Source organism: Pagrus pagrus (genome assembly GCF_965226575.1).
Source record: "Pagrus pagrus genome assembly, chromosome: 22".
In the NCBI taxonomy this organism is placed as follows: Eukaryota; Metazoa; Chordata; class Actinopteri; order Spariformes; family Sparidae; genus Pagrus; species Pagrus pagrus.
In genome coordinates, this window is record NC_140204.1 from 14,831,353 (window position 1) to 14,975,531 (window position 144,179).

The following is a 144,179-nucleotide window of genomic DNA, read 5'->3' on the forward strand; positions in this document are numbered from 1 at the left end:
CGTGAATGCAAACATCCAGAAGTAGCCTAAAAAGCTAACGTTAGACTATGAACACCTCTTTTGAGGTCACATTAATGCTTTGTAATTCACTTGTGAGGTATTTACTGCATCCTGTGGCACACTAGAAGTGTCTTTTTTCAAGATAAAGCTGCACATTTAAGAGTGTTCTTTTATTTTGACGAGCCAGAGGCACCTGCGCGGTAATCACGCTGCTTGATCAGCATCTTAATGGACCACACCTGTCAGGTGGATGAATTATCTTGGTAAGGAACTTTGTGAACAAAATGTACAAAAAGAAGCCCTTTGTGTTCAAAAAAAGTGTTGTGTTCACGTTATTGTTTCCAGACGAGGCCTAAGTAAACTCCAAACTCCTCTCTCCAACTCTCTGACTCACGTTTCCGACTCACATCCTGCAAGATTTCAGAGCAACACTTTTAACTCTTTTAACATGACTTGTGTTTCTGGTTACAAAAGGGATCTTATTACAGAAAAACAGAAATCGTTTCATTCAGCCTCAACCGGTCAGTGAGAAAAACAGGAGCTGCCCTGCCCTCTGCAGCTGGGATTTACTGGACCGGTTGCAAAACTGTGAATCATTAACACAACCGTAAACATGTAAATATTGGGCCCAGATTTAAAAATACCGGAATTTCCCTTTCTGTCCCTCAAGTCCACTCGACAAAAAAGTCGATCAGAGACCAAAATAATATGTGTAACCATCGCTACACTGTCAGGAATAACTTTCTTAGCTTGGACACATGGTGAAATAGTTGAAATAGTTGAATTTCTGAACACTGATAACACAATCATGTCTACAGTTTATAAGCTAAAGTCATGACCGAACCTTCCCCTGAAGCAAAAAACATTTCTAATAGACTTATGCACCTCCTATAGGCTCTATCAGATGTACAGTACATTCAACAACAACACTTGTTGTTAAATATATATATGGCCTCTGTTTTGTTCACTGTTGTTTTTTATCGTTTTGACCCTGTAGTATCCGTAGTAGTATTCTGTCACTCACTGTTACTTACCTACTGCATGTATTTGAAGAGTCACTAATTGTCTATATCTTAACCTGTTTACAACTTAACCTTCAACCAGGCAGCGTTACATACCGTTCAGTTTCTGTCCTAAATCTGGCATCATGAGATGTCTTGTTACCCTTCAAGAGTATTTTCTTTCTTTCCTCTCTCTGTTTCAGCCCCTTGAAATGTAGCACTCAGCACAATCCATCATCTGTAATGACGTGCAGATCCGTAGACAATTATCAACCTGGCTGTTTAACACATCTTACGTGGTTTATCATTTCAGGGCCTCCGAGTAGCTTTCAGGCAAATATTTCTCCTCAGACATCACAGACAGATACACCCTGGATTTACAATGGCCGTGGCAGGCTGTGCATGTAAAGCGATACGGGAGACAACACCTGCAAATTGTTCAAGATTTGAATATGATAACAAGTTGGGCTGATCCGCTGTGAGCTCACTCAAGACTGTTTGATTTATGACCCCTGAGTGGGGAAACAGCCAGACCCTGGAGCTATGGAAGTGATGTCTCAACAACAGAGGAGATGAGCAAACAGTAAAAAGTTTACTGGCACACCTATTATTGTCTACAGTGCAGGGTGCAAAACAGCCTTAAAAGCAGCGATCAGGTGACAAGGCAGCCTTGAACGCTCCCCCGTTTCAAAACATTTATTTTGAGCAACTGCCTCAATTTGTGTTCCGCGTTGAAAAGTTCAAGAGCTGACAGTAGCTCGGCAGTGGAGACTTTGACTATATGTTGTGTGACGTTTATTGCACAGGACAGAAGCTCCCATTTTATGACAGCCAGTGCAGAAAACAGAGCCAGTCGTTTTTGCTGAACCTGCGCCTCAAAAGCAACAAAGGAAGGAAAAACAGTCATCATGGATCGGTCTTAGAGATTTCTGCTCTTTCCCCTCCCAGATCATGTCTATATCAATTACACCGCATCTGAAGCATGCACAATGAAGAAGGGAAATGGCAGACTCTTTTATGCTGATGAGAAGCAGTTCGGGATGAGGGGAGAGGGAGGAGGGTCCTGGAGTCTTCGAAGCAGATAAAAATGGAAATGCTCCCCTTGCTGCTCAACACCCCTGTATCAAAGCTTCCTGCTGGAGTCTGGGGAGCGAGGAGGGGGAGGAGAGGTAGGGAGGAGGAGGAGAGGAGAGGAGAGGAGTCGGGAAGGGGGAGATGTCCCAGCTGTGTTTGACAGGTCTCAGGGCTGAGCTGTGTGGTCTGATGCTCGGAGAGGGAGGGTGCCCCCCCAACAACACACACACACACACACACACACATACACACACACAGAAAGCCGGGGTGGGGGAGAGGAGCAGAAAGGAGCCTGTCTGGTCACGGTGTCCTGGGTAACATGTCAGCAAGCTTTGACATGGTCCAGCCTTACATGAAGATATCTTTGTGTTATCAAGAGACTGCTGGTGTAAGAAAATACAACAATGTTGGCTCAACTGGGTGAGGAAGGCTTGTTATTTTAGTTTGAGTTGACAGGGAGACAAAAGAGAGCATGCGTGTTAATTTCACGTAATAGAAGAGAAAGGTTTGAGGCATTTTGGGGAATACGCCTCTTTCGCTTTTCTTGCCAAGAGTGAGATGAGAAGATCAATACCAATATCATGTCTGTACACTAAATACAAAGCTATGGCCAGCAGTCGGTTAGGTTAGCTTGGCAGAAACATAAGATAGCATGGCTCGGTCCAAAGGTAGAAAAGAATCAGCAACTCTAAACCTCAAATATTAGATGAACCCACCATGGATGTTGTATATTTCTTGCTCAGGGTGTTTAAAAACCACATTGATAGCTTTATGCTGTCGCTCCATGTGGGCCGCAATTTAAGGTTGCAACCTAATTCCATATTATAATCTACATGTTAGCAAAAAAATGACAAGATACGTGTATTAATAAAATGTTTCCAACCATCAGCCAAACATTAACTTGCAAGCTGTGTACCAACATGTTTGCAGACTTTCATGGTTGTCGCAGCCGGGAACCAATTTTTCGGATTATTCCGACACCACGAATGCGCAACATATCTAACTGAAGATAGGCCTCATTCCTTCCAACTTTTCTCCTATAAAAGTGAGACATGACAAACTTTAATTAAAGTTGAACCTGTAGCTCATCATCTGTTCGCTCATTCTTTTCATCTTTACACGTCCTCGTCAGAGTCTTCGAGGCAGTTTTGTCTGGCAGTTAGGAAGACAATTTCACTTGTTAGGAATTTATTTCCTCAAAGACACATTAAGAAACCATCAGAAACTCTCCTAGGTCATGGACTGTAACTCTAACAGACTATAAAAAAGACTCACTATCCCAGCTTCGGCATTAACGACCCTTAATGCAACACTGAAAAAACTAAAGTGGTGGTAGGTTCTGTAGATTGTGTTTATGTAAAGAGCCAGGCTAGCTGTTTCCCACTGTTTCCAGTATTTATGCTAAGCTATGCTAACTGGCTGCTGGTTGTAGACTCACATTTAGTAGTGAAAGTGATATAAGGATATTTCCCAAATAGTCAAACTAGTGTTTTAAAGGTCTAATTAGTAAGAATGGTTGGGAATGAGTCTCAACAATCGACCGTCTTCCAAACTGGACCTTTAAGAACCACAGATCTTTTGTTGCCCAGATAACAAACGTAAGAACTATACTGCAAGAATCTCTGCTGAAACAAAAGCAGGACTGAAGATTGAGACACCAATCAGATTATCCAATATTGTCTTCTGGATCACTGACTCATAGCTAAAAGGCCAGCATGATATGAGCACCAAAACAAGTATTTGTCATGACACAATGCCGATGTATTGACCGGTGGAGGATCCCTGAGGGAGGACCCCTGCGGTTCTTGCAATCCGCTCAGTCAGATGACTCAAAGATGATGTGTTGTCTTGTCTCTTCCTCCTTTTTCACTCTTTCTTTGCATTCCTGCAACTCAACATGAACGCAGACTCCTCATCACTGTTCTCAACGGTTAGCAACTTCCTCCAAAACATCCAAAAGGAAAAAAAGGAGAGGGAGAACAATGTTGAAATCTATCAAGAGGTCATCTGTTAAAAAAAACAAGCCTGTAGACTAGAAAGCAGCTCTGGGTTTGGCAGAGCAACACACTTCACCCTTATGAGTGATGTGGGGTAAGTGGCTCTCATTGGGCTAAGAGCCAGGTCATTCCATTCCTTTGACTTAGTTATACACAGTGTTCCTCCCTTATGCTTAGTGGCCTTTGATCTTCCTATAAGATCACCAATGAGCAATTTGTGGTCAGATTGACCGGCTCTAATTGGCCGTGAGAAGCTTGATGCTTTGCTCAGTCTTTTTAGTGTCTTTTACACAACAAGAGTATGGTTTACTCAACCTCTTTGTGACAAAAAAAAGAGAAAGAAATAACATTAAACAGCAGCGCTTGAGGGTTTTTTGTTTGTTTTTATTAATTTGTTGTTCTCAAGGATCCCATTTGCTGCAATAAATTCTTTCACACTTTAACAAGACCCTGCAGACATGCCAGCAGCTTTGTGGGGCTGTACTTACACTTAGTGTTGCTCATCTAAATGCTAACATAAGCACCCTAAGATTTTTTGAAATATCAGTGCTAGCTTGCTGATATTTAGCAGTTAGGCTGCAAGTTGACCATTCACACCCACTTAGATTAGAGTTTAAGCATGCAAACATTTGCTAATTAGCACTTGACACAAAATACAGCAGAGGCACTTATACTCAAGGGTGCTCAGCTAAATGCTAATGTCAGCATCCTACATTCTTAAAATGACGATGCTTCCTTTCTGATTTCCCGCATTTATGATGTTTAACATGTTCGCCGTCTTTGTTTAGAGTGTTAGCATGCTAATATTTGTTAATTAGCACTGAACTCAAAGTACTCAAAGTACAGCTGAAGCTAATGTTAGGTTGCAGGCCTACTTATTCCCAGTGGTGCTAAGCTAAATGCTATTGTAAGAATCCTAATATTCTTATAATGACAATATTACATACTGATGTTTTGCAGTAAAAAACAAAAAGTACAGCTAAGGCCAAAGTGACCTGATGACAGCACTAGATAGAAAATCAAGGGCTCAAAAACGTTGCGACAATGTTATTCTCAAGAGTGCGTGTCAAATATCAACATTTTGTCACGTCCCTTGGTGTCTCATACAGACCCAGAAGGTACCCTTAAAGGTTTTCTGGCAGAAAGTTCTTGCGCGTCACACACCAGTGAATGTTTGTACAAAGTTGCAATTCATCCAGAAGTTTTTTGAGACATCATGGTGGCCCCAGATAATTCCAAGGCTCAGACCTCATTCTTTCATAGCTATTCATCCAGTTGTTTTGATATTTTAGTCAGGACTCAGGAGTGCTGGACTCCACGGATAGACGTTACCATCCCTGAAGCCACTCCACCAGCATGACTAAACCCTTGAGCTAAAACAAACCAGAAGTCTTTCTTGAGTTCAGTTAGTCAAGTTTGCAGGTGTTGAGTGTCTTTAAATCAGTGCACACATGATGTTATGCTCTGCTTACTGTCAATCACCAAACACCCACAGGAAGAAATGCAAACCTGTGCCAGGAAATAATCCCTCAAGATCGTGTCACCTTACAAACGTCAGTGCCTTTGTGTTTGGGCTGTCTTTGTTAGCTGAAAAGTGGCTAAGCCAAATTGGAAAAGATGATGTTAATAATTCAAGAAGCACAAAAAGTACAAATTGATGAGGCAGGTCTTTGGAAAAAAGAAATGTTGGTTTAAGTAAGATCATCTTTATTATGAGTCGCTGTTGTCCTGTATCATATTTCCTCCGTTCTCAGGGAAAGAGATCGCAAGCGCTCTTGTGATTAACTGGGTTGCATTACTGAGTAGTGAGGTAGAACGTGCATTCGTCCTCAAGGGCACGCCGGGGTCATCAGGTGCAGCCGTGTGTGAAATCTGACAAGCCGCGAGAAGGAAACCTGCTCGGAACAAAAACAAGAGCTCGACTCCTTGAACCACCTCGCTGTCTCCTCATGTATGGAAAGACATGAAGTTGTGTCAAGACGCAAGTCAGGGGGACCAGTGTCATTAGACTGTACTATAAGCTTTCATGGTTCAGCGGGCAGAGGAAAGGTTGAGTAGAGAGCAGAGACCACGTTAAGTATGTCTCCCAGGCTTGAATTCCCAAATGTTGACACAGGCCTATGTAATGAACTATAATGTTCCCTTTGAATGCCGTTGAGTGGTCCTAAAATGTCTTGAAGCAGGTCAGAGGGAAGTGAGTGAAGTTATATCTTCTGTTTTGTAGTGCAGTAGAACCAATAAAAAGGTTAAGCCAAAACCCGGCCCTTGACGTCTTTGACTCTCCCACCACCTTTAATCTTTATTGAACAGTTAGTTTGCTTTCTGCAGTTTGCTTTGAGCTGCAGAAGTTTGTGTATTGACCTTCACTTACATGGGATTTGAATCTTCTATTGTCTGCTATTATTCTAATTTTTAACTTTTCTCTTTTTGCTACATCTTGTAATTGTCCTATCATATTTTTATTAAGTCACCATATCATGTTATGTAATCATTTTTTCTCCAAAAAGAAAAGAATATTGAAATAATGTAGTTGGCATACAGCATGTAAATCAATCCTGACCATGCACATGTATGTGTGTTGGACTGAACTGCATGTGATTTTATTAAATAACAACAGCTCTTCATATCAGTATAATGTGTACTTACAAGGAAAAAATATTGTCTGTTAATTCACATCCATTGATGTGATTTTTCACTCAAACCAACGCATGTGAACCTCATGGAAAAGACAGAGGATCACCAACGTCATTAAGATTTATCCTGTGGGGAAAATGGATATATGCACCAACTTTCAGGGTATATTATCCAACAGTTGCTGAGGTATTTCAGTCTGGACCCGCCGAGCGGCATTGCCATCCTCGGTGCCACGTCGCTAGCTTGGCTAAAAAGGCATGACCTCCAGTGTTTCAGGGTCCCTGTTGTGATGAAATTAATTATTTCTGTGGGATTGCAATGGAAATCACTGCGGCCTATAGGTCACATTTCACTTTTCAAAGGTGGAGTGGACCTGGATGCAAAGGTCAGCTGTCAGAAAGCCTTTATCCTCTCAAACCAACTGGTGGCCTGTTTGACCATGACTGACTGGAAGTCTACACAGAGACTTGAACTGTATGTGCTGCAGAAAACACACACCATAACAGCGCATAGTCGTAGTCTCATATGTTTGTAAATGGTGGGGAAATGTGAGTTTACTTAATGTTTCACTCACATTTTTACAGCAACCTCCTCATAATCCAGCTCTGCGTTATAAAACTAAAATCTCATGCCTCCTTCTTTGTTTATGATAAGATATTATTGACTCTTCAAAGAATGCTGCATTTTGTAGCAAAGACCAAATATTGACTGCCGATAATCCTATGAATAGAAAAGCACATACCACTGCGATGCACAAAAGTCTGCTTTAACAAACGAGTGGAGGCTTGATAATTCAGTTTCACAACAGTACAGTAAGGGAGAGATATAAATAACTGCTTCCAAATATAGAACCATGTTTGAACTTCCTCTCAAATTCCTGCCATGAGTTGCTATCATCATAGCCATTTTGCCTCTCTAAACACCCACCGCAGATTAAAAGGCCACACTTGCCCTCACCATGAGGTCCTTGTCACTCTGCACATCCGTGCAACTGTGCCAAGCATCTGTCTCTCTTGTCATATTGAAGCAGACTGACACTTTGGCAACACCCTAAAATAAAAACGGTGGTAGCAGGGGGGGGGGGGACAGAAGAAGTGAGAACGGAAAGGAGCCGAGACGTGGCCCCGGCTGCACTCCACGGCTGAAATAATTAGCCCCTGGTTGATGTGGACTCCTTGTGGGACTCCACCGTGACATGTTCAAATGAGTATTGGCAGTGTGCGACACCAGCTGTGAGCCTCCTACAGGGAGCTGCTGCACTGTGCACGACACAAAGCCTTTAAAACTCCGCAGAGCGGCGGCCTTGAGATTTAAGAGTTTAAAGGAAACAACTGTTAAATGTGACATCTGAACTTTTTACGCTAGGTGTTTCAGGCAGCGACGCGCTACTGACTCTCCACCACACATACACACACACACACACACATACATCTATCCACACCCAATTCTGAGATGCTGCGGCACAGATGGGACCACCACCCAAGGGGCTCAGGCATGAGGAGGGGAGCTCCAGGGATTAGTCGGGCCCATGCTGCAGCGGAAATGCAAGTTGCAGCCACGCCCGTGTCAATTACAATCAAACAGGCATTGTGTGGAATTCCCAGCGTACCCAGGGCACCAATTTGGCAACCCCTGGTGGGAGGGGGCAGAACTGGCAACCCACTGAATCCAAGGCAGGGACCACCACACCCAAGGTTATCTTTTAAGGCATTGTTTTTGCTCTGTAATTGCACTTTTGAAACCGTTGCCAATGAATATGTCATTTGTTGTGACTATTTTTGGCCCACAAACTTGATTTTTGGACTATTTTGGGCATAAAAAGCACGATAATATATTTATTTTTAGTTGTATTATTATAAAATCCTATTTATCATCTGATGAAACAAAGGCTTCAGAGCAGACAGGACAGAGAGAGGACAAACGGTTGCTCAATAGCCCCTCCTTGTGGTAAAAAAAAAAAAAGAAGAAAAAGAAGCAGAAATGCAATCTTTATTCTCATCTTTATTGCAACATTTTTGTATCTTTATTGGAACAATTATAAATATATATGATTATAATTGATCATCAAGAAAATGGCACAAAAGTATAGAATTTAATTTCCAAAAAATGTGATAAATAGTCTAAATATTGATCTGAAAGTGAAAGTGCAAAGCCAGAAGTTGTGACGTGTTCAGAGATGATGCAATTCCTCATGCACAGGAGGAAAATAAAGAGTGTGTGATGTTCATTTTCAGTGTCAGAGGTATTATAAAGACTAAAGTGTAAGACAAGTGCAAGTTGAGGGAAATGTCTCAGTGTCTGGTGTCTCCATCTTCAGTTCCTCACAGGTGTGCTGCTGCCTTTGGCCGTCTTCTTCATGTGGTGGTAGTTAGGAAGGATCTTCATCAGGAAGTCGAGCTGTAGAGTCTGAGGCTGTGAGATAAAAAAACAAACAAAGAACACCGCTGGTTAAAACAAAACTTTGTGACACAGAGGCGAAGAGAAGTATCGGCAGGGAGGCTGACCTGTGGCTTTTCACTCTGCACACGCCTGATGCAGTTTGAACCGTACACGACCGTGTTCTCCGGCACAACCTCGCACGTGTTGACCTGGCAGCACGCTCCGATGATGCACCCACTGGTCAGAATCACGTTTCTCCCGAGATCGGCTGGGATTTAACATCAACAAAAAGATAAAAATTTCTTAGAGGAATGCACCAAAGGAACATGGAAGTTAAGGTTAAAAGTCAATATGATAAATTAAACTGATCAACCTAGTCATACTATTTATACTGTGGTCTATGTCCCTTTAATATCTATGAGTGTGCAATGTTGCAAATCAATAAGCAGGACAGCAATAAGCAATAATGCATTTTTTATATCAAAGTGATGGTGTACCTTCATTACTCAGCTATTAAGTCCCCCATATGAATATAACTTGAGTAAAAGCCCTAAAGTATCTGATATTAAATGTACTTTAATGAGCAATATGTAGGTATTTTTGTTTAAAACGTAAAAAAAAATAATCAACAGAATGTAACGTTTGATTTGTGAGCTATCTAGAAATTATCCCCCAGAATGCCATCAGCACTCCCTTGGTGTTCTGAGTCTCAGATTCAGGTCCGCTAATAGGCCTGCTAGCTGCACTGCTAACTGAGCTAACAAGCTATGTACAGTTATAAGCAGTGAGCAGTTACTTTGGTGATACCCTGCCCCGTATTTGTTTGGAGTATGAATTTAACGGGTGATCAATTTCATTTTCTGGTGATGAATGTACTTAGCTACGAAAACTACAAGTAAAAGTGAATTATACATATTTTCACTTTCATGTTTATGCTGTATACTTTCGGCCGACTGATTATCAGATCCAATATGTATTTATTTGCCAATAAAATTAATTAATCTGATGGAAATAATACCTGATGCAGCATGCAATCTGGAAAGTAACTAGTGACTGAAGTTATCAAATAAAAAAATACAGTATTTGCCTGCAAAATATAGCGGAGTTGAAGTATAACATAGCAGAAGTACCTCAAAATTGTACACCACTTGAGTAAAGGTACTAAGTCACATTCCATCCATGTAAATTAGCAAATAACAACCATTCCTGACTGCTTCTTTCATCAACAAACAGTCTCTCAGTATGATCGACCATACGATGATATATACTGATACTGAGATATAAACTGGTACATATCATAACAGATGACTGTATCCATGTTGCGCGCTCCTAATAGCCACACAGAGAGTGATTACAGTACTTACCTTTAGACTCAATAACATTGTTGTCTCCAATTTTCAGAGCTTGAGAGACTGAAGTAGAATTGTTAAAGGTTTAACCGCTCTAAAACACACAGTATGTTTATATCAGAGAAGTGCTGAGTGGGACATTTTACAGCTGATACAAACAGTGCTCTCTGGTGGACAAATTACAGACTGGCAGCACTGTTTCCACACATATCTGGTGTGCCTGTAGACACATTCTTGTTTTCTATCAGCTGACTTGTATTCAGACACATCTTCAATAAGCTGCCTGTATATTTGCACAGTGAAAGGATACCACACCCAACCTCGAACACATTGTTGGTGCCAATCGTCATGGTTTTTGGCTCCACTCCTTCTGTGTCTGGCAGGATGTTCTCTGGATAACTACAGGGGACAAAAACACAGATGAGATGAGGTGAAAGTGTAATGATCAAACAGGGAAATTAAGTTGTAATACACACTGTACCTGTTTATAATAAGTGCCTGCTCCTCTATCAGATTGCCCTCTCCGATGATAATAGGCCCTGCCTCTGCTATGATCCGAGCTTTGGGGTGGACAACTGTTCTAGCACCTGGGAAATAAATAAATAAATAAATAAATAAATCAAAAGCTGGATAAAAAAAAACATGGAGGCAACAGATTCTCACCAATGGTCACATCTCCTCTTACTTCACTCTCGACACACACAACAGCTCCGGCTGCAATCTTCGCACTGCAACAACACACAAATTATATTTTCATATTGAAAAAGCTATAAAAGCTTCATCACAGGCAGACAGGCTGCTACAAGGACAGCAATTATATTACCTCTATAATTAGCTGTCTATAGCTCATGTGGGTGTCGCCATCGATTATGCAGCGGAACGATGAAACGACATTTATATTTCATAAGAGCTAAAATTGCTCAAAATTGATCTCATGATATGAAAATGTAACGCTGATCAAATATAATCATTTACCTTTTCTGTGCCATGATCTGCTTCGCGTCTGACATCGTTGCTTTGATGAATAAATTAATCGATGATTGATTATCAGTCCTTGTAAAGAGTTGGAGCTCCGGGGTTGATTGAGTTTGTCTGAAAACAGTCAACCCGAGGTTTTGCTGCCCTCTACTGCATTTTTAAGGATACTGCAAAGTAGGCCTACTTAATATTCATTAACTACAAATCAGCTTATATTTTAAGCCATTTTTAAGCTACATTTCTATAATAATATTTATCAAATATGACAAAGAATCCCAATACTTTTACTGCCATTCCTCAAACTATACTCTTCACAAAATGTTTCCTGTTTAGCCTAGTGTCTATTTACCTTCCACCCATATACCTAGTTATGTATATAACCAATCTACAGTGTATAGTGAACAGTGTTTATGTTGGCTGTAACTACTTACATTTACTCAAGGAAGGTACCTAACTTGAGTCTTTTCTTTTCTGCTTCTATTTTACTTCACTCAAGAGGGAAATATTGTACTATTTTATAAAAATGTGATAATCATTTAAGTAATTTACATGCCAAACATTTCAGGTTTCCAGCTTCTCAAGTGTGAAGACCTGCTGCTTTTTTCTTTTAATTATTTTTAATCAATCAAATTTGTACTGGATCAGTTTGAATTTTGCATTATTGTGACGGCTTGTGTCAATATGTTCAGAAGTTTTACAAACAAAATGATCAACTGATTATTAGAGAAGATAATCAAATGATATTCACAGATAAAGAAAATAATCAAAGGGTCCTACACAAATTAGGTTCATAATGAGTTCCACCTCAACCAACTACAACAGTAAAATCCTGTTTTTACTTTAATGCATGAGTCCTTATAACATAATGGTATCATACTTAACAGTAAAACATTACTTTCAAACGTTCAAGTACAATTTCCTGATTATACTCATTCTTATTGTAGTGTCACTATGTGTCCTGTAGGGGGCATCAACTACCAATGAATGTGAGCACATGGAGAATGAGGCAACTCCTCTGACTGTACGTGCTGTTGGAGAATAATCATACCTTTAACATTCATGTAGAGACTTGCAAGTAAATATCACGTGTTAGTACCTTAACATTTACTAATAAAAATAGTTTATTTTCTCTTAATGATGGTTGAATAAATCTGTATATGCCACCCAGATGTCTTGTCAGTTTGAGTCAGTCAGGGAGAGTTTGCCTCTGATGATGTGCTATCAAGTGTCACTTCTTTTGCTGCAATTTCCTTGTTTTAAATAGTTATTTTAGCCAATGTAGAGTCTCCTCCAGTGGGATTTGAATTGTGTCAAGTCAGACTGTTTACTGTGATAAAACAGGAATCTGAATAGTACCATGTTTTCAGAATAAAATGTATTCTCTGATGTATGACAAAAAAAAAATAAATCTATCCATCTATGCTTAATTTCAGCATTTACATTGAACACTACTTTATACTTACTCCACATTTAAAATAAAGATTTTGTCCTTTTTACTTTCCCCCATCTGACCACCAAATTTCTTAAGACACATTGTTTTCACTAGACGAGAAAGGAAGACATTGCAATTTGAAATTTAGTCAAGTAAGAAAGTATATCATGTGCCTCTGAGATGAAGTGGAGTAGAGATATAGAAGTACTTGAAGTCCTGAAGTACAGCACTCAGTTAAATACACTTAGTTACATCTCAGTAATAATTTGCAGTGTATTAATGTGTACACCACTTCAGTGATTTAGCTGGTAAGGTTGGAGGGAAGGTTGAATTTTAATTATTTAGTTATATACTACTGGGTAGCTTAACCCACAATAATATATCCTAATTTAAATCTGACTAAAACTGACAAAGAAATGTAGTGAAGTATAAAGTAAAACGTTTACCTCAAAGTACCTTAAAAGTACCTCAAATTATACTAGAGTACTTGAGTAAATGTATTTATTCCACCATTGTTTAGAACAATTACATCCCATAAAAAAACAACAACAAAAATCAAAAAATAAATAGATGCATGTGCTCAGCTTCACGACCTTTATTTTGACAATCCCTCCCGGAAATCTTCTTCTTCGTTGTCTGCGGGTTGACGGTCGGTTGAGTTTTGAAGGAAGGCGACTCGTCTCACGAGCTCCTTGAAGGAAAAGTGAGCGGCGGAGTGGAGCACCTGAGCCCGCCGCCTTAATGACACCGCAGCCTGCTTGAACACCAGTCACAGCCCTTAACACGGCTTTAAATATCTTAAAAAGTACTGTTAATATGTAGATAGACAAAAAAAGAAGAAGAAGAAGAAGAAAAATCCCACATGACTCAACCGTTGGATATTTTCTGTTTCTTGAATGGGAGTGCGGCTAGTTCGGCGGAATCTCGTGCGCTTCGCCTGTTTGAACTTTGTGGAAATATGTAACTGTGACACATGAGACTTTAACATGGAGCAGTCGGCTACTCTCGACATAGAGACGCTGAAGGTAAGCTAACACTGTTTAAAAAATACGTGTTTTGTAATACTTCATCGAAACTTACAAGTTTATGAGGGGAATTTTGCTGTCAGTTTGACACGAGCGCGACAGGGACGAAGAGGAGTTTTGTTAACCTAGATTAACAGGACGTTGATGTGTAACCTAGCTAGTTATGAATAATTTACCCCCAGATACTGTGTTTTATTCAGCACCCCACACTCAGGGCTGCACGTCACGAGTGCTGTCTGCAACAGGTGCACTCCAATTGTTCCATTAAAATAAAAATAAAAAATCCCAGCCAGCTAATTAAAGATGAATGTAAAGTGTCTCAGTCATGCAGTGGTTGCATCTCTCTCCAGGCACTAATATCCACTGACCAGCGCTCAGAACAGCTCCAGGAGGGCCGCCTGGAGTTCTTTACGCACCCCCCTCTCGCATTATAGCCCTCATATTATATGCATTCTCCCCTTCAAGAATCACAGTAATGTGACAGCCTATGAATATTCTGCCTGCATGGTTTCTCATTATCATTCCGGTCTAGCAGGGGGAGGCAGTAACCTCTGGGTACAGTATGTGCATCTCGTCTCAGTTGCTACTGCAGTGCAAAAAAAAAAAAGAAAGAAAGAAAAAGGCAGCTCCGTGTCAGAAACCTACACAGCAGAGCTACTGTTTGGGCTGTGCACTCAAGTTCAGGCACTGGGCCGGCTGCACACACACACACACACAAACACACACACACAGAGAAAGAAAGAGAGAGCTCTGGGCTTAGTGGTTAGGTCACGCTTATCGGTCAAGAAATCACTCCTGCACACTGCCTCTGAGCTGATCTAGCACTTCCCACTTAGTGACAAGTCTGCAAGTTTAAGCTGATTTGTCATCTTTAATGTGCTGTTTATTTTTTTTACAAGTATTTGAAAGTGTAATAATCCAGCATTTCCTCTAATTAAAACAGGCTTTGTTTGCAACAGTATTTTTTGTGGATAAGGCTGCGTTCAGTCTGCACTTCCCCCGTGCGTTTGACTGATGAATGCAAATGATGCCTGTGGGGGTGCTGTCCAAAATGGCCCCGTAGGCTCTCCAAGGATTTGCCAGGGATTAGAAAAGGAAAGCTAGTGTACTGTGGAGAAGTGTCTGTCTGTTTACATCAGCAGTTTGTCGTCTTCTCCCCCACTGGCAGAGCCATCATCAACGCCGAGGATGGAACTGACAGAGCAGACTTAACAACAAACCAGCTCTTAATAGATGATGCAAAGGTCAGAGGTGCGGGTTTGTTGCACACCTTTGTGTTGCTGAATACAAATATTTTTCATGAAACTGTCATCAAAAGGAAATTCTCTGTGAAAACCCATCTTCAAACACGTCTGTGATGTTCATTCTTCTTGGCTCTGATTGAACAGCTGCGACCTTTCCTCGAGCCGGACTTATTGGAGATCTTTGATCCCTGCCGAACTCGAGCTTTCAGCCGGGTAACCTTGTTGCTTTCAGTGGAGGGAAGTGCGCTGCCATCCACCCATAAAGGGCAACCGCACAGCAAAAGATGAAGCCATTGACAAGCGCCAGCGCTATTGTCAACTCCACCAGAGATGATGGAGCCACAAAAATTGGATTTTGCATCTAAAGCGGAGCAGCTATCGACAGCAGCAGCCTCACCCGCGTGCTCGATTGTCACATCAACAAAATGTGAAATGGTTCCATCAATGCATTGACTTGCACATACGAGAAGTTTAATTGGCTTTCCCAGTTACAGCTGTGTATTCAGGCATCTCTGTCTCTTTCATTGGGCTTCTTTTTTTTTCTCAAACTAAAAAGCCCACACAAGCCAAATAACAGGTGCTTTAATAACTTGTGTCAAGCTTCTAACATGATAGTGTCCATCTCTTCTCCCTGTTGCTGCCTCAGCGATTGTGTGGCATTCCTACGCAGGATGGATGACTACAGGCTTTACAGTCATTAGTGCATCTCAAATGTTTTCTTACCTCCAGCTGAGGAGGCCCCATGGGGCTCCTGTGGCACCGCAGAGTGAGGGAGTGCTTGGCGATTTGCTGATTAACACTATCAAGCATTAATAACGTCTCATTTTCTTTCATTAGGGGCTTCTCAGCTGCATTTTGCTGCCTCTGCAGCATGTCACTGTTTGATCAAAACAGCATGTGGAATATCACCCTCTACGCTAATTGGTGAAGATGAGGCGTGCTGGCAGTGGGAAGGGACTGCTGGGTAATTGCTGGCTTTGGCTGGATCCAGCTGTAAACGTCTGTATTGAAAGCTCTGAGGACCCTCTTCCTCTCCCCCCTCCTAGCGAAAAGGAAAGTGACACAGATCTCAGAACAGACTTGAAAGGGGTTGATGAAGTAGCATACACAATGATAAATTTGGTTGTGCAAGAAATCCACATGGATCAGGACCAGCAGGATCGACAGAGATAGCAGTTTATTATAGATTATTGTACCTTAGAGAAGCAAGTTACCATGTGGGTGTTTTCTATTAATAGAAGTCACATGTAATCAGGGCTGTAGGTGGTAAACCATCCGTAGCTTTGAGTGGATTCAGACCCATCTGTTCGTGGTAATCTATTGACATTTGTCTCGAGCATACTAGAACGCATCTTGATAGTTTAATCATAGATGGAGCTGCACAAAAAAAGCCTTTTCGGATGAGGATTGCAGATACACACATAATTGTGGACTGCTTCAGACAATGAGACTCAAAAATCAACTATCTTTTTCAGAATCACTTTAAAACTTATTCGTTACTCTCTCCCAACATGTGTCTGCCTTTGCATTTTATAAAGTCGCCCAAAAAACATATGTCGTGTTTTGGATTTTTGGAGCTGTGTGTGGATGAAGCTCGTCGTTATTATGTAGCCTCATCAAAACTTTCATAAACAATGTGATACCGAATAACATTGAAATTAACCAGGTGCACTTACAAGCTTGTTCAAAACAGCGCAAGTAGGGCTACATTAAGAAGGACAGGCTGCATCACAATCAGTGTGTTAACAGGAAGTAACACGCTGATTGTGATTGTACGTTGATGAGCCAGGGCAAATTGTCCAATAATTAATCGCAGATGGTGTCTTTTTCTCAACTGATATAAAAATAAAACTGAAAAATGCTAAAATGGGTCGTCAAATATACTTGGGCAGTCGTTTATATACAAACTGAGTGTGCTCCAACTTAGTTTGGGCTGTTTTGGGTAGTTATTGCTTTAATAGGTTGTAATAGCCTGGTAATGTAGTGCACCACAAGCGAAATAAAATCACAAAAGAAAAGAAAACATTCTACTCTGCCCTACTCTGTTGTGTAGAACAGACTACAGGAAGATGCCGAATTAATGTTGCACAAACAGGGACTTCTTATTTCTCTTCTGTGGCAGCAAACACAATACACAACCTTTCAGCTACTATTACACTGCAAACTGAGCTTATCGACACATTTTATGGCTGACTAAAGTAGTAATAGCATGCACCTTCCTGTGACTGAAACAGCAAGTGCTCCTGCTTTTCTCCCACAACAGAAGAGACTCACTTCCCCCAACAAATCCGATGGACTCTGTCACACAAACAGGTTACCAGACCACCGTCTTTAAAGGGGAGGCTCGGCTGGTAACACCGGTTCAAGTAGGTGCGTGTTCGATGCCAAAGGCTTAGACATTATCGCCAATATACTATGGCTGTACTACCTGGCTTAGGCGTTACCACTTTGTACAATAACGCCTAAAAGTGGGGGGACAAAATCTCTCATTGTCCCTCCGATTCTGGTGCCAGCACCAAAAACACAGGACAAACATGTTTATTCATTCATTTAGTCTATAATGAGGACATGAAAGCACATAGAAATGGTGCCAAGCTGCCAGCTTGACTGGTCCACCAGTCAGCCTTCATTTTCCCAGGATATTTCATGCCTGGTGGCAGAAAAAAATTCACTTTGAAGTCAAGGTTTATAGGGAACCAATCTAAACGCCAATGGTGTCATTATTCTACAGCCATTACACTTCAAACATCAATATAAAACTTGCTTGTTGGCTGTTAGTCCTAAACTGTATAATATGTAACTGGGTAAAGGACAACATTTAAGAGAAAGGCAACTAACTGAGGAACTAACTCTATCTTTTAGTGCAGGAGTAAAACACAACTTTATTTTCTCATTATTGATGGTTGAGAAAACACAAAACACTGAAACACTGGGTGTGTAAATGTACCCAGCATGGAGGTCAATATAGCCCCAGTGCAAGACGGGGTTAAATTGGCCCAATGTCAATAAGATGTTTTGGCCCAGTGGTGGTGTTATTTTTTTATATAATTGTTGGGATACCGGATTAAAACCCTCCTGTTGAGTTTTCTACCCATTGGGTACTGGGTGAAATAAGCTCAGTATTGCATCTGTGCTATATTGACACCACACTGGGTACATTTTAATCTAGTATGTTAATACATCAGTGCATATTATTTCCTTTCTTGTACTGGGTAATTGATTGGCTAACTGATTTGTTTGTAATGGTTTGACCATGTGAAGACTTTGGATTCAGCTGATTAGTCGATTGAATTTATGGTTTGATATGTCATTGATGTTTGTAGCTATTTTTTTTAGTTTAATTTAGGGTGAATTGATTGGGTAAAAACAGTAATACTGCAATTAGCTATAGATAGACAGATATTATGATTGCAGAATGAATATCGCTTGGGGGAAATGAACATTTTTGCATTACAATTTCTATTTTAACTGAAAAAAAAAACAGTCAAAAAATCATGAAGGTGTGACATTTGTTGGGGTCTTTACCAAGCAAGCACACACACACAAACCGCAAGCAATGAAAAACAGCAACTGAGGAAGCACTTTGATGAGTGAAATACACTTTCATTAATAAAATACATGAATAAAATGCTATAATTGATAAAATACACACACAGTAGGGTCACAATGTCTGAGACCACCAGTCAACCACCTCCACCCCAAACCACCTGAACGTAACACCACCCTCTCCACTACAAACAAAAAACACCAGCCCAACTATCCGAGCGAGGAGCCAAACCCACGAAAAATGGACATGAATCCCAGAATATCCCAGGACCCCCCTCACGCCCCCCTCCCGCCTCAAAGTTGGTAAACAATCAAGTCGGCACAGACCCCACAAGTGCTGAAATTTGATCTAAAGAGATTACTACTTACAGTCCTGTCCATGTAGTGATCTTCAAATGATGACCCCTATTTTCAAATTATTATCAGGACTGTTTCTGTAGTCACAGAATGTTTTTACATATAAAGTGTTGTCAGACTTACTGAAGCTGACATAAACTGATAAATGGGATTCAACAATGTGAAACGTGCCTGTACAGCTTGCTCTGTAATCAATATTTTGTTTTCTCAAAAGTCAAAGTTGTTTCTTGTGCCTGCCTGCTGTAGCCGGACATCTCGATCAGTGCAGTCCAGCGTGTTTGTGAGAGTCAGCTGTGACCGGCATGCTGAAATGAGAGATTGACAAAACGCCAGCCGCTATGCACTCCTCCATTTGCTGTGTGAATAACCGAGCTTTAGGAGGCATGACTCGACCAGGGTAATATATGCATTAAAACTCTTGCAAAGAAATCACAGGATCCACTAGTGTTGGGAACAGTGGGTTGCCATAGAAATTACAAGTGCTGAAGTTTCCCCCAGCAACAGTGGATTGAAAATAGACTGAATCTGTCCAGCAGGGGCATGGCTACAGGCAAAACTACTGGTTTTAAACTCTTTTTTTCCCCCCTTGGTGTTATTTGAATGGCTAGAGAAGTTTTGAGTGTCTTAGATTCTAGTGAAGTGTCTCGAGGATGATCTGTAGTAACTCAGTATGTGGTTTTACGGAATGTTGTGTCTTAGGCCTTTTCCAGCGATGTGCACAGTTGTAGTAAAAAAGTCTCCTGTGACTCACAGCATTGAGAGTTTATATATTCAGCCTTAGTGGTAAGCACCTCTCATAATGCTCTTGTCCCTCAGCTGTATCGCTGCTTAAATTGGAATCACTGACATTTCTAGGCCAGCGATATGGGTCATTTGTATTTGCTGCAAAGTCGCAACATCCATTTGTGAGACATCTGCCACCACTGACCTAAACTGCTCGTCCAAGGAAACAGCCACTTAAACAGTGGATTAAGTTGTGAGGCAGTGGTAAAACTGTTGTTGGATGCCATGTTTGAAGTGCATTACCCTGTGTTATTATTGTTCTGGTTTAGAGATTGTCCAATCATTTATGCCCTTCCAGGGAATGGTGTAAGGTATGAGAACATTTGGAAATATATAGGCTTAAGTGAGCAGACAGACACATTATTTTGGTGGCTTTTTAAATTGTAAACAACTGGAATTTCATATCATAGTTTAGTAAAATGTTTGGCCAAAACTTTTATTCTTTCTGACTCATCACATGATTTAAGTTGTTTTGTCCATAAAATGTAGATTAGAGATTACCATTACAATTTCCCAGAATCCAATTGACAGTTTTGTCTAAATTAATTTGTGAACAATTTATCAATTACCAAAATTGTTCCATCAAGTAATTTTTGTTGATGGACAAATTGATTAATCGACTAATTGTTTGAGCTCCAAATGCATCTATGTTAAGTAGAGCTGCACACCCAGATTAGTTGTGTACCAGTCAATCAACATACAATTATTTGGAATATTGCTTGATAATCAGCTGATCGTTTAAAGGGTAGCTCCATCAATTTTTTATGCTATACAGTGTGTTTACAGGTCTTGAAGAATACTACTTCATATGTGAAAAAGTAGTGTAAAGCCTTCTGTGGCTCCAGAAGACGCTGCATGTAATCTGATGAGTTGCCTCCAGTGATGTCACCCAATAGCCAAGTTGCATTGTGGGTAATGTAGGCACCAGGTTTTGAAAAGGAAGAAGAATGGGTGGAATAAAAAAGGTGATATTTTTGGTTCTGTTGTATCGATTTTGAGTGTTTTTAAAATCGTCCACTCGAAACAGTGAACTGCTTTTAAAAACCTGGCGCCAATTTTACACAGTTTAATGTGTAACATTTGTGGAGTATTAGTAATTTTTCAATCAAAAATGTCAAAAATTGTTTGGTTCCAGCTTCCCATTTGCATCTTTTCTTCTAACATTAAATTTAATTCACTTTAAGTTTTAAGGACCATCAGCTGAACAAAATAACACATCTGACGATGACAGTTTTCTGACTGATTTATGGAATAATCAACAATGTAATCAGCTGATAAATCAATAATGATAGTGATTGTGCTTTGCACCCATGAAGTAAAGGCTTTTTGCATTTTAAAAATGTCTAAAAAAATGCAGGTGTTTCTTTGAATTCGTGGAGATGCTTAATTCTGGCACCTCTTATCAGCTGATATACCACATACTGCCTGATACACTCTGTTACACAGTTTTACAAAACCAAATTCAGAATGTGTGGTTTTATAATCAATAAAACTCATCAACTGCTCCACCGTGTAAGAGATATCGATCTATTGCAACAATAATAAGGCTGAGATTCTGTGTCATGATTGTTAAACAGACACTTTCTGTAGTATTTCTCCCTCTGTAAGCAAGATTCCTGCCGCTATATCTGAACTGACGATATAAAGAGGAGAACAGGATGCACTATTTAAACCGTGGTCAAGTAATTCAATTCTTGAGAGTCTTAAGCTTGCTGAGCTTAAGGGTCTTTGCTTGCTGTGCCGCAGTTAATGAGAGCCTATCAGGAAAACATACAATTTAATGATAGCTGCCATCAGAGTCCTATGCTAATGACCTGCTGAGTGTGAGTAAAGCATGTGTGTTATGGATACTGACTTGATTTATGCATGCATTACGTCTCTGGGGAAAACTGAGCACAGGTGTGTCAATTATAGATGCATGTTCCTTGCAATTAAAGCATTATACACTGGTGGGATTAATTAATAGTGGCTCCTTGGAAGTGTGAAGAAGTTTCAAAAGTTCTTTGACATAATTGGACATAATAAAAGATTCTGCTGCTGGTGGACATTTAATCTTACAAGCAGGCGCTTTGTTTTATTCATCAACTATGCATGAGAGTGGGATGGCAGGCCGCCTCAGTGTGAATCCATCCCAACCGCTGAAAAGAGCAGTTCAGAGCTTAGCCAGGCTCGCACCCTGTGATGAGGAGTTTCACACTGTCAGCCCGCAGTCACGATCGGCTGGAGAACAGCAACTGCTCACCCTCGCCTGGACGACCGCACTTGACAGACATCATCCTCTCTGATCTCAGATCAGAGCTAGCGTCTTAGCAGCTCCTCGGCGGCTGGCAGGCACTCCGTTCCTCAGCCAGAGTGGAGAACATTTCTCTGGCACCAAATTGATCCTTTGTCTCATAATCCACCTCCTGTTTTTATGAGTGCTGCATGGAAGAAAAGCAGCCTGCAATTTGGTCTTAATGGGGAATTTAAAGTCGAACTTTAGAGATATCCTTTGTAAAAGTCATGGACTGACTTCCTGTGGCTGGACGTAGCTTCATAAAGCCTGCTTAGTGTGCACAGCATGGGAAACATTTTCCTGTGAAAGATTGATGGGCACTAACATTATAAAAATCTCAGCTCCTCAGACGGGAGCGATTAACAGGTCAGCTGCAGGAAGCTGTCACTCATGGTGACTTTTTGTGAACACGGGGATCCAGTTGACAAAATGTCAACAAGTAATTAGCAGTGTAGACAAAGCTGTGACATGTTATTAAATCCATACAAATGAATCTCCATCGTGAAGTATATCAATATATGCAGAAATGTCAAGGACCTTGTTCTTCTTTTTCTTCTTCTTCTTCTAACTTGCATTATTTGCTACAACAAGTTCATTACTATCTAGATTTAGCTGCAGATTACTGTTTATTTACTTAAAGAAGTGTAAGTGTAAGAGCTTTCCCACCTCTGGGTCAGGTATTCCCACAACTGGTCGCTGACTTGTAATCAAAGAATCTTGAGTGATGATTCCCCTTTCCTGCAGTGGAATGAAACACACCACTGTTTTCGTTTTGGGCTCTCTGATTTGGTTTAATCTTTTAATAAAATAAAGTCACCCAAATGACCTTGTCTTTTAGGCCTGGAGCATGATGAATTGCTCTGCTCTTGGCTCCATTTTCTAGAAATGTGTAGGGCTGATACATACAGGTATGTCATAACAAAATTGCAAACATCGGAAAAGGGAATTTTTCCCCAAAATAAACCAGCAACCCTTATTTGGAGTAAAAAAAAAAAAGAGAAATGAGTTCCTTTTGTATTACAGAATGAAATATCCCCTTCTCACTCCATTTAATTAGCACAGACGTGTAGTAATACACCAGCATACATTCATGCCATGCTCTAACCTTTTGTTCTTTATGTAGCACCAATTTTGATAATTGTAGAAGTACACAGCCATGCCTCAGTCCAGAGTCAAGCTAATAACCTCTTACAATATGCGATTGCTTCTACAGAGTGTGTCTATTCTTGACAGCCAACTAACATAAAGCCTCCTTCGTGTGTGTTTGTTTGTTTTCCAGATTACCCAGGAGCAGTTTATCCTCGCATCCCAGTCCCTGCACCTCCAGCGACCAGGCTGTGATGCCGGCGTGTACCCAGTGGGTCTGTACGGCTGGAGGAAAAGATGCATTTATTTCTTCCTGCTGCTGCTCCTGGTCACCATGATAGTTAACCTGGCCCTCACTGTCTGGATCATAAAGGTCATGAATTTCTCATTGGTGAGTTGCAGCATGGCATCGTCCAAAATAATGTGAATTATAATTATATTTATTAAATTACAGTTATTCAAGCTGTACCCAGTATATGACAGACTGACTGTTTCTGGGAAAGAGCTCCACTGTATGGCTGCAATTACTGATTCATTTCATTGCCACTTACTTTCTCCATTATTTTTCAATTAATCTGATGTACAGTTTTGTCTATAAAAATGTTAGAAAACTGAGAAATATGCCATTCAAAATTCCCCAGGGCCCAAGGTGATGATTTCAAATTGCTCATTTGGTTCGACAGCCATCTCAATCCCAAATTTAAAATTATGTAACACAGAGAAAGGCAGCAAATCCTCACTTTTGAAAAGCTGGAGCTTGTGGCATGTAGTTTTGCTGGACAAATGAGTCAAAAGACTGATTAATTTTCTATCAATTGACAAATTGATTAATGAATTTATCATTTGAGAACTAATCCAATGGAACAAAATAGGTGGTTTGTTTCAATGCACATTTTTTTACAGGCCGCATGGTAATATATATATTTTTTTTTAAAAAGCTGCTGTTTTAAAGAGACTTTATTAGGGTAATATTAAGTGGAATAATCAGTTTGGTAATTTTGACTAAAGTCTAAACAAATACAACCAAAATGCTTATAAGACTTGTTCAGACTTGTTCAGGTACATTCTTAAAATTCCAATTATTAGCTTAGCTCTTTGAGATCAGAAAATTAGTATAAGAGTTAGTGCTTCTGTTGTGTCAAAGCGTGTTCCACCGCTGATATGCGTTTACCCTTACTAGCGGGACTGGGCACTATTCAAAACTGACATTCTTTCTGCTAGATCAGTGAGTAACAAAACCTGCCTACTTATTAATACAACCAGTGTTTTACTCTGCCTTTTCAGAGCACTGAGATCAGGTTTTCTAGGTTAAAAAGGGATTCTTACAGTTGATTTTTGCTTTGGACAGTAGCCAGGCCGTTAGTGTTAGCCATCTTGCTAACGCTGTGTTTGCGACAGGGACAATAACAGTAACACCACAGGAAAACACTAGGAGGGGGTAAGTTAGTTTGTGAACTAATAATAACTTTAGAATTCGTAGGTCAAGTATAGTTTTTTCTGTATTTATTTTGACCCTAATACCAAAATCCTTAGTGGAAGAATGTATTCATTGAGGCCCAAATGTGTCACAGGCACCATCTCTCATGTTGTGTGTTTTGTCTCATCTGGATTTGATAGAGAATTAGAAAAGACTTGGCAGCAGGACGGGTTGACACAGAATGTGTTAATCTCAAACGAAAACCAAACAGGCAGATGCTCCGAGCTCCTGTGACATTTCCAGGGACAATGCACACAATTTACCATTTTGTCAACAAACTTGCGATGGCAGCATCCCGCCTCTGTGACGGATTCGTCCCTTGACTATTGCTATCACTTCTCTACTCCTTCTCCTCCCATCAATCTATGTCATGAGTAAAAGACCTTATCAGTGCTGTTGGTGTCGCTCCAGAAAATGTACTTCGCTGCTCCCCATCTCTCAGGACTCAGGCAGCTCAATAAGAAAACGCGTGCCAAACTACACCCAGTTGTGTTTGTATTATAGTCGGTTTTAAGTGGTAACTGGCATGAAAACATTGTTTCCCAGCTCCAAAAAAGCAGCCAGGCAACACCATCTCACCATTTTTGGCAAGACAGGTATATGATCAGCTATCTGGGGACATCACACACACAACCTGATGACGACTACTGCCTGAAAGCATCAGTGTTAAAAATAAAGTTGCTCTCGAAACTGCGAGAGCTACAACACCACTTGTGATGCTTACAAGGAAGATTGTGGAACTACAGGTCAAATTGTGAATGTAGTAGAAAACAAAACAAGTCTGCTAGTCTATCAAGTAAGAAATGGAAACAATTTCTTCCATAAAGTTGGAAGACTTACAAGAGACAGATTTTATTACCTTTTTTAAGTTAGTTTAACAGTCAGTGGTCGAGATAACCTGGCATTAGTCCCTCGCTGGCAGCCACCTTATAAACTGCAAACTTTCTCATTTTTGAGATGCCCTGTGGACCTAATCCAGATGTGAAATAGCTGATGAATTTCTCCATTTTAGTATTATTGCATCAAAGATGGTTATTTTTTGGCACAAGCGCAGGTCAACTGGTCAGTGAGTTTATGTGTAGTTTGGTGCCATAATCAAGAGATCATTAAATACTAAATACCAAAATGCTGGATCATACCCTTGCCATACTACTAGCATCTCATTGTTGGACCTTCCCTGTCTGGTTAATTGCCAGTCAGATAGTTTAAACTGTAATTACGAGCAGCTAAGTGGGAAAAACCATCCACATCAGCTTCAGCCTTCTAATTCAGAGTCGGATGTATTGGGAATCCTTGATATCGACTACCCCTTAGTGAAAAGAACTACAGGCATGTCAATAAACTGTTGGCAAGATGGCTGTAAATGCACCACAGCTGGCAGTTAGATCAAAATAAAATCCAATATTAACATTAATGCAATCGAGTCCGCTATACACTGTTTGTATCTGGTTTCACTTGCTAAAAATCTGTTACAAATGCACAACAAAAGTAGCTAATTTAGGCTGTCTATCTGGTGTGACTACAAGGTTAACCACCTTGGAATAATGCATGATCCATCCCAGGTCAGACTACCAGTTGTTTTCTTGTTCTTTTCATTCTGCTAGCACTGCTTGAAAGCATCCAATGCACACATTAAAAAGGGCCCAGGGTTATTTTCTCAGACTTTAGAAATCTGCTCCAGAGCCACAAAAGACATTACACAGCTGTTTTTACAGGCTCATAACTAGTATCCTGACCTTTTATGGGTAAAATCAGCTTTAAATCGGTTACTTTCATGTTCATGGCTTAATATGGTCTTAGGCAAAGAAATCTGATGTCACAGTGAAAATAAATTGTTATGTTATTGGATATGAGATTGAATATGAGATTATTATGCAAAAAGACAACAAAAGTATTACTGAGCACATGATGGCAGCATTTATAAAGATGGATTCCTTATTTATTTCCTTAAACACATTTCATCCATTTGTGTTTCCCATCTGTGTGGACAGGAAACATTTGTCCAACACAGATGTGTGACTTTTTCATTGGTATGAAAAATCAAGTCACAGTCTGTGTTTTGCCTGAATGAAGTGTCACAAAACAACTCAAACTGCCTGTTTGCTAAGGACAACGGGGTAACCTTGGGTGACGTCTTTGGCTCAGTACTTTTCTTTCAAACCTCACAAAAACAAAACCTTTATCTGTAAAAAATTTTCTTTCACTGATGCTGAGGAACTCATTCAAGCCTTCGATGCATCACGACTGGACTGTTGTAACGCCCTCCTGTTTGTCCTGCCTCACACCTACTCGTCTGACTGACTGCAGCTTGTACTTAACTCCTCACACCCATCACATCACCTCCACTTCAGCACAGAAGTGACTTTAACGTCTGGCTGCTGACATACAAAGAACGCCACACTGCCCCGCCCACCTCCTCCACTCCTCTGACGTTGTCCTCCTAACTGTCCCTCCACTCTGCCATGTATGATTGAGCTCTCCTCATTGTTCTCCACCTTCATAATTAACAATCTCCATCCAGGGCCCATCTGTTCATGCAGATCCTCACAAATCTGCCTTCAAACCTCGCCCTGCTCATTGGGATGTGGCAAGACATAACCTTGTACAATTTCTTCCGAATTATCTCACAGCAAAATCAGATCCTGAATAATTTAAATGTGAGCGGAAAATATGCAGTGAAGTTGCAGAGTCATGCTTCATTTTATATTTTGTACAGTGACAGTGAGGTTTTCTAAATTAAACCAATAGGTTATTCGGAGGACGGCAGCCTGATCTTGCAGGACAAGCTGAAAGATGGGATTGTCGCAAAGTTGTGATGACTTTTATTGGTTGGACTATTTTAGTTACACAAGGTCTCTACTAAAGATGGGACCTTATAATAGTTGGAGACACTTTCCTTGGCAGACATTTGAATTTGTCATAGCAAGAAAAGCACAAGGTGAAACAAATTTTGTTATCAATGACTCGGTTCCATAGAGTGTCCCAGTGAGCCAGCATTGCATAATACCCTGAAAAGGATCCTGAAACCAGCTCACTTAAGTGGAGTGCAGTCTTTTTTCAATGTTATCATTTCCACCTTTGCTTTTCCTGCAATGTCATGCCAAAACGTCTGCTACATAAAAGGTCTGTTGACACGGTACACAAGTTTGGAGGGCAGCTGAATGGTCAGGCTTCCAGCCTAAAATAATTTAGGGAAAAAGTTGTATATTTTAGCCTGTACATATGACATCTGTCCGTCTGAAATGAATATTAATTAGCAGGCTCTTTAAACATGATTGAGGTGTTCGAATCCATTACAACAAAGCTAATTTAGTCAGGTTTTTGATGCATATTGCCTGAACCAACTTTTTATCTCTGATAGCAGTTCCCATACCTCAGCTTAAGCTATCTACCAATCCAAAGCACCAATCCAATATCAGTTGCTCTTTATTATTTTTCCCAAAATAAGTATCTCATTGTGATATTTTTTTTACGTAAGATAACAGTCAGGGCATACTGTGACCAAGTAAATGTATCTGATTGTAAAAAGATTGGATTGTAAATTTTATAATTGCATTGACAAGAAAACGTTATTGGTTATTGATCAGCCAACCAGCTTAGAAAGTATCAGACATGACTTTTGTTGGATGGAATAAGTGCATTCCAACATTTAGTACCTAGTGTACGTATGCTCACTATTACAACTACTCCCACTTCTATTACTACTTGTGCATGTGGAAACATAACCATAAACATTGCCACCAAACGAGTACAAATGAATTACAAAATACTTACAAGTAGCTGCACGCACACACAAAACAACAAGGAGCTGCTACAAACTGGTCTGGAACTATTAACTTCAACAGACGAACTTCAGTTCAGTTCTTTCATCCTCCTTTCACTCGTTGATATCTGCTGACTCACGCAGTCCTCGCGGAGAGAAAAACGGTAAGTAAGGGAATAGTAAGGGGATAGTCCAAGTTGATTGGCTATCAGGGGGAGGGGGCAGCAGTGATTGACAAGTGAGTGAGGTGAGTGAGTTAGTGGGGATATGAAAGCCTTTTGGGGAGCCTTTTCCACACTGCTACAATAACAACAATTATTAAAATAACTCACGTAAATCTGCACCATCATCTGATACTTTCTTTTGCCATTTTCATGACTCCTCAACATCCAGAGCTGCCACATTAGCCTGGCTTTCCTCAGTCTACCTCCCACTGCATGCAGCCTGTCACCCTGACACCACTGAGTGTCTGTGGCATTGTCACCTCGATGTCATGTCCTACTTCTTCCCTGTCACTCAGCACTGCCGCCCGTCCACCGGGCCCGCCTGGCACGCAGCAGCTCCTGCTCCTCCTAATGCACTTCAGCGGCAGCAGGATTCAATTTTTTATAATCCGTTGAATCAAATCAGGACAATCGGCACTGCTTATCGCAACATCACTGATGCTCATAATTATGTTTCAGGACGGAATGGGAAACCTGCAACTGAATCAGGATGGGATTCGCCTGGAGGGAATCTCTGAGTTTCTCCTCCCTCTCTATGTGAATGAGATCCAGTCCAGAAGGGTAAGTTGCTCCCTTTGCTCATCTCAAAAACGTTCCTGTTGATCAATACTCTGAAGCGCTGATGAACTAGGAATAACTACCATTGACAGAATTGCGTGTGAAAAGCTCTTGTGTGGAAAGATCTCTCTGCTGCAGACAAGCTGGTATTGATCTCACAGTGTTGAGGAAGTTATGATCAATTCATTAACAACAAAGGCCAACTTCCCTTTGAACCCTGACTTGACAATACTTTGATGTTACTTTATATTTGTGCCTGGAAAGAAGAGATTACACCCTTTCTGTCTCTGTCCTGTGCTCCTCTCCTCCACCTCCTCATTTCCTGTCATCCTCCAGCAGTGCACTATCAGGGCCTCCCATCGGCAGGAGATGGGTAATAGGCTGCCTCTCGGCTCCTCTCAGGCCACATACAACCCAACAGGAGATTACAGGCGATTACAGAGGGACCAGAGTCCCCCCGCTGGATTTCCAATCAAGCCCACGCGATAAATTCCCCTCTTCCACTTCCTCCCTCCTCTTTCTCCTCTTTGATGTTCAGTAGATTAACCAACACAGCTCCAGTGCAAAGTTGATCCAAATTTCCTTCTCCCACACGAATCACAGACGCTCAGTTGGATCATCCCCTTTTTCAGTGATTAGGCATGGTGCAGAAAGCAATTTCAAGCACTGGAAGCTGGGGTTCCATGTAAATTTGATTTTTTTTGAGGGACGTCGATGGAGGAAGTGGCTCGATAGTGGGCACAATTTGACACAGCAGATTGAGAAACAACTTGGAATTGCCCACTCTTGCCCTTTGATGTTCTAGTTGGAGCTAAATGTTGTTTTAAATATAACAGTCGCGTGTTTAGCAAAAGCAAACACCTCAAGGCCATAGCAGACGGCCAAGTCGAACATCGGACAAAGCCAATATTTCATTCCACGGTGCAATACCACCTGCAGACATTTTTACTGTCTTGTTTTACAGACATGCTGTGCAGTGCCCCCTTATCTACCAGCACCAGAGATATTTGCAGGACAAAAATCTCATGTGGGTCACTCGATATTTCTCACCTGAGGAAATATGTCAGGCACTGGGAGAGCAAGGATTATGGTTATCCAATGAGTTTACACTACAGTGCACAGTGCTGTTCTTCAGTCAGATAACCACCATTGATCAATAAGCCATTACCACAAACAGCAGTGACCTCTGTAGCGCACCATAGATATCTTAAAGTTAAATATAGTATGATTTTTTTTTTCACCGAGTCCAAGCTGCTGTCGAGGCTGAACTCAAAGTAGCTTTAGTTTTACTTGTCATGGATCAATCAGTGCTTTGAATTTTCATCAATGACTGAAGCTGGAATCTGTGAATACCAAGTGGAAATAGCTCCCTTGGTGTTTTTGGCAGGAACTCTGATGGTTGGCAGCATATTACAGGCTAAGTAGCTCTTAAATCTGCGCTCTCAGTAGCATGTTGTGAAATGAAAGCTGGTAACTTTGCACGTACGGTTTACACTGGTTGTAAACCCTGCCAAGCTAAAAAAAGCACTTACAACAAATGTATTCTGTGGAGTTTTGCTGATACTTTCACCACTCAAAATGCAAATTATATATTATACTACATACTATGTGGCTATGCTAATAATACATAAATAAATAAATACAAAATGTAATGCATAACGGTATACATTAATTAAAGATACATTTGATTATTATTTTGTGATTTTGCAAAGACCTATCAATGATCAGGGTTGCGTTAGAGCTGTAACCAACACTTATTTTCATTCTGGTTAAACTGCTGATTATTTTCACAACTTAAGATATCAAAAATTTGTGAAAAATCTGTCACAATTTCCCAGAGCCCAAAGTGATGTCTTCAAATTGTTTTTTTGTCCAACTAACCGAAACCCAAAGGGTCTTCAATTACTATTATAAATGACAAAGAAAAGCAGCAAATCCTATTATCAAAATAGTTGGCAATCTTCTCATTTTTTGTTGATAACAGAACAATACTGAATATTGATACCTAAAACTGCACTAATTAAACATTAACAATGGATTAAATGACTACTTGTATGTGAAAGGGTCGGCTCATTGTGACAACCCGACAGAGAATAAGGACCCAACTCTGCTGTGCTTTTAAGCTTCTTTCAGCTAACTTTTGGTTTTACAAGCTGCAACTTCACAGCTTCATGTCTAGCAGCAGGCCACTGTTCAGACAAAAACCTTTGTCTGTCTGCTGTTTAGTGTAGCGCACAGGAAGTTTGCAAAGTTATTGACTCGCTGGTTAACACAGTTAAGCATTTATCTGCTACAAAGATAGATTATTTCCCTCAGGAGTTGGTGGAGACCAACACAGATTTAAAGAGAATGAATATTGGACTTGGAATTGCCAGGTTACCAAAAACACGACCCCAGTGGGTGTAATGTTGCTCCACATCTGCTGGCAATGTGAGTTTGCTAACAAGTTTGCCTACATTGATAATATGGTGTGTTAAACTCTTGTTGCACTGCACCAAGCGATTAAAAAATGAATAATGGTTTAATTTTTAAGATAATTTTTTCTACCGACCCCTTTTTCCATTGAACAAAATTAGACAAAATCATGATTTTATTCTCATCAAATAGTCATTTTTTGACAGTCAATGCTATGGACATATTTTGATTGGAAGTCGAAGTATGGATTAATAGAGTGGTGTAGTCTGTAGTCCCAAAACCAGGTAAAATTCTATCGCCCAGTACCATGCTGACTATACACTGGTTTTTACAATTAATATATTTTCCACACCATGGTGGCAAAGTGCAGGCTCCAGTGCTTTAGTGTTGATGCCTTGAACTTCCTGCCTGCACTGCAGCGCAGTGTGTGAACCCAGGCGGTCACAACTGCCTCTCCAAATTTTGATCTTAATAGTGTGCCACTGGCAGCAGCAGGTGAAATTTAAAGCGCCGAGTTGATTTCACACACTTAAACACTAGAGCCCCATTGTTGCTTTCACATGTGAAATGATGGGTATTGTGTGACACTCCTGCTCAAAGGTTCAAGTGTAAATTGGACTAGAGAAACTCAATATTATGATTGTTTTAATATGTGTGACTAATGTTGACCTCTTTTTGCAGTAGCTTTCAGTTAAACCTGTGCTGAGCTGTCTGTCGAATCTGACAGGCAGATGGATAGATGGAATATACTGTATATTATTTTTCCTCAGCCTGCGGGCTTCCCATATGCAAGTCCGTCTGTCTATCCATCCGCCTGTCGGCTTTTATAGAGTGCACTCACACACTTGAATTATTAAGGGAAAAAGAAACCAATATGAGGACGACGAAAAAGGACGACCTTAATGTCAAATGTTTGAAATCCAGTTTACATTAGAAATTTCAGGCGTATGATTGCCACACAACAGCACCAGCTCCTCCTGTGAAAGTCACAATACTGTATAATTTTCAGGCATGTGATAGCAGTACGACACTCGAAATTTCAGCCGTCTGAAAGCAACAAAATGGCTGTAATTTCAGGCTTGATATCTTTGTCCCACTTGAAAATATGGCTGCAATGTTCTTTTGGCAGGTGGAATTTCAAGTGTTAAAACCGAATGTTACAGCAGGTTTTCTTTTCTTTCACTTTCCTCCCATAGAAACTTTAAACAGTAACGCCTGTTCAAAGTAGAGTAATGGCTGTTTATTTTGTCACACTGTAATAATGTTAGCTGCTCAACAACATTTGTATTTTGCATTTCTATCAAACAGTGTTTGGTTTTGCTTTCCAGTCATCAAACTTCTATTGTCCTGAATGTTTTTGCCGAGTAGTTTTTTAAACAGACTATGCTTCTGTTATCCGTTCTCTGTATCCGAGATCCGCAATCATATTTATTTTTGCAGAATGTATTGTTTTAATTTCTGGTAGAGTTTCTGCAAACACTTGAATGCACAAATGAGTAGGGATGCAAATCGTTTTTTTTATCGGTTAATCATCATTAATATATGAAATATGTTGGATGTTTTTCCATTACAAAACTATATTAACCACTGACACGATCTATGTTTGGCGCAAACTAGAGTTTTTAAAAGAAAGGTAGATTAAAAAGGAAAATAAAGTAAAACCAAGTAATTTGAATGCTTAACTAAATAATACAAAATGACCTCATCTTGTCTATTGCTATTCAACATCCAACCAAATGATATTCAACCCATATTGAGACTACTAAATGGCTAGTTTATGTAGAATAGTCTATTTGTATTGTTTAAAGTACAAATCAATTCTCAACAGCAATTAATTGATCAATCACGATTCATTAATATCCCTACAAATGAGACAAGTCTTGGTTTTAGTGATTTTGTCTTGGAATAGCTCCTGTTATTCTCATGCATTAGTAGTAATGTCTGCTGCTGCTTAAGGACAACAGAGGTCAAACTAGATTTGATGAGCAGCAGTGATGTATTTTTACCAGAGTGGTCAGTCCACTCGAATTTGTTGTCTTTAGTGTTTTGTAAATTATGTATTCCAGAGAATTGCAATCACGGACCACAGTGTATTTTATCTATGTTAAGAACTACAAGAGCTGATTTCACTGATGAATTGCTTCTCTCAGCTTGAACGTGTTCAGAGAAAAAAATCAGCTAGTAAAGTGTTTAGCCTGCAGCCTTGGCCTTTGATTCAGTTGCACATACAGGAGTGAAAGCCCACTGATGCAAACAGTAGGAGGACATACAGGACGACAGAAGGCCAGGGGTGTGTAACAGCTGCCAGTAAGGCACATGGAGGAATCAATTTCTGTACTAAAATACCCAATTTGTGTGACCCCAAGTCACACCCTATTATTGATAGCACTGTGCAGGTCAAATCTGACAAGTTGATAATCTGCTGCTTTACTCAAAAACATCAAAATCCATGCAAATTATAATAAAGCCTGCAAATGTAAGTTATTATAAATATGCAGAGGTGTAATGGCATAAATAACCAAGAATAATTGGCCTCATGTGATTATATTAACATTTAACTCGTGATCAATCATTGTATTCATCATTGCTCTCCTGTTGTTTTTTTGTTTTGTATCACACTACAATTTACATTTATAAACAAGAGAAAACTCTGAAATTTCAGAAAATCTTTGCTTTGGATTGAAGTCTCTGCCTCAGTCTGAAAAACAATGTGGGTATGAGGCAACACATTGCCCAGATCCAGTTTAGCAAATCTCTGCTTTTCAGTCTGTTGGCTCTCGTTTTTTTCCCCGGGGACCCTGACTCATCTATAAATAGCATCAGATGCAGGTGTGTCTTTATTGGGATGAAACTTCTCCCCCACCGAGTCTCTCATAGTTCTATTGGAGATGCATGACAAAGATGATTGTACACACCAGTGCTCAATTCAAATCTGCAGATGAGAGCTGAAGCCATCCACTTATTTAACACTCACAGTTCATAATCAAAGCGATTTTTCGGCAGCAGTGCCTCAGAGATCTGAACATCCTTCAAACCCAGTATGCTAGAACCCATTTAATTTGGCTAACGGTATTACACTGAAATACAGGGACCTTTTTAATGTGGAAAAATATTAAATATGCCCGAAAACATGTTCTAAAACAGGCTGTACCCTGCATGCAAAGAGCCTGCCTGCAGAATGAGTAAATTAAGACTTAATAGGCGTACCTTTTCAACTTGTGACATGTTTTCATCATTATATTTACTTGTTCAGTTTAGTATGCAAATTGGCTTCTCGCACAACACTCAAATATAATTAAAATTTAAATATATTTATGCAAATATTTGGTTCGGATTACAGTTAAACCCTGAGCTCTTTATCTATGCTTTAAAGGTCTGCATTTTATTTTGCTCTCACAGTACGATAGCACCATCATATGCGGTTGCTTTGTTTTCAGCTATTTCATCGAAGCGGTGCGGCGGGCTCTCGCTTTCTGCTGTGATGTTATTCATTGTATGCAGGGAAGCATCCTTTGCCTTACAGCAGCCATGGTAATTTTTCAGTCTGACGGGGCCCGATGCACCTTCAACAACAGGCTCCATTTATGTGCATTTGCTCTGATCTGCACTTGACCTTCCTCAACAGGCGCAGTGACTAAAAAGCCTTTTATGTGATCCCAAAGAAGTGTGGAGGAGAGCAACAGCGCCTCAGTCATGGCCCCTCAGGAAACAGTTTAGGACCTATAAACTCTTTAAAGGGATACTTCAAATCGAGAACTCAAATTTCTTCATGATTCTGTGCTTCCTGGCAAACTTCCGTTCATGATACGCATTCATATTGGGAAGGAGCAATAAGGGAATGAAATTGACCTCTCCAAAGTTAAACAGCACAAACTTTAGATAATCTGCTACAATTTGACGCCTGTTTTAGGAGAGCATTAGGTTAATCAAACACGTTAGACTGTATCAAGGCATAATTATTAGCCCAATTATGAAACTATAACCAAATGTCAATTTTAATTACAAATAATACGACAGAAAGAAACTAACATGAACCGAGATATATGGGAGTTAGGAGTTCAAATAAATTCAGTGCACCATCAGTGGATTTGCATGTGAGGGCAAAGAAAACTTGTTCCAACTATTTGTTCTGACAAATGCAAACTCATGACAGCGCTGACCTTTTTTGGAAAAAAGGGACAAAATGCGGAGTCCAAAATGGAGGATCCCATTACCAAAAAACAGATGCAGTATGGTTTGCACTAAGTCATAAGACAGGAGTGTATGGTACAAATATGTTCTATGAATTGTGTTAAAACTACACCTTCTACAGTTTCATTTTAATGATATAATTACATATAGACATCAATGTGTGTAATGTCAAAAGTGTCCGAGTGTTTTAGCGTCTTTCAGCTCATTATTTTGGTTTTACAATTCGGTTCACTGTCACAGTAGGTTTCTGATGCAGCATGCATACAAAAACTCACTACCTAACTGTACGCTACCTTCCCAGCACCAAACAACAGACAGGCAATGTCAGCGACAAGCTGGGAAAGATTGTGTAGCATGTAAAGTGTCATATATTTCCCAAAACAGAGCTAAAAGGAGAGTGATTATTTCTTTTTCATCAGGGGTCCGTTTCACAAAGCAGGTTCAACAAACTCTGAGTCTAACCTTGAACTCTGAGTTGATCTACTCTGAGATAGGAAACTCTGAGTTTTCGGTTCCAGAACAGCTGATTTGAGTCAGTTTGATCAACTCGGAGTAGTTTCACCTGGAGTTAAGCGCGTGCGCCACAAGTCTAAAAAGACAGCGTCAATGGAGCCCCGATTCGACGAGTCACCATGGCAACGGGGAAGAGGAGGGCTACGTTTTTTTTTTTATTAATGCGCTCATACGGTGAGTTTGAGCACGTTTTTAGAAGGAAGTGTAAGCAGCTTAAGATGAAACATAAAAACATTGTTCAAACAGGTGAGACCGGCATAATCTCATGGGAGTACCTCATTTTGATCATGTTTTACATTGTAAAGTAAATATTAAGTGGCTGTTTGACTGTACATTTGTTTTATCCCCAACATAATGCTGTTTTCACACACATACATGTCTTCTCATCTATATCATGTTCTGTTAAAGAATAAAGCCTATTTAAACTAACACAGACTTCTACTCAGCCAACAGAAAGAAAGCAGATGCCCGTAAAACGGGTGGTGGCCCAGCACCGCCACCTCTAACAGAGGCAGAGGAGCCGGCCCTAAGCCAGAATTTAGGAAGGCCAGTGGCTGAGGGAATCCCTGGAGGGAGCTCATCCTCTGAGCTCAGCCCCCAAGACACAAGCGCTTTTATAAAATTTAATATGCCTAGACCTATCTATATATTTTAAGCCTATTCATAAAAATATTTATTTCCCTTTCATGACTTTTTTTTTACTTTTGTAAAGTGCTCTGCATCTCCGACGTTGTATAAAAAACTCCCATTTGCAAAAAAACGCAGCGCAACACACACTATCTGCTGGGATGTGAGAGCATGACTTCGGTTGGTAATGTTGGAAATGTAAGGACGGATTAGGTTGTGTATGTAAATGATGGACTGTGAGGTGAAACGGTACCGCTCAAAAAGATAATTGTCTGGAAATGCAAGAACATCTATGCGCGGTCTGATAATCATCTCCCGACGAATATTTAATTCTCTGCGCAGTAATGCTGCACCTTCATCCACGGGATCATTATCAAAAGGACATGCCATGGTAGTGAAAATAGTCGCCACCTAATATAACTTCTAATGTCGCCTACTGACTGATTTTTGCAATGATTTTCTCAAAAAACAGACGGCAGAACTATATTACGCCAAAACTCGCCTGCTGACTGAATGAATGAGGAAATCAAATACCGTGTGTGGCTGAAAGAGGGCGGAGACAGAGAGAAACTCGAGGTTTGGTGAGGAAAAACCTGGTCCCGACCAGGTTAGGTTCATAGAGTATGTTACCATGGTAACTGACCGAGAGCTTAAGTTACCTCTCTCTGTGAAACAGGCTGGAGTTACCCCTCTTTCTCTGGTTTGAGTTACCTCCCTTTGTGAAACGGAAAACTCTGAGTTTCCCTCATTTCAGGGTTAACAGACTCAGAGTTTTCACTAAACCTGCTTTGTGAAACGGACCCCAGGTGGCCAGAGACACACAACTCTAACTGAATGCTAATGTTGCTCTGTGTCTGCTGGATGTGTTATAGGCAATGGTTTACTGATGAGTTTGCCCATATCTACTTTATAAGGTGCCAATATGTCAACGTTGTGTTAAAAGCTTGTTACAGCTGCCAACAAAAGGCCAAAAAAAATCAGTTTAGTTTAACAGACTGTCATGCTAGCAGCCAAGAGTGCGAGTAGTCACTATGTTACCCAGGTTTCAAGGTTATCATAAGAGGACTGAAATGCAGAACTCTGAGGCAGGCAGGTTAAAAACTAAAAGCAAGCTCTAATAATAGCTGATCAGGTAAAAGTGTTGCATGAGGTCTAAGCCTTTTCAGCATGCAAGCAGTGGCTCGCACATCTGCCATCATTCAAATGTCAAACAGCCATAAACTTGCAAAATACAAAATTGCCAGAAAGCAGAAGTCCAGAGTTAAAATGTCTGCGGTGAAGAAAGGATACTCCTACGCCTGTCACTGATGGAAAATACACATTTTCAGCTAACCACCCTTCCACCCCCTTTCTCTTCAAACTCTACCTACACTTCATTACTCATCTTTGGATAATTTAAATTTAATTTGTTTCATTTTACTCTAAATGTAGTTCAATTTTGTGGTTTATATCCAGGAAGATTCACTTGGAAGGGCTTTTTTACCGAACAGCACAACCTGCTTTGCATTGGCGCAGGTACACTCATACAGATTTTGGAGATACATCAGTGAATTTCTATAAAAAACAGTGAGTGAGGGGATTTAAAGGATAATTCTCACAAATGCACCTTTCCTTTTTGGATAGTTTTAACCATCATTTGTGTTGGCATGATAATACTGTACTCACCAAGTCAGTTTTTGAGTTCTGTGAATGTGACAACATTGCTAAAAAGAAGTTGGAAAGAAAAACGTTATAATAGTAAATGTGTTGGCGAACAAGTAACACATCCAGCTGAGACAGAGCAACATTACCATTAATTTGTCATTGTGTTTCTGGCCAAACCAAGGTTAACGTGGAGTATCACTCTCCTCTTAACTTTGTTTTTGTCTCCACGCCTCTTGTGGTAATGTATCTGGCTCATTAACAGCTTACACGCCAATATCTTCACCAGCTAATTGTTAACTTTGTTAGGTGCTGGGCAGGCAGTGTATCACTGAGTTTATCTGTGTTTTTCATTGAAAAATGCTGCCTATGAAGGCAAGATAAGTTGAGAGCTGGGAAAAGTAAGCAAAACCGAACATCTTCTGGTCAGAAAGACAAAACAATGGGCTAAAAGACGCTAAAATGCTCCATGAAGATGGGTCATAATCTTTTGGGTTCAACACCTTAAGCATTACACATAGTAATTTGATCCATTGTTAATATAAAAGCAATGAATAAAACAGTGTTAAAGCACAAATGTTAACTGCTTTAAATATGCCAAAGAAAGAAAGAAGAGTCTTCACTTAACTATTGATTTTCCCTCCAACATAAGATCCTAACATATTTCTTTTTCTTGTCTTTCTCCCTTTCTGTCTTTCTCCTGCCCCATTCATGCTTCCCCTAGGACAGCTTGTTGGTCTTGCGATCAGAAAAGAATGTGACGCTGAACGTCAGGAACGACCAAGGCCAGCTGACCGGTCAGCTCACAGTGGGTGAGTCTCCAGTTCTTACATCTGGACTGATTTATTTGGAAGCCATTTCATTTGAGATAATGAATTGCTACTCACCTTCCACAGCTGATGGGAAACGCATACTGAGGTAGTTGAAACATGGGGTTCAACAACTGTCTTTTTTGTGCCGTTTGTCATTTCATGTTAAAAGAAATCACGTAATTAGCTGGCCTATGTGTTTATTTTCACTGAAGTTTGGCCTTTATTTCTCTCTCTATTTACAACTTATTAAAAGTGATGTTAGATTAATCTTGCCATGACTGTAAATTGCCTGTTTTATCTTATTTTATTAATGACCTTAATCACGATTAGCGCAACAATTCATCTTTAAAATCTCTCTAATCTTCTCTGTGCCTTTTATAAAAGAAAAAGAAAAAAGACTGTAGTTTCTTCCAGACACTAACCTTTGGTGCACTTAATGAAAGGACAATGGATTCTTCTTATTATCATCGAGCTCAACCATCAGTCAGTCCAAATTACCAAAGTCATTTACATGATTAATGACCACTGGAAAGCAAATGACCTGCTTATTAACATTAATAGCTATTGATCTTAGCCAACATAAGTTGAGAGTTGATGCTGATTTGACAAGACTGGTGATATGACACTTTTTGGACACGCTTGACCTTCCTTCGAAAATTAGTGCCTGCTTTTGTAGAAAGTGCTTTTTGTCTGAAATGAGATGAAACTTGGCGAGAATAATTAAATTCCCCTGCCGTCGCAGCCCATGGATTAATGAAAGAGAGAGGGGGGTTTGCCAGGAAGAGAGACGTTAAAAAGTTTCTGCATGCACATCTGGAAAAACACCAAAGTCTGGAGAACTGGAATTAATATTCCTCACCAGCGGAACAGATTACTGATTTCTCTTCATCCATTGTAAAAGCATGGCTGATCCAGCTTTGTTAGACGCCTTTCATTTGCACAGCAAGCACTCTGCACAGTATTTCAGATTGCTCACTTGCCCAAACATGGTTTCCCAAAGCTGATTTGCAAGGCCAGAAAACGCAAGGCAACCTTTATTTGACTGCACCATTTACAAAAAGAACATTACTGTTGGATTTGTGGACTGATACAACTTTTTAGGTGGAAATCTGTTCTTTAATCCTTTTTAATTATCACACTAAAATAAATGTTCAGTCCTCGAAAGGTTCATAAAGTATTGAACAATGCAGTCACTCCAAACAAATACAAATAGGTTAAATTCTCAATGTACAAGTGCTGCAATTTGATTTCGAGCACCTCATTGAAAGTGCAGGCAGCACCATCTGTAGTTGTTATTTTGCTGAAAGCCAGAAGCTCCGTTGAGGATGTCTCTTTCTGCAGGACCTGAGGCTGTGGAGGCCCAGTGTCAGAGGCTGGAGGTACGAAGTAAAGATGGAGGCAAACTGCTGTTCACTGCAAATGAGGAGGAGGTCATCATGACGACTGAAAAGTTCACCGTCACAGGTAAAATGCACTTTACTGTAGCTTTACTGTATGTGTGCAGTATGCTGAATGCTCTCTGGTGTCACAAAGAGCCTACGATGAAACAGCTTGTTAAGAGCTTTATTGATATTGACAAAGACGAATCACAGTACTACTTGAACAGTAATATTACAAGGAGGATTACTTTGTAATCACCTTGTTTCTAAATGCAGATTGCTGGTTATCCTAATAATGAAAATTCACCACGATCAACTTATTGTGAATGTCTTTTATAGTCCGATCCCTAGTATGCACAAAATGCAAGGGGCTGTGACAAGTGCGAGCACCACCCTCCCTACGCACTTGCAACTGCTCAACGCTCACTCGACTAGACAGTGACTGATGTCTCTCCTCCTGTCCTAGCGATTGCAAAATCCTATGGTTGGTCCTTCTTGCTTTCACAAAACTGGAGCTCACTTGGAAGCAAGAAGATGGTCTTGGTTATTTGGGCCATACCAGGGTTTGATTGATACCAGCATAAACAAACGGGCAAATGTTCCAGAATTCATTAGAACCTAACCTGACAGGTTAGGTGTTAAATCACCCTGAGACATTTTTTGAAACAGTTTTTTGTGCTATAGACACATTCAGTACTAAGTATTGATTTATTAGATTGGTGGTATCTTTTGCTGAATTTTAAAAGTTTTTTTTTTTTGCTAGGCTCGGAAGGCGCCGTGTTTGGACATTCAGTAGAAACTCCCCTGATCCAGACGAGGGCTTCTGAAGACCTTAAGTAAGTTCATATTCATTGACTTTACAGAAATTCATTAAAGCTTAATGCCACATGTTCATATCCTGTTCAATTAAAATGAAGATCTTCAAATGATGATGATAAATGTTCCATGGCATTTCAAAGTCGATGGCTGCGCTAAGGCAAAAAAAAAAAAGCACGTGGCAGGAACCATTATTCACCAGGATCATTATTCTCAAGCATCTACTGGTTGGCTCGTTATCACACAAATTTAAAACTAGATTTGACCATTATATTAATTTCACAGCTGAGGGGTGAGCTAATTGGTTAGTTATTCTCTATAGCAGTCAGGAATTGATTAAAGCATCGAGAGAGCATAGGGAAAGTGGGTAAGGTTGAGATGCTTATTAGACTCGTACACGCCCGTGCATGTGATCCCCACTGCACTCCGCCTGGGGCTCTGAGCCCTGTGTCGGTCCATTAACGAGCTATAACGAGTTTGGTTTGTTGTCCACCTTACTGGTCCTGAAGGGAGGGTTGGGATCAAAGTTGGCAGAAAAAGCAGTGTTCTGGCATCTAATTCCTCCAGAGTGAGAGGAATACTGATGAGGTCCACTTTAAAGCGAGCACACACACACTTGCACTGGACTGACACACACAGGCTCAGCTCAGGGGTGACCATCTGCAATGTGGTCAAAATCTTAACGAGAGGCAAGTGAACAGGAGAAAATTCAAAAGCTCCAACATGTTCTGTGCTTTAACAGGATTCTGATTTACTTCCATTTAAATGCATATTTGATCAAACATGCTTAATTTATGCTTTGTCAAAGTTTGATTGTGTTTGTGTGCCTTAATTTAAAACATATTGCGTTTTCAAAAATTCACAATTTCTCCAGGCTGCTTCGAAATGACAGGCTTCCTTCACTGAAATATTTCCAAACAAGCAGATGAAAAACATAACTGTCAGGGCTTCAAATAAATGCTCCTTTTATCTAAACCCAATTTATTTTCCAAACACCACATCAGAGAATATTTTTATATTAAGTCATACAGTAGTATTAAAAAAGCAAAATGGAGAAATCATGTGGGCTATTAATTCAAGCCCAACAACATGTTTTGTGATCATGTTGTTGTGTTTTTTTTAATTCTCAGTCTAATTTGGCTGTGGGCAAAGTAAACAAGCCACCATCAGTACAGCAGCATCTCACTTGTAAACCTCTTCAATACAAAAAATATCACTTTTTAATTGCTTTTGAGCAGCTTTTACTGGAAAACGTGCAGTCTATCCTGTCATCTGTTAATACATAATCATCAAAATGCTGCTGGAACAAAGGAAAACATCTCGAGCTTTTGAACAAAATGTTTGTCCAGTGCAAACAGATTTCTTTTCACATTTATATAACCAAAACCACACTCGGTATAGTTATTTCTTGGCTGTGAAGAAGAGAAATTCACTTTCCATTAAAGGTTTTAGCTTGAAGGTTTAACCCCCGCAAAGTACTTCTCTACAAGATGAAATAATCTTCACTGAATGAGCAATAATCAAAGTTGAAGTGTAGGAGGGAAAAAATGGCACCCAGTCGCTTATAGTAAACAACAAACTGAGAAAATACGTTTTATAAGGGCCTTTTAAAGAACACACAATGCTACAAAGCTCTATCATATCCTTCCTGTGTTGTGTGGACAAAAGTTGTATGTAAATATAATTTTTCCTTCCAAAAATGATTTCATTTTCATTTCCAAACCAGAGTTTTGGGACAGATTGCCTTCATCCATTGGAGGGGCGATTGCCAATCATTGCCAATCATTGCCAATTACACTATTATTACTGATTTAGTCGGCCAAATTTGTCAAGATTGTCCAAAAATGGACCCAAACGCAAGACACTCAGAGACAGGCAGGTAACACAACAAAAAGCACTCTTTAACGTAACCAAAGCTTTAGTCCAGATAATCCAAAATGCAACACAAAAGGCTGGCAACAAAACGGGAGTAATCCACAAGCTAAACACTAAACTAAGCACAAACCAAAAGCAAAGTTCAAAGCGGTATAACACAAGCAACAAACGCAGGTAAAAGATAGGACCAGGGATCAGACAAGGAACTCAGAGACGCGGGATGAAAACAGACAGACCAACGAAGAGTTTGGGGAAAACACAGGCTTAAATACACAGGGAGTGATTAACTAATGGAACACAGGTGTGAAGGAAAAAGGGCAGGAAAACAAACAAAGACAGGAAGTGGAAAGAAGAACATGACCCATGAGGATAAACTTTCAACATCAAACAGGAAATCACAAAACTAAAACCTGGGACCATGACACCATGTTCTCAGTTTGTGACCCATTAAAAAGAACTTAAGTCTCCTTAAGTTGTAGGAAAAGAAGAAGAGAGGGAAGTTAGAAATAAAGAATAAGCATAAAGCAGCCATTATGCATCTTCAGCTGCTCATCAGAGGGTTGAATACCATCGGAAACCTTCTTCTGACCATTTCTTTAAATCTACAGACATGATTTGAACTTCTCTCTCAAGTTACTACTTCTGTCACCTTTGATGTAAACAAACACACTAACACTGTAAATACCTTCCAGGAGGGACAGTCTGAAATGTATGCTCCTGTCCCCATATTCAATCGTCATCGGATCTCCACATTCAAATGTGGTCGTTCAGAATAACCAAAAACACTTTTTCCAACACAGATTGACAACACAATCCACAATGTAGCTCGTACAATCTTTCCTTGTGGCAGGTGATTCATCTACAATCCTGTGTAATATGATTTGACATAAAGACCCAGTCCTCATCATTTAGCAGAAAATCAGCACCATCTGTGACAACTCACTCTGTGGTTGCTTTTAATGGTACCAAAGCAGACACTTTTTCATTATAAATCCAGACAGTAAATTATGAGCTGGCATAGCCAGATGACTGATTACACATGTGTAAATCTAATTCATCATCCAGTATGATGACATCATACTGGATAATTAGGGTGACAGTAAAGACTCTTTCTCAAATATAAAATGAAAATTCCCTTTTCAAGCTAACATACCTATGTTATCACAAAAATGGAGGTTTCTTTTAAAAATCCACAGTCTGTGTCACAACTGGCGTCTTATTCCACATTATTTATAGATGTGGCTCAGGGACTTTTCAGCCATCTCTCTATAACCCTACACTTGAACCCTCTTTGTAAACCACTCGCCACCTGTTAGTAAACCTCTCTGGATGATACAGATCCGGTTTGGCTCGCGTCCATGTCGCCCTTCACTTCCTCTTTGAAGAAATATCATTTTCTCTCTTTGTGATGCGTTTTATTTCACTGCATGCCAAGTGTAATCTGGGAGAAGAACAGAGCTGCGATGGAATCAAAGAAGCCACCTGAGATCTTCCTTTACTTTGAAGCACCTGTTCGTCTCCCCGAGCTCTGTATCTGTGTACACTGGCACTCAAGTTGGTCTTCATTTGTCATCATTATTCTGCTTCTGAATAATTGAATATACTTTGAGTTTAATGATTCTGCTGGTTTTTAATTACTTTTCGATTTCTACAATTTATCTATGTGTGCTTAAAAATTTCACTGGTAGTTGCAATCTATAAAGGCTCATTAAGTGAGGGTGATATTCAGGTTTATATTTCCACTGGATTCTTTCATACAACAACAACTGAATGATACTTAAGACAGTCATCATTAAGATATTATCGCTAAGCCAGGAATCCTTTGTATAGCAGTATCAGTCAGGTGCTGGTCAAACAGACAGTTTAAATGAGACAAGACTTACTATAAATACAAGTGAGGAGACAAGAATTAGAATTGCCGTATTAACCGTAGAAACCGTATTAATTGGTAACTATTTTGACAATTCATTAACCATGTCATTGGTTGTCATTTTTCAAGCAAAATGTCAAACATTTGCCAGTTCCAGCTTCTTGCGGCTTTTCTCTGTCATGTGTGTCAGTAAATGAAGTGTCTTTGGGTTTTGGACTGTTGGTCGGACAAAAAAACCATTTGAAGACGTCAATTTGGGCTCTGGGATATTGTTAAGAGCATTCTTCAATATTTTTCTTACATTTAATGAACTAAAATATTAATCAATGAATTAAACACTTAGCACATTAATTGATAAATAAAATAACCGTTGGTTGCAGGCCTAACACGAATGCTGCCATTAATTAAATCTAAAAGTTTCCTTTGAAAAGAAATTGCACTAGAGAGCATGAAATCTGATGATGGGTAAAGTTGGTTGTGTCGTAGCGGTGTTAGCAGTATGGAATACTGTTACTGCACTTGTAGCAGCTAAACGTGAGTAAAAAGTAGGACCATGACAAATGATTATTATCTTCTTCATTTATCAATTACAATTACTAATTTCCAAGACCCCAAGGTGATGTCTTTAAATTCAAAGTCTAAAACACCAGAACCTGTAATTCTCTGTTGATAGACCTATTGATTTATCAACTAATCATTGAGGCTTCAGTGAAGTGTGACTCTTATGAGGCAAAGACAGTAGTGCAGAAGGTTAACAGTTGAGTAGTGTGATTGATTTAAAGTCCATTAGTTGTTTTGGTCCCCCTCAACTCGTATTTCACTCTCTTTTTTATTTTACTCCTCAGTGCATCCTCTTCGTCAATTGACGCCCCAAAACCCAGGAAACATGTTTGTGTTTGGTGACTCGTGAAGAATTGCACCTGTGCTGAGGAGCTATCAGGAGCAGGGGCCTTGATGTTGAGGTCTCTAAAACAAGGGCAGTGCAGTAATAAAGTGGATATAGTCCCACAGAGGAGACATGTCAGTTTGTCATGTCCTGCTCTCTGCTCACAGCTTCATTACTCCTTAGTCATAGCTCTTGTGGGGCTCTGATCAGCTCCTTCACCTGACAGTCACCTCTCAGTTTCACTCTCAAAATACCCTCCAGTGCTGAGTGTTGAGGACAGAAATCAAGATGGTTAATGGCAGGAAATTTAGCTCTGAGGATGCATGTTTTCACTCCCCAGTTGGCTGCCCACTCAGTTTGATAATAGAAGCAGCTTCCAACCAGATATTACAGGCCTAAATATGAAAATATTTCTGTCAATTACATAATCGGATCATTTTGCATCTTTCTCCGGAGGATGGTGCTCTGATTCCTGATGCACATGGCCCAAATCCATCTGAGCAGGCAGGGAAGCTCCGTGATAAATGCTGTGATATTCACTTGGTAAAGCTGCAGTGTAGTATCACTGAACATTTCACTGTGATCATGTAGTTTGTTCACATTCACAGAGCCTTAGTATTCTCTTGACATGTATGGAGGACAGATGGTACATGGATGTCTGATCAGTGCGACAAAAAATCTCCAGGTCTTGCACGCTGTAAATAAAAACGCTGCTTAAAACCCACATGGGAATCTGAAGGGAGACAAGTCTGACATTAAGACGCAAAGGCAGACCAGACAGGATTTGAAGGCTCTCAGCTCCCTTACAGCACAGACATCACATGGTACATTTCCAGGCCGTGCATCAGAGAGCAGGAAAACCGCTTTCAATTTGATTTTCTCCACAACTTTCTGCTGCTAGACTTCGCCGTCTCTTCAGGTTTCAAAGTCTGTTTGCAGCACAGCCAGCCACGTACTTTCACTCCAGCAGCTTTCAGGACAGTCTCTGCAGTAGCTGTGTCCACACGAGAGTGACAGGTTCATTAAGAAGATAAAGGCAGAACAGAACAACTCTTCTTGGTGCCACTTAGCTCTGAACTTTCTTTCCCACCAATGTGGTTGGATTGAGATGTAGTGCAGCAAGAGTGTTGTCTTTCATTTCTAGTTTTGACTGCAGCAAAGAAATACGGTGGTTCTTTGTTTTTGTGATAGCATTAGTGAAATGTTTGGACAGCAGAGAACAGTACATGCAGATACAGTGGAAATAATTGGGTTTAGGTTCTGTCAGTATAAATAAACAACATCTATCATTGGTGCACAAGGTTGTCAAAACTCCACAAATGTCAGCCGCATCACATAGCTAATAAAGCCAGTACAATCATCACATTTGAGAAGCTGGACAAAGCAAATGTGTTTCATATTTGCTTAAAGAATTACTCAAACAATCAAATTAGTTTTCACCTCTGGCAATTGTAGTACAAAATGCAGGTCTAACAGTGTGAGATATTATTCTATCTGTCTTGCTATCTAAATGGCCATGAGGAGTGAGGATGATGTGTCTTTGATAGAAAATTTGTGGGGACGATAACGATGTTGACCACTGATGATTGGTTTAGATGACAATGGCTGGATGTACTCCAGGTTTTACGTTATGCCGTCACTTGACGGACACAGTTTTAAGTGAGCTTCTTATTCATATTTTTATTGAATGTTTTATCAGTCAGAAACGAGGACAACAAAAACTGGGTAAATGGAATTTAAGAGTAAAGGATGGTGAATAGTATAAGACAGAACTATACAGTAGCATGTGTGAAGAAAGAAGTGTATATACAGTATATTAAAAAAAATTATCTACATTTATGTACAGCAAGCAATATTTATATTGGCAGTAACAGAGCATGATGATATGTTTTAAAAAATGTGCATATAAAAGCTGTAGAAATATGGTCTGTAATAGAAGTAGGTGGATGTTTGGTGCTCGAGGTTTGTTGACACTGTGACTGATTTAACTGATGACATGTGGGAAGAAACTGTTATGTGTGGTTGTGTTGACATACATTGTTCTGAAGCACCTGCCAGAGAGGAGACGTTGAAACAGGTTGTGTCCAGGGTGTGATGGGTATGCAGTGATGTTTGTATCTGATATTTAAATCTGTGTGAGTTATATGTGTCACATGGCTGCAAGATACATTTTATCTAGGTCATCCATTCTGAAAATATATCGGCAGATATTATTTTATTGCTGATATATCTGTTTTCTTGGTAAATGATGAGAAATCGCAATGCAGTAAATGCCCAAGATAGAAACGGTGTGCACATTACAAAGTTTTTCTGACAACTCCCAGTGACAGTGGTTTAAAACAGCTTGTGCTTGAATATGTGATCAACTTTGAACCACAAAAATACTTAACTCATCTAACTCTTCAATGATGTACAGTATGTCAGTATACCTGCACTCGATATGGCAAGTTAATTTGTAGCACGTTTTTAATAAAGAAAAAAGCATTTTGATGTGCTGTACATGAGACATGAGAAAGAATTAAGACAAGGTATAAAGGACACACAAGGCAATGAAAGAAGACACAAAATTAGATTTTAACACAGGGAAAAAAATTAAAATGAGTTAACATTAAATCAAACAGAAAATATATAAAGATAAAAAATATAGTCTTTGTAAGTTGTGTAGAAGAACTGCACAGCGGAGTCTGAAGGGTGCCCTGAGGCTCATTATATTCATTATATATCTAGTTTTGTTGGTTGATGTCTTTGCAAAGGTAGTTTTATTCAGGCTCTGTATAGTGAGACATTTCCATGTCAGCCAGAATAGCAACGGTAACAAGTGTGGATGTATTTCTGCTGCAGGTCTATAAAGCCCATTGAGAGCCTGTATGTGATAGTGAAATATAAATAAACTTGACTTTCACCTTTGGAATCCCCTCAGTTACTTGAGTAGATATGCAGTATTTAAGCCAACCTTATCCACTGCGACTTCAGCGATGGCCATCAGCACATTTGGTCCCATACAGCTCTGCGATACGGTGGCCTTTCTGTGGAAAGGTCATCTTGAATGCAGCAAGAAAAGCTGCTCGGATTTCCCAGAGAACGGAAGAGCCTGTTGTCAACAGCTGATATGAGTGCAAAAATCACATAGGTTATCTGCAGTGAGTGTTTTACATATCAGAGTTTTCTGGTCGGAGCAAGATGCCCTTAAATATTAAATATTCTGGGTACAAGAAGCTCCTTGGTACTGAGGAGGATGGATCTTTGTTTTAGAAACTGAAAGATTCTGAACATTGTCGCATTTAAAACAAACTGAATTTAGCTCCATTTATTCGTCTCAAGTCAAAGCTGCCTACTTTCATTTCAGTGTCTTAATTGGTGACACTTTATGGGTCCGACGGTTTCCTAACAATTTTCCTATAAGTTAACTGATATGTCTTAAGAGGGTTCTTGGAAAGGACAATGCAGTTCGAACACGGTCTCCACTTTTCCATGAATTAGTACAGATAAGTAGTCTGGGTCAGATGAACGTGCAAAAATGTCAAATTTTTTGATAGGCAATTACTAAATTAAAGTTTCTCCAGTCATCATATGTTAAAATTTCCTTTTCCCTATTTTTCTTTAGCACATTTAAATGGTAACTCTTCTTGAGCTTGGAACCAGCAGTTAAATAGTGAAGTTAATATTTTAGTCAGATCCCATGTGTCTCGTGTATTACAAATAACGTGAATTTAACATTAACTGTAATTGTAATGTTAACCAGTCAGCAGTAAGGTGATTTAGACTTCATGCTGCTGTTGGAGCCTCGGAGACGAGACCATAAGTTTTCTGTACATGAAAATGGAAGCGGTGTGGGATGGTTATAAAACCCAAGAGACATTTTTAATTTAATTTAATTCATTGAATGCTTTATTTTGGACTGTGTCTGAAACAAGCACTCTTGGAAATTGAGCACTTCGTCTTCTGGCAACTGTGTGTGTGTGTGTGTGTGTGTGTGTGTGTGTGTGTGTGTGTGTGTGTGTGTGCGTGTGCGTGTGCGTGTGCGCGTGTGCGTGCAGCTGGTGATGACAGAGCTGCTTTGAATGGGGCGAATATATCACACACATCACATATCACGAACTTCTTATTGCACAGCTCAGTGCAAAGTGCTTTAAATGGGTCTTTTAATAACTCGTCTATCGAAGCCATGGATAATCAGTGGATGCTTGAGAAATAATTATTGAAAGATATGATAAGTCGAGAAGCTCTCCAACACTAATTCTTGTGGCTTGCTAATGAATGACTGAGACTCTGGGGATATACGGTATGTTGTTTGCTACAGGAGATCAATTGAGGATGTTTTTAAAACAATTATAAAGTGAGGCCGTGGCTCAGGGGTAGAGCCAGTGTCTTGTTATGGGAAGGTCGCTGGTACAATACCCTTGGTCTGCATGTCGAAGTGTCTTTGGGCAAGATACTGAACCCCAAACTGCTCCTGATGTGCATGGCAGCCACCGCCATCAGTGTATGAATATATGTATGAATTACTGTAAGTCGCTTTGGACAAAAAGCATCTGTTAAATGCCCTAAATGTAAAGTTAATTATACCTTAAGTTTATTTTATACAATAATGTTTTTTCGCTTATCCATAATAAATTATCAAATTTACACCACTTTTATCTGCTGTTAGTTGGAACAGCTTTTAAGAGAGCAACAAAAGTAAAAAATGTTCAGTGGAAGAGTATAAACAACCGAGCAGAAATCTATCTTGTCTGTTTCAACAGGTCTAGGGCACAAACAGTCCCAGGTCAAAGGCTCATTTCACAGATCCCCTTTAAATTCTATCTACTGAAAGCTGATTTAAAGTCAAAGAGGCTTTTCAAATGCAGATGAAATTCATTTGCTCTCCCCCCCTCTTATTCCAATAGTGCATAATCCGAAATGTGTGTCACTTTCACAGGCTATGGAGATTTAAGCGATTTCAAGACGGCTCCTTAAAGTCTTCCATTTAAAATTCATTGAAAACAGATTTGGGGAAGATGGGAGGGGGGGGGGAGAAAATCAATTTGAAACGGTTATGAGTTATGAAAACAAATTCCACATTGATTGGCTCTTGCACTTATCTTTCCCCGTGTAAACAAATAGTCCACGGGAGGAAAATGCAAATTGCATTAGCCTCAGTGTTGCTGAAGGTCAAAATCAGCTGATACAATTATGGGCTGTTTAGGAGCCATACTGGATTAGAATAATGAGAAGAGCTGCTTAAACATGAACAACGGCTTTAGTATTCCACAGGTAGAGATGATGTTGGTATAACTAACACCCAAAATATGTTTATGCAGCAGAAATATCAATAAGCTTTTTTTCCCTTTAAATGTGGGATAGTTTTTAAATGCCTCTCTGCTGTGGGTCTGTTGTCAAACAAATAATACATTTGGATTCCATCATCATGCCCTAAACAAGTAATTACACAGGCATATTCATAAGAACTGAATAGCAATGTTACCTTGAATGCTTCCCCAGATGTTAAATCAAACTGAAAGTTATAATGCAAATATCCTCTACAGATATAATCTATGAGTTCACACATACATCTCCTACCCTGTGCTCGTCTTTTCTCATCAGGCTCGAGTCTCCAACACGGACCCTGACCATGGAGGCTCCCAGAGGGGTGGAAGTGAGCGCTGCCAAGGGGCCGCTGAAGGTCAGCGGTCGGAAGGACCTACAGCTGGAGTCCACAGAGGGAGAGGTGAGGAAGTTGAAAGTTATGTTGGGAGTGGAGAGCTCCGTTTTGTGCCCTTATTTGTTTGTATCCTCTTAATTAGTTGTAATTTATTTTTATTTTAAGTCCAGAGTTAGTGTGTGAGATGGGACAAACAATCTTGTTGCTTTCTTAACAGTCTCCCTCCGTGTATCCTTGAGATCCAACAGACATGCAGCCTCGATATGGTATGCTATGGTATGAGACATTTTAGCCTTTGGGGACAACGTGCAATCCTTTTAGGCTTCCGGTGCAGCTGGCGTATATTCATTGTTTACGTTCTGATTAGCAACTTACAGCAAGACGCAAGAGTGGAGCTGAAATTGAGGGACAGCTTATATCTATAAACATACAGTTAATATACTTTAGATGTGTATATATAGATATATATATGGATACAACATAACAATGAATTAATTAAATAATGAGTTATGAGTAAAGGAAAATAGGTTTATTAAAGAGGCAATGTATACGAACACAGTAAAAAGATTATTTATTAATGAGTAATATAATTTCACATGAGATAAAGATAATTAGATAATACATGTACATAAGATAAAGAAAAATAATGAGTTAATATATACGTATGTAAACTAATTAGTTAAAGATGTATATAAGAAAGATTACGAGTACTTGTTTCATGTACGTGTAGGTTTATGTATGTATATGTATGTGTGTAACATACAGTATGTATGTGTAAATAAGATTATGGGATTAATGAGATAATAAATACAGATTATACAGAGGTAGTGGTGAAGGGGTAGGATTGAATAAGTCTGTATTCCTACTCCTTTTTGAACACATAAACTGATGTTTTCTATTGAGAGTTTCTGCATATAAATGAAGATGCATTTGTTTTAAAAAAAGCCAATAAAAAGCTAAATCAGTGTTAGACGACATCTGATGGGTTCTTAGATTGCATTTTGGCCAATGCGTTTCACCTGCATGCAACCAAAGCCCACTCAAACAGGATTGGTCAACACTATCTTAGTTTAGCACCTGCTAATTAACCATAAACACAAAGCTGTCATGGATTTTATAAGTTAAGTTTTAAATTAAAGTTACTAGAATTCATCCTGAGGGGCACATGAATGTCTGAACATGGTAATCCATCCAATCCAGTGGTGGTCTGACCAACTAACATTGCCATCCCTGGAGCCATGCTGCTAGCATGGCAGAAAATGAACAATTTTGTATTTCAAATCTTTTAATATTGAGATGGAGTTCTTCCTTCACTGCATATCCTGCCTCACCAGATCAGTGCTGCTGTATTTCACTCCACCTGTCATATTGTATTTACTGATTGCTCCAGAGTCATTTATCATTTCCACTTGGTAATGCATCACTTCAGGGCACTTCTGGGCGATGTTATTTGAATGACTTCCAGCATTTGTCTTGATGTTTTTCCTCCCAGATACTTTTAGACGCCAACATCATTCAGCTGGGTAGCCTCCCTGACGGCGTCTACACGGCGTCGCCCACTCAGGCCTCCCAGGAGCAGGCCGTATACGAGGTGTGCGTCTGCCCCAGCGGCAAGATCTACCTCTCTCCTGCAGAGAGCAGTTCCACCTGCCAGGCCATGAGCAATATCTGCCTGTGGAGCTGACCTGGGAGCAGTGATCGGTGAAACCTTCAATATGTGCTCCACAGAGATCGAGACTCCTCCGTTTGATGGAGAGTAGGACGGACATGGAGCTCAAACTCTTCACTGTCTGAGCTGAGTTCAGATAAGCACAGAAGCATCCGAGTCCACCGCCTGCACGGGTCTGTCGGAGGTCAGGACTCTCGTACCACCGACCGGCGTTGGAGGAGGGGCAGTCAGTGCAGCTTTCTGAAATCAGGAATATCACATACGAACAGGAACATTTCCACTACCTTAGAGTCCGAGGAAACACCCTTTATTTTTCTACTTTAGGTTCATCGTAAACACACAGTGACTGTTTTGAAAGAATTGATGAGAAAAGGTAAAACACAGGTGCCTTTAGCTTTGAAAGAAGTCGTATTGTGACCAATGTTGAACCTGTCAGTGAAGTCGGAGAGAGAAAGTTAACTGTATTAAGGTTGTGATGATAGAAATACACAAGTAAGCACAATTCTGTCATGTTTTTATAATCTCAGTAGATATTTTAGTTTTTTCCACTATGTCAGCAGCTGTTTCATTTGGAATTAAACATGTTTTTATGTGGCACACATTGCACTTGAAGTTCACTTGAAGCTATTAAGACCTGTTAACAACAAAACATGATGTGTTGAATGTTACGTAAAGCTTCACAGGACTTCTCCACTTCAAGGTAAATATTCTGCCTTTTCCTGATGATTTTGATACTAAAACATGAGTGATTTAGTGGATGAAATGATCTCTCAAGAAGGTTCATTTAGCAGCTGTTCTGGAGCTTTAGAGCATATCAAATTATCTTCATCAGCAGATGGAGTTTTCCCAATTTTCATGGAATTGCAGATGTTCAGATTTTTTTTTTTTTTTGGAGAACTACAACTAAGGCTTCTCGCCCATTTTGGCTTCATTCTTGACCTTGAAAGACAGTAGCTGAGAAAAAGATCTCACCACAAGGTCCATTTAGTACCAATTCTAGAGCTTTTAATATTATAATATTAACTTTGACATGGATGGAAATACTTTAAGTGCTCTGAAAAAAATCCATGACTATTGAAAATCCTCAATCTGCTAATAGGGATGATGTCAAAAGTTTATAAACAGCAACTTTTTTACATGATAATACAATTCATATCGTCTTTATCTTGCATCTTTTTTAGGGTTCTATACATAAATGTTGACACGAGGCTGGCTGACCTTGGCACTGCAGCTGAGAGCGAGGCAGGCAGCCATGTGTCAGCAGGTCTGCCTCGCTCCACTCCACTTCCTCATCCTCCGTCATCGCCCTTGCGGCAGAGACCGACTGCTTTGGTAAGAACTGTTAGCGGCCCCGTCCACTACCCACACTGAGTCTTCCTATAGTGGCGTTGTGATGGTGTTATGCTTTGAACATACACTATAAAAGATTATTTTGTTTGTGTGTGTCATCCTAATTAGCAAAGTGTTAATTGAGATGCTGCAGATTCATCTCATTTGCCTAAATGACATTCTGATGTGACATGTCGTACTGATGCTTTTCCAGCCAAATGAAATGACAAATCCAAAAAATGATTTATTACATTTAATTTAAATGTCTAAATGACCTAATCCCTAATGTGACTTTTTCATATGATACAACCGCAATAACCACCACTGAGAGCCAAAACAACACAGGCATGGCTGCTGTGAATGGGAATGATAATAATAAACTTTATCTTTACTCTAACTTTTCAGTGCATTCCAGAACAGTTACAATGGTGCTTTACATGTTTGATCCAGGATTAAAACATTTCAGGACTGCAATGAGCCAGATAAAATCAGACTATTAAAATAATATAAACATAAAATGGAGACACTCGAGAGGCAGGCAGAGTAAAAAACAAAAGGTGAGCTTTAATAGCAATGCTGAGGTCAATGAGAAATGCAAAAATACAAATACAAAAGGAAGTAGACAAAAAGCTAGCAATGAAAGGAAACAAAAACAGAGAAAGCAGGCAAATCCTAATCCTAAATAAAGTACAAACCAAACGAGCACTGGGAACACAAGCAGGGATACAATGAACACAAGGAACATGTGGGGAAACAGAACAGACATATTGACAAAACACAGGCCTAAATAGATGAGGATTAATGCACAAATGAAACAGAGGTGGGAAAAGGACAAAGGGAGGAAGAGATTTACCAAAGAGAATTACAAAATAAAACAGGAAATAATTAAACCAAGAACTTAAACCATGACAACAGTAATATAAGATATAACAATAAAACAGAAATGACATGTCAGAAATTAAATGTTGAGCTGATATAATAAGTTAATCAAAATAGAATTAATTGACAAGTATTTAGATCATTGATGAATCATCAATTTTCAAGCTAAACCATCTGTCAATTGCTGCTTTTCATACACGCAGAGTCTTTGGAGTTTTGGACTGTTAGTTTGATAAAAAAAAGCCATTTGAAGACGTCACTTTGGAGTTGTGATGTGAGCATTTATCTCATTTTTTGACTAAACGATAAATACATTAATTGTGAAAATAATTAAAGCAAATATTCATATCTGAGAATCTGGAATTAGAGGACTTTTTGCCATTTCAGCTGAAGAAATGACTTGTTGATATGATATGTTGATTATCAAAATAGTTACTTTTCTGTCACTCAACTAATCATTTCAGTGCCTGGATGAGAGTGAAATGAGATTATTACGCGAAACAGGATCAACGCAGTGTTACAAAGTGTTGCTGTGTTTAAATATATGAAGATAAACAGACAAAATAAGATCAAATTTAAAATGTCGAACAGACACTGAAACTCTTTGTTTTTGAGTAAAGTCTTGCCTATGTATAGCCTCAGGAAAAAGAGCACAAACCTGTAAAGCACAGCAAGTGTAACATTACAAAAAAGAAGAAATGGCTCAAACATCCTCTCTACAGATGCTATCAGCTACTTTATTTCATTATTCCCTCTTTCCCTGGAATGTTGACATGTGTCTAACACAGAAAAGAAGCTCCAGCGTTTCACCTGGAGCCTCAGACATTATACAGGCTTTCCGTGGCCACAGGCAATCTGAACAGAGCTGGCCCGAGGAGAGTGTTTTAGACCCGGGGTAAAGAGCGGATATTATCGTAGCCTGCTGCTACACAGTCACGGCTGGGTGCACATCACAAGTTTTCTTGCTCTAATTAAGCCCAAAGTTGCCATCAAAAAGCCAGATGAGTTGCAAACGACTGCTTGTAGCTGCTGTATTTTTATCTCGTTTTCAAAAGAACATGTGGAATGGCTCTACAGACACCAGCTGATCTGACTGTTTAAATCTACACTTTAAATCTCTATTTAACGGTTGAGATTAACGAGAGCAGATACTAATAGATAGGACTTGATTGAATTTGACCCCGCTGCCTCACCATCTTGTTTGACTTGACAAGTCACCTAATTATCCCTCAGACAAAAGGTTGTTCTGCATATTTTTCATGACTTGTGTGCTTTTTAGAAAGTAGCATCATGTCTCTCTAAACTAATAATTCACTCCCATCCACAGGCTGTAATACACAAACTCCATATTAAGCGTGCAGGATGACAGGTGAAAGGTGGTGGAGACTTGCAAAAATTCAGTAATCAGTTCGCATTAGGGAGTTGGATGTTTTTGCTGCTGGCTAAAGGCCTCCATTTCTGCATTTCTGATCATGCTGAAACATTAATTTGGTTCCAGCAGGCAGCAGATGCTTAAGACCTCAGAGATCGTGGCTGCTTTAGATTCATGCCTTTATGTGCATGTTGTTATAAAAAGTGAATGTTTGTGTTTTAATCCTGGAGACAAAAGAGTTTGTGCCAAATAGTTGTGAGAGTTGGGGGGCGCAAGTTTGACATATGATCAAATCAGAATGGAGTCATCAGGTTCACATGAGACAAATCACATGCTGGGTTTCATTCATGAATAGAATCATTTTATCTCAATATCGAGCCTGTTTCTATTTCATTTGCAGCGTGTGAAGACCATTTTAATCAGTGAGGAATGTACTGTATATATGACCTTATCCGAGTTGAGCTTTGCTTGCATGCAACTCCTTATTTATTTATGTATACTGTACATTTTAAAGTGACTATTTTGTGTCAGGTTATGTATCTAAAAAAGTCTTCTGTGACCTTGAGTGCTCACTTTAACACCAAGATCACATCCTCAGAGGCTCGTTGGCATTCAAGACAACACTTCTTTAGGTCTGTTTTGTATTGTCACAAATTATCTACAGATCTTGTCGCACACAGTAGGGATACGATGTGCGATTAATCAACTAGCCAATTCAACGTTGCTCCCCTCGCTAGTCAGTGCCGGGGATACTAGTCGCTTAACTGCATTATTTTGTTAATGTACACAGTTAAATTGCATATTGACATCTGCACTGACAAGTCATGTGTTTATTGTCCGTTACTTATGTTAACAATTCTGGTTACACTATTTATGTATTTGCTATGCAATTGCGTTCACCTATTGAAAATGCTGTTGTAATAATTAGGCACGTTCCCTAAAGATTTTTTTTATTGAAGGTTATGTTTTTGCCCATATCCATTTGTTGGTTGGTTGGTTTGTCAGCAGGATTACACAAAAACTACTGAACGGATTTCCTCAAAACTTGGATGAAGGATGGGTCTCGACCCAGAATAGACCCCATTAACTTTTGGTGCTGATCTGGATAAAGGGATGGAACCAGGAAAAAAAAAAAAATGCTCAATTACTTTAAAGGTGCACTATGTAACTTTTTTACAGGCCTATAAACAAATTAAGAGCCAGGGCTCTTGATACATTTTAGATGCACTTTTAAAGCCTAATGTTTACAAAAACAAATATAAACATTTGGCTTTAGAGGAAAACAAGCTTATATTTGTAGTTATCAGAACAATAACAGCACATTGCCCAACCAGAAATCCTACACGTCAAGAATATAGTACTATACAACCAAAACTGTCAGAATTCCAAATAACTCTCATAATAAACTGTACATGTTACAATATAATGTATGATGTTTAACCTTACACATTAGATTGTGCTCAATGTTGACTATTTTCTTACTTTTAGACTGGCCTAAGTGTTAAGCTTAATATTTGGATACCATGTTTGTGTCCTTAAACTTCACAATCACTCTTCAGATTGCCTCATGGTTGATGTTGCATCAACAAACGCCGTAGAAACAGGTCATTTTTCAGTACGCTCAGGCAGAAATGTCTTGAATCCAGCTTATCTAGAATCCTAATTAATAAGTGTTCTACTAATGTGCTTCTGTGTAAAACATAATGTAGAATCTACCAATTAAAAGCACATCGGTGTCCCTACTGCTGTTAGATAATGCAGGCTATGTACAGTCGCCCACATAATGAAGTGAACTTTGTTGAAATTGAGGCTGCAGGGAAATGTCATTAGCACAAAGTACACAAACCTATAGAGTATTAACAGCGCCACCGTTCATTACTTCAGTTTCACATTAAGCTGAGTCTGTACATCAAATTATAGTGATTAACTGTTCAAGCTGCTGGTGCTGTTGTTCCAGGTGCTGCAGAAGAGCGCAGAAGTCCATCCCAGCATGTGATAATGGGATGTTTATAATATCTACGTAAGAAAGTTGTGCCGCAATAGAAACATCTAGGTGTCAGTTTTCACAATGCCATGTATACTTGGAGGATTATTCCAGTTGCCTGTTCAGCCTAGACCCAGTACTTAGCTTGTGCTGCCATCTATTGGATCCGAGAGCTCAAGCTCACATTTGGAAAAATTCAATCAACTTGAGTTCAAAGCTGGATTATCGCCTGGACAATGAGGGCAGATGTCCCAAGAGACCTCCAACGCCCTGGGTCTACTGTAAGTCTATCAGTTAGATTAATTCAGATTTTGTTCACAAATATGCACCACAAGTAACTCAAGGTGGGTTACAGCATTAATCTATTGATATAATTTATTAATTCATATTGTGCTCATTTTGCGTATATTACATGTCTTTTCTTGTTTTTATAAATTACCATGCTTTTTTAACCAAACATTTTCAGCTTTCTTCCTCTGGCCTTTAGGGGAAAAGAAAGTAGAAGTTGCCATGTGTCCTTTGTGTTTTCTGTACATTGATGCTACTTGATTGTTTAAAGTCAATCGCTTGTTTATTTTATGTGAAACTTTTAATGCTGCCGTCTTGGCCAGGACAGGACTTTTCCCTTATAAAAGAATGAATCTCAATGGGAATATTCCTGGTTAAATGATAAAGGAAAACTGACCTATCAACCATACAGTATATTCTGGGGCTCCTTGTGGTTAAAGATGTTTAAATAACGAGACAGAAACTCTGAATATTAAAGAATCTTTAATTCTTGCATTTAGAACATAAACTCCATCATTAATGAAGAAATCTGAATAAAAGAACAAAAATATGCCACCCCATGATCGACCGCTGCTGAAAAGCTGGAAGATTTTAACTTGTCTTATGGATGAAAAATGAACATTAACAATTAAACTGTGATTAACTATGCAACAAAGAAATGCCAGTTGTATTACAGAATATAAGGATTGTTTATAGCAAGCAGCTTGTGTTATATCATAAATGGTTAAGATTCTAAATGTTGATAATGAATATAGATGAATTCGATACAGGCCATTAATGTGAGGCTCTTGTAATACCTTATTAAGTAAAGTAAATATATGTAATTAAGATCAGCATAAAACATCTGTGTGTCTATGTCCACTGAAATGACCGTTTAACTTGATGTAGACAGTTTGCCGGACAAACTGTTTAAAAATCTGACCTCAAGTGAATTATGTAATGTACAAACTGATTTTCCTGAATACTGACATTTAAAATAGCCTCCCAGAATATCATCGGTCTGGCTTTAACGATCGTGGCATTGAGACATTCTGGTTAAACACCTGGAATCATTGTACATAAACCCAGTAATTTAAGGCTTTACTTTTGGTATTAAAAAAATATAAAAGATTATCATTTGTTTATCAGTGGGCCTCGTTTTCAGACTAATACTTCTATTCTTTCCATTTTAAACTAAAAGAATTGGTGGCCTACTAAAAATACTTCAAAAGGAAGCAAAGCCTTAAAACTGTGTGGATGAATCCGTGACGGACAATATAAGTGATTGTTTTTATTGATAATTGCAGTTAATAGGCATCTTGGTTCCTTTCAGTGTTTGTAATTGCCTCTGTAGTCGGGGACTTGTCTAGGTGGACGAAAAGGTCTGTAGCCTCCAACTGCATTCCTCCCATCAACGCAATTGTTCTGCCTGGAAAAAAAAAATCAAATGTTTACACATAATTACTGACAAGTGTTTCAGCTGGCATGGTTTATTTAAAAATAATACCTACTAGGCTCAGTATGGTACATGTTGCATCTTGCTTGTTTGATCTATATAGTAACAGCCATGCAAAAACATTTTTTTCTGGTTTATTGGGTATTGTGTGCTGTAACTGTTTCTTGGTGAACAGCAGAAAGGTGCAGCAAGTTCCTATCTGAGTCTTGTCATTGTGTGTTTGCAAGGCAACCACCAGAGAGACGTATGGATAAAAAATGCTGTTTGTCAAGAATTAGTTACAGTATGTAACTTTGCAGAGAGTCAGGCTAGCTCTTTTCCCTGTTTTCAGTCTTTATGCTTAGATAACAATGTGTCAACTATGTCTCTAAAAACACTCACCCCACATTCTCATCTTCAGCTTTGAGGGCAGTTCTGGAAATGCCCATGCCTCGAGGAATCCTGTCTGGATATCTCACAGCAAGCGTGTTGCCGTTCAGCTCAGAGCCCTGACAAAGTGGCCAAAGATCACACAAATTAAGTATCAGTCAGCTTGAAGAAAACAGATCTAATGAGTGCCCATTTAGGAGAGACAGCAACAATGTCTGTATTGGTGGTCAAATTCAAGAGCCCAATCATTAAAAGAACAGATGACAGGGCTCATGGGTACAATGTAGGAGGTATTTGTAGCTGAATGTAGAAATAAAACTACATCTTTGAAGCTTTGTAAGCATTCTTGTAGAGCAATAGGTTCTGATAATACAAATCTGCAGACAACTAGTTGAAACTGTAGTTGCAAAAAGTAGCCAAATTATAAGAATTCAGGTTTTCACTCAGTCTTGAAAAACCTCACTTGCCTCTTTGCACATATTAGCAGCATTATAACATCACAAAATGGATGTAAAGTACTATGAAAACAAAATGGCTACCACCCAAGAAGAGTGCACATGGTAATTTAGGCTCATTAGTCAGAGTTCAGGGTGTTCTTACATGAAAGCGCCGGATTGCCTCTTCACAAAACTCTTGCTTTGTATAGTTTATGAAGGCACATCGTTTGAAACTCAGTAGCTTCACACTATAGACAAGCCCGGCCCTGCAAGAGAAGACGAGTCCAAGTAATCACTTCCTATTTTTTGCGTGTCTGACTACAAAGGTTTCGGATAAAGAAAAATGTATTAAGACGAGAAGTGTCTCAGTAGCACGAACAGTAAACCAACGTTCTCTTACTTGTTAAACAGGTTAGTTATCATGGTCTCTGTTACTGGGTAAATCAAGTTTCCCACCCAAACTGGAAACAGCTCCCTGCTGAAAGAAAAATACAGTGATAAGATAATGTGACATGCTCTGCAGAGAATATTTGTGACAAAAAAAACAAAACACCATCATTCGTAACAAAGTTTGAACAGCATGAAAGCATTCAATGATTTTCTGCTCTCTTAGAATATACTGTCTAATTAGACAAGAAGCAATCCCAATAACAATAAGTATCCTGTCTGTAGAGCGCTTAATTAAGCTTGTCAAATACCACAGCTCAGTGACTATCATCCAATCCACATGTACAAACAGCAGCCCTTCACAAAGGACACACTGACACTGCAAGTATTATACAGCAGCTCCAACAACCCCCAGTATCAGACAAGAAGTAACAAACTGGATCTGTTTTATATACATTATTGATGCATTACAAAGTTGTGACTAGAGCTAGGCAATATGACCACACAAGAAAGTCTTGATTTTTTTTTTCTCTATACACATGCCACAAGACTAAAACATCTTAAAATCTTGAGTGTGAGGACTCCATCTGCAGAGTAGTTGAGCATTAATTAAAGATCTGCAACCATCTGCATGTTTTAAGCCAACAACTGTCACTGATACCGATCCAACAGCTGACAGAGAATAGAACTAGCCCCATAAATCAATGATTTTGATCATTGTAAGGGTAGGTTGACCGGGTATAAAGTCTTGTACAAGCTAATCTCAACTGTTTTGTCAATAAAATACTGCCAAGCGTAATCTCAGAGGTCATTATGGACTTTTTCAAGGCCTGAAAACGGGAACTGTGGCAAAATATTCAACTCTAAGGAAACATGGCCATATTATAATCAAAATATGCTGGTTAGTCGTTGTTTAAGTCATGTTTGACATTTCAGACACTGCAGTGTGACTGAATCTATACTCACTGTGGTGGGTGATCTTCACTGGTGGCCTGATCAGGAGTCTTGACATTGGACATATTCTGGACTGGGCCTAAGGGTTTGTTCTTATTTGGTGTTCTTGGTGCCTCCTGCGACTGAGGAGGAGCAGCAGTGGTTATGTTGGCTGAAAGGACAGGAGAGACACCGCTGACATTCGCTACCCGAGCCAGTGGGAGCGCGCCATTTTGAAAAGCTCCTTAAAACAAAGACAAGTGTTTAAAATTAGTATGGTGTACACATGTGAGTAACCAATGAAATTTGGGCTTTCAGGAAATGCCCTCCAGACAGGTTCACAACAACAAAACAAAGGGATTTAAATCTAATCCTGGATATTAAGATCCCAGGCAGGCAGACACTCACCTTGTTGTTGGTTTAATTTGGACAGAACCTCTACCGCTTTATTTACTGTCCCATGTATAATTAAGGCATTTGAGCTCTGCTCCCGGGTGAAACCGTACTCCTGAAACAAAACACAATTTCAGGTTAAAACACCTCCTGCATCCTCATTTCTGTTATTATTGTGGCCTTGTCTGTACTTGTTTGACAGAGAACTGTACAAAAGAATAATTGTCTTGAGTTTTTGTCTTCAATAAAATGCTGGAAATAAAATGTAGCCTTTATTCTTTCAATCTGATTAATCGACACATTCATTTGTTGCAGCCCTAGACTACACATTTGTTGTTACACACCATTAGCTGTGTTATCTGCACCCGCATTAGTTCCTGAGCAGCTTCTGCACATGTACTGTCCAGTTTGAGAACCTCCATGAAGGCATGAGCAGCTTCTTCATACCTCTGGAGGAAGAAAAGAAGAAACAAACAAACAAAAAATGATGAGCTCTCACGTCCTCAGGACTAAATCAAAGTTCAGGCTCATTGAGTGTCATGGCCGCTGGACTAATCAGCCCAGTTATTTTTATGTTTACAGCAATAGCTAGTCAAAACAAGTCTGAGTAAATAATGACACTTGGAATTGATTCACTGGTGTTGAAACAAGGCCAAAGTGATCGGAAAGTCGTTCCAACGTGACGTACTGGAGGTAAACCAAACAATGAAAACACTCGTGAAAAATTACTTTAACTTTGAAGTTAGTCACATCTTGTTAAGAGGTGGATCATAGTGTTATGGTACAAACACTGATGCAGACCGGTTTTGAGAATATTTACCTTTAGACCTGCCAAAGCTCTGCCTTTCCTAAACAGACCTTTAACCCAGCCTGGACACATGCTCAGAGACAGCTCTGCATCAGCCAGCGCCTTCGTATATTCTTGCATCTTTTCAAAACAGAAGGAACGGTTGCCAAACAGCCTGCGACAGAAAAAAAAAATGTTAAAAAGTTGCATATGTGATGTGTAAGAATGATCAGTGAAGTAAAGGGTCATGTTCTTACTTAAACTCTGTCGGGTTATATTTAATTGCATCCGTGAAATACTTCACAGCCATATTAAAGTCTCCAGCACTTGCAAACTTATTTCCCATATCTATAGAGAAAGAAAAAAGGAGAAGATTTAAATCTCACTGATAATTTACACCTTAATAAATATTTATAAATCATGAGTGTTTGTGTACATGAGATGTACAAAACTTACTTGCACGATCAGTACTTGCTTTTATATTATCTTCAAGAGTGGGGCTCTTTGGGGCAGTAGAGTCCTGTCCAGAGAGCACAAGAGAAATGAGATGAGCATCAGTCATTAGAATAGTAATCCTGTTATTTCTGCTGAGAATTTGTCTCAGATGCAGAATTCTTCACCTTCTTCTCTGCCTCCAGGTCTTCATTAGGTTCGTCAGCGACGGTTTTCGGTTCTCCTTTAACCGGGGTCTTCTTTTTCTCCCTCCACTCAGGTTTGGGCTTCTGCTCCAGTTTCCGCCTGGCTATAAGAGCAGCTTTACTCACAAAAGTACTTGTCATATCCAGTTCCTTAGGAAAAAAATGGAAAGAGACACAATGAGTCACCATCCCAAGTGGTTAAGACGTACAAAGCAGAGGAGTGCACGTTTATTTTCATGGGTGGCATGAGCAGAAGCATCTAAATTTTTGCACAGTTATGACAAAGTACAATTTAGGTATTCCCGTTTGCAATTTTGGATGCATGCCTTGTATTAGAAAAGGTCCTGGGACCTCATTTATTAAAATGAGCTATTGTTTATAAAGCTCATGGGCTGTTTTTCATAAAGCTTGCTAGAACTAAGGGTTGTTCCACCTGACGAAACTGTAAGAAAATTCTTAGAATGATGGTGTTTAATATTTTTTTTCTGAGGAGTAGGGAGGTGGACTTTTAAGAGCCTGAGGAGTTTGGTAAGCAGAGGAGAAACAGGGTAGATAGACAAACAGGAAGGAGAAATGTAATCCAAACACTGATTGACAATGAGTTAATGAACTGCTACTGTTTAGAGTGTGTTTGAGAAAAGTATGACTCACAATTTATTCAGAGATATTTATTACATAAAATAATTTTTGTGTTTATAAATAACTACTTATACCGGTTTGTTTTTTCTGGCTTAAGTCACAGTGGACTGGACGCCCCTGGACCAAGTTTTTAATGAAAAACAAGAAAATCGAAATGCTTCCTCGTCGCTCATTTACAAAATGTCCTGCATCAGTATAATTGAATATAGGCAGACAACATACGCATTTATCATTTCAGCATATGCAAAGGCTTAAATACAACCTCTCACTTTAAGTGACCAAAGTAAACTATAGACTTATTATGGACACCGAGATTTGATTTAATGCAAACATGTTGTGCATAACACTCTCTACATTAGAGATAAATCAGTATGTTTGACAACAGCATGAGCTCCTGGTACCTCAGAGTCGTCCGAGTCGTTCTTGGTGTCACCATCTTCATCACTGGACTCGTCTTCACTACCGTCACTGCTGTCTGTATCTTTCGCTGAAGCACTGGAATTGGATTTATCATTAACCGTTTTACTCTCCTCTGCTTTGGATTGCTGTGTGTCGACTTCCTGTAACACACCACAAAAAAAAAGAAACATTAGTGCACACATTAACAACACTTTAAAATATGTTGCACAAAATTGATGACTACCTCTTTATTTTTTACAGGGTTTTGTTTTGCCCTCTCAAGGCGCCTTCTTTCCTTCTGTTTCTGTTGGACAACAATACACACACACACACACACACACACACACACAGAAGTTACACAATTTGACATTCACCAATGCTATGAAACTCATATTGGACGTTGCAGACTTTACCTGTTTCTTAAGACGCTTCTTGTCAGCCTTTTCTTTGCTTTTTTTCTCGTCTTGTAATAATCTGGCTTTTCTTTCTGCATTCTAAAAAGAGCACAGAGATTGTAACCATCTCAACTCACTTCACATTATCATGAACTAACTTGACAAAATAAGAGCGATACAAAATAAAAGTGAACTCACACTCTCTTTGGGTTGTACTTTTACAGAGGCTGGGAGAGGAACGTCTCGAGCTGCAGCGTAGTAATGTGTTGGAAGTGGATAAACTGAGCCGGATGACCTTGTATGGTTCCCACTCAATCCTCTATCAGTAGTCCTGTCAGACAGCCTTGAGTATTGACGGGAATTGTTTTGACCATGCGCCCAAGGGTCAAATTGGTAATCCTCCTCACCTGTATCATCTAGCTCGTCAGTATAGCCTATATTGGCTATGAAAGAGAACTTTTGTTAGTTTCCTAACAGTTTCCTGAATAAAGGTTGGTAGGTAATGCATTATCACAAATAAAACACTGAAAACAGTTGGTGTGTGTGTGTGTGTGTGTGTGTGTGTGTGTGTGTGTGTGTGTGAAATGTGTAATATGATGTCTGCTTACCAAGAAGGCCCAGTCTTACTATCCGTTGAAACCCAGGACGAGAGTCAAACATATCCACAACCTTTTGCTGGACAGGAGAATGGGAGAGTTGATGTAAGTTCCACATAGTTTCTTACAAACATCAGCTCAGCATATTCAGCCTGGAAACTTTAACTTTCCGACATGTACAGCTGTGTGCCAGTACCAGTGCCGACTGCAACCTGGAGTTGTGGTGAGTTTACTGAAATTGATGCACTGCACCCTTAAGTTTCACTTTCCTTTCATCAGTGTCAGCTGACTCACTGGATCATCAGCAGAGAAGCTATTTTCTTTGCACTGATACAACAGTAAACATGTAAAACCAACAACATTTACAATAATTTACATAATGTGATGAGAAATTCAAATGCATTAGTGGGCACAGCTAAATGTGTTGTGCACTGAATAGTAACCAGTGTCAAACATTTGTCTGGAGCCCTGAGACTGCATCCAATTTGCTGAAAATGCGTATTTTAAAACTTTAGAATACCCTTTAAAGTAGCCGGCTGTACTGGAGTCATTAACTGCACAGTATGTCACCAGCAGAAATGTAAAGAAAATGAGGAAAACACTGAGCTACAGATAAAGTCTCAGGAAGTGAATTATCAAAGTATGTAAACAAAGTCAAGATACTGCTTTTGTTTATCTTGCTGTCCAATATTAAGCTTTTATTTTGTGTGTCAAAAGAAAAACTTTTGTTTCATATTATGCTGTATTGTTTATTTTGACATGACACTTGAATGATGCTCTGTGTTGTTCAACAAGGCACGGATGCAAGCAGGAAATTTGCATGAAGACAACACACACAGACAGAACAGGGTAACATAGGAGGGATTCTGGGATCCTGAATGTCACATGGCCTTTGTATGAAAAGTCTGACACGGACCAAAAAACATACTTTTCTTTTTTTACTTCTGACTTGTTTAAGAAGGAAACGCACAAGGTGGAATTAATAACATTAACGATGGCTGCTTTCCATTTAGCTGAGCCAGTTTCAGGGCTCTGGTATCGTGCATGTTGACTCAGCCATTATTCATGTTATCTGTCACACCTGTGCTTTCCTGCCATGACGAGTCATAATGTCGTGCCATGCAAAGGATCCATTATACCGCAAACCAATCCTACAACAGACACAATCACCACAACCCTCTTTCCCTCTTTTACCATCTATGTAAGAATCACAACAAACAGTATGTAGAGAGTCTACAGATGAGAGACACAATAGTACAGTCAAGTTGAGTGCTCAAAACAGGAATATTGTATATTATATAATATGTTTGATTGAAAATGTGCTCAAAGTGCAAAATAAAATGAACAGAATTTCCTTAAATGCATTTTATCCGTCACACACACACACACACACACTTATGTTTTGTTTTTTCAAACTATTAGAAACTAAAGAAAATGTCCTATGAACATGAAGTTTCCTTGAATCTCTAAGAGATTTTGGTCATATTGCACAGCCTCAATGTCAGGGCCAAGAAATTAATCACAGCAGTACAAAGTTTATAATTTTGGCTGTATAGTTTTATATTGCCTGCTATCAGCCTGACCTACCAACACATTACACTCAGTCAATTTCACTGGAGTGGACAGAGTCAAAAGGTCGAGACCCAGGAAAGTTGTGTAATTATATGGTAGATGGTGCAATTTAGAGTGAATCCTCTTAATATTGCATGCGGTGGTCTTCCAGCAGTGCACAGAGAAGAGCATACCATCCACATGGGGGAAGATGGCGCTGTCCAATGTAAACAATGTAGCTTTCAACACAGGAAAGGAGGCTATGCATGCGTTTGATCCACCATGTGTTCTGATCAAAAAAATTCTATTAAACATACATGTTGTGTGGAAATGAAAACGCAGTGTGTGGCTGCATCTTGCAAAGAACGTGGTTTTATGTCTCTCATATCATTGTTTTCAATCCAAAGTGGGTTTTAGCGTTTAGATTAACGCTGCAAAGCTCCTAATCTGTGTTAAAACGTCGTTTGGTTCATTGTTTTGCGTCGTACCATCATGAGAAGTACGTGAACGTTAACTACGCACTTCACAAATGCAGTGTGCAGACAGGAAGGAAGTACGTGCATTGTTGAAAGAGTCTCAAAACAAACATTAGCCAGCAAGACTGATCAAGTTTTAGTCTGATTAATCCACAATTACTTTATAAGTATAAAGATACACGACGGCTGTTCATACATTGATGACATGTCTCCACACAAAGCAGTATTATAACCCCTGTCTGAACGACAGTATCGTCACCCATAAACCAACATGTGGGCGCTTCCCAGATGCCGTCGCTTTTGGGCACGCACAAAGAGGAGGACAATGTAAAAGGTGTACTTACGAACATTGGGATATGTGTAACATTATACTCTGAAAGAGAAAGAGAGAGAGAAAAAAAACAGGTCAAATCTTTCTGTATTCTCGTTAAATAAAACCAACAGGACGTGGCAGTCATGTATCTGTGTACAATCGGTGGTAACTTCCAACTAATTGCTACGAGCGAGCTAGCGTGTTAGCTTGAAGTAACCAACTTCTTCCAAGAGGCCAACGTGAATTTACTCACCTTCTTCTTGATATATCTCCATGTTTATTAATACATGCCTTCTCACCGCTTCATATACTCGCACATTCGAGTTTATTACTCGTAAACACGCATTAAATTAACGCTATTGTGGACAGCCCCTAACTTTTGCTGCTGGCATGTCTTTAGCGCGCTCTCAACACCTCCCGCGAGAACGGACGCAACCTGGGATTTTATTTTTTAACGCATGCGCGCTGCGACACTACTTTCGGGACGTCCTTTGCTGCCCTCTGCTGGTCGCACGGTCAGTCAGCCTCTCTTTATTATGTATTACAATATCCAGCCTACTGTATATACTTAAGAGTCACTATACTACCCAAATAAATGTAATAATAACAATATTTCTGCATGTGCACTGGTGCATTATATAGGCCAATGTATGTCTTTAAATATAATTTTTATTCACATTTATTTCATGTAAATAGCTTTTTTTTTTTGTTGTTTTCCCTTGTGCTGCTGTAACATTTAAATGCTGTCACGGAGGGTCAGTGAAGTCTTTCATGGTTGTGTATTGTTTTGCATCATGCACATTTTGCATCAGCTTTTTCTGACACAATGACTTATCAACCCTGATAAAGATAAACATTAAGCGAGATTTAGAATGTAACATCACATTAATTATTTAATCAACACATTCACACATCAGACACAACCTGTAATTTTAAACAACCACAAGTGGAGACGTTATCAGAAATAGGAAAGATATTATATCATATTCCTTCGGAGGAAAACACCTGAATGTGGAAATGTTTCACAGGAAATTTTTCATCTAAACCCTAAATGCAATGTTTGCTTCTCTCACACAAGCCACATTTCTTGCACGACAACAATCATCGCAAACACACACACAAAAAAAAAAAAAAAAATGTTCAATCAGTAAATAATGTACAGGGAATGTCACACCTAATCAAGCAATCACAATTAAGCCGTCACCACATTTTATGTCAGTAAAAATTAAATATAAAACAATCTGATCAAATTTATTTTCAAGTTGTCAAAGACATTCTTATAACATTCTCAGATCTTTCGTTTTGTAAAAGTAGTCTGTTTAAAAAAAATGTTATAATTAATTTATCTTTGAGAACAACAATGCAGTTACATAAAACATGAGCTTTCAGTAACAAATATTAAGTAATTTGTTGATTTAAAACAATAATCGGTTTGATATCATGGACCGCCCTCATCCAAGGCAATGTCATGTAAGATTATAAAAAGGCATCACATGGCTTCTTTCACAACAAGTGAGTTAAAGTGCAGCTGAAGCGCAAGCTCCCTATTAACTGGCGGTGCAGCCATGAGAAATAACCCAGCCTTATCTCTTCGACTTCGAGTTTAAAGGTCAACCCTGAGTCACAAAATCTCAAAGGTTTATTATCAGTTACCATATTTTAAAGTAAGTAACATCAACAGAGTATTTTAGCCTGGACTTTGGCTTAAAGTCTTTGAGAATAAAAGTAGGAATCTGCCATCAGTGTCTTCAGTAGGGGTTCACTTGTTACTCTGCAGCTCTTCCGTGGCGTACAGAAAAGGAGATGAGTCTGTGATAAAGAGAGCTAAGGAGGACGATGGCCCCTACCACCATACCACAGATTAGGCTGAAGGCCCAGCGTGGTCCCAGGACAGTATAGATCTGGGAGACAAAGACTGGGCCCAATGTCCGTGCCGCGCTCCCTGAGGCCGTCAACCACCCCATGTACACACCCTGCAGACAGTGAACAGGATTTTGAGAAGTGGTTTAAAGCACTATAATCATTGCTATTTTAAAAATAACACTACAGTCTTCATACCTGAGGTTTGGGTCCAAGGATTTTGGAATACAGTGTGTAGGACATCACGTTGCAGGCTGGGTATCCCACCCCGATGAGGAAGTCTGATGAGATGTACTGTGCCAGGTGGATGGCAGGAGTATACTGGCACCATGTCTGTTCGTACGGGCAGCCTGTTGGCTCCAAAGAGCTGTTGGAAGCTATCGTGGCTTCAGAAATGCGACTGACCAAAGAGTTGTTTTTGAGGTCTGTGTTTTGAAAAGAAAAGCAGAACACGAGCACTTAAATTCTCTGCCAGACTCAGTTATAAACAGTTATCTAATGTTACTCTCAGCTGTATTCTTACAGCCCAAAGAAATCCTGGTAAAAAATTCTGTTAGAAATCTCAAACTATTTAACCAAAGAATCAATGAAAGCAATCAATCAATGAAAGCAGAAAAAGCCAGACAATTTGTAAAATTAAAACAGTGCACACCTGCCCACTGGATCTTCGGGTAATGATTTCCCCATGGAAGGAGAATAAAGAAGCCAATGAATATAATGGCCAAGCCTGCAAGCAACACAGGACGATCCCCGACCCTGGAGAGAAACTCTTATTTAACCAAATTCATTGAAGCTGAAATATATTTTTGATGTAATCCACACATGCATGAGGGAGGGCACCTTTTAGAGGCAACTTTTACAGCCACAAACACCAATATAGATTCAAATCCAATGCAGCAGATGATGATGCCATTGTAGAGCACAGCTTCCTTCCTTGTCCAAGCAAACATGTCCATGGACAGAGGGGTGGCAATTCTGATAAAAATTACAAAAATGTACAGCGTCAGGTTTTTCAAACTTTGATAATGAAGATGCAGAGATAAAGTATTTTTAAAAAGTGTCTTGGCTATATCTAACTGGATTTCCTCATTAGCGTGGAATGAAATACATACGTCTCAAAGACAGCAAAGATGAACATGACGATGAAGAAGAGGACGTTGGAAGTCAGGACCGCTACCTGATCGATGGTCTCCTCAGTTTCTTCACTAATGTCAACTCTATCTATGGGAAAGGGAAGAAGACAATAAAGGCTTGACTAAAAAAACAATATCCTTACCAATATCCTGCAATGGATTCTACACTTGTTAAATGTAATTTCTTATTTTGACAATTATTCTCAGAGGTATTAGTGGTAGAGGCTTGAACAAGGCTGCCCTGTGGTGCTAGGCTGCCTTGTGTCATGATCTCTCTCTTGGTAATCTCCACTACACTGGACAAAAAACACACTAACACACTAACATTGGGCTTTTATCTTCATTGGGAAAGGGTACAATTGACATTTATTCCGGTTCAAATGACCATGCAGTTGTTATGGATATTTCTGGGCTCCACCCCTTTTCCACCCTAGTTTCGGACGCTGGCAACTAAATACTTCCTATATTAAAAATAACCATAGTAACATTGTCGCCGGCCTCCATGCTACCTTTTGCTGTTCCCTGTTTTCCGGGGTGTTCGTCACATCAAACACCACAAAATAAACAGCAGGCAAACTCGTCTACCTACATCTGCTGTTATTAGCTGGTTTGTCCATATAAAAAAGACCCATATAAAGTTCTAACTTTGGTGTAAAATTATATTTTTATCACTTCTGTACGTCACATACTAGGGCCTCTGCAGCCCACTTCTTCTCTGTTTGTTCACTATATCACTACCTGTTATCAAAAACTTTACAGAAATTTGGTTTGAAAAAAAGGAAGAAAGACAGAAGTAGTACCTTCTGATGTGTAGTTGATGGCTCGAAGATGTCTTCCAGAGTCATCAACACGATGCTCTCTGTTGACAAGAATGAAGCAGACATCTTAACCAATTAAAATAGCATTGAGAAACCTAATACTGTACATACACTGACGGAACCGCAGCAGGGATCTTATTTGCATGTCCCAAAATCTGCAGAAAACAAGGAGGCAAATTGTGCATACATGAAGGGAAAGCCTCACCTGAGCACTAAAAGAACCAGCAGGATGTTGATGATACCAAAAGCTGCAGCCAGGAAGGCAGGAGCAGTGTACATGTTGAGCTGCAGGTCCAGGATATTTACCGTGACACCTTTCTCTCCAATGAATGACAGGCATGCCTGCAGCGCTACCATAAAAGGATATGGTTAAAACAAGGTTAAAACAAACAAACCCACAACTTTTTTCTTGTCGTTTGTCCTGTCTTACACACTGCACACTTATCACAATATGGACAAAATATAGCCAGCCCTACCTGGTCCCAGAATGAAACCCAGGGCCTGACAGGCACTCATGTTAGCCATGGCACTGGTCCTCTCCTTCAGTGATGTGGCCCCAGCAACATAAGACCTCACCACAGCAACATTACCTGCCATGAAAAGACCAATGTTAGGATACATGTGTCATGGTAAATGAGAATCACAGTTATTTAATCTTTAGACCCTCACAAATCACCTGCTCCAAAGCCCACAAAGGCTCTGGACAAGAGCATGTGGACCTTGTTATTGGTTTTGGGCAGGTATGCGTATGCGTAGTAGATATTGGCTGACAGGTTGATGAAGATGGAGCACACCAGTGGCTCCCTGCGTGGCCGGTAGTTGGACCAAAGACCAAAGATGGGTGAGGCAATCATCTGACCGAGACTGTAGGCTGCCACCACCCATCCCAGGAAGCTGGCATTGGCGCTGTCATCAATCTACGAGAAACATAACCAACACAGACATTTAACTCAACTCAACTTTGAGAGTCTCATCATTGATGCTCGCAAGTACATTTGACACATAACCAGAACGTGCCCTTTACTACTCAGTTTGACTAGTGCACAGAGCAAGAATAGCATCATTTGCATCCTCTTTCACTTCCTGTTTAGCCTGCAAAGATGGCCTTGATTTGTATTACTGACATCAGCAGTGTCAGTCAACAATCTTTAAGAAAAACAATTGTAAGCCATACATACCCTTTGTAAGTAGGGCCAAAGTGACGTGATGACAATTGTGAAACCTGCAAGGGTACATAAAACACAGATGTTAAATATTGTTTTATCAGTCATATCATATTAAACAGAACCAGGACAAACACATAGAAGCACCTTAGATAACACATCTGGATCTGTATGCATCTCTACCAGATGAGGATTTCTCATTTTGCTTTTTAAGATGTACTTTGAGTCACAAAACAGCTCTACTGGCACTGATCCAGTGTCTCCATCAATACACAGAGCAGTTACAGGACAGTTAATCATTATCCATTTGTCTTTTCTGTTGAAACCCTGATGTGGTGTCTCTGTAACGGGATTTCTACATTAAACAAATAGAAGAGTCCAAACTCATGGGCATCCTCACCTACACTGCTGAGGAACATGGTGAAGTACATGACTCTGATGGACCTCCACCTACTCTTGTAGTCTTCATCCTGAGAGTCATCACTGTAGTGTAAACGGGCAAGATGATAAGAAAGTGCAGGTGATTTGAGGTTATTGATACAGGCTTGTACACAAAACATAAAACAACAAACCTATGTCACCCCAAAGGTTTACATAATGCATGGCTCACATACAGTACAAGCTTAATAGTCCTTTGCACCTGAAACGCTCCTACTGTTTACCCCACCTGAGGTCACAGTGGCTCATTTGTCAAGTCTGTGGCCATTGAACTCTGCACTCACCTGCTTGCATCATCACCGAGCAGCGGAGTGGTATCGTCAGAGTCAACAAGTTGAGCCATTTTAGCTAAAAACAAAAAAAATAACTGCAACCCCCTAAAATTAGGACGAACTTCGGAGATGTAAAACAGAGGCGCTAGGTCGCCATGTAGCCGAGGGTCAGTGAACTACACAGCGGTCGCTAACTACGAGGCTTCTGAAAAGCTCTGGAAAGCTAGCTATAGTATCAGCTAACGTTAGCAACTCAAACTAGCACTGTACATTCTTGCAAATACGCTAACGTAACCATAACCACACATCATGTTCGGCGGAGTGTGTCGTAAAATAACAAAAGACGACACTTTAAAGCGAACAAAACTGGACTATGATACCACAGACAGCGAGACTTGAGAACTGAAGTCGAGCAGAGTTTAACAGACCTCTTCCGGCTCAGCTTTTCAAAATAATGTGAGTGAGAATCAAATTAAGTTTTTTTTTTGTTTGTTTTCACAGTCGACTGTTATACCGTGGCCCAATAATTCAAAGCATTGTTTATAAATTATCAATATGAGCAGTTTTAGGACATACCCTTTCATTTGTCAACCTTGACCAACTATACGCATTTATTTTGAAGGTACAATCGCATAACATGCTTACCCTTTCCGGGATTTGCAGTTTAACTTGATGCAGTGCTCTCACGTGAGAATTTACCGACCACATAAACACGGCCGTCCCTCAGATGCACATCTGTCACATCTGTGTTTAACATCTTACAGCCACTGTTTTAGCACAAAAATACAAAAACAGGATATGTTACAGTCTAATAATATGCCAGGTATTAAAAACAGTCAGATGTTGAATACATTCATGAGAATATTTTGAGAAATTAACTGAGGATGACACATTTCTATTTAGACAAAGACACATCAATAAAATGTGTCTTATAACCTAAAAACAAGTAGGACAGTGAAGTTCAATTATGTTTAAATTTAACTCACTGGATCCATCTAGTGTGTTCTCATAGTTGCCCTGGTGGCTGAGTAAATTCATGCTGCATCATCCTGGATTTTTTAAATATCTTCAGGATTTTCTTACATGTCATCACCATTTGCATGAATCTTACTGTCTTTGATTTTTTTTTATTAAGAATGAAGGTAACTTAACTGATCATGTTTGTGCTGCTCATTTCACAGTTTCATAAAACTTCCAAGTGTCGGTCCCTGTCTCACTCTGTCTTTCAAACTTCCATTTAGTCGATGTCCACATAGTACTGCATGACAGGAGAGAATACTGTTGTAACATTTTGCCGCCAAATACAATATGATTTTCAATTTGTTTTCCACTCCAGAAAAGTGTACGTGACTTTTGATCATAACTGAACCACAGCAGTGGAACTGGGCTCTTCATATTTTGGGAGCCTGTTTTTCTTTGGACCTTCTGCAGTCTACCTGCTGTTAGACTGAATAGGTTAACTGTGATTCGTCAGTCCATAATATGCTCGGTTGGTATTCTGTGATCCAATTACAATTGTGCAACCTTGGACTACTTCTGTGTCTATTTTGTCATTTTAAGAGCAGTTTTGCTTCAGCAACAACCTGTATAATCCAGATAAGCGTTATTGTGCACTGACACAAGTACTTATTAATGTTGCTCAGAGGAGTCTTTGTCTCTTTTTGTACTTTCAGTTGTGAGTATGATTGAATCATGTACAGAGAGGTATTTGATCATTAAATCATCTAATTAAATTTGGACAAATTTAGAGGAAACACTAGATTAACAAAGTTGCAATTCACCCCGAGGGGAACATGAACGTCTGAACCAAATTTAAAATGCCATCTTAAAAATGAAATTTTCTATAGCGTATTAAATTATCTAGTAAGACTCTTAGTTCACTAGATTAGTTCACACTTTACTTCCACTCTCAACACATTCATATGTTTAATTATTTCATTTTTTATTTATATTTAACATTGAAAACTTTGGAGCTCTAGTCTGTCAAAGAGACATTGCTATATGGAGCACACTGTGTTCCAGTCCCTCCAACATAAAGGGATCTAATATTGCATCTACTTAACAACAATGAGGGTGTGTTCATGAAGAAAATGCAAGTGATTATGGTATTTATTTTGTCAGGTAGGCTTAACGATTTATCCATAGATGTAGCCTTGGTATATTAAAGTTTAGCCTCAAATGAACATATGAAAGAATGAATACGCATTTAAGTCTCTAAAAAACTTTATTTTAGTTAAATATTAACTATATCCCTCACTCTCTGAGCCACAGCACAGCTCCTGTGCGCATGTTTAAACTTGTCCATGCGCCCTTCAAAAGTGAAAGTGAAAGTAAATCTTCAGCTCACGACGACGGTCTTTCGCGGGGATTTTATTTCTCCAAATCCAAGAAGAAATTACACCTATAAGCCGAAGCTGACTTCAAATCTACATCTAAATTTGAATAACGTCCTAATTCCTGTCTCTCAGGACTGTACTTCGCATCTGCGTGAAGGATATTTTACCCGGAAATTCAGAACAATGGGTAGGCAGACGATTAATCAACTGCGAAATACGACTCTTTCACTCGCTTTTGTTCTGATGTTGTTATTAGAGCCGTACTGATTGAAGGTTTGGAGACTGGTTATGTCTGCTTTCAGCACATTATGGTTGGTGTGACGTAAATAGCCTCAGCTCACAGTATGTCATCGTCTTATTTTACAGGTTGTCTCAGTTCGGGCCTCATGGCTGCCGTCTTCATATCAGTGTGTGCTGCTGCCCCCGGTGAGTCACTCTGCATCTTCACATGTGTTTAATGAGTGTGATTTTCTTCATGCTAGTATTAACCATGTATTCCTCTTCTTTTGTATCATATCAGATTTATTTACTTTTTATTATTACTTTCTGTGCTTAACATATAAACTTTCAGTAAAACCACATTAAGCCTTATTTGCATTGAAGAACTTCATGCTCTTACTAAACAAAGCGTGATTCATCATCCGTTATAAATATCATAACCCAGGCAATACTCGATTTTGGGGACCGATACTGTAATTTACATATGATACATATGACCCTAATATATTTATATTTTTATCAGAATTTAATAATTATATATTACCCCAAGCATCTAAGTTTAAGTTTTCATATGAGCCTTGTCAGTGGCCCAAGTTTGACGCTGTAGTAAACCTGCTCGTGTTATTTTGTGAAGCACCCCTCTGGAGCCGGTAGTATTAATAACAAGAATAGTCTGGCTTGGAGAGTGGTTGGATGGGTCACAGGGAGGAGTTGAAGTCCCACGTGTGACTAATCGTCAAGGTTGATTTGTTTTGAAGTAATGTTATGTAAGAAATGAAAATTACGTAGATAACTTAAACATAACATCGGACAGGCTCTAATAAAAATGCTGTAGTATACACTCGTTACTATTTGGCAATTGATGTTCCTTATATAACTGTTACCAAATATCAGGAAAAAAATGCTAAAAACATTAACTTGCTTAACAACATTCATGTTGACTGTTTCAGTTTCAGAAAGCTTTGTGGTTATGGTAAAGTCCCCTGTCTCAGTGCAACGCGGCCATGTAACCACATTACCATGCTGGCTCAATCCATCACAAAGTGCAGAGGGTGTGGAGGTACGCTGGTACCGCAAGGGTGGCTTTCAGTCCCCGGTCATGCTTTACCGGGCCAAAAAGTTTGAGAATGCATCCCAGGAAGCTTCCTACGCGGGCCGAGTCTCGTTTGGCTCAAAGGATACAGCATCTGGGGGGCTGACGGCGGGCGACGTGAGCCTGAGGCTGGTGAATGTCACACTTAAGGATGCAGGAGATTACACTTGTTTCGTGAGCAGTGATCAGGCTCATGACAGTGCAAGTGTCCGTCTTGATGTGACAGGTGAGTATCATGAAAGTGGAGAAAACACGGAAAACCAATGAACCGAAAATTGTCCCATCACCTTCACATCCAATGTCCTTTACTTTCCTCCTCCAACCCTCTTCCTAGAAACCGGAACGCCTCTGCTCCTGTCAGCAGTGCCGGGAGAAGATAACCTGGTGAATGTGAGCTGTGAGTCTGGAGGCTGGTATCCAGATCCTTCTCTGAGCTGGTCAGACCAAAAGCAGGCTCTGACCCCTAAAAGTCTGAAGTACAGTAAAGAGTCTTCTGGTCTTCGATCAGTCCACAGCTGGGTTCTGGTCTCCAGCTCCTCTGTGGTTTCCTGCTCAGTAGGTCTCCCTGGTGAGGAGGCCAAGGAGGCAAGCATGCGTCTGGATAACACTCCTCAACCCAGTAAACAGGGTAAAAAGAAGCATTTGCATGTCTGCATAAGATCAATTTTCTTATTCTTTTTCAATTAGAACAACACTCAAAATTACAAGATGTCTTTTATTTAGAGTCTGGATCTTCAGCGGCTGGATGGGTGGCCTTCGCTCTACTCCTCATAGCCACGTTAGCTGTACTTGGAGTGCTGTACTTCAAAAAGAAGAGACAGGGTTCGTACGCAAGTATGGAAAGTATGGAAAAGTATGGAATTTGATTTTATAAATTTCCAGGTCTGGAAAAGTATGGAAAATTTAAACTATTGTATGGAAAAATATTCATGTTTCCAAGACTTTTATCATTGTTCTGTTTTCTAAAACATAGAATTATGAATATAAAAAAAAGAGAAATAGATCGATCTGTTTTTTTAAGGCGCTTGGCAGCGCAGCTAAAATGTTTGTGTGAGAGAGCACACAGAAGGTTACGCGTCCCAGAAAACATTTGGGTAGATTGAAAAGTTGAATGCTGCTCAGTAGGTGGCGGTAATGCTCCCTGAAATGGGTAGCAAACTGCGAAGAAGAAGAAGATAAACTGGATGCCAGCCGCCAAGAAGAAGAAGGTAAACTGGATGCCAGCCGCCAAGAAGAAGAAGAAGAAGAAGAAGAAGAAGAAGAAGAAGAAGGTAAACTGGATGCCAGCCGCCAAAGAAGAAGAAGAAGAAGGTAAACTGGATGCCAGCCGCCAAGAAGAAGAAGAAGAAGAAGGTAAACTGGATGCCAGCCGCCAAGAAGAAGAAGAAGAAGAAGACGGTAAACTGGATGCCAGCCGCCAAGAAGAAGAAGAAGAAGAAGAAGGTAAACTGGATGCCAGCCGCCAAGAAGAAGAAGAAGGTAAACTGGATGCCAGCCGCCAAGAAGAAGAGGAAGAAGAAGAAGGTAAACTGGATGCCAGCCGCCAAGAAGAAGAAGAAGAAGAAGAAGGTAAACTGGATGCCAGCCGCCAAGAAGAAGAAGAAGAAGAAGAAGAAGAAGAAGGTAAACTGGATGCCAGCCGCCTAGAAGAAGAAGAAGAAGGTAAACTGGATGCCAGCCGCCAAGAAGAAGAAGATGTCCACACTGTTCGTGAGCGAGCTAAATGCAAAATTTGTATGAAGTCGTTTGACATCTCTAACATTGGGGAGGCGGCAGTTGCGAGTCACATGCAATTAAATTAACGATTAAATTCCATAATTTATTTACATGATGCATCTATTTACTAAAATGTCACAAATTATTTGCATTTTTTACCGAGAAGTCTGGAAATTAGGGTCTGGAAAAAGTATGGAATTTTGAAATTTCAAATGTGTAGGAGCCCTGAAGAGAGGTAAATGTTTGATTATATTCATTTGTTATATGTTTTTTTTTAGAACATAACAGAAAAATTATCCATATCCAAATATCCAATACAATTGTAAACTGATGAAGTGGATGACCATAATATATCCTAAATTCCAAATAAGTAATCTTGATAATTTAATAAAATAAATTTAATTGATCTGCTTGGGTAAACTGAATAAACTCAGTGGTAAAAGGGGTCAAAAATCTAACTAAAACCACTGTATCTGACTCAAGTCAAAACTTTAAATTGTTTTTTTATATTTCAGAGACTGAGGGCGATGAAGTTGACGCTGGGGGTAAGAAGGACCACAGAGTCACATTGAACACATCATTTATTTTTGCATTCCAGTGAAAGTTTGAAATGAATAACATTTAAATTAATACCCCAGGATTTTAGTATAACATTTGAGCTTTTAACATTTCTGTAAAGGACTTGTGAGAGATACATCCTTCATTTCCCAATATGCAACAGGATAGCATCTTTCTTCAGAGCTTCCCTGCTTGCAGTTATTCTTAAAATTTTTGGAAAGCTCCCTCAAGAGCCACAGAATATATCATACAACTGTAGACAGTAGAACATCTCTATGAAGTGTGTGAAATGTGAATAAAATCAGTGGAGTGGCCCATAAAATAATACAAGATGGATTCACTATTTTTGTTTTTTTCCCCTTCAGAGAGGCAGAAGCTTCTATCAAAAGGTAAGTCAGAAGTCTGCCACTGTTAATTAAGTAAATGTCACATAATTCTGTTGGTATTTCAATCTATTTTTTACTTATTCTCTAGTGATCAAGCCAACAGATCTGTCAACAGCTAAGGAGCATTATGGTAATCACTTAACAATTTATTATGAATGACAATAATTTACTCCAGTATGTTGCCTTCCTGACTTTTTTCATCCTAAGGTTTTTTTTTTGTTTGTTTGTTTTTTCAACAGTGAATGTTACGCTTGTCAAGACAGAAAATCAATATCTCACAATCAAAGACCTTAAGCTGAGAGACTCCAACGAGGTTCCATCTGATGCCTCTGGTGGAAAGAAGGTCACCTGTCTCACAGCTATCAGAGGAAAATCTGAAAAGTCCTCTGGACAGCACTACTGGGAGGTATCTTTGGGGAACAAAAAAGCAGGCATCAAACAGTCCTGGTGGCTAGGAGTTACAAGCGCAACTGCCATCCCTCAGAAGTCAGATTTTTCTCCAACAGCATCTAATGGATACTGGTTTCTGTCCTCTTCTTCTGACAGTGCAGATAGCTTCCAGTTTAGCACCGAACCAAAAGTTTCACTGCCTGTCTCCTCCAGACCGCAGACAGTTGGTGTGTATTTGAATTACGACAGTGGAGAGCTTTCCTTTTATAATGTGGAACAGGAGAGTCTCATTGGATCTTTAACAGCAAAATTCACAGGTGAAGTTTTTCCATTTTTCAATCCTGGTAAGGATGACACAGCACCTATGGAGATATTACGCTACAGTACAGTACAGAACAGGTCATCACAGTCAGTTGACACAAACGACTGAATCTTAATATCATAAGTGAGGTTGCAGCGGCGTGAGATTTTCACAGTACAATAACCCTCTCAGAATATACCACGGTTTCACATTTACACAATTATGATTATTATTATCCGATACACTGACCTTTAAAAGGAATTAAAACAGAAAGGCTTTTTGGTTTTAATTTCACAAAACATTATATCCTTTTAAATATAAATTATAATCAGACTCGTGCAGTAGAATTAAATATTTTTTAATGACACTCATACAGTACAATTCAATATATTTTTTAAAGGAACTAATTTTTAGTTGATTCTGGCGCCCCCTGTGGTCAAAAAGCAGTATGAGCACCGCCGCCTACTGTCTGGCTAGCACGCATGTTTGTTTTGGAAGCCAGGGAAAGACACTATTTACTATTACTATAATACTATTCTCTTTAAACACAGCTGTTTGAAGGATGCATGTCAATGATGAAATGTATGTATTTGTGGATATGTATGATTAGTTGAAACACTGAGCTTTGTTTTAGTGCCAGTAAAAAAAAAAAAAGAATCAGTTAGACTTCTTGCTGATGTTCTCATTTGCTTCTGTAGGTCGTATAGAAGCATCGTAAATTGAGACTGTTTCATAACCAGTTAAAAGTTCCTTGTAGTACGTATCTGGAAAAATTCACCACAACAGATATGAAAAAACACATACTCGATTTTCTGTTTTATGACCCGCCACAATCCTAATCATAAGTAACAAGTGTTGTAAGAAAGCCAGCACTGTATACCCATCCTGTTTTGAAGGGGAAAAGAGGACGCAAAAAATGAAATGTATAACTGCTATCTTTAATTTGTGGTTTCATTCACATTTGTATATAAATCATGGTACATTTCAGTAGTTTGTAGTTTGTGATGTTAAGGTAATGCACTACTAAACGAATAGTTTGACAATACACTTAGGAAATACGCTTATTCACTCTCTTGCCGAGGGTCAAACTATGTGATACAACTCACAAATCTGTCGCTGCAGTTAGCTTAGCTTAGTATACAGAGTGAGAAATGGTGAAATAGGTAGCCTTGCTAACTGGCTGTTTTTGTTGACAGCCAACTGTCATTTAACCGATTTGGTTTGTGTGCAATTAAACAAAAAAGACATAATTAGTGAGCTTTAGAACTTTAAGTTCAGACCAAGCTAGGTGAGCTGTTTTCCCCCCGTTTCCAGTCTTTGTGCTAAGCTAAGCTAACCGCCTTCTGGCTGGAGCTTCATAGTTACCATACAGATGTGAGAGTGGTGTCAATCTCTGTGTATTTCCCAAAAGTCCGGGACCTTGATAACCTTGTTATTAAGACACATACCCTATACTGTGGTTGTAACATCTATTGTTTACTTGCGGTCCTTTGTTGCATTTCCTGTGCGCTTCTCTGCATGACCATTAGTACCAAGTGATGATAGTTCTCCTGTCTCTGTGAATCAGTATATATCAGTGTAAGCCTTTTCATGTTGTCATATGAACATTTGAAGTGAATTATGCTGTTTGAAACGGATTGATCAGCATTTCCTTATCTGTCTCAGTGTTTCTGTAATCTGTAAGCTTTTTTTGTAAGTGTTTTATATGTGCAGCCATGATTTGGAGATCATCTTGCCCTTGGCACGAGCATGATAATTGGCGGCCCTGCCTGTAACCATGATGTTAAATATTACAGAGGTGCTTGTTTAGGCTCCAAACAGTGAGAGACTACTACTGTTGTCATGGTCAAACAATCTTAAATTGAGCTTATTCAGGACACTAGAAGATCTGAACATATATAGAATCAACGTTCCAACTTTTTAAATAGTATGCTGCTTCAGTTTTCTTCTTTTTCAGCAAATTTTGTATACATTTTAACTGCCGTGTTAATTTTCTCTCTTTGTATAACTCAATGAATTGCCTAAGTGCAAAATAATCGACAACTATTTAGAAACTGACTTTAAAAAGGCAAAATGTAGCAATTCTACTACTACCACGGATGACAAGTTATTGTTTGTGTGCAAATGCATGCAATATATTTGACATCTGGACTGAGGCAGCTCTACTATTAAGGCCAGTTGATGAGCGGTATCTGAATTTCATCTTACCTTTTATGTTTCTTTCTATAGAATGGCATTGGTATTTTTAATTGTTTGTAATTTGTCTAGTGATTGTGGATTTTAAAATGATAAGTAAATAAATAAAAGTTATATTTTTGAATAAACTCAACCAAGATGGGATCCTGCATTTATTTGCATTTCTATTTTCTTTGTGTCACTCTGCATCCACAATGTAAAACTCACTTTACAATCCAGTTTAAGAAAACACAGCAAAATGTCATACACTTTAATAAGTACAGGTAGTATTTACAGTATATACATCATAACACAATACTAACTTTGTCATCACTACTGTATACTTCTCACAGATTAGGAAGTATTTACATTGTGAATAAGACCATATGTAATAAAGATTTTTTTTTTATTCTGATACGCAATAAATTCAAGTAGGCGTGCCTTGATACATAATAGTCTGACTATGATCATGGTATAAGGGGTATGCAAGAACCACTTCACAGGTGCATCATGGTCCAACACAGAGAATACTGTTTAATAAACTCGTCAGTTGGGGGGAATAGGTTGGGGGTATAATGCCAGTCAATATCAAACACAAACTATACAAGTTCATACATGTCTCAGTCCTGAAGACACAAATTCTATCTGTGGGGATTTTTTTTTTTAAAGATCCGAACCATTGGTTTCTTCCTCCAAAGCTTTACACATTCATGTTTGGTCATCAGCCTTCAATGGAAGTAAACACTAGACCAAGGGTCATTTGTTGAAGCATGTCCTGGTGGTCTAAAGTGCATACTGCCACTACCTGGATTGTGATCACTCCAGGAATATTTGTTGACTTTGTTATATATCACCTTCCCTCTCCTCTATCTCCTACCATTCTCCCCAGTCATCTGTCTAATAAAATAAAAAGATGACACGAAAATGTATCTTTAATAAAAAAAAAAAAAAAAGCATTCACTGTGTCTGAACTCATATTCACACTTAAAGGACGTTTTGTCCAACCGCTTAAAAAAACATCTGGAAAACAGACACTGGCTATCCCAAACACTGTGTATGAAAGATTTCTAACTGGAGCGGCCCATCTTATTTTTATTACACTACTCGCTCATGAACGGGTGATGATACCTAACATCAGGTACTGCTTCCATGAAAGAACAGAAAAAGAGAAGCTGCACACCACCATGGCCCAAGACTTTTTCTCTTCATTATGATTGCTGGTGGTTTATACATTATGGTATCTGTCCTCTGCCAGGTCTCTGTTTTTTTTTTTTTTTTATGCCCTAGCAGACCGAGGCAGCGCTTTCCCTCCTCCCCTGCTTCTTCAGCAGCTGGATGCGGTTGTGGACGTAAAACTTGATGGCCCTCCAGTCTCGCTGGTTGCTCACCAGCAGAGGGCAGAGTTCGAGGCAGCGCTCGCAGTCAGCCTTCGCGGGGACTCGCAGCTCCATGAGGTTTCTTTTTAGGTGAGTCTCCACTGCTACACGCTCAGCCTCTGACCAGGGACGCTTCAGCACGCCACGCTTCCCTGTGAGGTATAGATGAAAGTGTAAATGAATGGAAATGTGTAGGGTCAGATTTATACGGATGTGGCTGGGATATGGTTACCTGATTTTGGTGGAATACATCTCCTCTTATGAACATTGGGTATCGATGGGCTGACTGGAGCAGGAACGGGTGCTCTCCGCTTCCGTGGCGGTCGTCCTGGTCCTTTCTTCTTCACCGTCACCTCAGCTTTCTCTTTAACTTCCTCCTTTTCTTCCTCTACTTCTGAATCTTCTGAAAAGGAGTCTGCTGAGTTGCCAGACATTACTGTAAGGCAGAGATAACACAGAAGGCAATTAACCCAAGTCAAGTGACATAATATACACCTTAACATGTTATGTACTGTTGCTTAATAAATGTCTTCATAAACTTCATAAACCAACAATCTTTCCGGCAGATTCATCATGAAAAACTAAGATTTTATGAGATACCAGAAACAACGATACAATACTAGCAAAACAAACATATTCAAGCCTATTTTGATACGATGGCAAACAGAATAAAAAAGCCCTAGGAACACTAAATAGGATTGTCTAATCTCACAATGCTATTATATACAAAGTCACTCATCACGTGCAAACACATCTGTAATAATGTTAAAAGGTGCAATATGTAAAAATTGGCCACCGGCTGATGGGGCAGCATATCACCAGAGTAGCCCCTAACTGTGCTGCCAGCTGCCGCTGCTGTTGGCTACTTAGCTCAATTAGCTGTGCAGCTAGAGTCCAGACAGGGAGCTTGGAGCACTTAGGGAAGTGTTGGTGTGCACACCGCTAGAACGGGAAGGTTAGACCAGTTTTGGTTTTTTTTCAGTTTTTTTTTTATAGTTCCTGTACTTTCAATATTACCAAATACAGAAATTGTATCGTTTTAAACATATCAAATTATCCAAACATCCATACTTTTAACAACCTCACAACAAACTCATAGAAATCAAGTTTCCTGGCTCAAAAATTAGCTTGAATTTTTTCCACAAAATAATGCTAAAGCCATTACATGGCATCTTAAATTTGCAGTAATAGAGCCAATATGTGTATTGCATCTTAAATCAGGTCCAGGATACATAATATATGTTCTGCTCACTGTGCTGAAATAACTCTCTCTTGCGCAAAGAGTTAGGTGAGAAGTCTCTCCTGGCTAGCTTAGCATAATTACTGGAAACAGCTAGCCTGGCTCTGAGGAAGGGATAGATAAATAAATAAATAAAGACTAGAACCTCTCTCTTCACTATAAATATATCACGACTTTCTGCGCACTGGTGCCCTCCCTCCGCATTCATGTGGTTCCCTTTTTATTTTTAGTCCACCACTGTGAAGGACACATTATATCGTGTTAATTAACAAAATCCAAAGGGTTAAAAGGACACATTGTGGTTTTACTGGGGAGTTATATGCCAGACCATTTCTTGGCCGGGCACAGTAATTTAATGGCGTCTTCACTGGTTACCTGGCAACCTCATGATGACAACCATATTACAGGAAAGTAATACTCTAGGCCAAGAAATTATACAGCACATAGCCCCACATAAAGTCATAAACAAGGGTCAGTTCACCAAAATCCAAACATTTTCACAAACATAAAGTCATTTTCCTACCTAACCCTGGTATCCAGCAATGCAGATAATTCTGGTTTATTATCAAGAGGTTTTGAGATATCCACTACTGTGACTTCTGTTTTCTTAACAGAAAAATTCAACAACAAGCTCTAATAAACTTGGGATAATCCATAAACCTTGCTGTGAACATTTACATTTTTTCTACCATCAGTAAAGCGATTTTCAATTAGACCTGTGGATTATTGAACCAAATTTTCTTTACTGCACCATTTTATTTTTTGACCCCTTTAAAGTAATTTAAAAGGGCTGACATTCCTCTGAGAGTCTAAAACACATAATTGGTACCACTTTAAAATATAATGTGTTTTCCACTGAAATGAAAACATAGAGTATGCTGGCAAACAGATACTGGGAGCTAAAGCTTGAAAATGTTCTTAGAAGCAGAGCCTGCCTTGAACTGAACACCGCATGCCTGAAATACCTGCTGCTGAGCCTAGCGGCTTCAACATTTCCTACAGTAGACAGTAAAATACATGATGTAACTCCTCACCATCCAACTCGAGGCAGATGTGCTGCAGACTCATCCCTCGGAAAAGCACGCCCTCCCTCTCTCCATAAAGAACAACACGACCCACACGACCCATCAGTGCTGGATCCCGTAGAATTGAAGAGCAGTTCTGGGTCACATGATACTCTCGTTCGAGGAAGTCCTCCAGCCGTTTGGTAGCCCCACCCTGGGTCTCACCCTCCTCTAACAGTAGCAGTTGAGTAAGTATCGCTACCTGCCGCCGAACACGTGTTGCTGTCAGTGCTCCAGGGTTTTTAGCCCCGCTGGCTCGTGCCAGGTTTCTAAGAAGGTCTGTGCCTCGGAGCGGGGTGGCAGGAGAGTGGTAGGGCCGGGAGAAGACGTAGGGGCTCTCTGGGTCCACACCCACATTGGGGCTGGTTTGAAGGAGTAGGTCCAGGCAGGACTCACAGTGTGGTGGGAAAATAAGCGGCTGGACGCGACCACGCTTGCCCAAAACACCGGCCCGCGGGAGGTGAGAGAGGACCTGGCGCTCAAAGGGAGACAGGAGGGCCTCCATGCCAGACGGGGCGCTGTTGCTAGAGCTGGCCTGGGGGGTGATACGGGTGCGGTAGTCCTGGATAGTGAGTTTGGCCACCTCACATTCCCGGTGGCGGTTGTAGAGGATGAGCAGGGAGAGGCTGGAGTGGCAGAGCAGGCGCCAGGCCTCAGCAGAGTGGGGAGAACGGGTTAGAGAGAGGAATGAGGAGTGCTGCTGGCGGCGGAGGTAGAGGACCAAACAGGAGAGGGAAGAGAGCAGCGGGGAAATGTGATGCCTGTTAGAAACAAAGGGGAGAGAGGAAAAGAGCAGTTGAAATCACAAAGCACTAACCAAAACATCACCAATAAATTTCTACTTGGTAATAAATGTGTTTCAGATATTACAGTACAAAGACAACAATCCAACCCCACCTTACAATCTCTCCATTCTTCTCCTCTGATGCATCTTCTTCTCCTTCTCCACTCAGCTCCAGATCTTCATCTGGATCTACATCTGGCTCTGGAGTAGGAGGTGGGACCAGCTCCTCTTGACTTCTCGAGCTCTCCACCTCTTGCTGCTCTTCATGCTTTTCTTTCTTCATCCTCCGACCCCTTCTAGGTGGAGTTGGAGGAGGCGGTGACGGACTCTTAACTCGTGACACCATCGGTGGTGTGGGGCGTTTTGTGGCGGGCAGTGGTAAGCTAGGCCCCTTCTTAGTGGCTGCAGGCTGAGTCGAAGAAGGTGGTGAAAGCGAGAGAGAGAACGAGACGCCACCTGTGCTCGAGCGTGTAGCTGGCGATTCCCTCTCCCTGGAGAAGAGAGAGGGTGGAGCGGCGTTGGAGGCCGAAGGCTGAGGGACAGCAAAGGAATGGCTGTGAGGAGCGGGGGTGGAGGTGGAGGTCGTCGACGACGACGAGGGGTGAGGGTGTGCGGCGCTGCCATTTGAAGAGTTGTGCGTGTGCAGGTGTGCCAGCTCCATGGCAGTTCTGACCTCTGGCTGGTTGGCGTGGTGCTTCTCCAGGTGGCGTGCCAGAGAGCGATAGTGGCGGCCGCAGTACGGGCAGTGCTGCCGCCGGCTCACTGTGGTGCCGCTTGAGCTGCCAATGTTTATGTTAATGTTGTTGTTGATGTTGGTCGTCGGCGGTGCCAAGGAGCCGACTGAGGACTGGGACTGGGATCTGGCTGGGGATGCGACGGGTGCGGGGCGGGTAAAAGATGAGCAGGGACGCCCCGGTCCTCTGGCGGTGGTGGGCGCAGTCTTCTTCTTTGAGTTCACCACCGCGGGCAGCTTGCGCTTCTTGCGGCGCCGTAGCATTCGACCCCTTATCTCCTCAATTTCCTCTTCTTCATCATCGTCGTCATCATCATCATCCTCCTCCTCTTCGTCTTCTTCGCGATCTGAGTCACTGGGCTCAGAGTGGGTGAGTGGGGAGGATGAGGGAGATAGTGACCAAGAGGGGGTAAGGTAATCAGAAACGGAGAGGGAAAGTGGGTGGGGGCCAGCCTCTTCCTCCTGGTTGGACAGATTTCAAATTAAAACAAGCTATGTTAGCTCAACATGAAACTATTTTAACAGTTTCTACATTCTTATCTCTTGTCACTGAATTTGTTTTGGTATATTCAACAAATCTCATTAAAAAATGACCTAAAGAAAATTAATTGCCAAATTTTAAATGATAAATAATTTTAGTCATTTCTCAAGCAGAAATTCCAACTTCTTAAATGTAAGCATTTGTTCCTTTCCTTTCCTGTTTTTTTCACCATGTTTTTTCACCATGTTTTATCATTTTAAAGACTGAATGATTACTCAGGAAAATAATCTGCATATTAATTGATAACAAAAATGTGATTGTATCATTTTTTTCAGCCCATTTCGCAATACTTTCTGACTTCTTCACCCTGTCCGTGGCTGCTGAACATATACCACAACGCCCCCAGTGTGGATCTGGCCAGGGACCTTTGCTGCATCTCCCCCTCCATCTCCCCCCTTTACTGAAATCTCCAATTTTCCTCCTGCAATTTTGATGTGCACGTGAGTAGCAGTACAGTGTACGTGGCATCGACTCAAAATAAACTACATTGCCAGATGGCATAGTAATGATGGACCATAACATCCAGTGCGCCAGTGTAGTGCCCTAATGTGTTCATAATATTTTCTGGATAAATGGGGCTCTTTGACACAGAGGAATATGTTATATCAGGCTGTGGTGACACAGCTAACATGTTCTAAGGATCATTTCAGCCTTGGTTTTGGTCTTTTCATGGGATTCCATAACAATAACAAAAAAAATACAACATCCCCAGACTGCATTTCTTGTTCCCCTTATTCAAGTTATCATGAATGTAGTAGCTCACCATTGCATTCTCGCCCCAGTCCGTCAGGCTGTAGTCCACTGTGATCTCCTCCCCTTTTGCGATGTCTCGGATTGCTATGACAACCAGCCGCACCTGGGTCCCACAGTGGACTTCTCGAATCCGGCAGTTGGGCGGCGGATGGAAGAGCACAGGTCCCCGAACGCCACTCCCTCCTTCCTCCCCCAACTCTGGCACGCTAGAACACATAAACTGACATGAGCAATATGGATCCTCAACCTTCAAAAGAATCTGAGCCTAAGAACTTTGGAAAAGGTTCCCCTTACCAGAGCTGAGTGGGGTCAGGCAGGTAGTAGGGACTGCCAGGTGGAGGGAGGCGGTCTTCTGCACCCTCTGGATACTGGCTATCTCCTGGGACAGAATGGACTGTTCAAATCAGGCACATCTCAACTGCTTCAACACCAAACACAGATGGAAGTTGGCTCTCCGTACTACAATACACTGCTAATTACAACATAAGCACCAGGGTAGATTAAACAAATAAATAAACAGCAGGTGGCAAAATGTGTGTGTGTGTGTGTGTGTGTCTATATATACCAGGGCTGAAGCTGTGTTCAGACATGCTCTCCTCCTCCTCATCTTCTGTTACATACGCTCGGTCACACACCTTCACAGGTGTCCCCTTTCTTTTTCTCCCACACACGCGGCTGTAAAAACAAAACCGGGGCTTCATTTAGCATAACGATACATCGCTACAAAGCAGCTCTCCAGACAGACCTCCTGTAAATATACGAATGGAGGGCAGCCAAAATGAGCCGAGCGTGTGACACATGTGGCAAGGAACCACACAAAAACAATAAGACTTTGAACTTTTTAAACAAGTGATGGTGGCAGCAGGTGTTCTTCCATTTAAGAAAACATTTCTTTGATTTGACAGGCAATCAAATAAGAAACTGATTTTCAGATTTCTGCACAGCTTACATATATTGCTGGCCTGGGTGTAGAAAGTATAGGCCCAAAGACAAAGCAGATATACACACCTCAACTGCATTTGAGCTTTTAATTTCAAGCGATAATCTTATTACTGATAAGGCTGCTGATGAATGTTGCAATCAATCTAGTCACCGTTTAGTCTGTACGTTGGAAAATAGTGTGAAAAATACACACCACACTTTCCTAGAGCCAAAGGAGACATTTTTTAAATTTTTGCTTAATCAACAGGCCAGAATCCAAAGATATGCCTTTTACAGTAATGTAAAACAGAACTGCTGAAAATAACAAATACTTGCAGGGCTCCAGACTAATTTTAACATAATTCAGGAGCACCCAAAACTACAATTTAACTTAACATTTGTAGCATTATGTTAAAAAAGAAAAGCCATTTAAACCACATGCAACAAGAAACTGCGATAATCTAAAAAGAAAAAATAAACCTCTTAATCTCAGGCGCACTGGTGCTACCACTGAAAATGTTGCACTTGACAGATTTTTGGGTGCATGTGTGACCTGAATTAGAGTCCAACCAATATATCTGTTGGTTGATATCTGTGTGTATGTTGTTCATGTCCACCAATATGAAAACTTTTAGGTTTAACAGAACACAGTGCAGAAAACGATACTTGGGCCAGTTTAATTTTTAACATTGTTGTCATGTTATACAATAAAGTTTATTGTTAAACTGTAAACTATCCTGCCTCCATTACATATTTTAAGTAATTGATAACCACATGGGGGAGGGATCACTGCAAAATCAATATCAGAATTTTTACTCCCCAATATCAGTAATGGCATCAGCCCCAAACACTGCTTGTTGGATGGGCTATAACCAAAATAGCCGCACCATGGACCCCTGATTTGGTACTTTTCTTGATAAATTAATTAACTGAATTAATCAATTGCCAAAATAATACACAATTTATTTTCTGTCAATCAACTTATCAATTGATTGTTTCTGCACTAATTATGTTTTTGGTCTAAATGAAGACAGCACACAGCTGTCCCTTCATCAAATCCCATTTTGAAATACATTTTGTTGACACCACAATGATCACAGCCTGAGTGTACCTGAGCAACCTGCCATAACATCAGACTATATCACAGTACCACTTCAATGCTGATTTAGAGCCCTTGCAGGAAGTGTACCTGACAATCCAGGTGTAAATCAGTCCCTGATCTGATGTGACACCTAGTGTAGACGCAAGGATTTCAGCTATCTCTGTTATCATTAAGATGTTTAAACCAAATATTAGAGATGGCTCCACCCCTTTATCCAATCACGTCAGAGTGTATTATTAATGCATTTACAGAGGACTGATCAGCATAACAAAGCGTCCCTAATTCACCTAGCATGGTGACAGTCAACTGTTTTCGGATGCATATTGCTCATGGTCAGCAACTTTGTTTACTCAAAGCCAAACAAGCCACGAGTCCTGATCTGCACCAGCTGAGCAGCCAAGCAGTGTAAAGAGCATAATAATAGAAGCATAGGTGGTCTGCTGAATATTATGTTCCGGGATCTGCAGCCTCACATATCTGACATGACCGGGATTATCGACAAGAGGGCAGATAACTGGCCAGCTAGTTACATAGCTGGTGATTCCTGCTGGGTGCATGCTAACATTAATGCTAAACCGCGGCTAGCCTGTTAGCTTCCAGCAGCTAACGTTGACACTTCTGTCCCGTCGAAACAGCAAAAATAAAACGTCTGGCGATTAAATGCGAGCCGGGGCGGACAGGGAGGAGGCGAAGCCACCAGGGGCACAGCAGCTGCAACCAAAAACCGAACAAAAATCACTTCCCCTGCTCCGTTTTCTGCAGTATACCGCTGGAGTCATGCACGCGAATAAAGGCTCCTAACGTTAACTAAACAAACGTGCACGCTCGCAGCGCGTGCGTCTCGGGGCATTTTTCCTCGCAAATCCCCGGTGAAAACCACCCGGCGCCGCCACAAACCGGAGGCCGGCTCGGCTCACTCACCCCCTCGGCGGCGGCGGTTTGCTCCCATCCCCGTCGCTGTCGAGGGTCGGTGGTTCCCGGTAGTCAAAAGGCGACCGTACAGTCTCCGCCATTAGGACTCCCTTCCCTACCTCTCGCGCTCCGGTAGATTGCACAACGCGCATGTGCACAACATCCTTTGGGGGCTCTAATGGTAAAATGGGGTGCACTCACCTCTGAGGAAAATGAAGACCTACAACCTCAGGATTCACATTTGGTGGATGCGCCGATTCAGAATACAGTATTATAGCTAGCAAGGCGTGGCAATGCAGTCAGATCAATGCTTTTAAATGAAGTTGGCCTGTAAGCCAACATAGAAACACTGGTGGGTAAACCTGATGTTCACTTTGGGCTCCTGGAGACACTTTTTCACAGCTGGACAACGTACTTAACAGTTTATATTTAATATTTTCCCCGACTGTTATGAGAATTGCTGCTGACAAGGCCATCACAAAAAGCCTCAGCCTGAAGTCCTGTCTGAAATTCATCTTAAGTTAGTAGTCTGGGTGTGATTTTTGACAAAATGTACTTGAAGTATCACAATTTTAAATACATAATGTGTTTAATACATTATCATGTAACATCATTAGACTGTTAAATGCCTGAGCAGAATATAACTGTTGTAGCTGGACATGGTGGAGCTAGTTTTGCTGTAGCTAGCTACTTTATATAGCCTACAGCCAGATAGTTTAGTCCAGTGGCTCCCAAACTAAATGGGGTGGTGGGCAAATATGAGGGCTTGTGAGATAGAATTGTAAAGTGGGAATGACCAAAAAATGTAATTTTGCAACACAAATGTATGAATCCATTTGATTAGTTTACAGGAGTACTTTTTATTAAAGCTATCTCATCTAAAACAAAGGGGCCTAATTAGACACTGCTTTTTTGTAACGGGTCACAAGCCAAAGGGTTTGAAATGACTGGATTATTATTAAACAATGTTCTTTAAAGGTGCAATATGTAGTAATTTTGGTTTAACATATCCAAAAATGAACTGAAATTATCATCAGAATGTAACAGTTAGTAAGTAAGCAACAGGTTTGACGCTGTATCAACGACGTGTATGTATTGTGTTGCAGATATTTTTCTAATAAAGTTAATTCTTGCATAATGCACTTTTAATCTTAAATGTCTTTATTCAATGTCTTCATCAGAAACCTACCTAGTTGCTTCATCTCCATCACTTGTGTAAAGGCACTGAGTTACCTTTCACCTTTGTATGAAACATGGTTAAAAATGTGTTGTTGTTTTTTTTTATATCTGTGATTAGTGCAGCATAACCCCTCCCAAATCTCAAATATATAGAGAAGTCTAATAAGGAGTTGAGTCTAACTGACCCCTAAGATAAGCAAAATCACTATGCAGGATGGATAACATATATTTATTCATCTGAGGAGGACATCTGGCAAAAGGATTTAATTGATGAAACATGAAACAATTCATCATTTTGTGCAATAACTACACTTTATGGTTATTTCTGTAGCTCAATGCTTTTCCACATATAGGAGCTTCAGTGTCAGAAGAAAAGAAAATGATTTGTACTTTTCTATTAATGTCCTCGGCTGCTCACTGGAAAGGACTTTCCAATTTGGTTCTAATTATAGGGGAAGCAACTTGAAAGAACCGCACAATTTAACACATGAAAATGTCAATTTATTAGTAATTTATTATAGGAATGTTTGCCTGTTATGATTACCTGCTGCGCATCGACTAATAGACTCTTGCAGCTATGCCATGGAAATACCTTGTTGGAATGGACCAAATGTCTCCCTATTGTTATTATTTTAAATACAATAATGTTGCTCTTTTCAGGAAAGGTGAAGGGAAATCCCAAGGAAACTCAGGGAATCTAAAATACTGTGTTTCCAAATAACTGAAGGTGCACTATGTAGTTTTTGGGAAGAAATTTTAATCAGAAGAGAAAATCTTCATGGGTTGATTTTCATTCCTAAACTAAATAAACAGGCTGTCTTCATTTTCACGACTGAATAAACAAATTGACCTAAAGGGACAACACAATTTCATATTGTTACTTTGTACATATTTGGCGGACCCTGCCACCCTTTCTAACTCTAAACAGTGTTTTGGGGACTTTATTTTGCTCTGATGAATGCTTATTTATTCAGTTATGGAAATATATTTCTGAGTTTGCATTATTTTCTTATCAATATTGTATATATTACCTTTCTTAGTTTCTGGATTTCCTTTCCAAAACTGCATAGTGCCCCTTTAAAGTAAAAACAAAAAAAAGATTTTGCACGTAACATTGTCATTTGTGCTTTTACAGCAGTAAAACAATAACAGATTAGAGCTCTGGTGAACAAAACATGGGTTAATACTTGCTTTTAATCTTCAATGCACATCCAGTTATTCATCACAGAGATAAAAAGAAAAGCACGGCATTAAGAAATTCACCATACCAGTAAGTCTGGAAGTCACAGCTCATTCACTCAGTGAGTCTTTGCTGCATCGAGCATTTAACACTACAGTGAAGTGGATGTGGTGCAGAGTGTTTGATCATTTTGGCTACAGACACGACAGTCCTACTGTAAACTATGAGTCTACTACAGCGGCTCTCAAACATTCTTCATGCTTCCAGAGGAGGGTGTGACAGAAACGGATTTGAGAACCACTTTTCACGTCTAACTTGTGAACAGTGTAGCAGCACATTCAAGTATAACATCAGGAGAGAACTTGGTGACCAGAGCAGCAAACGTAACACTTGATCATCACAGATTGTGCCAAACCATAAACAACACGAGCATTCAGTCTATGCATGAAGAATGTGGAATTTGATTAGGAATTTCTTCGATTACATGTGTTTATAAGGTGGTACATTAAAAGCGAAGTGAACTATTAAAATAGCTAATGGCTACAGATTCAGCTGCACATCAGTCACAGTTTATCAGTCATGTATTTTTGGCTACATTCTAGCAGTTAGTAGATTTCTGGAGTGTTATGAACAGCAGATAATTAGTCATCAAAGGTAAATCCACTTAAATAAAAATAAATATTACACAGTATACAAAAAACGAAGACATTCTCAAACAGTCTAACTCTGCCACTTCACAAAGCAAACCAACCTATATAAAGTTAAAAGTGTGCACACTTTTCTGTCAAAGGAAATGGGAACTGTGGCAAACTAGAGGTCATTTTAGCACTTGGTGTGGAAATACCAACGTCTGGGAAAAGCTGTCTACTGGGCTTTGTTAAAGGAGCTTAGCTGTGATTTTAGTTAAGCAGAATATTGTTTAACCTCTAGTGTACAAAGAGTATGTTCCACACCACTCAGTATTTTATCTGGAATACACGAACGGGAAAGCTGGCTGTTAGTGTCGAGTGAGTTCATTCATAGATATTTTTGGGATTGAAGTGAAAAGAGTCAGATCTCTTCTGCTCCTTCCCTCTCTTTGTGGAGGACATGGAGGGTCTGCGCCGCGTGGTCAGCCCAGTGGATTAGCTCCAGCAGCACTCGATAGGTCCACATTTTGAGCCCAAAAACGCCGCCAGCGCCATCGGTTTCCTACACAGAAGGGAGCAAGTTAACATCCACAGCCCAGATACAGTTCAAAAGAATAAAACAAGATGTTAAGTGGAGGCTTATGTAAAACATTGGTATGGTTTTGTTCACACTTTAACTTTCCCACTGACGGTCCAGTTTCATTAATCTACCTTAAAATTCTAAGAGGGATGTTCAACGCAAGAAAAAGAAGTGGAAGGAGACTTACGCAGGACTAAAAATATGTTGAAATTAGCAAACAATTGCTCATTTACATGTCCAGCAGATACAGAGCAACATTATCATTTATTTGTAGTCGTGTTTGAATTCACCTGACTAATCTAAGTCCAATGTTAACTCTCCTTTTAGCTCAGTTTTGGTCTCCACCACTTCCTGAGAAGAAACATTAGTCTCTTTAGCTGCTAAATAATCCTTGTTCACCACCTAGTATCTAACCTTGTCTGTCTGCCGTTTGGTGCCGAGCAGGTGGTGTACATTGGGTTTTTCTCAATGAAAGCAGCTTCCTGCTGCAGGCAACACTAAGAGTGCCATAACAGTCAACCAAAAAAGGTTGGGAAACCAAAACAATGAGCTTAAAGACGCTAGAAAGCTCCTTACACCTGAGACAAACTTCAGAGATGGGTGATGATTCTCTGTTAATTTGTCACTATGAGCAAGACCTTTCACATTAAACGTATGCATTGTATCATTATGAATGCATATAACTATATTAGCTAAAGAGACCAATGTTTCTTCTCAGGAGGTGGTGGAGACCAAAACTGAGCTAAAAGGAAAGTTAACATTGGACTTATAGTCAGGTGAATACAAACGGGACTACAAATAAATACACAAAGACTGAGTTGGCTGTTCAAGAAAAAATGGCCGTTATCAGGATAGACTTGTGGTTTGTAGCAGTATTTCTTCTTTTGCATGCTATTCAGTGAAGGCCTTATCTGAAAATTGTCACAAACATATGTCACTTGAAAGTATAAAAAAGTAGATTATGGTTTTGTATATGTGTTACTGATCAGAAGATGCATGTTTTATCTATTGTTTTTCATGTGTTTGATAAATAGCAGCGTCATGTGATCGCATGGGAGGATGAGTGATATGTAAATAGAAAACTACGATGACAAATACTGTACCTCATTACACTTATGGTCTGGGGTGACTTCCAGGGTCGTGTCCTCAGTCTCCCCTAGATCTTTAGTGCTGTGGAGCAAGTGCTCCAGCCGGACCCGGACATTCTTCCTCATGGTCTCGTAGTCACCCTCCAGCTCGCCCCATTCCTCCTCTTCCTTCAGAGTGACACAGTGGAGCAGCCCGAGGCACTGCCGCAGAGCTGAATGCAGCAACTGCACCTGCTGCTCCGCGCTAGGCTCCTCCAAGTCGGGGGACAGGGACACGATGCGCGCTCCATCTGGGGCGTGGTCCGACAGGAAGGTCTCCTTCTCTTTCTGAAAGGGTGAGGGAAAAGAGATTTATTTCCCTTCAGGTTGAGTACAAAGCAAGCAGATAGACGTTGCCTCTGGCCTTGCACTTGTGCCTTTATTTTTGTGTTAGATCAATTACAAATGTAACACTAAGTGACAGCCATATTGATTATATTGATCAAGTAAAAGATGTTCTAAAAGGAAGATGAGGCACAGAGGCATGACAGCAGGGAAAAAAAATCCAATACACTCTATCCATTAGACACCCCAGGGGGAAATGGAGGGGAGGAAGAGGGGGTGGTCTTTTAGTATGATTACACTCTGCACCACAGCATCCCTCTCAAAACACAAGTGCGTTACTCGGGTGATGAATGTTAACGTCCATACAGTTAAAGTCAAACACATAATTCAAATGCGACAGGTAGCTAGCTGCCCCAGTACAAAAACAAGCTCGCGTTAAAGCAAGCCACAAGTAACGGGAAGGGCAGCGTGTCACTCACAACGCCTAACGAGAGTGAGGTTAACTAGTGTGTAAACTGATAACTCACGTATAGCTGGAGCAGACGAGTACACTCATGGTGCAATAGCCGAGCAAGAGCCACCGCTCTCCCCGTCTGCGACGGGCCAGGCACCGGCGCGTCCAGCACGGTTATCTGCTGCTGCTCCTCCTGCTCTGCCATTTGCACTCCAGCCCTGTTTATATAGGTGGCTTAGCGGCGAGCTGGATGGACACCGAGCAGAGAAACAAGTCCCCCCCTCCGCCCCCCACAACGTCGTCAATGTTGGCACCGAAACGACGTTTTAACACGCGGAATCTTTTTTTAGGATACTTAAGCGGTTAGAAAGCGAGCCGGAGATCCTCACAGCGAGTGTCAAAGAAGCGTGTTTGTGTCGGTGCTCATGTTGGCACGCTCGCAACGAGAGGGGATTTAATTGGTTCCGCAAGCCACAGGGGCGTTTTTAGGGGGACGCACAGGAGGACCTTTTTTTTTTTCTCCCCAAAAACGTCACCATAATATGTGGCCCACCCATCCGTCCAAAAATAATGAAAACTCTCTTTATTAGGAGGGTTTTCTCAAACACTATCGCTAATGTGGAGTTTGAAATTTTTTTTTGACTGATAAAATACTGAGGAAATACTGGCATTGCTCATTTTTTTAATCAACATGTTTAAAGGAGCACTATGTAGTATTGGAGAGGAAATTAAAACGCAGAATTTTACTATTTACACTATCAATGAGATGATAATAAAAACCCAGAAATATTATTTTTTTTCCATAAGCAAAGAAACAAGCTGTTCTCAGAGGAAGATAAGGTCCCCAGAACACCGTTTGAAGCTAGAAAGGTGGCAGGGTCCGCCACATATAAACAAAGTAAAACAGTATGAAATTGTGTTGTCCTTTAAGGTCAGTTTGTTTTCAGCTTATTTGGTCATAACAATGAAGAGAGTTTGTTTATTTTTTTAGGCATAAAAAAAAAAATCAGTTAATCTTTCTCTTCTGATTAAAATGTCTCCCCCAAAACTACAAAGTGTACCTTCAATAAAAACTAGAAATAATTCATAATCCCTTTTTACTACTCTGCAATCATACACAGTCTCCTCTTCAAACAATAAGAGAGCTGATTGGCGTTCCCTTTTCTGTTTATTTTCATTCAACTAGATATGTTTTTATAGAAACACACAGCCCTATCCACTGTTGTAAATAAAGTTGGAATAAAATCATCTTAGAGAAATTCTTGTTTGATACACATGTAACAAATTATTCAATATAACTGTTTTCATCATTTTTCATTGGTTTTGTATAAATATATTAATATCTTTTGCACTTATATATATTACAGATCTAGAGTGATAATCAACTGGGCCAATATATCTACCAATATAAGCCTATTGGTATTAGGTAGGTTGGTATCAGTGAAAGTCAAGTAACTGTAGGGGTAAAATATATTATTTATGAAATTGCAGACTATTATCATTTGTGAATGTTGGAAAAAATAGCGTATTTGATGTCGGCATGCCATATGTTATGACTAATATTGGTTTCCTTGTGTGCCCTTTTTATGTGTCGAGTCAAGTATTATATGTATACAGGTGTTTACAATCTATCTGTAATTTTGCCATCCTTATTGTCCATGTTGTTAATTATTGTTGTAATTTTCCTATGTTGAACTATCCTCCATCCTCTGTTGCTCTTCCGTTTTTTCCCTGGTAAAAGTTTAGTTTTTCTTTTCCCTTCTTTTCCCTAATGTGAATCAATGGTCTTAGGCCCTTTTAGGCACTATTGTAATATTGGGCTGTATTTATAAAAGCTCACTTGACTAGTACTCTTTCTGTAAAATTAAGATTTGTTGTCAACATTGTTACAAATGTAGGACTGTCACATGTGCTAGTATGTGTCTGCTCTGTTATGTTTCCAGGATGAGTCACAAATAAACAAAGTCTTCAGTACATAATTCATTTATTCTAGTTATTCTGAATACATTTCCTGATAAATTACGGTTTTAAGATTACGAGTGCTCAGTAGTAGTGGCAGTGTACAGAGGTATATTTCATCATCTAAGATTGCGTCAAAAGAAAATTGCTGACAAAAACTAATTCCATCATAATACTGCTGCCTGCATAGTCTGTACTGTGAAGAAATATTTAACAAGAATTGGTAATTAAAACAGATGGAATAGACTACACTTCTAACGTCCTGGACAGTGAGTGCCATCAACCAAGGGATTGTTTTCACAAAAGACATTTTGACAAGCCACAGGAGGAAATCGGGGTCCTGGTTTTGTGCTCACATTGTCATGACTAACTGGGACACTTGAATGGAGCCATCGTTAATGTTATTGGTAACAACTGTGCTGTTACTACCACAAGTCAAAATGTCTGCAGGGTAAAACGACCATTGTCTCATCTTGTAAAGAATAGAGCTTGCCTCTCTCTGTTAGATTTTGTCGGTGATTTCTGTTCATCTAAAGGTCCAGAAGAAAAATTTAATACATTTTTAATATGTCTCAGGATTCGTTTACACCGTTAACCTCATTTGGTTGTAGTTGTTGCTCACAGGGCATTTTTTAATGGAACTTATAAAAGGTGCAATATAACAGAATATACCATCTGTCAAATTCATACTAAAAACAAAATGAGGAGCAGCATATCACCAGAGTAACGGTTACCCTTTGTTAACTATAGCTGCCGTTATCTATTTAGCTCAGTTAGCTGTGCAGCTAGTGGTCCAGACTGTGAGCTCAGAGCACCAGGGAAGTGTTGGTGTTTACCCTGCTAGCAAGGGAGCTTTGGATGCATTAAAAAATTGCATGCTTCCTTCAGTAGATATCTCTGCAAGATAGTACATAGTCGCCATTGACCAAAACTGTTAGTTCTTCACATTCCATTGATAATTTTAGTAAATTTTTCACGTTTTCAACAAAAATTCTTACATATTGCACCTTTAAGTTACAGAAACAGCTTGAGTTAACCCAATTATGTTAGTGATACTCATCCGTTCACCTTGCAAAAAAATGCACCTGAACAACAACATGGTCACTACGAGGACATTGTCATTTTTTACTTTCTTGTACGATATGTACAATTACCTTTTCAGTCTTTTTAATCTAACAAACTTAAAAACACACACACATACTGTATATACAAACACAAAGGTGGCAAAACCAAAAAGTTACAAAAAATTCATTAGGTGATAAAAGAAGTGTATGTAATCTATAGTACTATAAATCATACTCCCTGATGTAAAGTAGCTCTCTGTAGCTATGTTCTATATATAACTACTGCGTTACACTCATAAAGTATATATTTCTTTAAATATTTATAATCTCGGCTCATCAACTTTTCACAGGTCCTTCAGTCTTTTATTTCTTTTTAAATCAAAACTTTCTTCTGATTTGTATCTCCTTCAGCTTACTGTGAATAAAGTTCCTGTTCTTCTATCTACATTAAAGTATCTCCGTGAACCTCTGCACACTGTAACAGAATCTGTCTCTCTCCTTCCCTCTCCCAAACAATCCCCTCTTCTTCTTTCCTCCTCTCCACATCCCCCTCCCACATCATTTCCCCTACATCCTGATGACCTTCACCTACCACCACCCTCTCCCACAGCTCGCCCTCCCCGGACAGCTGTGCATCCTCATGAGCCTCCCTGCCCCACTGCACAGCCTGCTGGGGAGTCAGGGAGGCTGCAGAGGCAAGCGTGGTGACGGAGCTCAGGGTCAGGAGGGTGCTCTGGGCGTCTGCAGCGGACACAGATGTGACAGTGTTGGCAGGAAGGGCGGAGAGCTGGATGAGCTGAGGGTGGCTGGTGTTGGAAAGGTGAGCAGGAGAAGCAGCAGTGAGGTGCAGCAAAGTGGGGGCTTGCTGCTGATGTGCTACCTGCACTACATGATGCGTGGGCAGCTGGAGGAACTGGCCTTGAGATACGTCAATCTGCGTCTGTGGAGCGAGAGGGAGCACCACCTGCTGCAGTGGGGTGAGCATACCACTCGCTCCTTCCTGGCTTTCCTGGCTAGTTGAGGGCTGGTCAGGCTGGGTGAGCAATGGGACAGTCTCTGAGATCAGGGTGGGACTGCTTACCACTGAGCCCCCATTAGATGCCAGGGCCTCAGCAATGAGCACCTCAGGGTGGCTCTTGGCCTTGTGGGCAACGACTGAGTCCTTTTTCTCAAACTTTTTACCACAAATGGAGCACGAGAACTGGTAGGAGGCTTCTGCATCGTGCTTCTTCATGTGCCAGTTTAAGGAGGCCTTCTGACGGCAGGTAAAGCCGCAGATCTCACACCTGCCACAGGGTGGAGACAAAGAGTGGGTCATAGTCTGAACTGACTTTAAGCAGTTCAATTTCACTTCAAATGAGTGTTGTATTCAGATTCAGTATTCAGATACTTTACTTAGGTAAAAACAGTAATACAACAGTGTAAAAGTCCTGCATGTGAAAGCACAGAAGTGATATCAGCAAAATGTATTTGGAAAGTAGAGGCATAATTAAACCATATACTACTGGACCATTATTATTACTAATACATTTATTTGAAGCATCTAAATATTGTAGCAGAGGTGAAACTGATTCTATCTCATCTATATCGTAATGGGATTGGTTAAATTTTTTTTCTTTACCTGTAAAGTGATGACAAACTACAGCAGACAGATAAATGTAATAAGTACGTAGTACAATGATTCAATCGAAAACGCAGTGGAGCAGGAGTATAAAGCAACACAAATGAAAAAGAATCAAGTGAAGCACAAGAACCTCAGAGCTGTATTTAAGTTTAGTTTTTGAGTGACGTGTACTTAATTTACTTACTTTTAGTTAAGTTAGTTTACTTAAAACTGAATTTTCTTCATGCAAATGAGAACTATGAGTCTAAACAAACAAGTCTGAATTGAAAAAATATGCTTTCCTTCTTCTAATTAATACTGCATTCAAGCCATTCTTTCATGACTGTATTTTTCAAGTTTGCCTTTGTGACGTTGTGACATGACTCTGTAAAATGTTGTGCCTACTCACTGTATTGGCTTCTCTCCTGTGTGGATCATCCGGTGCACAGCCAGGTTATGGGAGCTCTTGAAGGCTCGAGCACAATACTCACAGATGTAGTCCCTTTGATCTGAAAGACAGAAACCACACAAAAGGTTTTCTTGCTTGCTCATAAGTGGTTGAATACATTTCATAAACAAATGCAAATAAACATAAGGTATCGTGGCAGTCTTAACACTGTGTACATCAACATCTGTTCCCTAACATCACCTGTATGGTGTTTAGCGTGGCGCAACAGCTGCTTCTGTAGACGAAACAAGCGCCCACACGACGGGTGATCACACACATACTTCTTTTTGAGCAAGTGCTGGTATTTTATATGGTGCTGAAATAATGAGAGAGAGCTGGTTTAAGGTATGCACTTCAGTTATTTAAAACACATCACTGGTTTCTAAATCTGACTGTAAACACTCCTAACCTCTGAAAGCACTTAGAGGTAAGTTCACAGATCTAAAACAGAAGGTAAAAATATAGCATATGAGTTTGGTTTATATTGTTGAGCTAATATTGTTGCTATTGCCAAAATTAAGACCACGTCTTTGAAAGTATTTAGGGTTGTCATGGTTACAGTGGACACATGATGGCAAACCTGGAGGTAGCGTGGGTGGGCCAAGACAGTACCACAGCCCTCCATTTCACAGCGGACGTACTGCACTGGGGGCTTTTTCCTATGAAGACAAGAAAAAGGAAACCTGTATAATAATCATACTTGATCCAAATAGTCACCTACTGTGAATAAAGTTAATACTGCTACCTTCGTTTCGGCAGCCGAGGGGCTTTGTCATCTCTTTGTTGTCTACCTCTTCTGAAACAGATTGAAAAACAGACTTTGAATTTGAAACCAACCTGAGACTTCGACCAACACTTCTTCCCAAACATCCAATTGTCAATCACAGTCAGGGATCTTCATCTCTAGGTATTGTAGTTGTTCAAAACCATTATATAATAGCTTTTTAAAGCAGTGAGTCAGATGAGCCAGACTGGCATCATTTCAACATTGTGAATGATCAAGTAATGTGCACTGTTGTGATAATTACTTGTGGGTTCAGTTGACAGGTGGAAATCTCAGGGCACCTCAAGATTCAATTCAATTATGATTCAGAGGGCTACAGTACGATCATAGAGCGGTTAAATTTCTATACATGATTTGTATTTTTTCTCACTGTGTAAGCACTTTTTAAATGATTCATAATTAAAATAAATAGATTTCTTCACTTTCATTATCTTTGCTCAACCATCCTCACCAAAACTCAAGAGCCTAGCTCTGAAGTGGTTTTTAAATATCTGATTATTGAATTTTCTGCATCAACACAAAATGTTTTAAAAGACAATTGCAATGCATCTAAGATGCACCGGGTTCAGTTGGTTCAGTTCGTTTTGACGCTGTCTGTAAGTGGTAACATTTACTGTGATTTTTTGTTGTTTTGGGCATGGTAAAGCTTGAATACTCAATGTGTTTTAATCTGCTCCCTTTTCTTCTTGACTTTATACAATCTAAAATATCTTCATTCTGATGTAAAGAAAGACAAGAGACAACATAGTCTGAGAAAAAAATGTGTTGCAGGCGTCAGACATCTGACATTATCTTGTAGTTTATCTAATAGCTATTAAGTGTGAAAATGTTGGCCTTGGATAAGTTTGGTCTGACTATACAATAATTATGATAATGTTTTCCATCAGCAGAAAGGGAGCATATCTATTTTGTTAACTTGCTTCCTGATGCACTGAGTGAACATTTTGTCAGTAAGCAACCTGTCAGGCTGACAACAGTTAAATAACAGTGGGTGGTGTGAGGCTTCAGGTACTAGTCGGACAGGAAATACACCTGTTGTCAGTGCAGTCAGCCATCCGTCCTTCTCTGCATTTCTTTTACTTACTTCTTGGGCCGCTCTGTGTTATTGCCCACTCCATCTTCATTCTGCACAATAACCTTGGCTGATTCTTCCTTTTTAATGTCATTTTCTTCTTCCTCCTGCTCTGACTCCTCTTTCTTGACCTCCTTTTGTTGTAACGTTGTACGCCGCCTTGATTTTTCCCTAAGGGGTTAAGAGATAAAGCATAATTTAATATTTAACAAATACTTTAACATTCCTGATGATGATAGTCTTCATATAGCGTAACATTCATGTTGGAAAGAACAGTGAGCTCTGCGTACATCTTTGTCTCAGGTTCATAGATGAGGTCATTTGGGTCATCTCTGAATGGAGGGTCATCCTCAAGAGCCGCATCTGGATCTGCAACGCTAATATGGACATCAACATCATACTGGCCGCAATGAAATTCATACTGATCAAATAGATATCCAGCATTTTCTCTGCTGCTTTGTCCGTTGTACACCACTCACTTGTTGCTGCCTTCTTTTAAAACACCTGTTTCCTCTCCTGAAAAACAGAAATAATTAATGTGTTATTGTTATGATATTTTGTATTTTTTCTGTCATGACCATTTAGACCATTGTACAGCATGTAGTGAAGAATAAAGCAAGTGGTCTTCATCTTACCACATGATGAAACTTCCATTTCTGCTTCAGGCTTGCATGCTGCTGCTGGTGTGTTGCGAGACGCACGAGATGGGGGTCGTCCTTTGCCCTTTCTAGATTTGGACAGCTTTGGTCCAAGAGCGTGTTTGGATGCTGAGGAGTCAGAGAGGCCATATAGAAGTGACAGATAACATAACATAATACATTATAGGAAGCACATTCTTGCTCATGGATCAAAAATGTATTGACTGATTGACTGAAGTGTGTGTCTTTTTACCTTTTTTGGCTGTGGGCTTCTTTGTCGCAGGTCTGTGTGAGAGGGTAAAGATGCAAATCAAAGTAAATCTGCAGTATGCCTTGGAAACTACACAGTGCGCTTTAACTCTGCTCTCCTTTGACAATGAACAAGAACAGGAAAACAAGAGCACAGACAGGAAAACACGTGCATTCACCTCATTTTATTTTGGTTTCAATATCTGGTAAACCTATAGCTTTAAGAAACCCCAATGATATAACACACTTCCGTCAAATACAGCCACAAGCCTCCTTGTAGTGCAATGTCACAAGGGCTTCTAACAAGCCTCTTGCAGGTGATGTAGCTGTCTTGTTGCAATAGTATTTAACGTGCCTTCGTGCACGCACTTACTGCATGACGGATGCGTTTTGGGATCCTGCAGGTCTCCCACGTCCACGGTTCAGACTCGTAGGTTTTTTCTTGCCAGCAGCATTCTTGAAATCACTAGTCCTGCCAGCACCAGCTCCAGCTCCAGCTCCCCTGGCTCGCAAAACACGCACAGGACCCTCGGTACTAGACCGAGAGTTACCGGAGTCCACGGAGGTCACTGCGGTTTTCATCCGCCTTTTACTTCCTCTTGTCCGGCTGGTCGGGTCAGGCGAGTCCGGGGATGGGTTAGCGGCCTCCGTGGAGTCTCCGGCTGTCTTGCTGCCAGGACGAGCACTTGAAACCTCGTCCTCCTCAGGATCCATGCCGCTCTTATTTAACTGTTATGACCCTGACAGACTTTTGTAATTAGTTAGTTATAAACATAGAGAATTTAAGACCAACGTAACGTTACGTAGAAGGCCCAAATGGGACCAAGTTTTGGTAGCACGGTTAAGAGTAAATTTTCAGCCACTACGCAGGCATTTCATGAACAAGCTTATAAATGAAAAAGTTACGTTGTATGATTAATATTATTTGACATACATTCGACATTATTTACTTCTTAAAGCTATAGCAAACCTCATATTTCTTTGGCAGAGTCTGGGCCTGTTTGGGTTGCGTCTCCTTTAAGAGTAGCAGCAGTAGCGCGAATAGGCGAATACATGATGTTTGGACTCACGGGTTTCCATACTAATTGAAACGGGTGGTTATTGGAAATGTAGTTACAATGTCAATACACGCACTAAACAAAACAAAAACTAAAATGATTAATTTATCTCTATTTTGTTCCTATAAACAATTACAGACTTTAAAGGGGCGCTATGTAGTTTTAGAGAAGAAATTGAAACTCAGATTTTTAATATTTACAATATTAACGAGGTAATGATACAAACTCAGAAATATGTAGCCTATTTTTTCCATAAGTAACTGAACAAGCTGTTCTCAGATGAAAATAAGGTCCCCCAGAACACTGTTTGAAGCTTTTTTAAATTGTATTTAACCTTTATTTAACCAGGAATAATCCCATTGAGATTCAGAATCTCTTTTGCAAGGGGGTCCTGGCCAAGAGAGCAGCACAGTAGGTCCACATAAAATACACACTTGAACAACAACAACAAAACAAACATAAAGACAGCTAAAACAGTTCACATCAATCACATCATTACAGTATAATCACCAGCTGCGTTCGGTGAGAGAACGTGCATGCAGTAGTCAAATAGTCCTTGATCCTAGCTTTAAAATCTTCCATACTTGGGAGATAATCCGATTTAAGATGACTCTGTAATTTATACCAGGACGAGGGTGCGAATGCTTTGAAGGCACTTTCCCCAAAGACAGTCCGCGTACGAGGAATAGTGTACATTATCAATCTATCATGCCTGAGACTACAGCTTCTGGTGTTGACTTTAGAAGCCAAGAGAGAACACAAATAAGGGGGCAAGTCACACAGGATGGCCTTTAGAAGAAAACAATACCAGTGTTCCCATCTACGATTGTACAAAGAAGCTAGAAGGTGGCAGGGTCTGGCAAATATAAACAAAGTAAAACAGTATGAAACTATGTTGTCCTTTAAGGTCAGTTTGTTTATACAGTTTATTCAGTCATGATAACGAGTTGTTTGTTTATTTAGTTTGTTAAGGCATAAAAAAATCAGTCAACCAAAATCTTTCTCTTCTGGTTGAAAAATCTTCACCCAAACCACATAGTGCGCCTTTAAGTATGCTATTACTCTGTAAAAAATATGTTATACTTGCTAGCCTCTTTCATAATATGACACACACAAATCTTATCTAAAAAATAATTTAAATAAAAAACAAAACAAACATCTACTCTAAAACAATTAATAATAATTCTTTCATGATATGGCTCACATAAATTACAGTATATCTAAAGCAATGTCCTTTCAAAAATAACTAAGACAGGTGTGGTTGTGTTGTGTCACCACAGTGACTGTACAAGGTGACATCCTGAATAGCTGATGACACGATAAGAATGCTGTCCTCCCATGAGTGACAACTATGCAGTTAGGTGTGGCACAGAACGAGACACTGACATCTGATGGGAAAAAGAAGACATTTGCCGGGCCTCGTCATGTGCCAGCATCATGTCATTGTCTGGAAAACGCTATAATTACCCCTATTAGGCTATTATCATTTGCCATACTGCAAGTGATCAGCAATGCCAAAATATATGACAATACCTGCTTTCATTTTTGAACACTTTGAACACACCACTAGCTCAGTCATTTCTTTAATAGTTTAATAACAGTTTGTAGACGCCTGCAAATGTGTCTTGGAAAACCCTCTGGACTGGCTTCCTGTATGGCAAAGAATTGATTCATTGAATGATGATGAATGGAAAGTTTACACATTGAACTTTTGACAAACTTTGTGCCCATTTAAATGCATCGAATGGTTTAAGGACAAACACGTTTATGATCTATTGCCAGTGGCGGTTCTAGCTTGCATGACGCCCTGGGCGGACCTCACCTTCAGCCACCTTTTTTCAAGTGTTATATATAAAAGTAATTCACATGTAATGTATTACTTTGATGGATAATACTTAATAAATGGCTTTAAAGTACGTCTAAAGCTCATGTTAGCGTTTGCTGCTATTCCACGTATCAAGATCTCTGTATCTGTTCGTCAAAAAAAACCTCATGCACTAAATAACTTTTTATTAAACTAATATTCACAATATTATTATGACTGAAATGTGCTTTATTTGGAAGCAATTCATGATGTGACTGACTTTAGCCTACTAATTGCATTAGTTGTGCACTATTAGATGAATCCCCTGCTTCACCGCTCCCCCTCCCTCTTCTTCCTCAACCTCTGTATGTGAGACTTTCTCAGCAGCAGCAGACGCACCTTTACAAAACAGAGGGCGCCCAGCCACCCACTCCCTACACGGCACAATGACATAATTGACTTAAAGTGTAAATGAACAATACAAAAACCGGGTGAATTGAATGCAAACAAATTTAAGGCAGCCGGTCGGCACTGGGGCAATACGCTGAGATGACAAGATGAGCCCAGAGGCAGCTGCTACAGAGCTGGTTACTGTGGGCGACTGTCTGCTCTCTCTCTTTATTTTTTCTTTTTTTTTGCAAGCGCTCATGCTGCCCCTCCACAAATGCCGCCCTGGGCGGCTGCCCATACTGCCCATATGAGGAACTGCCCCTGTCTATTGCTATGATATGAATTGGGAAGATTTGCGCACTGCAGGGTCAGATAAATTAAACAGTTCCTGTGCACAACATCTGAAAAAGGACATGGTATTTTTGTGGCTATTTATTCATGTATCTTACTCCACTGGAATATTTTTACTCCTATGCTTTCATTATTTTTTTATCTGATTTATATGCATCATTTACATTCTCTTGTATTTCTTTCATATGGTGTCTTAATACTCTTTTATGTCTTGTTAAAAGGCTGACCATTTTCACCTCACAAAAGAAAATAACCATAAATAGCGATTTATGTTATAGTTTTTAGGCAAGGGCAAGGCAAGGCAAGTTTATTTGTATAGCACAATTCAGACACAGGGCAACTCAAAGTGCTTTACAGGCGCATACAATTACAGTAAAACATTTAAGATACATTAAAACAAAACATTAAAACAAGTTGAGAAATAGACATTTAAACAAAACATTAAAACAAGTTAAGAAATAGACATTAAAACAAAACATTAAAACAAGTTAAGAAATAGGAAAACAAAAGTCACAGAGAAAAAATAAAAGTCACAGTGCAGTTCAAAGACTTAAAATTGCTTCAGTGAAAGGCTGTGGCAAACAGAAAGGTCTTCAGCCTTGATTTAAAAGAGGTGAGAGTTGGAGCAGACCTGCAGTTTTCTGGGAGTTTGTTCCAGATGTGTGGCGCATAGTAACTGAACGCTGCTTCTCCATGTCTAGTTTTGACTCTAGGGACTGAAAGCAGACCTGAGCCTGATGACCTCAGAGGTCTGGATGGTTCATAACGTGGCAGCAGATCAGAAATGTATTTTGGCCCGAAACCATTCAGTGCTTTATAAACCAACAACAGGATTTTGAAATCTATTCTTTGACTGACAGGAAGCCAGTCCAAAATGCTCTCTATTTTGTATGTTTTTTCTTATTTTTGTGATCTTTTCTATACTTTTTCTTTATTTCTGTTATTGTGATGCTGCAACAACCAAATTTCGCCACTGGGGATCAATAAAAGTTAATCTGATGTTACCAAATCAAAAAAAAACTATTTTTTATTTCTCAAAAACATCTAGCTGCCCAAATTGTACGTCATGGTGGCCCACAGGCCTCATTTTGGGCAGACTTGCTCTACATACTACATGTTACTATATTACTGAACTATATCTCATATCCCACGCTAAATCGTTTATTATTATTATTTATTTTACACAATACAGTGTTAATGTTAAATTGACTTGCTTTATATGCTATATTGTACCTCTATTAATTCTTTACATTAAAGGTGACCTCTGTAGTTTTGGGAAGAAAAATTAAAGGACAACATAATTTCATACTGTTTTACTTTGGCTGACCTCTGAGAACAGCTTGTTTATTCTGTTATGGAAAAAATGAATATTTCTGAGATTGTATTATTACCTGGCATATATTGTAAATAATGAAATTCTGAGTTTGAATTTCTTCTCCAAAACTACAGCGTCCCTTTAATACAGCGAAAAGATTGATTCCATTACTTAATCATATCATATATTAGTCTGTATACATAGACTTGTTGACTCATACCACTTCAATTGCACCATTCTGACTTTACCTGTACTACTGTCTCAAAATGCTCTCTATTTTGTATGTTTTTTCTTATTTTTGTGATCTTTTCTATACTTTTTCTTTATTTCTGTTATTGTGATGCTGCAACAACCAAATTTCGCCACTGGGGATCAATAAAAGTTAATCTGATGTTACCAAATCAAAACAATGTAGTGTGTTTTATTAGCTAGGTTTAATTGAATTCAAGGGAATTTTTATGCACCGTCTATGACGTGTGTCGATACAAACTGTTACAGAAAGGATTGTTGAACAAGACGCACCTCTTTCTATTCACTGCTATCATCTCCAATCAGAACATGTGTCCCGCCCACTGAACTTTTTTAAGGTTGAGTTTCCCAAAATATTCAGGAATGTTCATCAGACCATAACATATGAAAACCAAGTCATGCTCATCCAAACAGCCTTCGTCACTGCTATGAGGTGTGATTAAAGCAGGTTGAACTGGTTTCCCTAGCGAGTTAAGATTGCCTTCCTATTATAGTTTTGTTTATCAGGGTACTAAAGATTCGCTCAAGATGTGTTTGGTGTTGATGAATGGTCAGCGGTTGTGAAAGGTTAGTGTGATTCTCAAGATTTTATGTCTCACAATCTGTACGATCTTCAACTCCCTTGACCTCTTTTGTCTGCTAGTCAGTTCAGGGTGCAGTCAACCAGTAGTACAAGTTCTCGTAGTGATTTTCTAAAATTGGAAGAAGAGGACAAAAGGAAGTAAAAATGTTTGTATGTGTGAGTGAGAGAGGGAAAGACGGACAGATGGACAGGGAGGGGGCTGCGATGAAGTTCCCAGATCAGATTCAAGCCTGTGACGTTGCCTGCTGTTTGTATACAAAGGTGCAACCCTGTCTGGCTTTTTTTCCAAATAGGAATGACATAGGGTGTGGTTCCATCCATCTGTTTTCATGCACCATTAAAAATAACCATGACTTTTGTTTAGGTATTTGATGGTCGGCAGTGTTGACTGATTGTCTAAAGATAGCCAGTGTTGACAGCTTGAACGATTCAGAATTTTCCTGTACCTACTTCCTGAATGGTTTTTATTTATTTATTTTATTCAGCCTGCTTGCAGTGATGTGACAGATATGCTTGTTGTAAACACCTGCGTCATTTCCTGCGCGCAAGTTTCAACCTTGGGGTCATCAAACTCGTAAGAGGGATGTCATCTGGGTTTCACAAGCCTGTAATTTACCTGTGAATTATAAATTGCAGCAAGTGTTATAAAGTTGCAACTGATGTTTATACTACATTGTAAATGGTGATGATAAATACTGAGTAGTTCAACCATTAAACATTATCTGGATGGCCTTATAAAATATAAAATTACCTATAAAATTACAACTGATGTTTATAAACCTAAAAGTTGCTTAATAAATTGTTTATAAATCATTTCATTGTTTGTTTAAAGTGAAATAACTATTCACTAAAGTTGAACTTACTATAAACTTACATTAAGTAATGATGATTATTATAAAGCCACTGTACCTGATTATTTTCCCTTGGAGGACAAAAAAAGGCACTCCTTCATCTTATTGCAGTTATACTGTATACAGCAGCCCTGAGAGGCAGGGCTCTCAGAGCTAGTATGAGGATCCCAGCTTCCCCTAATTAACTGGTGCACAAAGTGTCACCTGCCTGGCTCAGATTATGAAAAATGGTGAGTAATTAAAGAGCATGTTAACTTCACAAAAAATAAAACAACATAAACAGTGATTCATTCATTCATATTCTAAATGTTTTGTTCTGTTTCTTCTTTGGTGTTACTTTTTTATGTATCATACAATTGTGAGTGTCAATAAAGTTGGTAAAAGAGACAAATTAGCCACTCCAAGTATGCTGACAATCTAGAGACAGAATCAATGTTAAAGAAATGTAAATAAAAGCTAAATTATGGCACAAAAAGAAAAAAAGTTGACTGAATCAGAGGCTATGAAAAAACACCTATGTACTAGTGCTTGAAAGAATGCAGATACTGCATCTCAAGAATTTATCAACCTGCGTAATGGTACACACAAGGTACGAAGTATGGACGTAAGTATGCAAGACATGCAGAACACACTATTGTAAGGGTAAGGTGTTTGGCTACAAATAATAGGAGACAAATACTTTCAATGTGTTGCTTTTTGTCTGTGCTTTGTTACTAGATATGCATGCTGCTCATGGATAACCATCGTTCGTCACCATGAACTGTGCGTTTTTCCTAAGCCTACTGGCAGGTGAGTCAGACTACATTGCATTCATTGTTCCCTGATCTGTCAAGCCTTGTTGTATGGGGTGATGTAACTGCCGAAGTCAAAAATGAATAAATGGTTCAATAAATTAATATGCTTTCAAATGCATTAAAATTAGCATAAAAGTAAATGTAAGCATTAATTAGTTTATAAAATATGACATTAATTGATATTTCTGTTTGAATGTGCTTCTGATTTCATTTACTTTTGTATTAATTCACCTGGTTATTTACTTTCCTATTTAATTTTCCATTTTATTTGTTGATTTATTTTCAACCTCCTAAGACCTGAGCTTATTTTGGTATGCATTTTTAATTTCTCTTTGCTATTTGGGCTTATTGGGACCTGATAAGTATAAGAACTAAGCATCATCTTTTAACATGATGTAGTTTTTGAGAAAAATTATGTCCACATACGGGGACACTCAGCCTGAATTTCCGTAGAACACAATAAAGTCACCATTGTGTAATTTCCAACCAGAACACAGCAGTATCTTTCCTGACTGCTTTTACATTTATGAACATGTTTTTGAACATGTTTTTGAACATGTTTTGAACATCACAGTTATTTCTACTACTACTACTTCAAACTAGGAATGCCCTTTTTTTCTGTGGGAACATGTTCACACCTATTTGTGAAAGGCTGTGTAACAGTTGCGATCCACTTGCAAGCACAGGAACACCTTGCATGTCACACGTTAAGCAGAATTAAGTATTATGGTATAGAAAACCCAAAATGTGATGTCCACGCATGTGGACGCCAGGTCTTAAGAGGTTAAATATATTTAGAATTTCTTTTCTGTATTATCTTCCTCTATGCTCTTCCCCATTTATTTCCACAAACTTATTTACCTCTGTGTTTTATTTATATATATTTTTAATACATTTCTGCTTTATTATGCAAATGAGTCATTCAAAGCCAACCACAGCACAGTATGGCAGGAATGTAAACAAATATAGGAATTAATACAAAATGTAAAAATGTAAATAAATACAAGGGCAAATTAAAAAAGAAATGGCGTATTGATTAATCTATCGAGCCATTTCTTTCTTTCTTTTTTATTTTGGCAGTTTCAGTTCTCCATATAATTTTAGCTTTGAATATAAATAAACATGTAACTTATCAAGTTAAAGTCAAACTGAGATTTGTAATTATCTTTACTTCCTTTGTGTGAGGAAAAACACTATAAACAATGACAATACTGCAGCTATTGTGCACATTTTCCCATTTTTTTAAAAGAAGAAAAATGCTTTTTTTTGACACATTTGTGGTATTCAAGCTTCAGGCCTCAGTTACATGGGGGATTCCGACTTTCTGATATCTGAGAGCTGAGGATACTAGGAGAAAGCTGCTCGAAAGTGGAAGTGGCTTAGCTTGATAACTTTAGCACTGCTTCCCACTTTTCATTCATGTGTATTTCAATACATGCCGAGTCAGTCGCAGTTCTCACACACCCAGCACTTTGTTCGTTGTGCATTTTCACTGTCAAAGTCCACAATTAAAGAAATGTTATCGGATCATTAAGGGTTGAGCATACAGCTTCATCATCCCGTTGTGGTTCCTATAAGAGAGAGGAAAAATAATTACTAAGATGGAAGTATTTACCCTAATCACGTCTTTGATTGTTGGAAGAAAATGTTGCACCAGGCGGAATCCTAACCCAATCACAAGAATAAATGTTGGCAAAGTACATTTCTGCAAAACCACAAATTACAACTTTACACTTATTTATGTTGCAACTTCATGATCGTTAAGGTTACATTTTTCTCTTGTCACAATGCTTTGCTAATGCTCTGGTTCGGTTTAGACGTGATGAACGCTTTCGGTTTAGACGTGATGAACGCGGTTATGGTTAGGGTAACATCATGGTTTGTCTTAAGATACCTGTTTTGATCACCACAAACACAGCTGGAGATGTCCGAAGGTCTTGTTAAAAACATCTTTGTCTTCACAAACATTGCTGGAAATTGTGTTGACAGCTGGGAGAGAGACAAATGGTAGAGAAAGGGGTTTGTCTCACCTATAAGTCTGCATAGGTGATTCAATTAGTAAGAGACAATTAGTGAGAACCAGTGGCATGGTCTTATTACTCAACCTAAAGGAGACATATTATGCTCATTTTTCAAGTTCATAATTTCATTTTGGGTTTCTACTAGAATATGTTTACATGCTTTAGTGCTCAAAAACACAAGTGTTTGCTGCAGCACTGTATTCCCCCTCTGTCTGAAACGCTCTGTTTTAGCTCCTGTTCCAAATACCCAGCCTACTCTGATTGGTCAGCTCACACATGCCTAAGCCAGCACTGCTAACAACAGAGAATCTGTGCTGAATCAATTCTTACTTGCTAAACTAGCTGCTAAGCATAAATAATGCAAATGTCTGACATGTTGACTTAGTGTGATGTCACAATGTTACAGAATTAAAGGCGAGACTACTGACAAGGCGTTTCAGGAGCAGTGTTTTCTGTGGGAGAGAGGAGCTCTTGTTGGTGCTGTTAGTTCTGTTTGGCCTTTTAAACTTTCAAGATCTTTTACATGCTCAGGAACATATATAAAACGCTGAAGGAAAGAAAAAAAATGAAAAATCTTAGTGGGTATAATAATAATAACTTCACATAGGAAGGAGGGGTGTCTGACTAGCATTACTGGTCTCTCTTTCATGAATCTAGAGGTGGCGATGGCAAATAGCCAATAACTGTCAAAGCTCACACACATTAACCAGTAGTCCTGAAACATCATCACTCTGAAAGTAATTCAGTAATCCACAGCTAAAAACTTACTACCTGGCTGATTCACAGTCCATGTAGCCATTGACACTGAAGTATTAGCAGTGCGTGTTCACACAGGCTATCACAAAGTATCAGTCAAAACCATAAAATTGATAGCTTTACACTATAGAAGACTGACTTAGACATTTACAAGTCAAAATAAACACGAGGAGATATGAATATGGATTTATCAGAAAAAATGAACTGCAGTTTCAGCATGATTTTGATGTTAATTGCTGCTAATAATTATAATATAACTGTTGCAACTGTTCAACATTAACTGTTATGAAACCTTCTGTCTCTCCCTCATGCACAGCTATCTGCCTGCCTCACGTTATTTGCACAGCCTCTACAGAGGCTCCTAAAATTAACTCAACAAATGCTCAGACCACAGCAGTATCAGAGGTCAGCGGGCTTTCAACACCTCAGCCAATCAACACGCAACATTCGGCAACACCAGACACCTGGACAACACCAACAACTGCCATGGAGTCAACATCTAGCTCCAAGAGTACAGAGGAAACCATAGGAGCTTCAGCAATAGCAAATGTAACTGGAGTAACAAAAGAACCTACCGAGAAAATCAATGCAACTACAACTTTAACTTCAACTTCAACTTCAACTTCAGCTCTTGATGATCCTGCCTTAACTGGTTCCTTTTCTGATAACACAAGCCAACCAGCTTCAAAATCATCAGCGGTGAACCCTGAAAATAATAATTTATCTTTTGTTGGCTCTGGCGCTTCTACAGTGTTGCAAACAGTGACAACAACACAGATTCATACTGACTTCTCACAAACTCTCTCAGCCTCATCCACAGCTCAGTCTAGCCAAGCTCTGACAATGCTGGAGTCTGGCTCAACTTTGCCAAATTCAACTGTGATGGATTCAGTGGTATCGAGTGAGACCATTTCACCACCAAACTCTACAACTATGGAAAATACAAACATCGTTGACGCACCCACAAACATATTTGTGACTTCCACGTCAACCACACCTCAGGCCTCAGTCGTCACAGCACACAGCATTCCACACTTATTAGCAACTGATCCCACATTAACAGACACATCTACACGCACATTTCAAGACAGAATGCAAACAGAGGAACCACATTTTACCTCAAATGAGATGATCATGTTAATCAATTCATCCTCATCCACATCTGGAGGCTCAATTGAAGAGAGTTTATCAATTATTCCAACTGTTATGGCCAAAATTAATACAGTTTCAGGATCAACCGCAGCAGCAAATGACAATAATTTATCTATAGCACCATCAGCTACAACAGCAAGAGAGACAGAATCCACCAAAGTTTCAACACAACCTGAAAGCTCTGATGAAGAACAAAGTACAACAGCTGTAGCTACAAAATCCAAAACATCACTAAAGCAAACCACTGAATCTGCACCATTTGAAACAACCACAATAGCCACAATGCGTGCAGCAACAGTACTTGGAGAACCTTTGGCAGGCGAGACAGAAATCTCAGTTACACTACCAACACAGGCCACTACTGAAACCACTTCACAAAACATAGGATCTTTAATAACAGGTCCAGTCACAACACAGAGTTCATCATCTGTGGCAGTAACAGCAGCCACACCAGCTCACACTATCCTATCTACAGCAACACAAAGCACATCATTTGTGACAACAATGCCACAAAACACAGCCTCTTTAAAAACAACAACACTGCAAACTACAGCTTCTGTAACAACAGTGCCACAAACTACATCATCTGAGACAACAATTACAAAAAGCACATCATTTGTGACAACAATGCCACAAACAACAGCCTCTGCAACAACAGCATCAGAAACTACAGCCTTTGTAAGACCAGCACCACAAACTACATATGTTACAACACCACAAACTACATTATCTGTGACAACGCCACAAACTACATCATCTGTAACAACACCACAAAGCACGTCATTTGTGACAACAAAGCCACAAACTACATCATCTGTGACAACAACGGCACAAAGTACAGCCTCTGTTATAACAACGCTGCAAACTACAGCCTCTTTAACAACAGCACCACAACCAACATCATCTGTTACAACCACGGCACAAACTACATCATCTGCGACAACAATGACACAAACTGCACCATCTGTGATAACAACGCCACAAACTACATCATCTGTGACAACGCTACACAGCACATTATTTGTAACAACAATGCCACAAACAACATCATCTGTGACAACAACACAAAGCACATCATTTATGACAACAAAGCCACAAACTACAGCCTCTGTAACAACAACACCACACAGCACACTATCTGTGACAACAATGCCACAAACTACATCATCTGTAACAACAAAGCCACATACTACATCATCTGTAACAACAGCGACACACACTCTATCATCTGTAACGACAATGCCAGAAACGACATCATCTGTGACAACGCCACAAAGCACAGCATTTGTGACAACAATGCCACAAACTACAGTCCCTGTAACAACAATGCCACAAACGTCATTGTCTGTTACAACAACGTCACAAACGACATCATCTGTGACAACAACACAACAAAATACATCATTTGTGACAACAATGCAACAAACTGCAGTCTCTGTAACAACACCACAAACTTCATCATCCACTACAAAGCCACAAACTACATCATCTGTGACAACGCTACACAGCACTATATCATCTGTAACAACAAAGCCAGAAAATACATCATCTGCGACAACAACACCACAAAGCACATCATTTGTGACAACAATGCCACAAACTTCAGCCTCTGTAACAACAATGCCACAAACTACATCATCCGTAATAACAAAGCCACAAACTACATCATCTGTGACAACAATGGAACAAACTACAGCCTCTGTAACAAAAATGCTGCAAACTACAGACTTTGTAACAATAACAATGCCACAAAGCATAGCATTTGTGACAACAATGCCACCAACTACAACCTCTGTAACAGCACCAGAAACTACAGCCTCTGTAACAACAATGCCACAAACGACATCATCTGTGACAACAACGCAAAAAAACACATCATTTGTAATAGCAATGCAACAAACTACATCATCTGTTACAATGCCACAAACGACATCCTCTGTAACAACAGCACAACACACTATATCATCTGTAGCAACAATGCCACAAACTACATTGTATGTCACAACAACGGCACAAAGCACAGCATTTGTGACATCAATGCCACTAACTACAGCCTCTGTAACAGAACCAGAAACTACATCATCTGTCACAACAAGTCCACAAACTACATTGTCTGTTACAACAACTCCACAAACGCCATCATCTGTGACAACGCAACAAAACACATCATTTGTGACAGCAATGCAACAAACTACAGCCTCTGTAACAACATCACAACAAACTTCATCATCTGTTACAATGCCACAAACGACATCCTCTGTAACAACAGCACAACACACTATATCATCTGTAGCAACAATGCCACAAACTACATTGTCTGTCACAACAACGCCACAAACTACATCATCTGTAACATCAATGCCACAAACAATATCATCTGTGATAACAACGCCACAAAGCACAGCATTTGTGACAGCAATGCAACAAACTACAGCCTCTGTAACAACATCACAACAAACTTCATCATCTGTTACAATGCCACAAACTACAGTCTCTGTTACAACAACGCCACAATCTACAGCCTCTCTAACAACAGCACCACAAACAACACCATCTGTGACAACAACACAAACTGCACCATCTGTGATAACAATGCCACAAACTACACCCTCTTTAAAAACGACAACAATGCCACAGGCTACAGCTTCTGGAATAATAGCGCCACATAGTACATCATCACTAACAACAATGCCACAAACTACAGCCTCTACAACAACAATGCCACAAAGTACATCATTTTTAACAACAATGCCAGAAACTACAGCCTCTGCTACAACAACGCAGCAAACGAGAGCCTCTATAACAACAGCACCACGAACTACATTGTCTGTAACAACAATGCCACAGTATTCATCATCTGTGACAACAACTGCAAAAACTACAGCCTCTGTAATAACAATGGCGCAAACTACAGCCTCTGTAACAACAATGCCACGAACAACATCATCTGTTACAACAATGCCACAGAACACATCATTTGTGACAACAATGCAACAGACTACATCCTCTGTAACAACAGCACCACAAACTACATCATCTGTAACAACAATGCCACGAACAACATCACTTGTGACAACAACGCAAGCTACAGCCTCTGTAACAATAGCGCCACGAACTACATCATCTCTAACAACAATGCCACAAACTACATCATCTGTAACAGCGCCACGAACTACATCATCTGTAACAACAAAGCCACAAACTACATCATCTGTGACAACAACGCAACAAAACATATTGTTTGTGACAACAATGCCACAAAGCCAGTCCTTTGTGACGACATTGCCACAACCTAGAGCCTTTGTAACAACAACACCAATGACATCATCTGCAGCAACAACGCCACAAACTACAGCCTCTGTAACAACAACGCTACAAAGTACACAGAGTATATCATCCGTAACAGCAACACCACAAAGTACATCATTTGCAGAAACAATGCCACAAACTACATCATTTGTGACAACACCACAAAACACATTATTAGTGACAACAATAGCACAAACAACAACCTCTGCAACAACAATGCTACAAAGTACATCATCTGTGAGAATAACGGCACAACCTACAGCCTCTGTAGCAATGCCACAAAGCACATCATTTGTAACAACAACACCACACAGCACATCATCCGTGACAAAAACGCCACAAACTAAATCATCAGTAACAATAACGTCACAAACTACATCATCTGTGACAATACCACAGAGCACATCAATTGTGACAACAATGCCACAAACTACATCATCTGATACAACAACACCACAAACTACATCATCTGTGACAACAACGTCACAAGCTACATCTTTTGGGACAATGCCACAAACTACAGCCTTTGTAATAACACCACAAACCACATTAACTGATTCTGGGAGAAATATAGTGTTTTTCAAGTATTGCCCTAAAATCGCTGATGTGAGGCCCCTCATCTTTGAACACCCAACTGTGATCCGGACCACATGCCTAGTTTCAAACGATGCCAATGAGGACGAGCCAGATCAGAACAACACAAGTGAGGTAATTACAATATTTTAGGGAGTAGTTTGACATTTTGGGATACACCCTTGTTCACTCATTTGTAAGTAAATAAAGATAGGTAGGATTGATACCACTCTCATGTTTGTGCGGTCAATATGAAGCTAAACCCTGTAATTAGGGGGCTCAACAGAACGGCTGGCTATGCCCAAGTTAACAAAATCCACCTACATGTTTAACATGTTATGTCTAGATTTCTATGATGGGCTGTAGTTCCATACAGTATTTACTATACAGATATGAGAGTGCTATCCTCTCACAGTATTTCTCACAGTGGAGACCTGTCATACGCTGGAATACATGTATTCCAGCAACTTGCTCAGGTGTTTATACTTAATACATCAACAGTCACTAACCATCACTACTTATCTGTAGTAAAAAATCTTTCTTTGTCATTTTCACAGATTCCCACATTGTCACCTGAAGTGTAAATTAACATGTCTTTGGCCTGTGGGACGAGACCAGAGCACCCATAGGAAACCAATGCAGACACAGGTAGAAGATGCAAACACAGAGGAAGGCCCCAGCTGGCCAGTGGGTTCAAACTAAAAACCTTTGAGGCAACAGTGTGAACAACTGCAGTACCGTCTCACACCTGTATTAGACACAGAAGCCTTGATATCCTTATCTTCGGCTGACTGGTGATCATCTCAACCTATCTTCAGTGAGCCCCTACACACCCTAGTTTATTGTGTGCTAAAGAGGAAGAATTCCAACAATGATGGCCCTGAAATGTTTTCGAATGAGCATATAAAAAAACAAAAACAAAAAAATCAAAAGCCAGTGGTATGTTTTATAATCTCTGCTCCACCGTCAATGTGATGTCACTGATACTCGTTAGGTGTCTCACACTGAATGTTTGTTTTCTTAGCTCAGCTGTATGTTGATTTTATGCAGTGGACTGTGAAGTAGTAACTGTAAAGAAGACAGGGTACAGCCACATATAGATACATCACTCAGCTGCCAGTGGCATGGATGCTTACAACACAGATTGTTAAAGTAAGCCAGGCACTGAATGATGTCTGTAGAGATTCTTCCTACATGTTTGTGCTGGTTAGGCCAGTTATGCACCCATTTTTTTTGTCTCCTTAAGATAACATGCTGATAACCAACCAACCACATGATTGAAACTAAAAGCTTTTTTTTTTTCTTTCAGGTTTCATTTCCTTTTATATATTTGTTTTAGCTAAGCCAAGTATTTGTTTATGGGTTCTGTTGCCATTTTAAATTATTTTTTAAAGTCATTTTTACTTTTATTTAGATATTGAAGTGTGATATTTTTAAATAAAGTGTGATTCCCTGTTGCCTTTGTATCTTAAATAATATCAATAGTTTTTAACCATGTGGTAGAGGTATGCCTTTACCTACTTTACATTGCCAAATCAATTTGATTCAGATGTTTTTGTAATCACGGGTACAATCTTAATCAATTTAATCTTGAGAAGCCAATGCTGCAAAATAATAAAACATGTTGCATTAAACTATATGTAACAACATTATGTCCTTGTGTCAATGCCCTGTAACTGATTTGAATAGATGACACACTGTTTTTTATGTCTGTATGGTCTAGTGTCCTATTGTCTGGACAGAAGTCTGTGTTAAAGTCACAGAAAATGTGTGTATGTTGCAGTGATCCACACCCACCAGAAAATAATTTCAGTATCTCTTAATGTCCATAGACCTGGGTGGGTCAATGCTAAATTTGGATCCTATACTACAGTTAAAGACATGACGTTGTTGCCTTGCCTTTATATTTATTCACTTTGACGAGGGTCCTAATAAAGTATACTATTATGTTCTTCACAGATTCCATTCTTCTAAGTCTTTTATACTAAATAGAGAAAGGATTGCGTAGGCAGTTGTGATGCCCACTGTGGCGGAACTAAAATAAGAGTGCCAACCACAAAAACTTTAACTTCCACCTAAGATTTGTAGAAATTCACAAAATTAATTTCAAAATCATTTTTGACAGCAGACTAAATATACTTCATTTCAATACACAGTTACTAAATTTGATTTGTCAAGTGAGTCAGTTCTCTATTTGTGAAAGGGATGTAAGATAAGATAAGGACATGCGGTTAGTTCATTTGAGTGGAATGCATGGGCAACAGTGCTCAGGATCGTCTAGTGACTGAACTATGTAAGTGACTATGAATCTGAAGCTGTCTGGGCAGTTTTTCCCCCCTTTGTCTCTATTGTTTCTTCACCCATGTCAAAACACGTCATTTTAGTTTGCAGCAATATATATAGGACCTAGGCAAACAGAACGCATCACAAGGGTGTGCACCAGGGACAAGTACATAAGGAGTCTCTGAACCAGTTTTTTAATTAATGCAAATCTAAAAACATTATTAATACATTTTGACTATTGCTTTGGGTAAGTACATTTTTTCTGTCTATATTCTATATTTTAGATTGTAACTTATGTTTCAGTATACTGTACATTTAATTGCATGTAATATCTAGGCAATTTGGTGTGGAATTTTGCTTGTCATTAGGCTACTGCATGGTATTATTTTTTCTGCCTATCTTATTTTGATGCCAAGCCATGACAAAAAGCTATGATTAAAAAGAATAGCAATAATGCATTGGTTCTTGGAGGAGCATCTTTTTGCTTGTCCCTCTCTAGAGTGAGATCAGAAGTCAGTGTCTGCAGGCTGCATGCTTGTAGCCTGTAGGGCTTTTAACAGTTTACCTGATCAAGTGTTAATGGTTAAAGGGAAGTCTCTCTATTTAGTGCACATGTAAATACAGTACATTTTATATAGCTTTAGATAAATGTGGTGTTTGAAATGTTTCAATATTTGACAATACAGATTGATGTCTAAAGACTGTTCTGTTTCAGCAAAAGAAAAGACATGATCTTTACTTGCTTTAACTTGCAATGTAAAGTATTTTCCACACTGCAATAGCTTTTAAGCTTAACCCACATCTTAAAGACTACATTATAATTACACCACACATTTCAGATTATTTTCAAGTGTCCTAGAGGACTGACAATGAATTGGCTCTACCATATCTATATTATTTCACTACTATATTACTATATAATACTGTATATTTTACTTTTTTAGATGTTTTATTTTGTTACATTTGGCTACATTTCCAGTCGATTCTTTGGCTGCCAACATTACATAACAACCTAAAGTAAATTGTGGTTGAACTCAAGATACAAGATAATGGACATCATGTAAGGCATCTTAAGCGGAATTACAATTTTTTATTTTTTTTTTGGTTGTTCTGTTCTTCGTTGGTATGTCTTGAAATTGACCTTGACTGTCAAGGTTAACAAAATTGTGGAAAAGGAAATTTAATTTTGGTAATATTTCATTTCCAGCTACCGCATCCTACAATCTGAAATCAAATACGAACTCCAAAAGGAGCAAAAAAATAATATATATATATACATATTATTAATAATATAATAATATAATATAATATATATATATATATATATCTCCAACATTAATTAACTTACTTAAAATGGTATTGAGTGAAATCCTCTTGGTTGTATAAAAATTGCAATATGATTCTTACTATGTAATTTAAGACTTATATTTAGTTACTTCTAAACTTCAGGAGAAGAAAATCAATGCAATTAACACTGTTGTTATTGGTAAGTTTAAGCAATTCATATCGCCTTAAATACAAATGTTATTCACCTTGAAGGGCAAATATTCGACTAAAAATGCTACAATGTTTATAATGCTACAATGCTAAATGACACTTTGTACTATCTTCAGAAATTAAACATTAAACATATTTGATTATTATCTATTTGAATATGTTTTTCTGAATCACCGTACTGTCAAATTTTGCAGGATCAAGAGTGTACACAATGGGTGTTGGACGAGTCTTATCATTTTTGCTCATTCTTACAGGTAAGCTAGAGAATATTGCCAAAAAAAGTGATGGTTTCAAGAGCGCTCTGGCAAAATAATGTTACTGTAAACACATTAATCCTTCTTTTCTTTACAATAGTAGCCACTGGGTTTGCACAAGGCACAACCACTGCCCCAGCAACAACAACTACAGCTACTCCAACAACAACAACCACGGCTGCTCCAACAACAACAACGACAGCTGCCCCAACAACGACAACTACAGCTGCCCCAACAACAACAACCACAGCTGCCGCAACCACAACAACTACAGCGGCTCCAACAACAACAACCACAGCTGCTCCAACGACTACAACCACAGCTGCTCCAACAACAACCACTACAGCTGCCCAAACAACAACAACCACATCTGCCCCAACAACGACAACTACAGCTGCCCCAACAACAACCACAGCTGCTCCAACAACAACAACAACAGGTGCCCTAACCACAACAACTACAGCGGCTCCAACAACAACAACCACAGCTGCTCCAACGACTACAACCACAGCTGCTCCAACAACAACCACTACAGCTGCCCCAACAACAACAACCACAGCTGCTCCAACAACTACAACCACAGCTGCCCCAACAACTACAACTACAGCTGCCCCAACAACAACCACTACAGCTGCCCCAACAACAACAACCACAGCCGCCCCAACCACAACAACTACAGCTGCTCCAACAACTACAACCACAGCTGCTCCAACAACAACCACTACAGCTGCCCCAACAACAACAACCGCAGCTGCTCCAACAACTACAACCACAGCTGCCCCAACAACTACAACCACAGCTCCTCCAACAACAACCACTACAGCTGCCCCAACAATGACCACTACAGCTGCCCCAACAACAACAACCACAGCTGCCCCAACCACAACTACAGCTGCTCCAACAACTACAACCACAGCTGCTCCAACAACAACCACTACAGCTGCCCCAACAACAACAACAACAGCTGCTCCAACAACTACAACCACAGCTGCCCCAACCACAACAACTACAGCTGCTCCAACAACTACAACCACAGCTGCTCCAACAACAACCACTACAGCTGCCCCAACAACAACAACCACAGCTGCCCCAACAACGATAACCACAGCTACCCCAACCACGACAACTACAGCGGCTCCAACAACTACAACCACAGCTGCTCCAACAACAACTACAGCTGCCCCAACAACAACCACTATAGCTGCCCCAACAACAACAACCGCTGCCCCAACAACGACAACCACAGCTGCCCCAACCACGACAACTACAGCAACTCCAACAACTACAACCACAGCTGCTCCAACAACAACTACTACAGCTGCCCCAACAACAACGACCACAGCTGCTCCAACAACTACAACCACAGCTGCTCCAACAACTACAACCACAGCTGCTCCAACAACTACAACCACAGCTGCTCCAACAACAACCACTACAGCTGCCCCAACAACTACAACCACGGCTCCTCCAACAACAACAACCACAGCTGCTCCAACAACAACCACTACAGCTTCCCCAACAACAACAACCACAGCTGCCCCAACCACAACCACAGCTGCTCCAACAACTACAACCACAGCTCCTCCAACAACAACCACTACAGCTGCCCCAACAACTACAACTACAGCTGCTCCAACAACAACCACTACAGCTGCCCCAACAACTACAACCACGGCTCCTCCAACAACAACAACCACAGCTGCTCCAACAACAACCACTACAGCTTCCCCAACAACAACAACCACAGCTGCCCCAACAACGACAACCACAGCTGCCCCAACCACGACAACTACAGCGGCTCCAACAACTACAACCACAGCTGCTCCAACAACAACTACTACAGCTGCCCCAACAACAACGACCACAGCTGCTCCAACAACTACAACCACAGCTGCTCCAACAACTACAACCACAGCTGCTCCAACAACAACCACTACAGCTGGCCCAACAACAACAACCACAGCTGCTCCAACAACTACAACCACAGCTGCTCCAACAACTACAACCACAGCTGCCCCAACCACGACAACTACAGCGGCTCCAACAACTACAACCACAGCTGCTCCAACAACAACTACTACAGCTGCCCAAACAACAACGACCACAGCTGCTCCAACAACTACAACCACAGCTGCTCCAACAACAACCACTACAGCTGCCCCAACAACAACAACCACAGCTGCTCCAACAACTACAACCACAGCTGCCCCAACAACAACAACCGCTGCCCCAACAACGACAACCACAGCTGCCCCAACCACGACAACTACAGCAACTCCAACAACTACAACCACAGCTGCTCCAACAACAACTACTACAGCTGCCCCAACAACAACGACCACAGCTGCTCCAACAACTACAACCACAGCTCCTCCAACAACAACCACTACAGCTGCCCCAACCACAACAACTACAGCTGCTCCAACAACAACAACCACAGCTGCTCCAACAACTACAACTACAGCTGCTCCAACAACAACCACTACAGCTGCCCCAACAACTACAACGACGGCTCCTCCAACAACAACAACAACCACAGCTGCTCCAACAACAACCACTACAGCTTCCCCAACAACAACAACCACAGCTGCCCCAACAACGACAACCACAGCTGCCCCAACCACGACAACTACAGCGGCTCCAACAACTACAACCACAGCTGCTCCAACAACAACCACTACAGCTGCCCCAACAACAACAACCACAGCTGCTCCAACAACTACAACCACAGCTGCCCCAACAACTACAACCACAGCTCCTCCAACAACAACCAGTACAACTGCCCCAACCACAACAACTACAGCTGCTCCAACAACAACCACTACAGCTGCCCCAACAACTACAACCACGGCTCCTCCAACAACAACAACCACAGCTGCTCCAACAACAACCACTACAGCTTCCCCAACAACAACAACCACAGCTGCCCCAACAATGACAACCACAGCTGCCCCAACCACAACCACAGCTGCTCCAACAACTACAACCACAGCTCCTCCAACAACAACCACTACAGCTGCCCCAACAACTACAACTACAGCTGCTCCAACAACAACCACTACAGCTGCCCCAACAACTACAACCACGGCTCCTCCAACAACAACGACCACAGCTGCTCCAACAACAACCACTACAGCTTCCCCAACAACAACAACCACAGCTGCCCCAACAACTACAACTACAGCTGCTCCAACAACAACCACTACAGCTGCCCCAACAACTACAACCACGGCTCCTCCAACAACAACAACCACAGCTGCTCCAACAACAACCACTACAGCTTCCCCAACAACAACAACCACAGCTGCCCCAACAACGACAACCACAGCTGCCCCAACCACGACAACTACAGCGGCTCCAACAACTACAACCACAGCTGCTCCAACAACAACTACTACAGCTGCCCCAACAACAACGACCACAGCTGCTCCAACAACTACAACCACAGCTGCTCCAACAACTACAACCACAGCTGCTCCAACAACAACCACTACAGCTGCCCCAACAACAACAACCACAGCTGCTCCAACAACTACAACCACAGCTGCCCCAACCACGACAACTACAGCGGCTCCAACAACTACAACCACAGCTGCTCCAACAACAACTACTACAGCTGCCCAAACAACAACGACCACAGCTGCTCCAACAACTACAACCACAGCTGCTCCAACAACTAAAACCACAGCTGCTCCAACAACAACCACTACAGCTGCCCCAACAACAACAACCACAGCTGCTCCAACAACTACAACCACAGCTGCCCCAACAACAACAACCGCTGCCCCAACAACGACAACCACAGCTGCCCCAACCACGACAACTACAGCAACTCCAACAACTACAACCACAGCTCCTCCAACAACAACCACTACAGCTGCCCCAACCACAACAACTACAGCTGCTCCAGCAACAACAACCACAGCTGCTCCAACAACTACAACTACAGCTGCTCCAACAACAACCACTACAGCTGCCCCAACAACTACAACGACGGCTCCTCCAACAACAACAACAACCACAGCTGCTCCAACAACAACCACTACAGCTTCCCCAACAACAACAACCACAGCTGCCCCAACAACGACAACCACAGCTGCCCCAACCACGACAACTACAGCGGCTCCAACAACTACAACCACAGCTGCTCCAACAACAACCACTACAGCTGCCCCAACAACAACAACCACAGCTGCTCCAACAACTACAACCACAGCTGCCCCAACAACTACAACCACAGCTCCTCCAACAACAACCAGTACAACTGCCCCAACCACAACAACTACAGCTGCTCCAACAACAACCACTACAGCTGCCCCAACAACTACAACCACGGCTCCTCCAACAACAACAACCACAGCTGCTCCAACAACAACCACTACAGCTTCCCCAACAACAACAACCACAGCTGCCCCAACAACGACAACCACAGCTGCCCCAACCACAACCACAGCTGCTCCAACAACTACAACCACAGCTCCTCCAACAACAACCACTACAGCTGCCCCAACAACTACAACTACAGCTGCTCCAACAACAACCACTACAGCTGCCCCAACAACTACAACCACGGCTCCTCCAACAACAACGACCACAGCTGCTCCAACAACAACCACTACAGCTTCCCCAACAACAACAACCACAGCTGCCCCAACAACGACAACCACAGCTGCCCCAACCACGACAACTACAGCGGCTCCAACAACTACAACCACAGCTGCTCCAACAACAACTACTACAGCTGCCCCAACAACAACGACCACAGCTGCTCCAACAACTACAACCACAGCTGCTCCAACAACTACAACCACAGCTGCTCCAACAACAACCACTACAGCTGCTCCAACAACAACAACCACAGCTGCTCCAACAACTACAACTACAGCTGCTCCAACAACAACCACTACAGCTGCTCCAACAACTACAACCACAGCTGCTCCAACAACAACTACTACAGCTGCCCCAATGACAACGACCACAGCTGCTCCAACAACTACAACCACAGCTGCTCCAACAACAACCACTACAGCTGCCCCAACCACAACAACTACACCTGCTCCAACAACAACAACCACAGCTGCTCCAACAACTACAACCACAGCTGCTCCAACAACTACAACCACAGCTGCCCCAACAACAACAACCGCTGCCCCAACAACGACAACCACAGCTGCCCCAACCACGACAACTACAGCAACTCCAACAACTACAACCACAGCTCCTCCAACAACAACCACTACAGCTGCCCCAACCACAACAACTACAGCTGCTCCAGCAACAACAACCACAGCTGCTCCAACAACTACAACTACAGCTGCTCCAACAACAACCACTACAGCTGCCCCAACAACTACAACGACGGCTCCTCCAACAACAACAACAACCACAGCTGCTCCAACAACAACCACTACAGCTTCCCCAACAACAACAACCACAGCTGCCCCAACAACGACAACCACAGCTGCCCCAACCACGACAACTACAGCGGCTCCAACAACTACAACCACAGCTGCTCCAACAACAACCACTACAGCTGCCCCAACAACAACAACCACAGCTGCTCCAACAACTACAACCACAGCTGCCCCAACAACTACAACCACAGCTCCTCCAACAACAACCAGTACAACTGCCCCAACCACAACAACTACAGCTGCTCCAACAACAACCACTACAGCTGCCCCAACAACTACAACCACGGCTCCTCCAACAACAACAACCACAGCTGCTCCAACAACAACCACTACAGCTTCCCCAACAACAACAACCACAGCTGCCCCAACAACGACAACCACAGCTGCCCCAACCACAACCACAGCTGCTCCAACAACTACAACCACAGCTCCTCCAACAACAACCACTACAGCTGCCCCAACAACTACAACTACAGCTGCTCCAACAACAACCACTACAGCTGCCCCAACAACTACAACCACGGCTCCTCCAACAACAACGACCACAGCTGCTCCAACAACAACCACTACAGCTTCCCCAACAACAACAACCACAGCTGCCCCAACAACGACAACCACAGCTGCCCCAACCACGACAACTACAGCGGCTCCAACAACTACAACCACAGCTGCTCCAACAACAACTACTACAGCTGCCCCAACAACAACGACCACAGCTGCTCCAACAACTACAACCACAGCTGCTCCAACAACTACAACCACAGCTGCTCCAACAACAACCACTACAGCTGCTCCAACAACAACAACCACAGCTGCTCCAACAACTACAACTACAGCTGCTCCAACAACAACCACTACAGCTGCTCCAACAACTACAACCACAGCTGCTCCAACAACAACTACTACAGCTGCCCCAATGACAACGACCACAGCTGCTCCAACAACTACAACCACAGCTGCTCCAACAACAACCACTACAGCTGCCCCAACCACAACAACTACACCTGCTCCAACAACAACAACCACAGCTGCTCCAACAACTACAACTACAGCTGCTCCAACAACAACCACTACAGCTGCTCCAACAACTACAACCACGGCTCCTCCAACAACAACAACCACAGCTGCTCCAACAACAACCACTACAGCTGCCCCAACAACAACAACCACAGCTGCCCCAACAACGACAACCACAGCTGCCCCAACCACAACTACAGTGGCTCCAACAACTACAACCACAGCTGCTCCAACAACAACCACTACCGCTGTCCCAACAACAACAACCACAGCCGCCCCAACAACAACAACAGCTGCTCCAACAACTACAACCACAGCTGCTCCAACAACAACAACTACAGCTGCTCCAACAACAACAACAACAACTGCTCCAACAACAACAACCACAGCTGCCCCAACCACGACAACTACAGCTACCCCAACAACAACAACCACAGCTGCCCCAACAACTACAACCACAGCTGCTCCAACAACTACAACCACAGCTGCTCCAACAACAACCACTACAACTGCCTCAACAACAACAACCACAGCTGCCCCAACAACGACAACCACAGCTGCCCCAACCACAGCAACTACAGCTGCCCCAACAACAACAACCACAGCCGCTCCAACAACCACAGCTGCTCCAACAACTACAACCACAGCTGCTCCAACAACAACAACTACAGCTGCTCCAACAACAACAACCACAACTGCTCCAACAACAACTACAGCTGCTCCAACAACAACAACCACAGCTGCTCCAACAACAACAACTACAGCTGCCCCAACAACAACAACCACAGCTGCCCCAACCACGACAACTACAGCAGCTCCAACAACTACAACCACAGCTGCTCCAACAACAACCACTACAGCTGCCCCAACAGCAACCACAGCTGCTCCAACAACAACAACAACTACAGCCGCTCCGACAACAACAACCACAGCTGCCCCAACACAAAGTGTGCGTATTGGGGCAGTTTTGCAGCAAACATATGAAGTAGAACTTAGTGATCCAAACAGCGAACAATTTAAGGCTCTTGCAAACACGGTTGTCTTAGTGGTGAGTACAGCATTCTTATTATTTTACCGATTGGATTCTGTGACAATTTCCTAATTTCATTTGGAGATTACTATGTTTGTTTCTTTACGTTTTTGTGTTCTCTTTTTTTTCCACAGTACACTGAAATCTACATATCTAGATATGGCTCGCTTTTCGTCCGCTGTACTGTCATACAATTTAGGTAACATTTTAAATTTCAACTGAATGTGCTCTACTGTCTGGGTTGTGTTCACCAATCTTATATTTTTATGTTATCATGACAAAATATCATGGAAACTGTTGATATAATTTTGACATGTGCACTTGCTTTTGCAGAGAAGCTGTGGTTAGAGCACGAGCAAGCAATACTGAAGCAGAGGTGGATGTTGTGTTCAACAATACTGCATCACCAGAACAAATCCCACAAGCTGAAGCTGTTGCAACAACCTTAGTAGAAGCTTTCTCTAACTCCAGCAATAACTTCAACCTCACTGTTGACACCAACTCTGTCGGAGTAGTTCGTAAGTAAACAGTACCTCTAAAATTTATTCCAGTAGCTGTTAGAGCATAGACGAGCATAGACATATAGACATTGATCCTTTTATTGTGTGTCATGAGTGTGTATGTGTTTGTGTGTGTGTGTTTGCATCTATTTTTAATATCGGTATCAATCTTAGTTTTATGTCATACTACAATTAATTTTAGGGTTTAAATGATCCTGTTCCGCTGCCAATACCTTTACTGATCCTGCTATTAGAATTGTTTTCCTGATTCCATGTTGACAAATTACAGCAAACATCAGTATGACTTTTTGTATAAAATCATACTGTATTTTGTGATGTACATCTTTCCAAAAAAGACCCTCTGGCTACTGTGGCCATTTTATTCATATTTCTTGCATGTTTCTTTTTACAGCAACTGCTGTAACGACAACTACTGTTCCCGCAACTACAACTACCGGTGCTGCAACTACAACTGCAAGTGCTGCAACTACAACTACCGACGCTGCAACTACAACTACCGGTGCTGCAACCACAACTACCGACGCTGCAACTACAACTACCGCTGCTGCAATTACAACTACCGCTGCTGCAACAACGACAACCACAGCTGCCCCAACCACAACTACAGCTGCCCCAACAACCACTACAGCTGCCCCAACAACAACAACCACAGCCGCTCCAACAACAACAGCTGCTCCAACAACTACAACCACAGCTGCCCCAACAACAACACCTACCGCTGCTCCAACAACAACCACTACAGCTTCCCCAACAACAACAACCACAGCTGCCCCAACAACGACAACCACAGCTGCCCCCACCACGACAACTACAGCGGCTCCAACAACTACAACCACAGCTGCTCCAACAACAACTACTACAGCTGCCCCAATGACAACGACCACAGCTGCTCCAACAACTACAACCACAGCTGCTCCAACAACAACCACTACAGCCGCCCCAACAACAACAACAACAGCTGCTCCAACAACTACAACCACAGCTGCTCCAACAACAACAACTACAGCTGCTCCAACAACAACAACAACAACTGCTCCAACAGCAACAACCACAGCTACCCCAACAACAACAACCACAGCTGCTCCAACAACTACAACCACAGCTGCTCCAACAACAACCACTACAACTGCCCCAACAACAACAACCACAGCTGCCCCAACAACGACAACCACAGCTGCCCCAACCACAGCAACTACAGCTGCCCCAACAACAACAACCACAGCCGCTCCAACAACCACAGCTGCTCCAACAACTACAACCACAGCTGCTCCAACAACAACAACTACAGCTGCTCCAACAACAACAACCACAACTGCTCCAACAACAACTACAGCTGCTCCAACAACAACAACCACAGCTGCTCCAACAACAACAACAACTACAGCTGCCCCAACAACAACAGCCACAGTTGCCCCAACCACGACAACTACAGCAGCTCCAACAACTACAACCACAGCTGCTCCAACAACAACCACTACAGCTGCCCCAACAGCAACCACAGCTGCTCCAACAACAACAACAACAACTACAGCCGCTCCGACAACAACAACCACAGCTGCCCCAACACAAAGTGTGCGTATTGGGGCAGTTTTGCAGCAAACATATGAAGTAGAACTTAGTGATCCAAACAGCGAACAATTTAAGGCTCTTGCAAACACGGTTGTCTTAGTGGTGAGTACAGCATTCTTATTATTTTACCGATTGGATTCTGTGACAATTTCCTAATTTCATTTGGAGATTACTATGTTTGTTTCTTTACTTTTTTGTGTTCTCTTTTTTTTCCACAGTACACTGAAATCTACATATCTAGATATGGCTCGCTTTTCGTCCGCTGTACTGTCATACAATTTAGGTAACATTTTAAATTTCAACTGAATGTGCTCTACTGTCTGGTTTGTGTTCACCAATCTTATATTTTTATGTTATCATGACAAAATATCATGGAAACTGTTGATATAATTTTGACATGTGCACTTGCTTTTGCAGAGAAGCTGTGGCTAGAGCACGAGCAAGCAATACTGAAGCAGAGGTGGATGTTGTGTTCAACAATACTGCATCACCAGAACAAATCCCACAAGCTGAAGCTGTTGCAACAACCTTAGTAGAAGCTTTCTCTAACTCCAGCAATAACTTCAACCTCACTGTTGACACCAACTCTGTCGGAGTAGTTCGTAAGTAAACAGTACCTCTAAAATTTATTCCAGTAGCTGTTAGAGCATAGACGAGCATAGACATATAGACATTGATCCTTTTATTGTGTGTCATGAGTGTGTATGTGTTTGTGTGTGTGTGTTTGCATCTATTTTTAATATCGGTATCAATCTTAGTTTTATGTCATACTACAATTAATTTTAGGGTTTAAATGATCCTGTTCCGCTGCCAATACCTTTACTGATCCTGCTATTAGAATTGTTTTCCTGATTCCATGTTGACAAATTACAGCAAACATCAGTATGACTTTTTGTATAAAATCATACTGTATGTTGTGATGTACATCTTTCCAAAAAAGACCCTCTGGCTACTGTGGCCATTTTATTCATATTTCTTGCATGTTTCTTTTTACAGCAACTGCTGTAACGACAACTACCGTTCCCGCAACTACAACTACCGGTGCTGCAACTACAACTGCAAGTGCTGCAACTACAACTACCGACGCTGCAACTACAACTACCGGTGCTGCAACCACAACTACCAACGCTGCAACTACAACTACCGCTGCTGCAATTACAACTACCGCTGCTGCAACCACAACTACCGTTGCTGCAACCACAACTACCGCTGCTGCAACTACAACTACCGCTGCTGCAACCACAACTACCGTTGCTGCAACCACAACAACCGCTGCTGCAACTACAACTACCGCTGCTGCAACCACAACTACCGCTGCTGCAACTACAACTACCGCTGCTGCAACCATAACTACCGTTGCTGCAACTACAACTACCGTTGCTGCAACTACTACAGAGGCAGTCACGACAAGGCAGTTGACTTTTAGCTCTGATGAGACTTTTACAAGCGACTTGGGGAGTTCATCATCTGCAGCTTTTTCAGCTCGAGCCACACTGATAAAGACAAATGTAAGTCTCTCTCTGAGGAAAAACCCAGCAAAACGATGCATCTTAAGTAACTGTTCATGTATTATATCACAGTATTATTGCATATTCCATCTTTTCTTTTCATTCACACATTCATCTTCTATATTCACACGTTTATTATTTTCAACTTAAATCATTATGCAACTGCAGTTTTTCTTTTTTCAGATTTTCTGCAATATTTGAGTGTTAGTGCTTGTAATAGAAATGTCATTCCTGTACTTACAACTAGTTTGCTTGAATTTCTGCAGCTTGAACCATTCTACCAAGCAGCCTATTCTTCATTCCGCTTTTTGACAGTGACTTCATTCAGGTAATAATTGTGTTGTTGTTATGTTGACAGAATCTCAAGAATATCGGTCATAACTTCATTTGAATACAACCATATTCTTTGGTCATTTTTTTTGCAGTAATGGATCAATCGTTAACAACATGGACCTTGGATTTGCATCCACATCTGTTCCTAATAACACTGAGATCGCAAATACTTTGATTGGCGCAGCCTCAAATATCACAGCCTTCAACATTGACACCACTTCCATTTCTGTGGATGGCACACGTAAGCAATACTGAATGCTACCTCATCAGAAGTGTACAATATCACATAACTGCTTGTTAAAACAATTTCTTGTTTCCTTTTCTCAACATTTACAGAAGTTTCAAGTGGAGTGAGCCACAAGATCAGTCTCATCACTGCATCCTTCCTTGTGCTGCTGTCATGGTTGCTGTCAAGCCAGCAATAATGTCAGTGCTGATGTCCATGAGAAACCCCATTAAAAAGTGACTGCTATCACTGGTATGAAAAAGGACTGTTCCCATTCTAAATCCAAGAAGACCTCTAAGGATCCCAAATGTTATATATGACTTGGAATGAACTTCCAGACATGAAATTCAAAGTTGGTTGGTCACACACACTGACAGCAAAGGTCTATTTAACCTTGATAACAGAGGCCTTTACAAGAACTTTTCCTCATTTCTCTGTTTGATGGCCCATCTATGAGGGAGACAACTATAAGCATCTGGCCCCAAAAAAGAGCTATAACTGTAATGATAATGAAATAGAACTTTAATGTATTTTGCTACAATAACATCATTTACAACCAAATGGATTGAAATTGAACATGAAGGTAAGACCTTTAGACTTGATATGTCAACATTATTTACATTACATTCAGTTTCACTCTATTTAAGAATTGCTCACTCAAAGAAAATCAGCCAATATTATACTTCATATTATCATATTCCGGCAACCCTGATCCAGTCAGAGTTATGTCAAATGTCATAGCATTCATGAAATATACAATGTTGTAACAATGCCCTGTATGATTATCCAGTCACTTTTCTTATTTATATGTATTTATATTATCATACACAAGTGTATTCTGAAAGCTTTTCTGTATTTTTGTACAACTTGAGTAAAAAATACTACGTCTTCATGATGATTGGGATACAAAAATTTAAAACGGTCTCTACTATATTACTGAGTTTCTACTGTCTAAATTGGCTAAAAACAAGTGCATCGCATGATACTGAAGATGTTTCCAGTAAAGCCACTGAATACAATGTACAGATAATCAATCCCTGTCTCATTCTTAGTTTCGCAATCAATTTTGGTTTGAAAAATTTAAAAAAGAACAGACAAAAAGAACAGTTGTGATGTTATGTTAAAGACATCTACTGTATGTATTGTGTTGCAGAGATGTCTACCAAAGATAGCAGTTTAACAAGCTAGCCCCTGCCAACCTTCTCTTGTAATACCACTCTGAGCCCCCAGTCTGAAATACTAGCTGCATGGCTAATTGAGCTAACTAGCTGACGGCAGCTACAGTTAGCAGCAGTGGTTACTCTGTTATGCTGCCCCCTATTTGTTTGGACTGACCTTGCATCAACAAGTGGCCAATTCTTACATCTTGCACCTTCAAGATGATACTGTTAAGTCCCATAACTGTAGATAACTGTAGTTTAGTGGTAGAGCAGCTTATCATGCTGCTTTGATACTGCATCATCACAGTTTTGTCATGGGACAAATAACTAACTCAGATGTATTATCATTACAAATGTTATGATTGTATTAATTTAATAACTCACTGTCTAGTTGTAAAAGTGTATCTGTGTCAACTATAGGTCTGATTTATTAAAAGGAACCATAAACCAACTTTTATCTTTCACCACAAAGATGTTCTTTCCATTGTATCATTTCTACCTTTAACCTGTATGGATAATAATACAATTATAATGAACACATTTTGTTTAATATGTGTGTTTGTTCATTCAGTCACATGAGATGCAAAATAAAAGGATACAAAACTATACTTTTATGAGATACAGGATTTTTACACTATTTGAAATAATGGATTCGCAAGCAAAATATCAATCAATGTTGACCAAAACAATTAATAAAAAGGAAACATTACAGCCAATAGAAACAGCTTAAGTGCATTCAGCTTTAGAGCATTGTAGCTCACATACAGTTTTTAAGTACTATGCAGATTCTTGTTAAAGTCAAGTCATTTTAAGGGGAAGCAGAGAGACTTTTATTTCACATTGCCAGTTGGAGGTCAGTTATAAAAAAAACATGCTTATACTGGCAGTAGCTATATATTATTTGTGCATGTTATTATTTAGACATCTATCAGTGACAGAGGATCCAGCTGTCTGTTTGTACACAGAAACTGACACTGCTTCAGATGTCGAAAGAGAAAGAATGGCGTCTCATTTGACTAAAATTCTGCATCCTTGACTCCTCTTTTCTTTTTATCACTTCCTCACGTCTTCATTATAATTGACTGTGACACAAGGAAAAGATGTAACCAGTGTCTCAAGAGTGGCGAGACTGTCTTTGGCACCCGCATAAGAGTAATGTGATAAGAATGTGATACAACTTTGTCCTTGTCTAATGTAAACATTTTTTATAAATGATTAAAAATGTTGATCATTTAAATTATAAATGATTAAAGACAAATGCATTTGCATACAAAAGATGAGATTCACTTCCACTTAACTTAAAAAACCCTTTTAACTGGGGAAAAAAATGAAGATGGAAGAAACCTCAGGAAGAGCCACAGAGGAGGGATCCCTCTCCCAGGACGGACAGACATGCAATATATGTCACAAATACAGAAAAGAGCAACAAAATCACAGTTTACAAGTTGCATTGACAGACTATCTGATACAAATTATAGTATATGTAGAGTGTGTGGATCCAGAAGATGACTGCGCAGGCCTAGGCATCGACAAGTGGTGCTCGAGCCACAAAGCCTCCTCTCCACCATGGTGACCTGGAAGAGGGCAGGCCACACAAGATAATTAGTAGTAAAATAGACGTGTAACAGAGGAAATAAATGATTAAAAATGTCAATCATTTAAATGATAAATGATTAAAGACAAATGCATTTGTATACAAAAGATTAGATCCACTTCCACTTAACCTTTCCTTTTGGAGTTTATATTGAGATTCACTGAGTGGGTTTAATGGATGTGTAATCAAGAGTATGTACTCCTGAGTGAGGAAAACATTTTCAATATTTAATTCTACAAGAGCCTGTGATATATCTAAATATAATAATTATTGGGCAGTGGTGACCTAAAGGTCGGAGAACCTAAAGTAAAATATACAAAAGTGTGCGCTAACTTAAACATCAGATTTATGTTTCAGGTTGTGCCACTTGTAACTGAATTGTCAGTATAATGTCTTGTAACCTGTAATCATCCATGCAGTGTTTTGTTTTTCTGTTATTGTCCAATAAAAAAAAAAATGTATCAAGTGATATCGATTTAGAGCCTATTTGATAAAAAATATTGTGATTTGATTTTGTTGCCCAGGAGATTTGGAGATATTAAAGGTATGTATCATGTATTGCAATATGGCCTAAAAATATTCATGCATGGTATTAAAACACTAAAAACACTACGATTAAAAAGTCTTAAATTTTATGTTGTTGATAAACCCTGTAAATGTACCTGCAGTTTACCTGCCTTTATTAAAACAATATGCTGTTAACTTTAAACATTATTTTAATTATTTTATTTAATAAACCCATTTCATACAGGTTCCAACTGGATCTACTGCACTCACTCAGAGAAACACTGATGTGCATTTAAAATGTATCATATCATCTATAAACAGATTTACTCCAATAACTACAAATATTATGTACAGTATTTGTTTAATGTGTTTAAATAAGCAATTACTTCAGCATATTACTTTTTTTCCTTTGCTTAAACTGTAATTGTTTGTGTATCATAACTTGTTACATTGGTTGAACCTCCTTCAACATTCTCAAAGGTGGAATGCACCAGCACCTTGTTTCACAGGACAAAAGAAAGTGGTAGCTGTACAATTATACTGAGACAAGAAAATGACTGATTCACAGGTGAAATTCACATGATTCACTGATTGGTCAGATGCTGCGTGCTGTCAATCATTGCGGCAACGTGTGCGATGTCAGATTACTCGTCTCTTTTTTTCTCTCCTAACTCGGGCTGACTCGGTGCTCTAAGCGCGCCTCACGGCAGCGATGCGCATCCTTTGCGCATTAGCGGAGAATGCGTCCCCTTGCGCAAAATGGGGCCCCCCATCGATCTTGGGGCCCTACGCACAGCGCGTGTTCTGCGTCTAGGGAGGGGCGGCGCTGTGTTAAGGACATGTGTCGAGGGGAACACAGGAGGTGGCCTATGACATACTTATCACCCACCTACAATGCAGTATTGAGTTCCCTCCCCAGACAGCTTAACAACAATTAACACCGGGGCTCACCTAGCCCTAGCGAACCACATGAATGCCAGTTGGGTAAACGACCCAAAAGTGGCCCTAACAACTCTGAAACTCAGAGCTTACACGTGACTCTGTAAGGACACTCCCACATAGAGTTTAAAAGCCTACAACTCCCCTCCCGTTAATTAGAACTGAAGAAGCCTCTTGGATGAGAGGTGAAACATCTTCAAGAAACTGAAACAGGTTCAGTTGCCTACGATACAGCACTTAAAATTACGAAGACCTGGATGACTGAGAAACTTCATCAACAAATATAATTCTGTTCTCAGATCTCTGTAACACAAAGTAGAACCACAGTACTGCTAGATCTCATCTCAGAAGTCAAAGGGTTAGAAAAAAAATATCACAATATCGCAGACTGCCTATTGAACAATAGGCCACAATACAATTAAATTTTTTTTTCATTGTCAGATTGTACTTGCAATGCAGTTGTTGGTGCAGTTAATGCAAATACTTTGTACTGTAAATGTATATTCCAAATCTGCTGCATCACTGCCACGGTTATAATTATTAGTCATATGATTATTGCCAGACCAGTCTGACTTATGAAAACAAGCACTTGGTGGCTAAAAATAACTGCAGGAAGTGAAGTGCAGAAACAACACAGGGATAAACCATGTAACCTGAGACGTCATGGAAGCCAAAAGCTATGTGTTGTGATAACAAACATGTAAACAAAAAGAACAACAGGATGCATTATATAATAATGATAATGTTACAAGCTACATTAGCTCATTGACCCATAAGGTCATAATGGGCAAATTTCAATTTTGTATTTCATTTTTATTGCTTAATCCATTCATTCATTTTATTAAGTCTGAAAAAGTCTTGAATTCGACAGGATGAACCCTGCAGAAACCCTGTAAAAGCACCTGCAGTTTTAATTGTCTTTACTACAATATGCTGTAATTGTTAAAAATTCTGTATTTTCCACTGATATTGATGTTGAAAGCAAAACCCATACAGATAAGCTGCAAGCTGTGTCACTCTCTCACTCTCTATAGCTTCCCCATCCTCTTTCTCCTCCACCTCTCTTTTCATTCAGGCTCCCTTCTGATGGACCTCAGGGCCCTGGGACCACCTACCTCTCCTGGCTCCTGCAGCCCCACATACTGTCGGATCGTGATTGTCACACCCTGGGCTCCGTTGGATCACTGCTCTCCTTTGTTTCACTATCTCCTTATAACTGTATTCCTGTAAATTTTGAGGCCTCTGCACTCTGATCTCTCTATCTATTACTAATTATCCTGTGTGGCCTGCCCTCTTCCAGGTCACCACGGTGGACAGGAGGTTGTGTGGCTCGGGCACCAGTTGGCGATGCCTTGTCCTGCTCAGTTGTCTCCTGGATCCACATACTTTTCATATATTGTAATTTGTATCAGATTTTCTTTCAATGCAACTTGTAAACTGTGATTTGCTGTTCTTTCTGTACATGCAACATCTATTGCATGTCTGTCCGTCCTGGAAGAGGGATCCCTTGTCTGTGGCTCTTCTTGAGGTTTCTTCAATCGTCTCCCCCCCCCCGTTAAAAGGGTCTTTTTTCCATCAACATGGCAAGTTTCCGAGGGTCTAAGGACAGAGGATGTCGTTTACTGTATTCACTGTACTGTACAGACTGTAAAGCCCATTGAGGCAATGTGATTGTGATTTTGGGCTATATAAATAAAATTTGATTTGATTTGATGATATTCACTATTTATAAAATATGCCGATTTCATACTGGATCATGTTAATGGATCATGGGTTTGTATTTATTTGGATAAAAAATATGAAATAAAACCGAGATGCTTTTCTTTCCATGTGTACATAAAAATTATGTACTCTTTACTGTACAGATTTACTCCAGTGTTTGAATAGTCCATAATCATAGTTTTTGGTTTTCATGTCTTGGCTCAATATTTATTTGTGTATCATTACTTGTCACACTTGTTGAACCCCAGCCAACATTCACAAAGGAATGTACCTCTAGCTTTCACAGACGAAAAGATGGGAGTATGCCTTTGTACTGGGCCAAGAAAATGACAGGCATGATTAAGTTTATTTATTGCTGAGGGTGTCAAAGCATTTCAGCTAAATGCATCAGGTATGAGTAACGTCACTAGCCTTTGTTCAGTGGAGATATATAAAGGCCTCCATAGATGTGGAGTGTCACTTTGGTGACAGGTTTAAAATATTACAGGTGTGACTTTTCATCTTACATTTTAATTTTGGGTAAGTACATTTTTAAGTCTATATCTAAACTTTTGTATAAGTCTGCTTGATGTTTGTGTGTTTAGTTTTAAAACTGTATAAATTTACAACAATATTTTTATTTCATTCTCACATTATATCACATTTAAAGTGGTAAAAAGTGAATGTTACATGAAGTTAAAGGTGCACTATGTAGTTTTGATTTATTCCACTCAAGGGCAGCTTGTTTATGTGGAAGTGTATTAAATA

General features: G+C 40.2%; 10 protein-coding genes across 24 annotated transcripts in view; 4 read left to right on the top strand and 6 right to left on the bottom strand.

The window, feature by feature from the left end:
• Positions 1-8,687: 8,687 nt before the first annotated feature.
• On the bottom strand, positions 8,688-11,511 carry dctn6 (dynactin subunit 6). The gene is made up of 7 exons (XM_084344926.1): positions 11,410-11,511; positions 11,098-11,162; positions 10,916-11,021; positions 10,745-10,833; positions 10,450-10,497; positions 9,211-9,353; positions 8,688-9,118 (listed from the first exon to the last, which is right to left on the bottom strand). The coding sequence occupies exons 1-7, from the start codon at positions 11,442-11,444 to the stop codon at positions 9,020-9,022; spliced, it is 585 nt and encodes a 194-aa protein (XP_084201052.1). The 5' UTR covers positions 11,445-11,511; the 3' UTR covers positions 8,688-9,019.
• Positions 11,512-13,532: 2,021 nt separating this feature from the next.
• On the top strand, positions 13,533-54,114 carry LOC311251749 (zeta-sarcoglycan-like). The gene is made up of 8 exons (XM_084344384.1): positions 13,533-13,869; positions 23,354-23,551; positions 29,084-29,185; positions 39,294-39,381; positions 40,723-40,845; positions 41,524-41,596; positions 51,791-51,914; positions 53,341-54,114. Exons 1-8 carry the CDS (start codon positions 13,831-13,833, stop codon positions 53,530-53,532), a joined length of 939 nt encoding a protein of 312 aa, XP_084200510.1. The 5' UTR covers positions 13,533-13,830; the 3' UTR covers positions 53,533-54,114.
• A 5,719-nt stretch (positions 54,115-59,833) lies between these two features.
• LOC311251919 (uncharacterized protein) lies at positions 59,834-69,532 on the bottom strand. 2 transcript variants are annotated; one of them, XM_084344590.1, is made up of 18 exons: positions 69,371-69,532; positions 69,149-69,177; positions 66,790-66,856; positions 66,380-66,624; positions 66,200-66,280; positions 66,031-66,090; positions 65,789-65,947; positions 64,731-64,898; positions 64,567-64,630; positions 64,368-64,458; positions 64,144-64,285; positions 63,668-63,772; positions 63,339-63,438; positions 62,964-63,174; positions 62,011-62,085; positions 61,774-61,876; positions 61,186-61,292; positions 59,834-60,777 (listed from the first exon to the last, which is right to left on the bottom strand). In XM_084344590.1, the coding sequence occupies exons 1-18, from the start codon at positions 69,390-69,392 to the stop codon at positions 60,678-60,680; spliced, it is 1,929 nt and encodes a 642-aa protein (XP_084200716.1). In that variant the 5' UTR covers positions 69,393-69,532; the 3' UTR covers positions 59,834-60,677. The 2 variants fall into 2 exon arrangements, with proteins under 2 accessions (XP_084200716.1, XP_084200715.1); XM_084344589.1 differs by having other exon boundaries at positions 62,011-62,088.
• Positions 69,533-69,997: 465 nt separating this feature from the next.
• mfsd8 (major facilitator superfamily domain containing 8) lies at positions 69,998-75,208 on the bottom strand. The gene is made up of 12 exons (XM_084343826.1): positions 74,814-75,208; positions 74,492-74,574; positions 74,107-74,150; positions 73,605-73,845; positions 73,405-73,518; positions 73,134-73,278; positions 72,911-72,969; positions 72,090-72,198; positions 71,818-71,952; positions 71,630-71,733; positions 71,176-71,402; positions 69,998-71,090 (listed from the first exon to the last, which is right to left on the bottom strand). The coding sequence occupies exons 1-12, from the start codon at positions 74,870-74,872 to the stop codon at positions 70,884-70,886; spliced, it is 1,527 nt and encodes a 508-aa protein (XP_084199952.1). The 5' UTR covers positions 74,873-75,208; the 3' UTR covers positions 69,998-70,883.
• A 1,929-nt stretch (positions 75,209-77,137) lies between these two features.
• Positions 77,138-84,129, top strand: LOC311251478 (butyrophilin subfamily 3 member A3-like). 3 transcript variants are annotated; one of them, XM_084343922.1, is made up of 9 exons: positions 77,138-77,324; positions 77,504-77,563; positions 78,307-78,675; positions 78,784-79,077; positions 79,173-79,292; positions 80,681-80,710; positions 81,089-81,112; positions 81,198-81,239; positions 81,349-84,129. In XM_084343922.1, the coding sequence occupies exons 1-9, from the start codon at positions 77,321-77,323 to the stop codon at positions 81,927-81,929; spliced, it is 1,524 nt and encodes a 507-aa protein (XP_084200048.1). In that variant the 5' UTR covers positions 77,138-77,320; the 3' UTR covers positions 81,930-84,129. The 3 variants fall into 3 exon arrangements, with proteins under 3 accessions (XP_084200048.1, XP_084200049.1, XP_084200050.1); XM_084343923.1 differs by having other exon boundaries at positions 79,173-79,283; XM_084343924.1 differs by having other exon boundaries at positions 79,173-79,271.
• Positions 79,300-80,660, top strand: LOC311251479 (uncharacterized protein). Of its 9 annotated transcripts, XM_084343932.1 has the most exons (3): positions 79,300-79,720; positions 79,755-80,072; positions 80,103-80,660. In XM_084343932.1, exons 1-3 carry the CDS (start codon positions 79,634-79,636, stop codon positions 80,187-80,189), a joined length of 492 nt encoding a protein of 163 aa, XP_084200058.1. In that variant the 5' UTR covers positions 79,300-79,633; the 3' UTR covers positions 80,190-80,660. The 9 variants fall into 9 exon arrangements, with proteins under 9 accessions (XP_084200058.1, XP_084200051.1, XP_084200052.1 ...); XM_084343925.1 differs by having other exon boundaries at positions 79,300-80,072; XM_084343926.1 differs by having other exon boundaries at positions 79,300-80,072; positions 80,109-80,660.
• Positions 84,130-84,232: 103 nt separating the features above from the next.
• LOC311251477 (uncharacterized protein) lies at positions 84,233-93,536 on the bottom strand. Of its 3 annotated transcripts, none has more exons than XM_084343919.1 (8): positions 93,411-93,536; positions 91,032-91,141; positions 90,761-90,845; positions 90,477-90,672; positions 88,553-89,634; positions 87,626-88,416; positions 85,584-85,787; positions 84,233-85,503 (listed from the first exon to the last, which is right to left on the bottom strand). In XM_084343919.1, the coding sequence occupies exons 1-8, from the start codon at positions 93,500-93,502 to the stop codon at positions 85,259-85,261; spliced, it is 2,805 nt and encodes a 934-aa protein (XP_084200045.1). In that variant the 5' UTR covers positions 93,503-93,536; the 3' UTR covers positions 84,233-85,258. The 3 variants fall into 3 exon arrangements, with proteins under 3 accessions (XP_084200045.1, XP_084200047.1, XP_084200046.1); XM_084343921.1 differs by lacking the exon at positions 93,411-93,536 and adding an exon at positions 92,777-93,266; XM_084343920.1 differs by lacking the exon at positions 93,411-93,536 and adding an exon at positions 92,577-92,746.
• Positions 93,537-95,755: 2,219 nt separating this feature from the next.
• Positions 95,756-99,287, bottom strand: LOC311251568 (uncharacterized protein). The gene is made up of 3 exons (XM_084344054.1): positions 98,909-99,287; positions 98,073-98,384; positions 95,756-96,951 (listed from the first exon to the last, which is right to left on the bottom strand). The coding sequence occupies exons 1-3, from the start codon at positions 99,038-99,040 to the stop codon at positions 96,811-96,813; spliced, it is 585 nt and encodes a 194-aa protein (XP_084200180.1). The 5' UTR covers positions 99,041-99,287; the 3' UTR covers positions 95,756-96,810.
• Positions 99,288-100,802: 1,515 nt separating this feature from the next.
• LOC311251758 (uncharacterized protein) lies at positions 100,803-107,690 on the bottom strand. 2 transcript variants are annotated; one of them, XM_084344397.1, is made up of 12 exons: positions 107,623-107,690; positions 107,026-107,392; positions 106,657-106,688; positions 106,401-106,532; positions 106,245-106,281; positions 106,056-106,142; positions 105,778-105,936; positions 104,655-104,705; positions 104,490-104,568; positions 104,111-104,225; positions 103,871-103,970; positions 100,803-103,144 (listed from the first exon to the last, which is right to left on the bottom strand). In XM_084344397.1, exons 2-12 carry the CDS (start codon positions 107,364-107,366, stop codon positions 102,301-102,303), a joined length of 1,977 nt encoding a protein of 658 aa, XP_084200523.1. In that variant the 5' UTR covers positions 107,367-107,392; positions 107,623-107,690; the 3' UTR covers positions 100,803-102,300. The 2 variants fall into 2 exon arrangements, with proteins under 2 accessions (XP_084200523.1, XP_084200522.1); XM_084344396.1 differs by having other exon boundaries at positions 107,026-107,676.
• A 30,397-nt stretch (positions 107,691-138,087) lies between these two features.
• Positions 138,088-144,179, top strand: part of LOC311251268 (uncharacterized protein) — a gene marked incomplete at both ends in the record, with an annotated part of 11,039 nt that continues 4,947 nt past the window's right edge. Inside the window, one exon of the mRNA XM_084343645.1 lies at positions 138,088-138,093. Within this exon, the coding sequence (XP_084199771.1) occupies positions 138,088-138,093 (6 nt within the window). The remainder of the gene's footprint in view (positions 138,094-144,179) is intronic.

Bases quoted from the DNA above. Each gene is read 5' to 3' on its own strand.
- LOC311251477 (XM_084343919.1), bottom strand. From the start codon at position 93,502: ATGGCGGAGACTGTACGGTCGCCTTTTGACTACCGGGAACCACCGACC. The intron at 89,635-90,476 runs GTGAGCTACTAC...CTGTCCAACCAG, and splicing joins ACTGGGGCGAGAATGCAATG to GAGGAAGAGGCTGGCCCCCA. The intron at 85,504-85,583 runs GTAACCATATCC...TATACCTCACAG, and splicing joins ATGTATTCCACCAAAATCAG to GGAAGCGTGGCGTGCTGAAG.
- LOC311251749 (XM_084344384.1), top strand. From the start codon at position 13,831: ATGGAGCAGTCGGCTACTCTCGACATAGAGACGCTGAAG. The intron at 23,552-29,083 runs GTGAGTTGCAGC...ATTATGTTTCAG, and splicing joins AGGTCATGAATTTCTCATTG to GACGGAATGGGAAACCTGCA. The intron at 29,186-39,293 runs GTAAGTTGCTCC...TGCTTCCCCTAG, and splicing joins ATGAGATCCAGTCCAGAAGG to GACAGCTTGTTGGTCTTGCG.
- LOC311251758 (XM_084344397.1), bottom strand. From the start codon at position 107,366: ATGGATCCTGAGGAGGACGAGGTTTCAAGTGCTCGTCCTGGCAGCAAG. The intron at 106,282-106,400 runs GTAAGATGAAGA...TCTGTTTTTCAG, and splicing joins AATGGAAGTTTCATCATGTG to GAGAGGAAACAGGTGTTTTA. The intron at 104,569-104,654 runs GTAGCAGTATTA...TTGTCTTCATAG, and splicing joins CCTCGGCTGCCGAAACGAAG to GAAAAAGCCCCCAGTGCAGT.
- mfsd8 (XM_084343826.1), bottom strand. From the start codon at position 74,872: ATGGCTCAACTTGTTGACTCTGACGATACCACTCCGCTGCTCGGTGAT. The intron at 74,151-74,491 runs GTGAGGATGCCC...GTACCCTTGCAG, and splicing joins CATGTTCCTCAGCAGTGTAG to GTTTCACAATTGTCATCACG. The intron at 73,279-73,404 runs GTAGGGCTGGCT...CTTTTATGGTAG, and splicing joins GGGTTTCATTCTGGGACCAG to CGCTGCAGGCATGCCTGTCA.
- LOC311251478 (XM_084343922.1), top strand. The intron at 80,711-81,088 runs GTAAGAAGGACC...TTTCCCCTTCAG, and splicing joins CGATGAAGTTGACGCTGGGG to AGAGGCAGAAGCTTCTATCA. The intron at 81,113-81,197 runs GTAAGTCAGAAG...CTTATTCTCTAG, and splicing joins GCAGAAGCTTCTATCAAAAG to TGATCAAGCCAACAGATCTG.
- LOC311251919 (XM_084344589.1), bottom strand. From the start codon at position 69,392: ATGGAGATATATCAAGAAGAAG. The intron at 63,773-64,143 runs GTAAATATTCTC...TTCTTCCTCCAG, and splicing joins GAGCTTTGGCAGGTCTAAAG to AGGTATGAAGAAGCTGCTCA. The intron at 63,439-63,667 runs GTGTGTAACAAC...GTTTTGTTTCAG, and splicing joins TGCAGATAACACAGCTAATG to GAGTACGGTTTCACCCGGGA.
- LOC311251568 (XM_084344054.1), bottom strand. From the start codon at position 99,040: ATGGCAGAGCAGGAGGAGCAGCAGCAGATAACCGTGCTGGACGCGCCG. The intron at 98,385-98,908 runs GTGAGTTATCAG...TCACCCTTTCAG, and splicing joins CTCGTCTGCTCCAGCTATAC to AAAGAGAAGGAGACCTTCCT. The intron at 96,952-98,072 runs GTACAGTATTTG...CCTTCTGTGTAG, and splicing joins CAGACCATAAGTGTAATGAG to GAAACCGATGGCGCTGGCGG.
- LOC311251479 (XM_084343925.1), top strand. From the start codon at position 79,634: ATGCCAGCCGCCAAGAAGAAGAAGGTAAACTGGATGCCAGCCGCCAAG. The intron at 80,073-80,102 runs GTAAACTGGATG...GCCTAGAAGAAG, and splicing joins AGAAGAAGAAGAAGAAGAAG to AAGAAGAAGGTAAACTGGAT.
- dctn6 (XM_084344926.1), bottom strand. From the start codon at position 11,444: ATGTCAGACGCGAAGCAGATCATGGCACAGAAAAG. The intron at 11,163-11,409 runs GTAAATGATTAT...GTGTTGTTGCAG, and splicing joins CAGATCATGGCACAGAAAAG to TGCGAAGATTGCAGCCGGAG. The intron at 9,119-9,210 runs GTCAGCCTCCCT...TTTATCTCACAG, and splicing joins TGCAGAGTGAAAAGCCACAG to CCTCAGACTCTACAGCTCGA.